General features: G+C 37.4%; 5 protein-coding genes and 1 long non-coding RNA gene across 19 annotated transcripts; 3 read left to right on the top strand and 3 right to left on the bottom strand.

Annotated features, from left to right (window-relative positions):
• Positions 1 to 3,694: 3,694 nt before the first annotated feature.
• LOC105499917 (C-type lectin domain family 12 member A) lies at positions 3,695 to 32,515 on the top strand. 5 transcript variants are annotated; one of them, XM_024787115.2, is made up of 7 exons: positions 3,695 to 3,736; positions 5,487 to 5,597; positions 13,184 to 13,282; positions 13,544 to 13,732; positions 14,788 to 14,939; positions 16,229 to 16,338; positions 18,861 to 19,587. In XM_024787115.2, exons 2-7 carry the CDS (start codon positions 5,507 to 5,509, stop codon positions 19,015 to 19,017), a joined length of 798 nt encoding a protein of 265 aa, XP_024642883.1. In that variant the 5' UTR covers positions 3,695 to 3,736; positions 5,487 to 5,506; the 3' UTR covers positions 19,018 to 19,587. The 5 variants fall into 5 exon arrangements, with proteins under 5 accessions (XP_024642883.1, XP_011771094.1, XP_011771095.1 ...); XM_011772792.3 differs by lacking the exons at positions 3,695 to 3,736; positions 18,861 to 19,587 and adding exons at positions 5,289 to 5,379; positions 32,387 to 32,515; XM_011772793.3 differs by lacking the exons at positions 3,695 to 3,736; positions 18,861 to 19,587 and adding exons at positions 5,289 to 5,379; positions 32,390 to 32,515.
• Positions 29,638 to 41,766, bottom strand: LOC105499916 (C-type lectin domain family 1 member B). Of its 2 annotated transcripts, XM_011772788.2 has the most exons (9): positions 41,685 to 41,766; positions 40,072 to 40,319; positions 39,828 to 39,968; positions 36,391 to 36,653; positions 35,646 to 35,744; positions 34,526 to 34,645; positions 34,211 to 34,365; positions 32,509 to 32,615; positions 29,640 to 30,643 (listed from the first exon to the last, which is right to left on the bottom strand). In XM_011772788.2, exons 4-9 carry the CDS (start codon positions 36,452 to 36,454, stop codon positions 30,499 to 30,501), a joined length of 690 nt encoding a protein of 229 aa, XP_011771090.1. In that variant the 5' UTR covers positions 36,455 to 36,653; positions 39,828 to 39,968; positions 40,072 to 40,319; positions 41,685 to 41,766; the 3' UTR covers positions 29,640 to 30,498. The 2 variants fall into 2 exon arrangements, with proteins under 2 accessions (XP_011771091.1, XP_011771090.1); XM_011772789.3 differs by lacking the exon at positions 35,646 to 35,744 and having other exon boundaries at positions 29,638 to 30,643.
• A 6,449-nt stretch (positions 41,767 to 48,215) lies between these two features.
• On the bottom strand, positions 48,216 to 73,704 carry LOC105499914 (uncharacterized). 2 transcript variants are annotated; one of them, XR_003013808.2, is made up of 8 exons: positions 72,106 to 73,704; positions 69,621 to 69,709; positions 68,744 to 68,859; positions 64,740 to 64,915; positions 62,545 to 62,659; positions 56,538 to 56,634; positions 56,051 to 56,238; positions 48,216 to 48,269 (listed from the first exon to the last, which is right to left on the bottom strand). It is a non-coding gene; the product is annotated as an uncharacterized lncRNA (long non-coding RNA). The 2 variants fall into 2 exon arrangements; XR_003013806.2 differs by having other exon boundaries at positions 56,538 to 56,631; positions 72,106 to 73,702.
• LOC105499915 (C-type lectin domain family 12 member B) lies at positions 50,786 to 59,233 on the top strand. Of its 5 annotated transcripts, none has more exons than XR_011609399.1 (6): positions 50,786 to 51,013; positions 53,254 to 53,352; positions 54,991 to 55,209; positions 55,721 to 55,875; positions 56,077 to 56,339; positions 58,784 to 59,233. XR_011609399.1 is itself a non-coding variant. In XM_011772785.2 (6 exons), the coding sequence occupies exons 1-6, from the start codon at positions 50,923 to 50,925 to the stop codon at positions 58,932 to 58,934; spliced, it is 744 nt and encodes a 247-aa protein (XP_011771087.1). In that variant the 5' UTR covers positions 50,786 to 50,922; the 3' UTR covers positions 58,935 to 59,233. The 5 variants fall into 5 exon arrangements, 4 of the variants coding, with proteins under 4 accessions (XP_011771087.1, XP_011771089.1, XP_011771086.1 ...); XM_011772785.2 differs by having other exon boundaries at positions 56,077 to 56,192; positions 58,871 to 59,233; XM_011772787.2 differs by having other exon boundaries at positions 50,788 to 51,013; positions 56,077 to 56,213; positions 58,784 to 58,922.
• A 15,760-nt stretch (positions 73,705 to 89,464) lies between the features above and the next one.
• LOC105499920 (C-type lectin domain containing 9A) lies at positions 89,465 to 104,170 on the top strand. Its single transcript, XM_011772796.3, has 6 exons — positions 89,465 to 89,662; positions 91,164 to 91,244; positions 98,117 to 98,263; positions 100,058 to 100,209; positions 101,732 to 101,853; positions 102,811 to 104,170. The coding sequence occupies exons 1-6, from the start codon at positions 89,572 to 89,574 to the stop codon at positions 102,941 to 102,943; spliced, it is 726 nt and encodes a 241-aa protein (XP_011771098.2). The 5' UTR covers positions 89,465 to 89,571; the 3' UTR covers positions 102,944 to 104,170.
• Positions 104,171 to 108,163: 3,993 nt separating this feature from the next.
• On the bottom strand, positions 108,164 to 137,467 carry LOC105499921 (C-type lectin domain family 1 member A). 4 transcript variants are annotated; one of them, XM_011772797.2, is made up of 6 exons: positions 137,231 to 137,467; positions 127,826 to 127,924; positions 119,461 to 119,637; positions 113,731 to 113,882; positions 111,534 to 111,652; positions 108,164 to 109,188 (listed from the first exon to the last, which is right to left on the bottom strand). In XM_011772797.2, the coding sequence occupies exons 1-6, from the start codon at positions 137,343 to 137,345 to the stop codon at positions 109,008 to 109,010; spliced, it is 843 nt and encodes a 280-aa protein (XP_011771099.1). In that variant the 5' UTR covers positions 137,346 to 137,467; the 3' UTR covers positions 108,164 to 109,007. The 4 variants fall into 4 exon arrangements, with proteins under 4 accessions (XP_011771099.1, XP_011771100.1, XP_011771103.1 ...); XM_011772798.2 differs by lacking the exon at positions 127,826 to 127,924; XM_011772801.2 differs by lacking the exons at positions 127,826 to 127,924; positions 137,231 to 137,467 and adding an exon at positions 127,784 to 127,800.
• Between the last annotated feature and the right edge of the window lie 6,712 nt (positions 137,468 to 144,179).

The raw sequence follows: 144,179 nt of genomic DNA on the forward strand, positions 1-144,179 counted from the left end.
CCTAGCACAGGTCACCCTTCAAAACCGCAGAGCCTTAGACTTACTCACGGCTGAGAAAGGAGGTACCTGTATGTTACTCAAAGAAGAATGCTGTTTCTATATAAATGAGTCAGGGTTAGTTGAGGAAAGAGTCCAACGCCTACACGAACTAAGCTTAGAAATGAAAAAGCAACAATTCACTACAGCTGCTAACAATTGGTGGAGCTCTTCAATGTTTTCCCTTCTGGCACCCCTTTTAGGCCCCCTAATGTCTTTACTACTTCTATTCACTATAGGCCCCTGTGTGGTAAATAAAATTTTGCAATTTGTCAGAGAAAGGTTTGATACCATCCAACTAATGGTCCTCCGTAGCCATCACCAGCCTCTCCTGCACCCAGAAAGTGAGGCTATATTATAAGACTCTGGAAATCCAAGATTGGACATCCAGTTACTTATGAGAAGGGGGAAATGAAAGGACACAAAGATAGATGTGTACCCACCCCCCACCCGCTACACCCTTGTTCTGCTCTCTAATCTTTGCACATACCAGAGATTTCGTAAGTTCTGTGAGTACCTGGTTTTCTGCACGTACCAGAGATTTTGTTTTGCACATACCAGAGATTTTGTAAGTTCTGAGGCAAGGTCACAAGACGTGTTTAAGTAAGATAAACTCTTGCTGCCATAAACCTGCTCTCCCGCCTCAAAGTTTGAACCAAAATATCAGAAATGGCAGGAACCAATCATAGTTAGCCAAATCGCCTTGTTCAAACACTAGCCAATCATATATCTGATTTGTATAATAACTCTATGCCCACTTTTCTTAGACTATATAACATTGTTCGGAGCTGAGTGGGGGAGCTCTCCTGCCCGTCTCGTTTCATGAGCGAGAGAGAGTTCCAGGTTCGAACCTGTAATAAAGATCCTTGCTGCTTAGCTTTGACTCTGGACTCTGGTGGTCTTCTTCGGGGAATAAATGGTCTGGGCATAACAAGTCAAGGAACTGAAACTCATCAGAGCACCATACCCAGAAAATGAGACTATAGATCCTTCAGTCAGTATGATTTTTTCCTTACCTCTGCCTAATTTCGATTTTCCCCGTCCACGTAGTGTCAAACTTTGTAAAATATTTGAAGAGATTTATTCTGAGCCAAATATGAGAGACTATGCCTGTGACACAGCCCTCAGGAGGCCCTGCGAACATGCGCCCAAGGTGGTTCAGTTACACACTGGTTTCAAACATTTGAGGGAGACATGAGACTTCAATCAACTATAAACATTTACTGATTGGCAATTGGTTGAGTTTATCTAAAGACCTGGAATCAATAGAAAGGAAATGTCTGGGTTGTGATAAGAGCTTGTAGAAGTCAAGGTTTTATCATGCAAACGAAGTCTCCAGATAGCAGACTTGAGAGAGAATAGACTGTAAGTATTGATACCTGAGCGCTATAATGAAGCATGTTCGACACCCACTTCCTGTCATGGCCTGAACCCGCCTCTCAGGTTAAATTTTCAAAGAGCCCTAGTTGAAAAGGAAGTCCATTCAGATGGCTGGGAGGCCTTAGAATTTCATTTTTGGTTTACCTCCCCAACACAGCTACATTTCTGCCTGCACGTAGCTACATTCCTTCTTCACTGAATAACCTCCCAATTTTAGTTTGTTGGAGAACAAACCCAGAATAAAGCCAATTCTAGTCATAGCACTGCAGCTTGTATCAGATGAAAGAAACCTACAAAAAGATAATCATAAAATTTGGATAAAACATAAAACAACTGAGAAGGCAAAATTTGAGGGGCTCCAATTAATCAAGGTTTACTGTTTATATTCTATGTGACTGCCAGAAAAAAAGAAACAAAACTTTTTGGTAGGAAGATCATTTAAAATCTCTGTTTTTAGTACATAAAGCCTATCATTTAATTAAAAATTATGGGACAACCTAAAAAGAAAAAGAACTAAATATCAAAACACTAATTGACAAGTCAAATGATAAAAACTGACCTATATATGGTTCAGATAATGATATCAGTAGATCTACTATTCACCATTCTAATCCCTTTGTAGTGCCCTAGAATGCTGACTCTTATGTATAATATCCCTGGACACTATTGTCCTGAAGCTCTAGATATGTTTGTGCTAATAGGAAGAATAAGCAAAGATTTAAAGGTGGGAGAATCCTTCCCTACAGCACTAGGAAATGGATATGGAGCTGTTCTCACTGAGTGTACCTCTGGGGAGGCAGCCTTCATCAGCTGTACTTTCTGCTGCTTCAGTTAATTGCTACCAGCGTTGTTCTCTCAGGCCTAATGGTAGTAATGGCTTCTCGCAGTAGCTAGCCCTGGGGTATTTCACTATCCCTCACTGGTTTCCTTTGGTCTTATCTACATCTTGTAAGTTGTCTTGTTATTTTATTTTCTTAAATTTTCCTTTTAATGTATAACCTGTTTTTTGGTTTTTGGATCCCAAGTGTATGTTTCCTTTTTGTACCTGAGTATATCACTGTCACTGCGGTCTCTCACCTTTTAAATGATGTGACTCTGAAGGTGTGTGTCTCCAAACTTTTTATCCCTGTGCACTTTTCTTCACCTATCTTCATTTCTTTCTCTTTTTGCCATTATAACAACCCACAAAAAATATATAATTTAGGTAATGGATAATGTATCACTTATGTTTAATATTGGAAGACATTTGTAATTATATTTGCAGATTGTCTCTTAGTATTCAACTGGAATGAAAATTGATATAGGCTGATTTCGTATCTCGTCTATTGCAAATAATGCTGCAATAAACGTGGGAGTGCAGGTATCTGTAGTATATATGCACAATGGAATATTATTCGACCATAAAAAAGAAATAAATTCCTGTCATTTGCAGAAACAGGAGTGGAACTGAAGGTCGTTATGTTAACTGAAATAAGCCATGCACAGAAAGACAAATATCACATGTTCCCACTCATATGTGAGAGCTAAAAGAATGAATCTCATGGAGGCAGAGAGTAGAATTGTGGTTACCAGATGCTTGGAAAGGGGTGGTGGGGGATAAAGATAAGTTGGTTGGGTACAAAAATAAAATTAGACAGAAGGAACAAATTCTAGTATTTGATAGTACAGTGGGAAAACTATACTTAACAATAATTTATTGTATATTTCAAAATAGCTAAAAGAGAAGAATTGTAGTATTCCCAACAGAAGGAAAACGTAAGTGTTTGAGGGAATTAATATTTTTATTACCCTGATTTGGTCATCACACATTGTATACAGGTTTCAAAATATCACATGTACCTCTAAAATATGTACAACTATTGTATATCAATAACAGAATTTAAAAAAAACTGATATAGGCTGTGAAGGGCAAACCATTAAATCATCTCAGATCTCAGCTTATTCATGTGCATATGAAAGTTTTAGCTGGCTCTAAACCAAGGATTTTGTATGAAGTAATAGTTATTCAAATATTTTCAACAAAATAGAGTACCTTGCAAACAGGACTTTGAGATTTTTCATTTGTTTCCTCTTACAATTCATCATATACTCTTCATCTTCTAGTGTTGATTGATGAAACCATCTTCCATATGAAACAACACAGCAATATAACACAGAACAAGACTCTGCCTGTGTGGTGGCCGGTTTCCATCCTTTCACAAACAAAGAGATATTTATAAACAAATATTTATATACAAATATTTGATCCACCTAGGAAAAGCAGAGGGCTAGTCTTTCCCACCAGGGGAGGCATTAGAGCCTGTGCACGTATTTGAACAAGGTAACCGGAGACTTTGGTCCAGTCTCAACTCTACCACTCACCAATTATGTGATGTTGGATACAAACTTAACCACTTCGCAACTCACTTCCCCCTCTGTAAAATAAGGGTGATAATAATACCTGGTTTAGAGAGTTGTAAAGATAAAATCAACATTAATAAAGTACTTAAGATGAAGTAATCATGTTTTGAATATATTTTCCTTTAAATTTGGCTGCCAATATTTTCATGGTAATATTTTCAACTGTATTTCAATAGCTTTTTCTTTAAGCATCAGGAGAAAATCTACTATTGTTTTAATTAAATCGACATTGAATTTTTTGATACATTTAGGAGAATTTAGTTTCTTTTTATACAGTATTGATGCTTCTAATCCCACAGCATGTTTTTCTATTTTTTTTCTTTTCTTCAATAGTTTTAAAATTGTTTCGTTCATATTGGTTGTGCAAATATCTAGTTAATTTCTATCTGTAATATTGTCCTATTTATTTTTAGTAGCTCTTATAAAGGGAGCCTTTTATTTTTCCTGTCTATCCTGACATAATAAAGCAATTAGTTTTTAATTGATTTTTTAAAATCTTTGTGCATTCTCTTTTATATGTATGATAATCAGGCCTAACCATTTTATGGTTTATATGTGGCAATGTCAAGAAGAATTTTACAGTAAGATTTACTAATGAATATTAGAAAACATACTCAAAAACAGTCCTCTCCACCCCTCACTTCCGCTTGCATATTTGATCAAGACATGAGATCAAAAATACTAAGACTATTGAGTCTAACTAATAAGACACAAATGTGGACTTTGGAGACTCATTTCCTTCCCACTTTTGGTAGCTTAGCTGAGGAGGCGATCAAATGGATTGAGTCAGTCTGTAGAGAGAGAGCAAGGCTGATTATAGTTTTCCTGGCCTGCAAAGCTGTTCCCAGAGCCCTAAGTATACAGACCTTGGTCATCAGTATACATACTCCCTGGTGTGGTTTCTGGGCCTCAGATCCCTTAATATGTAGGTTGGCGCTAAAGTAATTTTGTAAACCTTTAAAGGCAAAAACCACAATTACTTTTGCTTTTAATGGCAAAAACCACAATTACTTTTGCACCAACCTGTATCTTGTTATTTAGAGAAACTAGGCATTCCCTACCTCTCTTGGGCAAACCTATAGCTATGTAACATGGCAATGGAATGACACTAACTGCCTCATTCTCCCTGGGAGTGCTCTCTGCATGTTCAGTCTCCCAGTGAAGAGAACCCTTCTATCAGGACCTTCATCATGATACAAAAGGAATATCTATGCCAGGCCACAGCTGCAGATCAGTGAGTGTCTGAGAACTGTATCTTTTCTGTTATTTTTCTGCTTGAAAGTTTTTCACCAATAAATCCTGCACTATGTCTGCAACATATGGTGCTAGTTATTTGTGTTCTCTTGCATGACACTAGTAATATTATCCAAACACAATTTCAAAAACTACTTTCTGCAGTTGGTAAATATACAGAAATTGAGAAAAAGGAAGAAATATGAGGAAGAAAGATATTGCCTGTTGCAACAGTTCAGTGTTCTTAACTGAAGCCACAGATGAGACATCGCTCATTTGCAGACATATGGGTGATTGGTACAGTCAGTTTAAGAACAGAAGTTTAAACTTGTAAGCTTAAGCTTCCGTTTATAAACAGAAGTTTAAAATTATAGGTCCTGTTTAATATTCAGTTCTGTTAACTCATTCTCACCTTTTTGTGTTTTTACTTTGTCAAGATTTCTTTACATATTCATCAATGTCTGAAGAAGTTACTTATGCAGATCTTAAATTCCAGAACTCCAGTGAGACAGAAAAAATCCAAGAAATTGCCAAATTTGGGGGAAAAGGTAAGATTTTGAGTTATGGATGTGTCGTAAGTTTGTGTAATAGAAGTGGTTACAGCCTTGCATCTTCAGTATTAGTAATATAGTTATTATTCAACTTAAATTTTCAATTAAGCCTCTTATGTTTAAGCAAAGGAACCAAAAGTATATAAACAAAATGATTAGGAAAAAAGGGTTCTGTAAAAACACTTATCTGTGCATTGAAGACTCAATCTTTTACATTTTTGAAATTTTTTATTATCACACTCAATATAATTGGGACAGAATTTTTCAAATGATTGGGTTGTGTGAAGATTTTATTTCTTTATGAGATGAAGCCATGGAAAAAGGAACATGTTCAGGAAAGTCATGATTTCACATCTGTGTGTGTGTGTGTTTTTAATAAGAAAATACTTTGGGTATGCATGCAGAAAAGAAGGAGAGACAGAGAAAGAGTCGGAGAGATCTTTAAAGGATTTCATTTGACTATCTGCCAAACCAGGCATATATCACCCTAAAATTTCTCCTACTTCTTTTGGAGATTTTTTAATAACTTACTAAAAAATAAAATATGTTAAGTTAAATGAAATGAATAATTAAGGAATAAAGGAAGTAAAGAAATATCAGAAGATATAACATATTCATAATATTCAAAACCACATAATATCAGGAAGCTTTGTATTTTTCAATTCAAATTAAAATCATGAAATAAGTGGACCATCTGTGTTGACTTTCACTTAAACAAAACTACTCTTCATCTTACTCAGAATCCTATAGTTTTCCTATTATGTATGGTTCTTACCTTCTGGCTCCCAGCCTTTTGGAGTGAAATCTGCCCTAGTGAATCCATAGTTTAAACCAGTGTATTTGAGTTAAAAATAACTTAAACAGTGATAATGGAGAACACAAAGAAGGGTGATAGAAACAGAGAAATAAGGAGAGAAGAGTGCCAAAATTCTCATATATTATTTAACTTTTTGTCCCCTCCCCTATCCCCACACAGAATATAACATCTTTAATATTCTAGCATTGCTATAAACAGAAATTTCACTGTTATATCTTGAATCTATTTATCATGAGCATTGTAAATCTTGAGAAAGGACAGCAGATTAATTCTGTGGGCTTCTTTTTTAATACTGAAATTTTCTTAGAAAGAAGAAGGGTCTACGAATTTTACAACGTTTTCTGTCTTTATTTCCCTGTTTGTATTTCTTCTTTTATATGCCGAAAGAGAATGGGCATATCATAAGCTTAATATTACCAACAATTGCCCTTTACTTGTCCCCTCATGCCCTTTCCCACCTCTTTTCCTGCCAATCCACCTTAAGTTCCCACCACAAGAATTCTTTGAATTCATGCAAATATTGAATCCATGTCTTCTTCATGTTCTTAATCTCATCTAATTTTCTCATTATCCAGCTTAGAATCCACATTATGTAATACAACATTGTATTATGTAATGTCTACTCTTAGTCTCTTACATTTCTCCTTTTCAATGTATGTAAATTTTTCCTTAAAAACTTCAATTCTGGTTAGGGGCAGTGACTTATACCCATAGTCCTAGCACTGTGAGAGGCCAAGATGGGAGGATTATTTGAGGCCAGGAGTTTGAGACCAGCCTGGGGAAAGGAGAGAGATGCCATGTCTATAAAAAAATTTTTTTTTTTAATTAACTGGGCACCCATTGTCTCAGCTGCTTGGAAGGCTGAGGAAAGAGGATTACTCGAGCTCAGAAACTGGAGGCTGTGCAGAGTAAGCTATGATCAGGTGACTGTACTTCAGTCTAGGTGACACAGCAAGATCCTGCCTCAGACAAATCAAAACAAAACAAAACGAAAAACCCAAAAACCAACAAATAAAAACAACTCCAGTTCTGGTTAAACCCAAATATCTACCCAGTCTGCCCCAGAGTTGAATATTGCTGGTGAAAAATGCACAAATTTTCAACTCCAGTTACTCTTACCTTTCCTCTGGTGAGAAAAAAGCATCAACCTACACTTTTTATTTTTGTTATTTAAATTTCTTTTTTTTTTTTTTTTTTTTTTTTTTTTTTTTTTTGAGACGGAGTCTCGCTCTGTCGCCCAGGCTGAAGTGCAGTGGCGCGATCTCGGCTCACTGCAAGCTCCGCCTCCCGGGTTCCCGCCATTCTCCTGCCTCAGCCTCCTGAGTAGCTGGGACTACAGGCGCCCGCCACCGCGCCCGGCTAATTTTTTGTATTTTTAGTAGAGACGGGGTTTCACTGTGGTCTCGATCTCCTGACCTTGTGATCCGCCCGCCTCGGCCTCCCAAAGTGCTGGGATTACAGGCTTGAGCCACCGCGCCCGGCCTGTTATTTAAATTTCTATCCTACAATGCCTTTACTGATACTCTGCCTTCCTTCCAGACAGTATTTACGATAGGTATGCACTTATGAAAGGACAGCTCCCCATTTTGCTCTGAATTTCAGTCCATATGTCCTTTTCAAAGACAGACTTCTGTAATTTTTTTCCTTTCTCTCCTGTGTCATTATTCTCTCTTCCTTCTCTGCTTTTCCTTTTTAGTGCACTAACATACTCTACTACTCACCAACATATTCATATCATAACAAAACACAATCCTTGCTTGACCACTTAAGCCTTTCCATTATTATGTAACTTATTTGTTTCCTTTCACAGCTCAACTTTTGAAAGCATTTTCTTTGGCCACTGACTCTCAGTTCTTCACTTCTCATTCTGTTCTCAACCAACTCTATTAGGCTTCTGCCCCCTTGGTGTCCTGGAGACTGAGCTTTAGGTCACTGATGTCCTGCCTGTTTCATCCCAGTAATCACATGTCTCTTCCATTACTTCACTTCCCTGCAGCATTCAAAAAGTTGAACAGTCCTCTAAAGGCTTTCTTTGCACATCCTTCCTGACACATCCTTATGGCTTCTCCTGTCACCATGCCTGCCTCTCCTCAGTCTTTGTTGACTCTTTCTTCTAGATGAAACTCTACAAGATGGAATACTCTGGAGCCGTGTCCTGTGTCCCCTTTTATTGCATCACTCAATACACTCATCTAATCTACCTTGTTCAGTTGTTTGACTTTAAATAGAGGGACTCCCAGATATCTCTGTATGACCTTTCCCTGGATCTCAAGACTAGAAAATACAAGTGCCTCTTTCACATTTCCATAAGGAGTTCTAATCTCATTTTAAACTTAAAATGTCAAAAATAGTAATACTTATTTTTCTTCTAAAATGGTCTCTCTCTCCAGACAGCCTCACCTCTGTGCCAGTTCTGTTCTAATTGCATTACAAATATTAAACCATTTAGTGTCTGATATTTTGCAGTCTTTCTCTCTCCCTTTCTTTAACAATGCTGAAGCTTAGACACATAGATGTTAAAAGATGTTAAATAACTTTCTCATGGTTTCACAAGCAATAAGCAGCAGAACCAGAATTCAAACCAAAACATGCTGATATGGTTTGACTGTGTCCCCACCAAAATCTCATCTTGAATTGCAGCTCCCATAAGTCCCACATGTTGTAGGAGGGACATGGTGGGAGGTAATTGAATCATGGGGGAGGGTCTTTCCCATGAGGTTCTTGTGATAGTGAATAAGTCTCATGAGATCTGATGGTTTTATAAAGAGGAGTTTCCCTGCACAAGTTCTCTCTTCTCTTGTCTGCTGCCATCTGAGATGTGCTTTTCACCTTCCACCATGAGTTTGAGGCCTCTCCAGCCACATGGAACCATGAGTCCATTAAACCTCTTTTTACTTATAAATTACCCAGTTGTGGGTATGTCTTTATCAGCAGTGTGAAAATGAACAAATGCAGTAAATTGTTACCAGTAGAGTAGGGCACTGCTGTAAAGATACCCAAACATATGAAAGAGACTTTGGGACTGGGTAACTAGCAGAGGTTGGAATACTTTGGAGGGTTCAGAAGAAGACAGAAAAATGTGGGACAGTTTGGCACTTCCTAGAGACTTCTTGAATGGCTTTGACAAAAATGGCGATAAGGCTGAGGTGGTCTCAGATGGAGATGAGGAATTTGTTGGGAACTGGAGCAAAGGTGACTCTTGTTATGTTTTAGCAAGGTGACTGGTAGCAGTTTGCTCCTGCCCTAGAAATTTGTGGAACTTTGAACTTGAGAGAGATGATTTAGCATATCTGGCAGAAGAAATTTCTAAGCAGTGAAGCATTAAAGATTTGATTTGGGTGCTGTTAAAAGCATTCACTTTTATAAGGGAAGCAGAGCATAAAAGTTCAGAAAATTTGTGGCTTGACAATGATAAAGAAAAGAAAATCCCATTTTTTTGAGGAGAAATTCAAACCAGCTGAAGAAATTTCTAAAGTAATGAGGAGCCAAATGATAATCGCCAAGGCAATGGGGAAAATGACTCCAGGGCATATCAGAGGTCTTCACAGCAGCCCCTCCCATCACATGCCCAGAGGCCTAGGAGGAATAAATGGTTTTATGGACTGAGCCCAGGGTCCCTATGCTGTGTGCAGTCTAGGACCTTGGTGCCCTGCATCCCAGCTGCTCCAGCCATGACTAAAAGAGGCTAAGGTACAGCTCAGGCCATGGCTTCAGAGGTTGCAAGCCCCAAACCTTGGTAGCTTCCATGTGGTATTGAACCTTTGAGGTGCACAGAAGTCAAGAATTGGGTTTTGGCAACCTCCGTCTAGATTTCAGAGGATGTATGGAAACACTTGGATGTCCAGGCAGAAGTTTGCAACAGGCATGGGGTGCTCATGGATAACCTCTGCTAGGACAGTGCAGAAGGGAAATGTGAGGTCAGAAGCCCCACACAGAGTCCCCAGTGGGGTACTGTCCAGTGGAGCAGTGAGAAGTCAAACACCATCCTTCAGCCCTCAGAATGGTAGATCCACTGACAGCATGCACTGTCCACCTGGAAAAGCTGCAGACACTCAATATCAGCCCATGAAAGCAGCCAGGGGGGAGACTGTAAAGCCATAGGAGCAGAGCTGCCCAAAGACATGGAAGCCTATCTCTTGCATCAGCATGAGCTGGATGTGAGACATGGATCCAAAGGAGATGATTTTGGAGCTTCAAGATTTGATGCTCCTGCTGGATTTTGGACTTGCATGGGGCCTATAGCCCCTTTGTTTCAGCTAATTTCTCCCATTTGGAATGACTGTATTTATCCAATGCCTGTACCCTCATTGTATACAGGAAGTAACTAACTTGCTTTTGAATTTACTGGCTCATAGGTGGAAGGGACTTGCCTTTTTTAAGATAGACTGTGGACTTTTGAGTTAATGCTGAAATGAGTTAAGACTTTTGGGGACTGTTGGGAAGGCATGACTGGTTTCAAAATGTGAGGACATGAGATTTGGGAGAGGTCAGGGGTGCAATGATGTGGTTTGGCTGTGTCTCCACCCAAATCTCATCTTGAATTATAGCTCCCACAATTTCCACGTGTTGTTAGAGGGACCTGGTGGGAGGTAATTGAATCATGTGGTGGGGGTCTTTCCCATGCTGTTCTTGTAATCGTGAATAAGTGTCATGAGATCTGATGGTTTTATAAAGTGGTGTTTCCCTGCACAAGTTCTCTCTTCTCTTGTCGGCCACCATGTGAGACGTGCCTTTCACTTTCCACCATGATTGTAAGCCCCCACCAGCCATGTGCAACTGTGAGTTCATTAAACCTCTTTTTCCTTATAAATTGCCCAGTCTTGGGTATGTCTTATTAGCAATGTGAAAATGGACTAATACACATGCTAACCCTAAAGATGGCATTTTGCTTTTTATCACTATGAGATACTGCCTACAAATGTGCATATCTACCAACTTTCTCTAAAGAAAAATTTCATAAATTTGTGCCATAGATTTTAGCTTAAAAATGTATACTTAATTTATCCATGGGTCATCAAATTCCCTAGTGCTAGCTAATCAAACTACTGTTCTCTTTCCATGTCATATTGTAACAGATTTCTTACTGATAAAACAACTCCTTTATTTTGCCATCCTAGATTAAATTCTCCCAGTGCTTTCCCCAAAAATCTAACTTACTCTGGCTAGAAAAGGCTGTAAATAATGTTTCCTCCTTGTTATTTTAAAAACAAAACAAAAGAAAACAAATAAAACCTTCTTTAATGTAATTTTTCACATTGGCCACCCTTCTTCTGCCCCTCTGAATATATTCTGTTTTTCAAATAGAAATCTTTTCCTTAAATTGTTGTCTTTGAACTTCATGTAATTGCTACCTGTAATATTCTTCCTACTGATTTTGCATGCTGGTTCCTCATGTTCATAAGATTTGAACTGCCTGCTCTTTATAACAGCTTAATTTCAAATCTCTGCACAACATAGCCAAATTTGAGATCTTTTCTCCCTTTCTTTCCCTTTCTTCCTGTCTCACTTATATATCTATTTATCTATTTCCTCCTACAATTAAAATTTATTTCTATGAAAACAGCAACGTGTACATCTTGCTCACTTCGATATTGTTAGCACCCAGGATAATGCCTAATAAATGCAAGGCACTCAAAAGATAACTTTGAATAATTAAACTTTTTAATAATTGAATAAGTTCATTGAATAAATAAACTTTTGAATAATTGAATACATATATAAATAAGAAAATAATTTTAAGAAAGAGTGCTTGAATTTATAATTCTAATCTTAGATAAAAATCTTGAACATGTAGTCCTTTCAGTAGTAACTATTTTCTAAAGTCTATGGAAGTTAAGTTTTACTTTTTATTAGTGATTATCTCTGAATTTCACAATATTATTGCACCATCAACTGTGAGATGTAAGACATAGCTCAGTAGTATAGTAAGATTATTATAGTATCCCAGCATTGTATTTTCTTGAAATACCTGGCTAGTCTTTACCTAATGTGTAATACCTTTATACATAATGATTATTTAAATAACATAGTCACAATAATAATTCACTCATATTATAAAGTTTATAATTTCTGTTTTTTTAAATAGAGAAATGATCTAGTCTAAGATTCACTATTCCCTAAAAAGGAAGTATTCAATAAAAATTTCTTGCAAAAAAGTATGAAAAAATTTTTGAAAAATTACAATAAAAATGGTGTAGATCTGGACTGACTAAGATCAAAAGTTAATGGGAGGATTAACAAAGACATTACAAAGAGACAGCCTATTTTGTTTGTTCTGAAGCTAAATTCTCATAATTACCTGGCGGGGGGGATACATAAACAACTGAAAGTGTTTTTCTTGACATGCCACAATTGTCTACTCAAGCAAAGACTACTCCTGTTGGCTTCTCTGTTAATTTCCAGCTACTGACTTTTCCCAAATTTGTATAAACAAAATACACCATATCTAGGTTGACTGGTTTTCTCCATTCTCTATCATAAATTCTGTTTTTGCTTATCTGATTTTTTAAAATCAGTCTACCAGTTAACAGCTTCTCCTGCTAGAATCAATTTACATACAAAACAATGAAGTGATTTTGATTTATTCTTGACATATTCTTCAAAAATATTTTTTGAATATTCTTGAATGGCTAGTAAATCCACTTCTTTCCAATAGGCATATTAGGAAATAAAGATAAAATGAATGAATGAATGAATGAATGAGCAAATAATTCAAATGAAAGTGTATACCATTTTTAGGCCTCTCTGTTAATTTTGCTTTCCACAGCACCTCCAGCTCCCTCTCGTGTATGGCGTCCAGCAGCGTTGTTTCTGACTGTTCTGTGCCTTCTGATGCTCATTGGATTGGGAGTCTTGGGAAGCATGTGTATGTACTGCCCCTGTTTTGGTCAAAAGAGAAAGTATCTAGAATTTCAAATATTTAACAACTAAAGTTTATTCCTTAAGTGGAAGATTTATAATAATGATAGGTGATAGGCCCACAAGGGGGACTTACAATGTGGAACTCAGTCTCTTTCCCTCACTCCTGTAGAGTAATTGCTTTCCCTACCCCTTTGATCTTTATACTACTTCTGCAAATGATAAAGGATGATGGTTCTATTGAGAATTCATTTTTTTTAATGTGGAGTTCACATTACTTTGAAGACAGCAATGAAAAAAATGAACAAACTACAAAATATCAATGAAGAGCTTCAAAGAAATGTGTCTCTACAACTGATGAGTAACATGAACAGCTCCAACAAGATCAGGAACCTCTCCACCACACTGCAAACAATAGCCACCAGATTATGTCGTGAGCTATACAGCAAAGAACAAGGTAATCTTGGAGTTATTTATTGGACAATAAACTAAACCACTGAGTCTCTTAAGAATCATTTTATAATTAGCTAGCAGCCTTTCCCTAGGGAGTCATAATTTGGGGGAAAGAATTACGTGTGGTTGATGGAGAATTCATTGATATTTCCACACAGTTAGAAGAAAAACAGAAAAAGTCATAATAGCAATAGGCCCCCAAATTATCAGGAGATAATGGTTACATAATAAAATGTTAGACAGGACAGTTTCTCTAATCTGTCAGTTACTATAATTATTCTGGGCACTGAGGTTAATAGAAGATAGGGAGGAAGTGACAGCTCTTTACAGGTGACTTCATTCTTAAATTTCAGTCAGTGATTGATAACAAATTCCATAGGAAAAAATAAATAGAGACTTCACCTTTGGGATCAGGGGGAGTTGGTCTTCTAGTGTCTCCGTAAGTTTCTATAGTCATGATTGCTAAAACATATTCCTTTTGCTCCCAAGAAACCTCAAAATTTCAACAGTTCAGAGAACAAAAATTAAAGAAGGTAAGATTTGTATAGATAGGTGGGGTTAATTCTTACTATGCAGAATGTTTCCTGTAACTAGTTTTTATTGTCATTAAAGAATATAAAAAATAGCAAAGAGGAATTGTTACAGGAAGATACACTTGAATCCAAGTGCTTAATTTGAAATTTTTTTGTTCAAGTTATGGGTCTGACACATTATGGTAGTATATAAGGAACTAGAATACAGGATTCACTTACTTCCCTTTTGGTGTAAAAAGAAGACACAGCATGTAATCCCAGCTACTTGGGTGGCTGAGGCAGGAGAGTTGCTTGAATCCAGGAGGTGGAGGCTGCTGTGAGCTGAGATCGCGCCACTACACTCCATCTTGGGCAACAGAGCAAGACTCTGTCAAAAAAATAAATAAATAAATAAAAAGAAAGAGAGAAAGAAAAAGAAAGAAGAATAAACAGCAAATGTGGTCAATGTCACACAGAGAAGAAAGGAAATAATAAGAATTATTATGACTATCAACAAAACCTAAATAAAACTATGTTCTTCTTCCAGAGCACAAATGTAAGCCTTGTCCAAGGAGATGGATTTGGCATAAGGACAGCTGTTATTTCCTAAGTGATGATGTCCGAACATGGCAGGAGAGTAGAATGGCCTGTGCTGCTCAGAATGCCAGCCTGTTGAAGATAAACAATAAAAATGCATTGGTAAAGCCCAGGTGTTTCTGCCATCATGGGATAGAAAGGGATGTGGCATGTTGGAGAAGACCTCAATCAACCCACTCATGATTCTGGTTTATTTTAGTTGGGGTATGAAGTGACTGAAACTTTGTACACTTATCTCAAGATTATCATAGGCAAGGTAAAACATATACAAGGTTAGGACCTTAGCATAAGAGGATTACTAGACGACAGGTAGATGAGTATTACAGGGCACCCAGAATCTAAAAGTCTGTAAGCATTTCCAAATTAGAATCTAAAATCAAATCTCAGAACATAATTTATAAACATTTATCTAAAAACAGAGGATATGGAGATTATTCCTCAGGGTTAGTAATTCCGTAAGAACTACATAGGAGCATATGTTTTGTTTCTACCATTTTGTAATTTTTAATTCACTAAGAGAAATAGGCAAGTTATAGTAGGTTAGCATAAAATATGTACAAACAGGAAGAACTGAAGTAAGATGGCACAGGCAAGTGTCAAACAGATATATTGCACTGAGTCCTTGAATCCCAGGAAAAATGTATTTTCTAGCAGCTTTATTGATTTTTTCATTTTCTTAGTTTTCCATGTCTAAATAATGTTTCCATGTTATACTTACTACATAGCATTTTTGGTCTCTCAAATAGTAATCATATATTTTTAAGCAAAATTACATTTTCTAAAAGTCTCTGCTTCCCCACAATAAGAAACTGTCATCATCCTTTCTAGAAGAGAGAGAAATCAACCCATAATCTCTTCCTCATCAGATCATTCTCAAGGACCCATTCACAGTTACTTACTCTAGACAAATTTTCTAAAGGCTGGAATAAGAAAAAAACCTGTTATTTGGCTACAAAATTTTGGACTGGTTCTGAATTCTGTTCTGTAACCACTCACATTTGAGTCTGTGGCATTTTCTTCCTACTCCTTCTGTTTCTGTTAACTCTTGTTTATAGTCATTGCCCACTTCCTTTGGCCCTGGACACAATATTTACTGCTCAAAATTTTGAACTCTGAACTTGTCATTGTGGACTTTTCATTGACTGTAAATTAAGGTTATACATGGATTAGTAGGGCCTCTCTTCTTGTGAGACCAGCTGTGATATTGTTAAAAATGTTGAAATTTTGTAATAAGGAGTACTTTCTTTCAATTTCTTATAATGACATTTAATAGTAGTAGTGCAATGTCAAGTATGTTACCTTAAAGCAGCAATTTGTAAGAAATTACATTCTAATGTAAAATACAAAAGTAGGAGACTGTTTCTTAAACAGACCATCTGTATTTCCTGTAGGAATTTATAAAATCCCAGAGTACGTCATATCCCTATTGGCTGGGATTATCTCCTGAAAAAGATTACAGTTACGGTACGAGCGTGGACGATATAATCAACTCCTCTGCCTGGTAAGTGTCTATTCTTGTTAAAATTTTATAGTTGGGTTTGAGTAGAGGTATTTTCCTTAGGAGAACTGTAGATTCAAATTAAAACCAGCTTCAATTGAAATGAAATTGCATCCTAAAAGCACCCTTTTCTATCATGCTTCTTTGATGTATTTTCTAATACAGAAAGTTACCATAAATGTCTTCTATAATTTTGACAGGTAACTAACAAAATTACAGCAGCCAAATTATGGAGACCTCTGTAAATAATTTTATCTAAGAAAAATTATGGAAGCCCAGAAAAGTCACTGGACTAACAAATACTTAATATTGTGCTAAGTTTTAGGGTTCAAAGATGAATGAAATATTGATTCATCACTAAAGTTACTTAACCATCAATTATATGTGCAGACTGATTGAATGATGCTAGAGATAAAGAGAATATAGTGTGATAAATGCTTCAGTAAGAATACACAGACTAACAAAATATAAATTTTAGCAATGATACTTTTGTTATAAATGACACTTGAAATGGGCATTTAAAAAAGTTTATGGATTTGGGGGTACAGTTGCAGTTTTGTTATATAAATATATTGTGTAATGATGAAGTCGTGTTTTCAGTGTAACCATTACCTGGATAGTGTACACTGTACCCAATAGATAATTTCTCATTCTTTATTTTTGTGACACAATCCTACTTTTTGGAGTCTCCAATGTCTATTATTCCACTTTTTATGTGTATGTGTACATATTATTTAGCTCCCACTTAAGTAAGAACATGCAATATTTAAGTTTATGTTCCTGAGTTATTTCACTTAAGAGAATGATCTCCAGCTCTATCCATTTTGCTGCAAAGTCATGATTTCCTTCTTTTTTATACTTAAGTAGTATTTCATGGTGTATATACTCTAAAAGAAAACACGGTTTCACGTTTTCTTATCCAATAATCCGTTGATGGACACTTAGGTCAATTCCATGGCTTTGCTATTGTAAATAGTTCTACAACAAACATTTGAGTGTAGGTGTCTTTTTTAAATACAATAATTCCTTTTCCTTTGGTTAGATACCCAATAGTGGAATTGCTGGATCAAATGGTAATTCCGTTTTTAGCTCTTTGAAAAATTGCCATAGAGTTTACACTAATTTCCATTCTGATGGTTGGCCCTACCTCTGGTGGTTGACAATGATAGGATACAATGGGAGATAAGCTATCTACAAATGAAGTGGAGAAGGATATATATTTTAAAGGCCTAATTTGTAGTGAAGGACTAGAGACAAAGGTAATGTTGTGTCAGGAGAGAGTACAGATGGAATCTTGTTTTGAAAATGTAGAATATGTATGTGTTTGTAATTATTGCAAATGGAATGGTAATCTATAATGGAATGGAAAACATTGTAGATATTTTCAATTATCAGAAAGAAAACTGAAAAAAGTACATAATAATTGTATGTGTGATATATATGTGTGTGTGTATATATATATGTATACATACCTTATTTTCATTTTTTAACTCTGTGTTGTTTTGGGGTTTGTTTCTGAGAGGGGGCCATAATAAATGACATCTGTACTATGTCACCACAAATAAATCTCATTCTTAAAAATTTAATTGATGAACTTATTTACTGGTTGATGTCATTTTTTTTACCCAAATATTGATGCTAAATTATTCTAAAAGATTTTTTTTTTAAATTTATAAATTTGTTTTTAATGCATAGTCCCTGATCACTAATCTAGTATTTATGGGCTGGTCATTAGAACTTCAGAGTAAAGGCCAGGCGCGGTGTCTCACGCCTGTAATCCCAGCACTTTGGGAGGCCGAGGCAGGCGGATCAGGAGGTCAGGAGATCGAGAACATCCTGGCTAACGTGGTGAAACCCCATCTCCACTAAAAATACAAAAAATTAGCCGGGCATGGTGGCAGGCGCCTGTAGTCCCAGCTACTCAGGAGGCTGAGGCAGGAGAATGGCATGAACTCAGGAGGCGGAGCTTGCAGTGAGCCAAGATCTCGCCACTGCACTCCAGCCTAGGCAACACAGCAAGACTCTTGTCTCAAAAAAAAGAAAAAAAAAAAGAACTTGAGAGTAAAATCTTTTGAAAATATCACTTAGAGATGATGTTGAACTTAAGGTGTCATACCTCAGGTGAATTCCTGACTTTGATGATTATAAAAAGCACTTGAGGGAGACAGGGTCCAAGACTTACTACTGGGCCAGCTAGACTAGAGAATCTTACAGAATGGTATTATTCCAAATTATATTATACATGAAGGGGCTGGGGTGCTAAGTCTGTAAGCAAAGGACAGCAAATATCAGATGTTAGAAAGTGGAAAAAACAGGGAGAAATGAAGCAGTATTTGACATTGCATATGTGTCAACATAAACAATTAACTTGGACATTCTTGATACTCTGAACATTAATTAGATTTAGTTTAAACAATGCAGAGTCTAGGGCAATAATATCATGTTGGAAGTGTAATTTTTTTTTTTCTGTGAATGTGTTTCAAATATCTGACTTGCCAAGTGTAATTCTTTACTTTCTTTTTCAGGGTTATAAGAAACGCATCTGACTTAAATAACATGTTTTGTGGATATATAAATAGAATATATGTTCATTATGATTACTGCATTTATAGAAAAAAAATGATATGTGAGAAGATGGCCAGTCCAGTGCAGCTTGGTTTTATACATTTTAGGGACGCATGAGTCATCAATCAAATACGTTTAAGGAGAGTGGGGGGTTGGGGTTCCAGGCTATAGGTAAATTTAAATATTTTCTGGTTGACCACAATTGGTTGAGTTTGTCTAAGGACCTGGGATTTTATCACGCAGATGAAACATCCAGGTAGCAAGCTTCAGAGAGAACAGATTGTGAATGTTAATGCTGGAGAGGTAGAATGAAGCATGTCCCTCCTCCCACTTCCCATCATCGCCTGAACCCTGGAGAAGAGGAAGTCCATTCAGATGGTTGTGGGGGGCCTTCGAATTTTATTTTTCATTTACATTCTTCCCCTTCTGGCCAAGATTTGCCAGAGGCAACATCCAAGACCAGCAGATTTTAATTTTGTCCCATAGCATTGCCAGGGTGGCATGGCTCGCCATCTCCGGTCCATCCTATACTCCGTGGGACTCCCTATAGCTGAAGGCCTTATGAGTCAAAGGACTTTTAGCCAATTGATTGTTCTAGGCCAGATAAGAATGGATGTGGACATGCATTTATTACCTCTTAAAATTATTATTTTAAGTAAAAGCCAATAAACAAAAATGAAAAGGCAAGTTATGAGACTGACTTATTTTTAACTTCTGTGTGTTGAGCTACTGTAAGCTTGGCTTTTGTTAAAGACATACAGCAATCAGCTATGCAAGCATAAGCATTGCTCTGAAAAAATATATATAGAGACATGTTTATCTTCATAACTCTTAACTGGGAGTATTACACCCAAGAGGCTTTGTTACAAGGTATTTTTTATCCTGTTAGTAAATATATTCCTGTAATTCTATAATAAGCAAAAAAAATTTCATGGTTGGGGTAGATGCAAAAGTGACACATACTCATTTAGAAAGCAACTCAACTTGTTTTATCAGCTGTTTAGGCATTTTTGTACCCCTCCTTGATTTGGAGGGTTTGAGCTTGACCTAATTTTGTTCTTTAAAACCAGCCTTTACAATATTATGCCCCCTCCTCTTCTGTGACAGTAACTGGGCCTAGAGGGAAGCGTGCTTGTAGAGTTTTTGCAGCAGAGCATTTGCAGTGAAATACAGATCCTGGCTCAATGGGATGCCAAAATGAGGGAGAGCCACGTAAAAATACGGGATTTGTATTTTTAATCCCATTTCTATTAAAAATACAAAAATTTGCCAGGCATGGTGGCACACTCCTACAGTCCCGGCTACTCGGCAGGCTGAGGCAGGAGAATCGCTTGAACCCAAGAGGCAAAGGTGCCAGTGAAGTGAGATCGCACCACTGCACTCCAGCCTGGGTGACAGAGCAAGACTCCATCTCCAAAAGAGAATTAATTAATTAATTAAAAATGCAGCAAGAATGGATTGGTCATATAGGCTTCTTTAAGTTGACCTTGACTAAACTTTACCTAAAAATATGCTATTTTAGTTAAAGTCTTAGTAAAATAACCAGTGTCTCAAATTCTTTTGTTTTAAAAGATGCTTTTTGAATTTATGAAAATAACCATACTGTCATAAAATCACAATCCAAATTTTAGAACTCAAAGAGAAATATAAATTTGCTTACAAAAACATACTTCACTCAAATAATTCAAAAGAAAAAGATTTTATTGACCTTGCTTTAACCAGAGCAGGAGCTTTCAAACAATGTTTGTATATTAGGGAAATGCTATTTACAAGCCAACAGCTCATGAAAGCTGTCTATCAGGCATGGTAGAATCTAGGAAAGAGGCTCCCTACTTATAAGTACTTTCTCCTAATATCCCCAGGTAGCAAGATTCTATGTAAATCATTTTTATTTTTTTATGGAACTCTTTTGAGCACCATCATTTTTATTAGCATAGGGATAGCTTCAGTTAAAATTCCATAGCAAGGCAGTAAATGCCTCTCAGGTGGAAATTCTCAGTTCAGTATTGTCATTGGGAAGTATTTACAGTTTTTTGCCATCAGCCCCAATAAATGTGCCACAAATGGCTATGAAGAGGAGGATTTGTGCCGACTAGCACTCTAGCTTCTACCCAATACTTTGTGGGCTCAGGCAATTTTACTAGTTCCCATTCAGCGTGTTCAATTAAAATTTACTCAAAGAGCAGATTTCCATGCCTTCAGCTTTGTAGTACTAGAAAGGGGAAACATCTCCCAGTCAGATGTAGTACCCATTTTCACAAGACATTTAGGTAAAGGGCTTACAACTACATTCTACAAAGTTTGTTTAAACGTCTTAAATTTTATAATTCTATTAACCTGTATGTTTTCGTTTGTTTTTTTTGTTTTGTTTTGTTTTGTTCTTGGCCCCAGATCATTTTACCTTTTCTTTCTTTTTTTTTTTTTTTTCTTTTTTGAGACAGAGTCCCATTCTTGTCACCCAGGCTGGAGTGCAGTGGCATGATCTCAGCTCACTGCAACCTCCACCTCCCTGGTTCAAGCGATTCTCCTGCCCCAGCCTTCCAAGTAGCTGGGATTACAGGTGCCCACCATCACACTTGGCTAATTTTTGTATTTTTAGTAGGGATGGGGTTTCACCTTGTTGCCCAGGCTGGTCTGGAACTCCTGACCTGAGGTGATCCACCCGGGTGTGTTGGCCTCCCAAAGTGCTGGGATTACAGGCGTGAGCCACCGCGCCAGGCCTATTTTATCTTTTCTGGTGAAAAAGGGTTTGGGTTCCCAGCAGGGAGCTGCATCTGTGAGACCTATAAGGAACAACAAATTTGATAAGGCTTCTTACACAGTCCTGTGATTCTGTGGGAGGGGCACCAATGCAAAAGGGGCTCCCTGAACTCCAAAATTTACCTTGACCTGGGTAATAGGCATATTTGCCGAGAGGATAACCCAGTTATCATAAAACCAGCCCAACATGGTTTTTGTGTGAAGCATATTAACTGCTTCACCTGGGGTGATTAACTTGGTATTTTATAGGGAGAGTTGGGCAGTTTCCTGCTGATACGTTTGGCTGTGTGCCCCGCCAAATCTCATTTTGGATTGTAGCTCCCATAATTTCCACGTGTTGTGGGAGGGACCTGGTGGGAGAGAATTGAATCAGGAGAGCGGTTTTCCCCATCCTGTTCTCATGCTAGTGAATAAGTCTCATGAAATCCGATGGTTTTATAAGGGGGAACCACTTTCACTTGGTTCTTATTCTCTCTCTTTCCTGCTGCAATGTAAAACATGCCTTTCGCCTTCCCCCACGATTGTGAGACCTCCCCAGCCACATGGAACTATGAGTCCATTAAACCTCTTTTTCTTTATAAATTACCCAGTCTTGGGTATGTCTTTATTAGTAGCATGAAAATGAACTAATACAGTAAATTGGTACCAGTAGAGTGGGGCAGTGCTTGTAAAGATACCCAAAAATGTGGAACCAACTTTGGAACTGGGTAGTGGGCAGAGGTTGGAGCAGTTTGGAGGGCCCTGAAGAAGACAGGAAAATGTGGGACAGTTTGGAACTTCACAGAGATTTGTTGAATGGCTTTAACCAAAATGCTGATAATCATATGGACAGTGAAATCCAAGCTGAGGTGGTCTCAGATGAAGATGAGGAAATTGTTGGGAACTGCAGTAACGGTGACTCTCGCTATGTTTTAGCAAAGAGACTAGCAACACATGTTGCCTGGCATTCCCATCCCCAGCAAAGTCTCACCGTAGCCTCAGCCACTGAGGAAATCAGACACCAATGATGCTAATTACAGCTGAAGAAATCATATGGAGACTACACTATTGAGCTCACCTAGAATCAAAGCCAAAGCACCCTACTCAACCAATACTACACATACATCTATAGAAAAAAGTGTTTCCCTATGAAAGCCAATGCATAAAATTAAAGGAAACAACCATTACATCAGATGTGCAGATACCAACATAAGCACACAAGAAACATAAAAAAAGTGTGGAAACACGACACCTCCAAAAAAACCAGTAATTTTCTAGAAAAAAAATTTCAGAAAAAGGAAATTGATGAAATAATTAAAAATTATGATATTAAAGAAACTCAGTGAGATATAGAAGATGATAAAAATTAGGGAAACAATTCATGATCTGAGTAATAACTTCAACAAAGCAATAAATGTCATAAAAGGTCAAATAAAAATCCTAGATTGGAAGAATTTAATAAATGAAATAATATAATTGACAGCTTCAACAATAGACAAGATAAAGTAGAATAAAGAATTTCTAACCTTGAAGATATGACTTTTGAAATAACCCAAACAAAACAAAAAGAAGAAAAAAGGATGAAGAATTCTACATGACATAGGGGATACCATAAAGGAAGCAAATATTCAAAATGTAGAAATTCCAGAAAAAGAAAAGAAGTGCAAAGACATAAAAACCTTTAACAGGCTGGGCATGGTGGCTCATGCCTGTAATTCCAACACTTTGTGAGGCTAAGGTGGGAGGAGTGCTTAAGCCTAGGAGTTCGAGGCTGAAGTGAGCCATGATCACATCACTGCACTCCAGCCTGAGGAGTTCAAGGCTGCAGTGAGTCATGTTCACGCTACTGTACTCTAACCCAAGAGACAGAGTGAGACCTTATCTCTAAAAAACAAAAACAAACAAACAAAAAGCCAATTAAACAAAATAATAGCTGAAAACTTCTCAAGTCTTGCAATAGATATAGACCTTCAGATAAGGAAGTTCAGAGATCTCCAAAAAAATTCAACCTTAAAAGATCTTACACAAAGCACATTATAGTCAAACGGTCAAAAGTAGAAGACAAAGAGAAAATTCTAAAACCCTCAAGAGCAAAGTATCAAGTCATATAGAGGGGAATTCCCATTAGACTAAGTGAATTGCTTTGCAAGAAACCTTATAGGCTGGAAGAAAATAGAATGCTTTATTCAAGCTGCTGAAAGAGAAAAAGTAACAGTCAAGAATACTACAATCAACAAAACTGTATTTCAAAATGAGAAATGAAATCTCCCAAACAAGCAAACACTGAGAGAATTAATTATCACTAGACCAGCCTTTTAAGAAATGCTTCAGGGAGTCCTACATCGGGAAATAAAAGGATGATATTTACCATAATGAAAAAATATCAAAGTATGAAACAGATTAGTATAGCAGACACACAAATGAGAAAGAAAAATGAGACAAATGTTACCACTACAGGAAACCACAAAATCATGATAATAAATAATAAGAGAGAAAGGAAAAGGCATATATAAAACAATCATAAAACAATTAGCAAAACGACAGAAATAATTTATTACCTATTAATAACCTTAAATGTAAACAGATTAAATTTCTCAAGTGAAAGACGTAGACTGCAAAATGGATTTTAAAAAATGATTCAACTATGTACTGCCTACAAGAAACTGACTTCAACTGTAAAGATACATATAGACTGAAAAGGGATGGAAAATAAGAATTCACATTGCATATCAAAAATGAGCAGGAGTAGCTATACTTATATCAGACAAAACATAATTTAAATCAAAAACCATAAAAAGAGACATAAAATAAGTACATAATGATGAAAGAACCATAACAATCTGAATATATATGCACCCAAAAACAGAGCACCTATTACTAGTATATTTAGCAATATTATTAATATTACTAAAGCAAATATTCCTTCCTTTCTTTCTTCCTCTCTCCCTCCCTCCCTTTCCTTTCTTCCCTTCCCCTCCCTTCCCTTTCCTTTCCCTTCCCTTCCCTTCCCTTCCCTTCCCTTCCCTTCCCTTCCCTTCCCTTCCCTTCCCTTCTCTTCCTTTCTTGCTTCCTTCCCTCTTTCCTTTCTTCTCTTTGACAGGATCTCATGCTGTTGCCCAGGCTAGAGAGCAATGGCATGATCATATCTCACTGCAGCCTTGACCTCTTGGGTTCAAGCAATCCTCCCACCTCAGCCTCCCAAGTAGCTGGGACTACCGGCATGTGTCACCACAGCCAGCTGACTTTTTTTTTTTTTTTTTTGTAGAGACAGTGTTTGCCATGTTGCCCAGGCTGGTCTCAAACTCCTGAACTGAAGTAATCCACCCACCTCAGCCTCCTAAAGTACTGGGATTACAGGTGTAAGCCATTGCACCTTGCCTGTTTTCTTATACATATAATGAGGAAGATGAGATTCTAAGATGATATGGTTTATGTGCTTTTTTATTTTGCAATTTTTGTTGTTGAAAATATTTATTTTTATAGTAAAATTAGCAAGTGGTATTAGAATGGGAAAAAATGCTACCTTGAATACAGAATAATTTCAAAGACAGCAAAATTATCTGTAAAATTTTCCCAATTAGACAGTAAGCATTTATCTGGGTTTTTTCTTTCTTAGATTAGCCTTTCATTTATAAATTTTATGTCTGACAATATTCCAATGTGTTATTTGTTCTTTGATCTTTATTAATTCCTTCGGACCCACCAGTCAAATGGCCTGGGAAAATAGGATAGCATTAGACATGATACTAGCAAAAGAAGGTGGAGTTTGTGTCACGATCAGGATTCAATGCTGTACTTATATCCCTAATAACACTGCTCCTGGCAGACCGTAACTAAAGCATTACAGGGTCTTACTGCCCTATCAAATGAGTTAGCCAAAAATTCTGAACTAAATGATCCCTTCACAAATTTAATAGGAAATTTGTTCGGTAGATGGAAGGGACTTATGTCCTCAATCCTCTCTCTGGCCATTGGAAAGGGGTTGCTTATTCTAGTAGGATGCTGCATCGTACCCTGTGCCTGAGGATTAATTCAAAGACTTATTGAAATAGCTCTCACTAAAACCTCTTAGGATCCTCCTCCCCCGATTCAAATAGGCTTTTCCTTCAAGAAGACCAAGTAGAACAATGGAGCCAAATTATGTTAGAAAGATTTGAAGAGAAAGAGTTATGACAAAAGGGAAAGGGGGAAGTTGCGGGATATGATGAAGTTGCTCTTCAAATAATCTGATCAATCTTTTATTCTTTAATTCATAGTACCCCTCCACCTTTTTTCACCTTTTTTTCTTTTTGCCTTGTTAGATGCCCAGGCATGCCACAGTACCAGGCATTATCAGTACCAGCTCACTTTCCTTTCCTTATTTGGAAAGAGGACTAACTTTCTAGCTCATTACAGACACCCCTTCCCCTTCCTCTCCAATTCTTTTACGTGCCCGCCCTAACTAAAAAAAAAAAATCAAATGTTTAGCCAACCAGGATGAGTTTAGAGTGTACGACCTGAGCCCAGCCAATGGGGAAAAGGTACACGGGCAGGACTTGCATCAGGAATAAAGGCTCTCGTGCCCCTCTGTTCAGGTGTGCTCTCATGGTAACTGGCCAAGGAGGCACCCCTCTGTGCAGAAGTAAAATTGCTTTGCTAAGAATCCTTTGTTTGAGTGTTTAATTTCCTTAGGATTTTGAGCGTTATTCCTAACAACACCATGAACTGTACCCATATAAGACAGTTAACTTTATTGATAAATACCAATAAATGCTGTGTATGTTCTGACGGTTCCACTGAACAATTGTTCCCTCATCTCTCTACTTTTCCTTGGGCCTCCTTATATTTACTAAGCCCTAACAATATTAAAAATAGGCCAATAATGGCCCTACAAAGACCTGTAAGTGTTCAAGTAAAGGAAGAGTCGCATGTCTCTTACTTTAAATCAAAAGCTAAAAAGGATTAAACTTAGTGAGGAAGGCATGTCGAAAGCCCAGATAGGCCAAAAGCTAGGCTTATTATATAAAACAGCTAACCAAGATGTGAATGTAAAGAAAAAATTCTTGAAAGAAATCACAAGTGCTGCTCCAGAGAACACACAAATAATAAGAAAACAAGATAGGCTTATCACTGATATGGAGAAAGTTTAGTAGTCTAGATAGAAGATGAAATCAATCACAACATTCTCTTAAGTCAAAGCCTAATCCAGAGCAACATCCTAACTCTTGTCAATTCTATGATGGATGAGAGAGGTGAAGAAGCTGCAGAAGAAAAGTTAGAAGCTAGCAGAGGTTGGGTCATGAGGTTTAAGGAAAGAAGCCATCTCCTTAACATAAAAACGAAAGATGAAGCAGCAAGTGCTGATGTAGAAACTGCAGCAAGTTACCCAGAAGATATAGCTAAGATAACTGAAGGTGTCTACACTGAACAATAGATTTTTAGCATAGATGAAACAGCTTTGTATTGGAAAGACATGTCATCTAGGATTTTTATACCTAGAGAGGAAAAGTCAACATCTGGCTTGAAATCTTCAAAGGACAAGCTGACTCTCTTGTTAGGGCCTAATGCAGCTGGTGACTTTAAGTTAAAGCCAGTAGTCTTTTACCATTTCAAAAGTCCTAGGGATCTTAAGAATTATGCTAAATGTAACCTTCCAATGCTCTACAAATGAAACAACAATGTCTGGATGACAGCACATTTGTTTATAGCATTGTTTACTGAGTATTTTAAGCCCATTGTTGAGAAACGCTGCTCAGAAGCAAAAAAGAGGTCTTTTTTTTTCTTTTCAAAATATTACAGCTCATTGACAATGCACCTAGTCACTCAAGAGCTCTTATAGACATGGACCAGGAGGTTAATGTTTTCATTCCTGCTAACACAGCATCCGTTTCTGCAACCAATGAATCAAGGAGTAATTTTGACTTTCAAGTTTTATTCTTTAAGGAATACACATCAGAAGGCTATAACTGCCACAGATAGTGATTCTTCTTACATATCAGAGCAAAGTTAATTGAAAACCGCCTGCAAACGATTTACCATTCTAGATGCCATTAAAAAGATTTGTGATTCATGGAAGGAGGACAAAGTATCAACATTAACAGACACTTGGAAGAAGTTGAATCCAACCCTCATGGATGACTTTGAGGGGTTCAGGACTTCAGTGGTGGGAGTAACTGCAGGTATGGTGGAAATAGCAAGAGAACTAGAACTGGAAGTGGAACCTGGAGATGTGGCTTAATTGATGCAATTTTATCAGGAAACTTTAATAAATGAGGAGCTGCTTTTTATGGATGAGCAAAGAAAATGGTTCTTGAGACAAATATTACTCCCGGTGAACACGCTGTGAACATTGTTGAAGTGATAATAAAGTATTCAGAATACTGCATAAACTTAGTTGATAAAGCAGTAGCAGGATTTGAGAGGACTGACTTCAATTTTGAAAAAAGTTTACTATGAGTAAAATGCTATTTAACAGCATCTCATGCTACAGATAAAAATTTCATAAAAGGAAGACTAAATTGACACCACAAAGTTCACTGTTGTCTTATTTTAAAAATAGCCACATCTACCCCATCCTTCAGCAACCACTGCTCTGATCCATCAGCAGCCATCAACATCAAGGCTCCACCAGCAAAAAAAGATTTTCACTCACTAAAGACTCAAATAATTGTTAGCATTTTTAGCAATAAAGTATTTTTAACAAAACTGTGTACATTTTTTAGACATAATGCTATTACATAATTAATAGAAGACAGTGTAATGCAAACGTAACTTTTATATGAATTGGGAAAACAAATAATTAGTGTGACTCACTTTATTGCAGTAATTGCTTTATTGTGGTGGTCTGGAACTGAACCCACAATATTTCTAAGGCATGCCTGTAGGTTAGTTTCAAATTGAACAAGGCAGAAGTCAAATGTTGCTGAAGTTCACTTAGATAACATGTAAAAGATTTAGTATTTGAAATGAGGTGGTCTGACCTGTGCTACTAACATTTGTGCTGTTTTGATTTTATGTATAAGATGCTTTAGATAGGAATACCAGAAAAAAAATGACAGTGATTGGCTTACAGTTTTAATTGTATTGTTGCCATGCACTAAGATATTATTCTTCTAAGTTTATGTGTGCTATAGTGATGTATACACATATATTTTTCCATTTTGGGGGGATGAAACAAAGTCCAGAGATACTAATTTTGGACAGTTTTCTGAATTATTAGTTTCTATTTAGTTTCTCTAAATAGACAATTCAAAATAAAAAACATACTGATACCATTACCCAAATCCAAGATCTCCAGACATTTGAAGTAACAAGTAAAATTTGAGGTATTTCTGTTATTGTTCCTAAGCCCTCCAAATCAGCTTATTTATTGTCTAGAAAAAAGATAAAGATTCAAGTGTCTTTGAGTGTTAGTGCACAGAGCTTTAAGAGTAACACACATTTATTAAGGATGTGTTACATGCTTGGAATTCTGATCAATACTTTACATAATCACATTAAATGATCTTCACAATTAACTTATGAGCAAGGTAATAATATCAAACCCATTTCAAGATGAGAAAATACAGTTTTAAAGACACTAAATTACTTATCCAAAGCCACATAGAGAGTAAGTTCTAAAGTAGTGATATTTCTCTAACTGTATTAAAGACTACTTGTATAAGAATTGTGTCATGGTGCTGGTAAAAACCCAGGTCTCTGTGTGTCCTCAGTCTTCCCACTGAGTAACATCAGCATTTGTGTTTCCTATTTGGTTTCTCTATGTTTTGACCAACACCTCCGTTGAGATGTTTGAGAATCATGTTCATAAATTGTATCCACTAGTTAAAAAAGGGAAGCTGTGGGAAAGAAATGCAACTTTTGCCTATATCCTGTGAAAGGGTGCCTTTCTACATATTCTGTAAATGCTTCCTCAGTTACTCAGCAAAAATAAAGCACAGAACTGTTAGGAAAACGCTAGATAAAGCATTCTTACTTGTCCTTCTGTCTAGTAGCCTCTGGTTAAGCAGCATTTATTCATTTTACAAACCCCATGAGTTTTCTTGCAAACTTTCTTTTCCTTCTCTAGCACAGAAAATTACTACTGTTGAATCTAACCAGAGGTAGACTTGGAATAGTAATTGTATTTGTGTAATGTTTTAATGATTGAGGTATTTTTCTCATGAATTATCTTATACAATGAGAAACTAATATCTCTCTGTTTTGTGAGCCAGGGTCTGGGGTTGGTGCTGGTAACAGAATAGTGAATGGGGAAGTCATACTCTTCGCTTTCATGGAGTTTCTAGTACAGTTAACACTCTAAAGTTTTATTTTAGATTGTAGAACTGTGAGGTATAAAAGATGGGTGTTATTATTTCTATTTTAAATATGAGAAAAAGGGAGTTAAAAAGGCTATGAAACTGGTTCATGATTGTCATTTACATAATTGACACCTAAATTATTTTGCTGATTCTAAGTTTAATATTCCTTTTACTATCTTACACTGCCTTTCAAACCTAGATAGTTTGGACAGATTTCAACAACTTTTTGCACAACTTATATTAATTAAGCCCTAACCTATATTGGCCTGATTTTGATTTTATGTGTATATATCTGAAGATGCAGTAAATCATACTATGTTCAGGTAATTAGAAATGGAGGACAAGAAGAATGAAAATTAAAGGAAAATAGAATAATTGGGAAGTAAATGATAAACTCATGTTATTGTTTCTGTATATTCAAAGAAGAGACTAGGGAATTCTGATAGGAAAGATAATATTAAAAATAACTCCAAAGAGAAGAAAGGGAGAAATACGCAATTTTCAGCTACTGATTCATTCATACATATCTTTTATTGTACAATAAAGCCCTTATCTGTGTTATCCTATCCATCTCTTTGCATTAAGGTAGTTGGTCAACCTTGGTCATGCCAGCCTTCCTCTCACACATTAAATAATGTTTGTTTTCACAGAAGGTAGGGTGCATTTTCCCATTATGAAAATAAGCACAGTTCATATTTCCTTTTCCGTCTTCCAAAAGCTCAAACCTGTGAATGGGAAAGTTAGAATAAATTCCTTTGAAAACTAAGCAAACAATCAGTAATCATACTCTGTGTATAGTAGTTTGATGCACCAAATAGAGTCTCTGAGGAAAATAGGAAAAAAAGAAAAAGCAATTCTCATTGTTGAGAAACTTCCACGCTGCTTGGCAGTACAAGGTACGTATATTTGAAAAGCCCAATATCAATTTCATGTAGCATCAGATTGGGAGCAAGGGAACTCTAGGTACAATAGGAGCCCTGAAGAAGTGATGGAGATGGCTCCAGAATAATGGGAAAATGCGTTATCTACAAGATCAGACTTTAGTTCAGTATTGATGGAAGGTCAGGGCTTAGATGAACTGACAGGAGATGGAAGAGCCCTACAGGACAAGTAGCTGCAATGGATGGGAATACACTCGTGGAAAAGTGAGTTGATTCAGTAGTTTTGAAATCAGGCTTTCTGTTACAAGATAAATCATCTAAGACAGCATGCTGTATTTTAATTGTCTGTTAAGTTATATTTCTTTCTTTCTAAACTGCTTATAATGAGAGGACAAGGAACATATACTTATTAGTTTATTTAGAAAATATCTGCAGAACCATGTGGCAAAGATTTTCTACGTGCTGAGGACACACTGATAAAGAAAGACAAGGAAGATAATGTCTTTCTTGTTGGGGAACTTTCATTTCAATGGGGCGATACCAGCAGGAAGCCCACAAAAAATAGACAAGAAAAATTCAGACAATGGTAAGAGTTACAAAGAAACAAAACAGTGGTAGACTGTATGGATGTGGGTTTAAGGGAGGCTAATTTAGTTTGGGTAGAGTTAGCCTCATTGAAGAAGTGATGTTTAAAGAGAGACTTGAGTCACAGGAGATAGATGGTCATGGAGTTGTGAAGGCAGAGCATTCTAGCAGAAGAAAATAGCAAGACAAAAGTCTTAAGGCAACAAAACAAGTTTGATTTGTTGGAAGAATGGAAAGAACACTAATTTGCCTGCAATACTGTGAATGAGGCAGCAAGCAATGGGAGATAGGAGATAAAGCCCAAGGTCTGTGAAGAGGCTTGCTTGTAGTTGTAGTATCCTAAGATTCTACCTATAGCAAATACTTAATAAATATTTGTTTAAAAATTTAATAATTTGAGTAATTATCAGATTATATAAGTTTTGGTTATCAGTTTAAATTTTAATTGAAGAGAGACTGCAGGATGTACAGGATGAACAAAAGATGTCGAGACTAGAGATTAGAAAGCCATATAGGAAGCAACTCAACTCTTAATGCAATTAGTCCCTTTGCCTGGATTGTTTGTAGAAGGATGAAGCTTCATTAATGGACATTGGAATTATCTTGTGAACTACAAAGTATCGAATTCTTGGAGACTCCTAGAATAGAAGAGTAGGCAAAATAACACTGAAAATTCAAAAGGACTCTCAAGGTAACAACTGTCAACTGTAAAATAATGATAATGAAATTTTGTTTCAAAAATATATGAAGATAATCAGAGCAAGCAAAACACGAACACACACACATGCACGCATGCGTGCCCGTGCGCGCGTGCGCACACACACACACACACACACACACACACATACATGCACACAGTGTTCCATGGTAAAGTTGAATGTAAAAATGAATGGGAATAATATCAGAGATAAAGGTGGATTGTGGCTTAGATAAAGAGCAAAAGAATGGGAGAGAGGGGAAAGAAGAATTGTCTTATGACCAGTACTCTCTTGTTTGAATTAGCAGGTAAATGAACCAGCTGCTGCTTATACAATCCATAGTAGTGACTTGGACTGAAAGAAAAGGAAATCTCAAGAATAAGAGTTTCTAGTACTGCCTCCTATTCTAAGTGTCCAGTGACTTACATATTTTCTGAGAGAACCGAGCCATCCTCCCACTTCCAGACCTCATTGGACTTCTGGCGAGATAATCCGACCCAACGAATTAAACCAGTCCTGGCTTTGATGTATTCCTATAGTAAACATAAATAAACACAATAATCAGAATCCCTCCACAGCTCTTGGTAATGACAGACAAGCTTCGTGATAAGACGTTGGACAAAAAATGTTGGATTACATGTCTATATTAATATTAATGAATTACATTTGATGTTTGAAATTGTCCCAATTTGACTTGTCTGAGAACTTAAAAAAAAAGTAGGACACAGGTAAAATTGTACACAAAATAGCTGATATTCTAATCTTGCTTTGTTTTATGACATATATTTAGATCTTCAGTCAGTTGAGGATTATACTCCCAAATAGAATACCAAATATGATTCAAAGGAATACATGTAAACAGAGAAAGGAAACACAAAGAAATATATTGTTGATGAGCTGTATATTCCTTAGAGTTAAAGTCCTACCTGCTTTGGTTTTATTGCTCGTCTTGCCTATAAAATCTTATATATAGAAGTATTAACTTGTTTTAGTTAATTGTATAAAGGCATTTATGATGTCTTTCTCAAAACGATTTATAAATAACGTACATCTACCTTTCCCTATTTACTTTCTTCTAATTAGCAATTATCACTATCTAGTAAACTATATACTATATCATTTGTTTTGTGTCTTGGCTGTTGCTTTAACTAGAATATACTCTCTTTGAGGTTAAGGATTTTTCTTTCTGTCTTATTAACTGCATAGGTCCAAATTCTGGAATAGTTTCAGCACATAGTTGTTGAATTAATGAAGGAATAAGTGAATCAATCAACCTATGGGTAACAAAATTATGTGAAGGCCAAATGCTTATACATTCTCAGACCTCCCAGAATAACAAGTGATGATGCATTCTTGGTAAATAAAAAATGACTTGAGCTTCTTGGCAGATATGTGAGACTCAAAATGGCATTCCACAGGAGATATTGTGTGAAAGTCATGTGTGACTGTTTATTTCTTAAAGCTTGAGCCACCAGGAACCTTTCTGTTATTTCCTAATATTTTCTTTAAAATATATCAATATTCTATACTTCCCAATAGGAACTGACAGATAAATTCTACCTGAAATCCAACTATACAATTTCTTATTCTCGAAAAGTTGCATGACTACTTTTAGTTATAAATCTTCAACCTGGCATCTGCCTAGACTAATACAAATTCAGGATATGCATATATGTCTCGAATTAATCTCTATATAATAGAGCTGAGATTTTTAGAAAACTATCTTATTTTGCTGGAGTGGAAAGAAAAGCTAATTTGTTTAACTGGATATCTCCCGCATGAGTCTGAGTCCACAGAAACAGTAAGCGGACAGCACAGCAAGTTAGAACAACAGAGGATACAAATAAATATGAACATTGCTGGGCTGACTCTTTACGTGTGACCCACTATGTCCTGAGCTGTCAGGAAGGGACAAGTCAATTTGACTGATCAACTCTAGCAACGTTGTAGAATATTATGATTGGATTGAATATTTGGGTTCTGTAGTTCTTACTAGGTTTCATAAGGTTCTTAGATCAGTACAAACGGAAAGATGTTAAGAAAAATGTAAAAAACAAAAAAGGTCAAGTGTTACATTTGAGGTTTCTCTCCCTTGCCTCCAAAATATTTGACATAAGAATCTTCTTACCAGAATGTTATGGTTGTCAATCTTCAGTAGAGTAGCATTCAAGTCAGTGCAGTACTGCTTACTCTCTTTCCATGTTAAGTTGTGCTTGAAGAACCCATAGCAGTTATCTCCATAGTATCTCCAGTTTGTGTCACAGGGGCTGCATTTATGACCTTCTGGAGAAACCAAGCACAGGAATGGTGTATTTTTTCTAAATTGGGCTTACATGTTCTCCACATTCAATATTTTCTGCATATCTCAAGACTCTCTTCAGTTGCCATAAGAGAAATGCTCCAGGGGTTGGAGAGATGAAGAGGTTAAAAAAACAGTACTTACTGAAAGTGCCCTTTAGTTCTGATTGTTTTATTACATACTGGCAGAAACGCTTTGCTAATTGTTGCAGAGTTCCTGTGCGATTTTCATTCTCATCTTGTAGGTAATTATGCTGCATGACAGCTAGATTCAAAAAGTAAATAATAATAATTTGTAATTAGAACCATAGAAATGATGCAAAGATCTGTCATTGAATTTTCATTTCATTAACATTGCCAATATGTGAGGAGTTAACTAGATACACATGATTAAATGAATATTGAAAAGTGTGAAGGGGCTATAAAGAACAAATCAAGAAATAGAACTGACACCTGAGGGTTAATGAGTGAACTGTTTGAAGGAGACAATGACAAATAAAAAAATCCCAACATCAGTAATATCCCCAGAGCTTGTATTCACTTGCTTCAATACAAGCTTCTCAACTGAGTTGTAGAGGTGAATGACCTTTTATTTTCTGTACTTTCTGTGATGCCAAACTATTCATTCATTTAAAAGTGCATACTGATTTCTTGTTATGCTTAAAGTACTTGTGATATTTAGGTAAATAATAAAGAAATACAGTATGATAAGTGTTAGATTCTAACATCTTTTAAAAAATCAACAAATGCACAAACAAGCAACAACTCCACAGACTACAGTGTGCCATTGGAGGGCTGTGAGAATTACAGAAAGAAGAAATGCAGAATAATTTAGTAAGCAAAATGAGAAGCAGAAAATGTTAGACAGAGAGAATTGAATGAGAAAAATTTCAGACAAGGGAACATGGAATTTATATATGAAATTGAAAAACTCTAGTTTGGTTGGTTCTTAGGATATGCAAGATAGAAAAAGGGACAAGGAAGTTTTTAAAAATAGTTTTGATCCACACTGAGGAGGGTCTTAAAGGCTGGTAGTACATTCTTAAAAATAACTTTTAATTAATTAAAATCTTAAAACCTTATCTTAAACTCAAGGAAATGGTCAGCATTCTCCTTTATTGAGATTCTCTTGGTAACTATCTGTAGGACAATTGGAGTAGTGATAAATACACAAATAGTGACCATTGAGAAGCTTAATGGGATATGCCATGACCCTTTCAGTATTACCTTCCTCCAATCAAATTTCTGGCAGAGTCAATACTTACACCAAATCCCCAGAGCTACCAGCCCGACAACCATCCCCACGCACAGAATCAGCAGAATCAAAGCCATCACACGCCACCAGGAGGAAGAAGCAGGATCAACTGTAGGCATATAATAAAGATATCAAGGAGCAGGCAGTACGGGTTAGCTATGGGGAAGGCTCACCCCTGCCCCTGCCCCTGCCTTCTCAGGGTCCTCCAAGTAACAGAAAGAGCTTTGCTGGCAGATCTCACCTGTGTTCTCTTGATGATCATCAACAATAGGCATGGCCCACTCCCATACCACACACCCATCCTCATCCCCAATGGACTTTACCTCTCCAAGCCAAAATATTACTTGCTGTTAAGGCCTGATGCGTTTGTATTTTTTGTTTTGTTTTGTCTTATGCCCACCCATTCCATGAATAATTGTTTTAATAAACAGCAAATGAAGAATCACACTCATTTGCTCACATTCAGAAAACGAAACTTCCAAACATTCTCTTCCCTTATCCCCTTGACTTCTATGCCCTCCAGCATTAAACGTTCAGAACCTTAATGCAGTTTTCCCTGCATGTATATTGGATGCTTGTAATCTAAATAGGTCTGTATGAGCTTATGAAAACACTACTCAAATGCTTTAGAGCATTAACATCATTCAAGAAAAAGAAATTAAACTATATACACTATCCATAGTAGAAAAAGAAAAAAACAGAATCAACTCATTTTTTAAATTAATTTCCAAATTATTGGCTCTGAGCATTCTTACCGGAGATGAGAGCTGGTTTTCGAGTTTTAATATTTAAGGTGACGTATCCATCTTCATCCTGCATGGCTTCCCGAGTACTGCAACTGAGCTCGGAGTTCAATGACTTTGCAAAATGTAGTTTCCAAGTCTTACAATCTCAATATCTGTCAGTATATGATCTTCCTGTCTCTAGTAGGGTAGAACCATGTGAGATGGGACACATTTTTTTCTTTGCTTATTGTTTTCCAGGAAGCCTTTTCATAGCTGCTCAGAGATACATGGATCTTGAACACAAACACACAAAAATAATAACTTGTGGTAAAGGAGTAGATAGGGTATTTTCTTCCTGTTTTTTTTTTTTTTTTTTTTATCTTCAACACTAAATAAAGGGGCATTCCATCATATGTATCCTTTCCAAGAACAAAGGTTCCTGCTTTATCTTAGCTCTAGCTTAGTCTAAATTATATTGCTGAAATGAGAGATTTCTGATGAAAATTCATGGATAGCTCATCAGCAGATACATAGTTTATCCCGTTGTGAGAAGCAAGTCTAATATAATTGGATCTGACAGGGGCTAAATTAGCTGTTTCATAGTCTTGTGTTGGAGGAGATCATTCCTGATTATAACCTAGAATTTATACAACTTCTTGCATATTTTACACATTTTATTTTTTATTTGAAGGATCCACATGAGGCAGGCCTGATATTGCTTAGATTTAGGTATTGAAGGAAAACTATCAAATAAAGTAAAATAATACAGAGTGAGTGACTTGCTGCATTGTTCTTTACTAGTGTTTGTGCTTTAAAGTGAGTTTCCTGGAATGGAAGAATTTTGATTTGGTGAAATCACTTCATTTCAAGTACAGTGGTGCTTAGATGAATATTTAAGACTGAATGAGTCCTAGCACCCTTCCATCACAATGTAATATGATTGCACATATTTAACTTTATGAAATGTGCTTTTAAATTATCTTAGCTTGCATTGAAAGTAGTTATAAGCACAGCCATACAAAGCTAGCTGATGCGTTTATTATAGGAATATTGGGAAGGATGTTATCTATTTTGCCAGAGAGTAGCTCTTACTTAGTTTTATGGCTGATTTTTACTTTTGTTAAATCGCCATGACTAGCAAAACTTTTAGTAGGCATTTACCTTATAAATAATCTAAATTCTATTTTTCTTTAATTAGCAGAGTATTCAACTTTTCAATATAGTTGTTATGTGGGCTGTAGTAGGCGATATTTTGTTTATTAACTTGCCCTTTGGCATAGCTTGTAGATTTTTTTTCTTCCCTGCTATATGCTTCACTCTGAATTCCTTGTCAATTCACTTAAAATTATCTTTCATTCTAAATTTCTGTCTCTATACTCTTCAAATTACTTTGAGAATGAGGTGAAGAATAAATGTAACACACATAAAAGACATTCCCTAATTTTGGAAAGCCAAACTTATTATGATTCAAATATTTTTACCAAAACTAATTCTTAATTAAAAAAATCACACTTGAAATAAATGCCAAATTTTAAGAAAGGACTAAAAATTTAAAAAAAACATTAGATCCCAACACCATTTTTGTTGCTGAGTTTCTTATCTCAGTTAAAATATTCAGGGATTCCCAATCATAAGCTGGGTAAATTCAGTCACTTCCCATTCATCTACCACTGCTTCTGTTCTCATAACTTCTCTTTCAGCCAAAAGGGACTCTTCGCTCTCCCATCACTAATCCTCAGGCTTTTCTGGAAGATTTGGGTTGGAATGGGGTTTGATCCTCTCTTCCTTCCTTTCTGCACCTACTCATCAGCAAGTCCTGAGGCTATTCTGTCACAGTAACCCCCCTCTTTCAGGTTCTGTCACTGCCTTACTTCAGTGTTTTGTTACCTAAAATATACAGAAACACTAAAAAATAATTGAAAAAATAACTGTGACAAAGTAACAGAGAGAAAAAAAAATGTGCAGAGGTTATAGTTCAAATGACACTTTTCTAATAAAGCTTTATTCTGTTCTCTAAGGTACCAAACAGGCACATATGAAAACTTAATTCGTTACATTAAATCAGATATGTAAAGGTAAGATCCAAGGACATTGAGAAGATTTTGTAATTATTGTCAAGAGTTTTTGTTTATTAACAAAAACTTTATGATGGTATTAAAAATAACCATTAGATTGCTTTGTTGAGGTATCCACATTCTCTACGTCTTGAGCAGCTGATTTCATTATAAAACATATCCCATTTATTTTTGAAAACCACCAGGAATGTGCCAGGATTAGTTCTTGATCCTTTAATGCTTGGAACGGTATATTTAATGCCTGAAGTATTTAACACGCTGCCTTTGGAGACACTCCTTTCCTATATCTCAGACTCTGGACTTTCCATTGCTTCATTCCTCTTTCTTCTTGTAATTTAATCTTTCTTTTTGGATCTTTGATCATTCCAGCCACAGTCTGAGAGTCTTATATCTTATCTGTGTTCCACAAAATACATGTTTGCTTTTCTGTCTATCCCCCTAACGTGACTTTGTGGTGTTAGAAGCAAGCTGAGTGAAGACGGAGGCTCTCAGGGCCAAAGGAACTAGCCCTTGATAACACTGAGTTCTAATTTTGCTCTCTCCCCACATTCTATAAATGTAAGTTGAGTTACTCAGCAAAAATTAAGCAGAGAACTACAGGAAAGAGAGACAGATATCACAAATGCTTCTTTTCCTTTTCCCTAATCCAGAGTCTTTGCTAGTTACCTTTTAATCATCCTCTAAAGCCCATTATTAGCTTATTTTATTTCTGCGTCAATATTTTAACCTTGCTTGAATATCTTATTCCCTTCTCCTTTTCTTCACTAAGGAAACTATATACAGCTAAATTTTTTTTTTTTTTTTGAGACAGAATCTTGCTCTGTTGCCCAGGCTGGAGTGCAGTGGTGCAATTTTGGCTCACTTCAAGCTCCACCTCCCAAGTTCACACCATTCTCCTGCCTCAGCCTCCCAAGTAGCTGGGACTACAGGCAACTGCCACCACGTCCAGCTAATTTTTTTTTTTTTTTTTTGTATTTTTAGTAGAGACAGGGTTTATCATGTTAGCCAGGATGGTCTCAATCTCCTGACCTCATGATCCGCCTGCCTCGGCCTCCCAAAGTGCTGGGATTACAGGTGTGAACCACCACACCCGGCCTAAAAAAATTCTTTATTCCAAATTTCCTGATGAAAATGAATTTGAAATAAAACCTTTTATTCATTTAATATTTTATAGATTAAGAACACTCTAAATTGTCTGTTTTAAAGCAAATATTTAACGAATGTTAATTACGTTCCAGACACTGAAATTGGTGCTGAGTATTCACGGAGAAAAATCATGAGGCTAGTCTTTATGAAGCACAGAGTGTTAGATTTTAGCTATGTGAACTTCTCTTTTTTTATTTAAAAAAAAAACCGAAAAACACACACACACATTTAGAACATCTTACCCACCTGACTACACACCAGCCCACCTTCTTGTCCCTCTTCCTTGCTTCACTCTTTTCTATAACGCTGATCACTATCCGACACACATAGTTATCTTCGGTAATAAAATTTTCATCCATTATCCCCAGAAGAAAATGTTTCTTGGCTCTAAAATAGTGATGGACATTCACTTAAAGCAGGTTCTCGAGTAACATCCTTTTGTATAAGATTGTTTTGTTATAATGTTTTGAGGAAAAAAATTGCTTCCTACCTGGGGCCACTGTGTAGAGTTTGCACGGTCTCCTCTGTCTGCGTGGGTTTTCCCCAGGTCCTCCAGTTTTCTCCCACATCCCAAAACTGTGCACATTAGGTGAATTGGTGTGTCTACATGCTCCCAGTGTGACTGAATGTTGGTGTGTGTGTGCGTGTGCCCTGTGGTGGGATGGTGGCCTGTCCAGAGTCAGTGCCCACCTTGTCCCTGAATTGCCGGGATGTGCTCTGGCCACCTAAACCATACAGCTGGAATAAGCAGATCGGAAAATGAATGAATGAATGAATACAAATTATTATAAAATAAGAATTTGTAGAATAGTCAATAACTATACAAATGCAGTATAAACTAGACAATAAGCAATGCAGTCTGAAAGCACTCAGGGAGCCCACTCTACCGATAATAGTCTTGTTGACCTACATCATTTAGAAGGTGCTTCTGACAATTTTTGCTTTGCAAATATCCATTCCTTGATTTAACCTACTGCTATGACCACCAACACCCACTGTTTAACCAAAAGTTGAGTAAATAATTACCTTACTTGTTTTTATTCCTCTTTCCTGAATGTATGTATTATGTATAATTCACAATTGTTTTAATAGTTACTTTTAGAAGTGTTTTGAGTCTTTATTTACCACTTGGGTAATGTTTTTGTGACCAGAAATATGCTGTAAGTGCTTAGCTCTTGTTTATATCCATTAGCCTATGATCAGATTGGCTTTGTTCTACCTTGCTTCACCTAAGTCACAGTTTCTAAGAATCTATTAATTAATGATGTTAAGTGATGACTTTCTGTGTTACTCAATACATATTTGTCGAATAAGTGAAGCATATATGTATCACAGGCATTATAATCCTGATTTTGCACACGGGAAGAGAAGTTTAAATAATTTGAGGAACTTGTTAATCATCACACTTCTTGTAAAAAGTATACCATTTACCCGGTTTCTAAATTCTTTCCACTACATTATGATGTCTTTCATAGACTCCATTATCTATGTTTTTGGCTGAACAATGAGTTAAAGACACTAAGATAACAATGACAAGGCATACATGCAGTAAGAATGAAAATTAGTGGAATACATAACGTTACGGCTAAGACCGATCAATATACAGGGATGGCCGGTGGATTTGTAAAAGAGAAAGACAACAAGATGTTGACCACTGTGGGCGTTATAATAATGATTCCAGACAGAAACAAAAGGAAGTGAGTGTTTCACAACTGATGCTAGCTATTCACAGACTTTTGAATGTATACCACTTTTTTTTTTTTTTTTTTTTTTTTTTGAGACGGAGTCTTGCTCTGTCACCCAGGCTGGAGTGCAGTGGCCGGATCTCAGCTCACTCCAAGCTCCGCCTCCCGGGTTTACGCCGTTCTCCTGCCTCAGCCTCCCAAGTAGCTGGGACTACAGGCGCCCGCCACCTCGCCCGGCTAGTTTTTTTGTATTTTTTAGTAGAGACGGGGTTTCACCGTGTTAGCCGGGATCGTCTCTCGATCTCCTGGCCTCGTGATCCGCCCGTCTCGGCCTCCCAAAGTGCTGGGATTACAGGCTTGAGCCACCGCGCCCGGCCTGTATACCACTTTTACACCAAAGCTGTCGCCTTTGACTTACCAGGCTTTCCCCAAATACCAAATACTGTTTAATCTGGAAATCGTAGGATTTCCTGTCATAGAAAAGTATAATTAATATTTTCTCCTTCATTTACAGAAAGCTTAAACATGTGGATTTCAAAATGAAATAAGTTTTTTTTTAAAGTTAATAAACTAACCAATTAATAAATATCAGACCAAAATGACAGCAGAACATTTATTACAAACAGTAGGGAAACTGAAGGAAAAAAATGTGTCAGTCTGCATCATACCACAGAGTTGATCAGGCATATGTACACAAAACATATGTAAGTAAAAAGTTAAATAATAAATAACAATCAATTAAATTAAGATTTACATTAATATTTGAAGAAAAGGTAAATATTGACTAAGAGGAGAAAGGAGAAAGCAATGTTTTTCAGGCAGGGCAAACATCTGAATAAAGGTCAGGAAGTTTGAATACATGTACTTCTTGTAAAAAGCAATACCAGGCGTCAGGCATGATAGCTCACTCCTATAATCCCAACACACTGGGAGGCCGAGGTAGGAAGATTTCTTGAGCTCAGGAGTTTGAGACCAGCCTGAGCAACATGCTGAAACCCTTCTTCTACCAAAAACAAACAAACAAAAAAAATTATTTGTGTGTGGTGGTGTGTGGCACAAGTCCCAGCTACTTGGGAGTCTGAGGTGGAAGGTTCACTCAAGCTCAGGAGGCAGAGGTTGCAATGAGCCAAAATTGTGCCATTGCAGTTCAGCCTGGGTGACAGAGCCAGACCAACTCAAAAAGAAATAAAAAATAAGCAGTACCATCTAATTTCATCTAATCCACCCAGTGTGATTGAGGGAAATCATGTGATTAAGGTGAAATGGGAGAGTTCTGGCCCCCCTTGCAGGGTGTGTGACAGGGGTGTGTCTATCTGTTTGACTGTCATGAGCTCAAATCCCTTGTGGGAGGGACAGCATGCGGACAGGCAGGTGGAGGGGCTGGGGTGAGCCCTTTGGGCTTGGGCCCCACTGTAGTGTCTAGGGGTGGGTGCCTGGAATGCCAGTGTTACAATGCTCTTTTAGCTCTGCCATCTGCAGACAGCTTAAGTGTTAACCAGCTCAGTGACTCCTCGGCCTTTCTGCAAGGGCAGAGGGCCAGTGTGACAGCTTTCTGTATTCCAAGCTCTTGTCCAGCATCCCAGAAGAAACAGGTCACACATGAACTCAAAGGATGAATGTGGGGGTTTTACTGAGTTGTGGAGGTGGCTCCTAGTGGGATGAATGGGGAGCTGGAAGGTGGATAAAGTGGGAAGTGATCTTCCTCTGGGTTTGGCCATCCAACAACCAAACTACTCTCTGACCACTCCCAGCTGAACTCCTCTTGGTGTTCAGAAGTTCCTCCTGTTCTCTCTTTCTCTGCCATGTCATTCCACCTTTCATCTGCTTGTCTTCTCATCTCCTCGTCTGCTCATCTGATCTGGAGCCTGGAGTTCAGAGTTTATACGGGTACAGAATAGGGGGCATGGCAGGCCAAAAGGCAAATTTTGGGGGCGTGAAAACAGGAATGTCTATACACATTTTAGGCTGCCAGTCTCCTGGCTTGAGGGTGAGGCACATGCCAGGGAACCACCCTCTTCTATATATATATATGCACACACACATATATATATACACACTTTAAGTATACATATATATAAAATATATATATACACTTTATACTTTAAGTTCTAGGGTACATGTGCACAAAGTGCAGGTTTATTACATATGTATAAATGTGCCATGTTGGTGTGCTGCACCCATTAACTTGTCATTTACATTAGGTATATCTCCTAACGCTATCCCTCCCCGCTCCCCCCACCCCACGACAGGCCCCGTGGGTGGTAGGAACCACTCTCTTCTACCCAGTATTTCCCTGTCTCTTGTCTGTATCAAAGGGAAAGTGAAATCATCTAGTATATTTGAATTAAGGATTCGCAGAATATTAAGTATAGCTACTATTGTACTTTCCAATTAAATTACTATAAAACTTCATGGCAGGGACTATTAATTAATCATTTATTTGAACATATGTTTGTTGATCACTACAGATGTCCCAGGCACAATTCTATTTTCTGGGGACCAATGTTTAATGAATCATACAAGCATTTTTTATAGTAGAGGGTGGTCAGCACAGATAGTAAAGAAACATAGAAAGCAAAGATCAAGATAATTGTATATCATGGAAAGAGTTATGAATGAAGAAAAGTGATATAATCGAGTTCTTCTGGACAGGCTTGAGGCAGATCCTGGTTGTGTTCATGAGGATTGGATTGGTTTGTTTAAGCTTCACTGTCAGTGCTTGGACAATTGCCCAGGTTTCTTCCATTTTTAAGATAATCCAGAATAATCCAAACTTACTTCTACGATGACAGCTGCCATTTATTGCTCTTTCTATATGCTTTTATCAGTTATATTTGTGGCAGGAATTAAACTTATGACAGATTTACTATTAAGAAAAACAAAGCACAGAAGTTCAGTAACTTGCCGAAAGCCACAGGGCAAGTAAGTGTTGCTCCGGGATTTGAATCAATTCGTCTGTTTTCATAGTGCTTCATTTTAATTGGGATATTTTATTATGCTGGTCAGGTATATTCACCTGATTGGGTAAATACAAGGGTTAATAAGTTTCAAAATAAATTCCATCCTATATCCATCCTCTGTCTCCTCCTTGTGGCCATTTATTTTCCTTCTGCTTTTAGTTTATTTTTGTTTCCTTTAAGTCTCGGATACCTCTGGCTTTCATCTTCACTTTTCCCTATCTCTTTTTTGTAAATAATTCTGAATTAATTGTCATTCTTGCTATTCTCTAGGTACTTGCCCATTTAAACCCCACTTTAAAAGTGTCCTCTGAAATAAGCATGAAATGTGAGAACAGAAAGAACAGAGTGAGAACGAATCCTTCTGTCATGTTAACTCAGTATTTCTTTTAAGGTCTTTTAAATCAACAATACTTCCACATTTAATAACTGTGTTTCCCTATTTTCCAAGGTGAACAATATTTTCTGACAGATTTAATTCATGTGAGAGCAGCAAGAAATATCAAAGGTGATTCCAAGTTTTTAGCCGAGAAACTGTACACATGGAATGTACATTTATTAAGAAGAAGAAACACATTGGGAAAAAGTACCCATTTTTTGATGTGTTAAGTTAGAAAATCATATAATATGTTGAAGAGAATATGCCAAGAATCCAGTCAGATATGTGATCCTGTAGATCAAGCACTGGTATGGAAATAACAATTTTTGGACATTATCAATGTATGGCTGTTATCTCAAGTCATGAATCTGTAAGAAATTAATTCCTATTCTGCCTTTCTCTGGGTACTATTCAATTTAGTTCAATCCAGGATAAGTTTTTTTTTTTTTTTTTTTTTTTTTTTTAAATAAGACCAACATTTGAACTCTAGGGCACGAAAACATCTTAAGTTAATTTAAAGAGGAATCAGTTAATCTGAGGGAGGATTGGGTTGTGACTGAAGCAAAAGGAAAACCAAGAGAATGGTGTCCTAGGGAACAAAGTATTTTGGAGAAGCAAGTTTATTATAAAAAGTGAATAATCAGTTATTTAAAATTCTGTTTATACAATGTGTAAGATGAATCCTAAGAACCAGCCATTGAATGGGTTTATATTGAGGTAATGATGACTTTAGCAGGATTGTTTTTATAGAAATAGCGAAGGAAAACGCCTAATTAGAATAAGTTCGAGAAGACCACAGAGAAATTTTTGAAGCCATTTGTTGTTAAGAAAATTAGAGAAATGGGGTGATCATGTGTATGGTGGTACGATAAACAAAAGATGGCTTTTGCTTGTTTTTACATAGGAGATATTACATCATCTTGGGAAGTCAATGTAAGTGAACAAGTAGAGACGAAAAAAATGGAAAAATTGATAGTGCCAGAAAGAAAAAAAGAAGGAAAATTGCAAGCTTGAAATCTTTAAGGAGACAGGTGAATGGATTTTAATATACAGATAGAGATTAATCTTAGATGAGGTAGTACAATTTAACCACTGTTGAAAAGGATACTACCTTACATACTGATGTAGATGTTTTGGTATATTTGATTAGTGAAACAGAGAAAACGCCTTTCTGAATTTTTTTGCTTAAGATAATGTTAATGGAAAAGCCAGGTTAACCACTGAGTTTGTAGAAAGAGAAGACAGAAATTTGAGAGTTTGAGAAAGAAAAAGAGATGGGGAATAATCTTTTAGGAGATTTGCAGAACAGATTGATTAGTAAGAGTGCTGGGAAGTTACATTTCAAAAACGTAAGATAAAACCAGCTAATATGGTCACATTCAGCTATTTGAATGTATGCACAGAGCAGGTAGGGTTGGATTTAACCAAGCTGCATTTTCTAGATGCTTATGATGAATGAAGAGATAAGCAAGGAAGTTGGAGCTGTGTGTAATAAAATGAGTTTTATAATTGTTCCCAGTAAGTGGTGCATGCTAGGTATAATAGGCAGTGAGACATGAGGGACTGACAACAATGAAAAGGTGGCATGGTCAGTGAGGTTGCTATCTCAGTGGGCACTGAAATACTGTAGAGTGCAGAATCCCCAGAGAGAGTGGGCTGGAAAGATAGGAGGTGGAGGTCAGAGAGTGAAATATCTGAAACAGATAATGGAGGAGCTTCTCATACTGGAAATGAAATTGCCTGCACTCTACGACAGTGCTGTTCAAATAGCAATGTTGGGAATAATGGAAATATTATTTACCTGCACTGTCCAATTGCATAGTCAATGCCACCTGTGGCTGGTAAGTACCTGAAGTATGACTAGTGAGACCTAGGAAATACATTTTAAATTTTATTTAATTTTAATTAATTTAAATTTAAATAGGCCGGGCGCGGTGGCTCAAGCCTGTAATCCCAGCACTTTGGGAGGCCGAGACGGGCGGATCACAAGGTCAGGAGATCGAGACCATCCTGGCTAACATGGTGAAACCCCGTCTCTACTAAAAATACAAAAAACTAGCCGGGCGAGGTGGCGGGCGCCTGTAGTCCCAGCTACTCCGGAGGCTGAGGCAGGAGAATGGCGTGAACCCGGGAGGTGGAGCTTGCAGTGAGCTGAGACCCGGCCACTGCACTCCAGCCTGCGTGACAGAGCAAGACTCCGTCTCAAAAAAAAAAATAATAAAATAAATAAATAAATAAATAAATTTAAATAGCCATTATATGCCTAGTGATTACTATGGTGAATAGCATAGCTCTCAACTAGGATCATCTAGTGGGTGACTGATTTTTGTGTGCGAGCAACTGATTTCTGAGTGTGGGTAAGGTTATTGGAGGCAAATTCAAGAACTGAGAGCTCAGAGTATTGGAATTATCACCCACCCGAATGTCGAAATCACTGATGATAATCATGATAGGAGTTGAGGTCAATACGATTTAAGATAGTTGAAAAAATAATAAAGAAATGAGAAGAATTTGGTAAATGACTGTAACAAAGTGAGTTTTTTAATAGTGTAACCGATAAAATAAGCTACAGAGATGCTGTAAGTTTTTAAGGGAGAAAAGTACAGAAATGTCTAAATTAATATGATCATACACTAATAATGATAGATGATACAGCTTTTTGGATCATAATAATAGAAAGTATGTGAGAAGTGTTACCAATCTACTTTCTCTTAGAAATAATTAGGAACCAGGTGACATTCTTCATCGTTGTTCAAGCTAAGCATCATTTCATGGATAGTGAGAGGTTAATACTTTGTTGGGAAACTTTAAGGTATGTGAAATAATTAAGGAAATGAGGATACAAACCCAGTTTTTGCAAAATCTGGCGAAAGTTATGAGCGGTGAGGCCAGCTGGACTTCCTGGATAGAGTGGGGAGTTGGGGAACTTTCCTGTCTTACAAGAGGATTGTAAAATGTACCAATCAGCGCCATGTAAAATGCACCAATCAGCACACTGTAAAACACACCAATCAGCATTCTGTAAAATGCACCAATCAGCACACTGTAAAACACACCAATCAGTGCTCTGTAAAATGCACCAATCAGTGCTCTGTAAAATGCACCAATCAGCAGATTCTAAAAATAGCCAATTGTGGGGAGGATTGTAAAAAGGGCACTCTGATAGGACAGAAATGGAACATGGGCGGGGACAATAGGAAATAAAAGCTGGGCACCCCATCCAGCCACAGCAGCAATCTAGTCAGGTGCTGTGGGTGCTTTGGCTCTTCACGACAAACCTTGCTACCGCCCAGTCTTTGCGTCTGTGCCATCTTTAAGAGCTGTAACTGTAATCCCAGTACTTTGGGAGGCCGAGGCAGGTGGATCACGAGATCGAGACCATCCTGGCTAACACAGTGAAACCCCATCTCTACTAAAAATACAAAAAATTAGCTGGGGTAGTGGCGCGCACCTGTAGTCCCAGCAACTCGGGGGAATGAGGCAGGAGAATGGCATAAACCCAGTTGGCGGAGCTTGCAGTGAGCCGAGACTGCGCCAGATTGCGAGATTGCGAGTGTCTAGCCTGGGCGACAGAGCGACACTCGTCTAAAAAAAAAAAAAAGAGCTGTAACACTCACCGTGAAGGTCCATGACTATATTCTTGAGGTCAGCGAGACCACGAACCCACCTGCAGGAGCTGACACAGACCAGAACAGAGATAGAAAACCATTCTTAATTTCTTATTTTTGTAATCACCTATTTAAACTGGTCCTATTAATGTCAATGGTCTCTGCCTTAAATCACCTAGAATAGTAAAAAGTATAGATTTATTATTTGTTTCCATATTTTTGATAGTGAAGTTTTGTTGATGTATGACTTAGAGCCTCCAACATTTTTTTGAGTATTTCATCAAGTTGGAAAAAAACAATGAACAAGCAGCATATGTACATTTAGGTGTTTAGAGATCATGCACAATATTCCTAAAGAGAAAGTTTTCACATTGCCTTTCTGCACCTGCTTCACACCTGTGGAGTGAGTGCATCTCATGATGGACACCTTTGACTAAGAAAATCTCCACACAGACATGAACGTTGGAAGTTTTAGATCACTCCCCAGTCATCTGAAACCACAAAACTCATACCAAATCCTCCACCCAAGTACAGTTATGTAATCATCTGCCTCTCCCCAAAGGAAAGTTTTAGAAGAGATTCCTTAGTTTCATCACTCATGTATAGCGCCCCCCTGCCCCGCCCATATTTTCCTGGGTTCTGTATTGACTACATACTGCTGCTGTAACAAATTGCCACACATGTATTATCTTAAGGCTCTGCAGGTTAAAAGTGTGACATGAGTCTCACTGGGCTAACATCAGGGCTCTCGCTAGGGATATATTCCTTTCTAAAGGCTCGCTCTGTGGAAAACAGTTTCCTTATTACCTTCCCATTATCTAGCCCAAATTTATTGGCTCCTGGCTCCCTTCCTCCCTCTTCAGCTAGCAATATTGCATGTCCCTGAGCGTTCTTTTCTTTGTTTTGGTCACATCACCTTCTGGCCACATCTAAGAAATATCTTCCATTTTTAAGGACTCAAGTAATCAAATCGCATCTACCCAGATAATCCAGGATAATTTTCTCATCTCAAGGTCTGTAACCTTCAAAATTTACAGCATCTCTGTAGCTTATTTGATCAGTTACACTATTGAAAAACCGTAACAGTATCTGAAATGTCCCTTTTGCCAAGGTGAGCCGCCATATTCAGAGGTTCTGAGGATTAGAACGTGGGCATCCTTCAGGGCTATTATTCCACCTCCCGCAGATTCTTAACAACAATTTACTTTGTTATATAAATTAGTAAATTTAATGAAAAGTTATGGTAGGTTTAGAAGTAGGTTCAGTTTTTTAAGGTGTATGTAAATCCTATGGCTATAAATCCTATGACCAACTACATGTGCAACATGTTGTTCTTCCAGATAATAGAACACTGTTTATACAAACTGTCAACTCTTTATTGCTCATGTTGTGTTGTTCAAATTTATAATATCACAGTATAAGTAAACTCACTGCACAAAGCAGTGCAGTGAGTTTACTTCAATTGTACTGGATGCATCTTTTCAGAGTATTTTTAGACCTAAGCGAGATAAAATAGAAGTTGGTTATTTTATTAAGTTTAAAAAAAATAAAATCTAAATACATAGAAGTTTAAAGAGGCTTCAAGTCCTAAAGACACTCTAGAGATCCTCATTAACCAGTAGTTGTATGGATATTCAGTTACTTCAGCGCTCTTTGTAGCTGTGGTTGCCCAACACAGCATCATCTGATTTTGTAATCCGGATATACAGCATGCTTTCTATAAGAATTCTGCTACCCTGCAGGAATGACTGAAAGACAAACAAACGAACTAAAAGCAGTGAGCCGAGATCTCGCCACGGCACTCCAGCCTGGGCGACAGAGCGAGACTCCATCTAAAAAATAAAAAAATAAAAAAAATAAAAAATAAAACCAAAAACGCCTTACCATGTGCCAGTCTCATTCTCTCTAGAATCGACCTGCTTTTTTCACTTTCACTCTCATGAAACTTCAGGTTTTAAAAATCTTTTTAAAATTTTGTCCTGTGTATTCCTTGCTGTCTGCAGGATTATTCTAGGGTGGTTGTTCTGTTAGGAACTTTTCCAATCTTGCCAGAAGAGGGCACTCCCATTCATACTCACGTTAAGTAGCTAAGTAGCTATCAATTTCTTCTCCATGCCCCATTACCAACACCATCCCCCCCCCCCTCTCACACACACACACACACACACACACACACACACACACACACACGTGTTTGAATTTCCTATAATAGCAGCCAGGTCTGTGACACAGCTCTTCCTGTCTTAATGTGTGTTTCTGCTTAATATCTGATGTGGCTGAGAATAAACTAGAACCAGCATCTCCAGGCAGATTAGCTAGCCTTAGGTAGATGTAAAGAAGATAATCTGACTCTTTTCTGAAACATTCAGAGCAGCCTCTACCTCCAGGATCATGGAGGTTCTCCACATTCCTCCCGTTCTGCCTCCAAGCACCCCTTCTTAGCTGCACAGCAAGAAACAATGCTGACAGAGCAGACAGTTTGAGATCTGTAACATTCTAATGAGAATATTTCTAAGGAGAATATTTGACTTTTCTCACTTTCTCTGCAGAGAAACAAATTGTCATTCTCCTCTTACAGTAGGGCAGTGGAGTGTGTCTGGGTCAGCTGAGTGTCTATATCAAAGCTCCCAGCCTTGAAAAAGACACCCTGTTCCCAGGCCTCAAGATATTGAAACATTAATTAGATAATTTAAAGTAGGGTTTTCTTCTACAATGTCTGAAGAAGTGACCTACGCGACACTCACATTTCAGGATTATGCTGGAGCAAGGAATAACCGACATGGAAATAACCTAAGAAAAAAAGGTAGGAGTTCAGAGAACACCAGCTGTGTCATTGGGGGAGCAGACAGGTGTTAAATGATTTGAGGTGCCGGCTTTAATGCTGGCGTTAAAGACAGTGTGCTGTGAAATCTCCAAAATGGGAACAAATCTTGTGGAATGTAGTAGAAGAGTGAGTGTTCCCAAGGTTGAAGCGAAAATATGTGGCTTTCAGAACCTCTTTAAAATTGTGTGATATCACTATGTTTCAGGAAGCTCTGTGTTGTAGAGAAAAATTCTGACTGGACATGCCAGAAATTGAGCCTGGGGAATTAGAGATTTCTTTTTATGAATATAATCCTTGATATTTATACCTTGTTAGAGATGCCAGGAGGATATTCTTTCAGAAACCAGATTGGAGGCTTCTAAAATAGAGAAGATAGAGGACATTTTTCTTTTAGATGATGTAAGTTGCTTCAGAGAAAACTGGAAGATGAGTGAGTGGATTAGAAATGGATCAGAGCTAGTTTCTCTTTTGTCAGTAGTTTTTCAAATTTTAGGGTAGTTGAAATCCAAGTATAATTTGTAATGTTGAACCAGTAATAATAGTATCTGGGTAGTATTTTATGTACATTATATACAGATATAATTGTGATGACAATTCACGATAATATTCGAATATTAGTATTTTCTCCATTACATAGATGAAGAAATAATTTGTAATGTTGAACCAGTAATAATAGTATCTGGGTAGTATTTTATGTACATTATATACAGATATAATTGTGATGACAATTCACGATAATATTCGAATATTAGTATTTTCTCCATTACATAGATGAAGAAACTGAGGCTGAGAGAAATTAGATAATTTAACAAGCTCACACAACTGCTATGTGGGGAAGCCCAGACTCAGTGCTGGTCTTCAGCTCATTCTCTTATGCCTAATTGGAATAAATAGCAGTCTCCATGTTCAAGAATCAAACCAGATTCTGTGGACATAAGACCACATCTCTTATTTTCAGATATGTTAACTATCCAGGTTCTCCTGAATCATGTCAGTCATCTGAACTTCTTTCTCCTGCCCTCTAGATTTATCTTTACATTTTGTGTGGTACATGACATTTGAGGGAAGGATATCTACAAAAAGATGATGGGAATAGACTTTGCATGTGTCTAATAAAGGTGGTTCCACATTTTTGCCTTTTTTTTTTTTAACTTCTAATTCTAATCTGTGAGGAAAAAGGGAGGTGTGGATATGGTGCATATCAGTGCACCTGGAGACTGTAACGCTATATCTAAAATATTGGGCTAGATGTTATTTGGACCTAAATCAAGGAACACGAAGCTAAGGAAAATATGACAATCATTGATATTTTAGACAACAACTACTACAAGTAGGATGCTAATGGCTTTCTGGTCTATTCTGCTGTTTGTAAGTTAGACTGCACATTCTTTCTTTCATTCAGTATTCATTCATTAGTTATTAGGTTATAAATAGCATGAATAATAGATAAGTTATTGTTAACAGGTAAAAGATACTTTAAAAAGTAGAATCCACTTTTACAAGGCAGATAGAACATCTGCCTTATAGAGACTTTTGAGCTCAAAAGCTTGAGGTGTCTCCTACTGTCAGTATCATCCAGAAAAACACTTTATAGATCTCTCATTTATGAATTCAATAAACTTGAGGAAGAAAAGTGGGTAATGGTGTAAAGCAAAAACCTTGAAATTAGGAGAAGCTTCCTCTTAAAGGGAAGAAGAGTGGTGGAGAAATGGAGGGGAACCAATGACGGCACCCTCATTGCACTTCATATTAGGTAATTTCTTTTCCTTTTTTTTTTTTTTTTTTTTTGAGACGGAGTCTCGCTCTGTCGTCCAGGCTGGAGTGCAGTGGCCGGATCACAGCTCACTGCAAGCTCCACCTCCCGGGTTTACGCCATTCTCCTGCCTCAGCCTCCCAAGTAGCTGGGACTACAGGCGCCTGCCACCTCGCCCGGCTAATCTTTGTATTTTTAGTAGAGACGGGGTTTCACCGTGTTAGCCAGGATGGTCTCGATCTCCTGACCTCGTGATCCGCCCGCCTCGGCCTCCCAAAGTGCTGGGATTACAGGCTTGAGCCACCGCGCCCGGCCCCATATTAGGTATTTTCTAAATGAGGGCATTAAAGGAGCAAGAAAGAAATGTTAGTATCTGGAAGCTCCCTAAGTGTGAGAAATAAACAAACCAAAGCGAAACAAGCACAAAGCAGTTCTGTTTGCTAATTGCTTTGTGGGCTTTCTCCAGGGCATCCAGCTCCATCTCCCATTTGGCGTCATGCTGCCCTGGGTCTGCTAACTCTTTGCCTGATGTTGCTGATTGGGCTGGTGACGTTGGGGATGATGTGTAAGTAAATCCGCATCGAACCCAACAAAAGCAAGTAGAAAACATATTTGTAAACCATGTGTAATCAGCTTGGATTGCAGATGGGTCCTAGCATCCTGAATCCTCTGATACTTTTCTGCTGTCTCATATCTCTCCTATTCGTCATATCTTCCCAATAAACCGGCAAAAGACATTATCAGGATGTGGTTCTAAATTCATTGTTTTATCTTGATAAGCTAAACTGGACTTAAATGAAGACTCTTTGTTTCTACTTATTCATTAGAATAAAGAGCCTCTTTTCTGCCTAGACACACATTCACTTATCATTCCAAGGCTGAGAAATAAAGTCAAGAAATATGTACTGAAGGAAGTGCATGCTATGTTATTTACTGGGAAGACTTAGCACTAGACTAGGCTCAGTCTGCTTACATGAGACTTCTCCAGTGGAGAGAAATCTTCCAAGTAGCAGCAGCAGCCTGATTTCTATGAATGAGAAAGACATATAAACAAGGAGGAAGAATGGCCTGATACACTTTACCAACTAAGAGAGTTGAACCATCTCCACATGACAATGGAAGCTCCACTCTCAAGCACCACGGCCACAAAGTAACGGTCTATTGATTCTGACCCATCCTTGGGCAGTTGGGGATGAACATGGTAGGGAGTTCTTGAGTAATGAGGAAAACATCCTGAGAATACAAACTTTATAGAGTTGTTAAGTGTATGGTATACAGAGTAGTGAATTGGCATGGTATTCACTTACAGGGAACTCATAGTCAAGAAAGTTAATTTGCTGAATGATACTAACATCTCCTCTGCCACATTCATTTCTTTTTAATAATTTAATGGATAATTTTTAAAGATTTAATTGATAATGAGGATTTGGACATATCTTTGTCAACATAAAAAGAGGTTAATGATGTACCTTGCTCTTTTGAAAAGGAATATGATGTTCAAGCAGCAGTGACAGATATTCTGGAGCCAATCAGTATGAGATTAGCAGCTGATCTTCTACAATAATGTATATTTAAAAATTAAGTGAAAATGCAATAACATATGTCCATTGGTTTGATATAGAAGGGTGACATTTCTTTTCTAAAATTTAGTGCTTTTGGTGCAGTGGTTCTTAAATTTGTTGTGCTGATGAAGCACCTTAAATGCTTATGAAAAGGGCGTATTTCATGGACCCATGACCAGAAATGGTCTGATGTGCCATTAAGATCTGCTTTTTTTAACCTTTTGGTAAACAAGCATCTCAGGTCATCTGCAGAGTTTGCGATATCCATTGTCCCAAAGAATGCTGTTTTCATTAAAACAACAATTACATCATCTATCTCCAAATAAAATAAAACAAAAATAAAATAATTTCACGAAAATGAGTGGCAGAATGACTGGCCCTTCCTTAGATGTGATGTCAGAAATACATAATTATTAAATCATTATTTTAATATAGTGTAATAATAAAAATGTAAATAAAATTAAAAAGAACTATAAATAATTTGGAATAGAAAGGCATCTGGTTTGTTTCTTGCATGATACCTCAAATACTAAGAGCTACTAGTGAATCATGAACAATTAAGAAATGTTTCTGTCACAAGAATTGTCTACAGTTATGAGAATAGAAGAACATATGAACTTGTCTACTGTCATGTCTTGGAGTTTTGCAGATATCTAATGACATTAACTCAGATTCAGAGAAATTGAGTCAACTTCAGAAAACCATCCACCAGCGGCAGGATAACTTATCCCAGCAACTGGGCAACTCCAATAACTTGTCCATGGAGGAGGAATTTCTCAAGTCACAGATCTCCAGTCTACTGAAGAGGCAGGAACAAATGGCCGTCAAACTGTGTCAAGAGCTAATCATTCATACTTCAGGTAATCAGACTTAGACCTGCTGACCAGTCAGATGGCATATGTCGCCCTGGTCTAAGTTGATCACATGCACCACCTCAGAGTATTGAGAGAGAGATGTCATCCAATGAACCTCAATGATGTTGCACCAAATTTACAGACAGCAAGGAAATATACAAATTCATTTAATATTTTTGAAGCCACAGGCAAATTTGGGAAGTATCTTGGAATGATACCAATCCAGATACTTCAACCCCTCATTTCATTAACTATTTCTAGGTGATCCTGTTGTTATGAAAGCTTAAAAGCACAGCTGGTAATTCTGAAGCCAGAAGACTAAGCCCTGAAAAGAGAATCCCTATTGCCCCAACCCATAACCAGGGGTCACCTTATTTTCAGAGGCTTCTAAAGCAGTATGCTTTCAGGGTGCTGACTCTCAGACCCTATTGTTCAATTAAATGATTTTGTTTCAAAGCCTTCTCCAGTCACTCCAGGGTCATTCCATTTATATTATTGGGTGTAATTTCCTTTTCAGACCACAGATGTAATCCATGTCCTAAGATGTGGCAATGGTACCAAAATAGTTGCTATTATTTTACAACAAATGAAGAGAAAACCTGGACTAACAGTAGAAAGGACTGCATAGACAAGAACTCCACCCTAGTGAAGATAGACAGTTTGGAAGAAAAGGTAGGATTGAGTCTCTTTCTCTAGTTATAGACATTATCTATACAATGAGAGAGAAATAAATAAAATATCTGATTCACATGTTGGAAATTCAGTGCATCTTGAATTAGAATTAATACATGAATTTAATGAATGTTCTCATCTATCTTAACTCTGCAAACTGGAATGTGGCACTCACATAAAACTTTTTCTCTGTTTTCTCAGGATTTTCTTACGTCACAGCCATTACTGATGTTTTCATTCTTTTGGCTGGGATTATCATGGGACTCCTCTGGCAGAAGTTGGTTCTGGGAAGATGGCTCTGTTCCCTCTCCATCCTTGTACGTCTCTAACTATTGAGGGTAAACACAAGCTTTCCGTGGAATCCTGGGAAAATTAATAATGATTGTGAGAATTATAAACACAGACATAAAAAGAGGAGTACAACATACTGAGAAAAGAACTCCAGTAACAAATATTGAAAGGAGGTATAGTTCATTTCATCTCTGTGACAAATTTATGGCAAGGCACTGAACTTTATCTTTTGGTAGAAATGTGTTTATTTAACACACACACACCTAATACTACATTCAAAGTATTTTATAAATATTAACCTTTGAAGAAAGCACTGTTACATTCCCACTTTATAGGTAGAAATATTATCACAGAGAGATTAAGTAATTTGCCTGAGGTCACTCAGCTCATAAATTGCACTTTAGGGACTGTGCACTCAGTCACTCAGCTGTTGTGATTCTCCATCACCTCCAATCCAAAAGGGTACTGCTGGTCATAAGAACATACATCAACACATTTATTTATACCAAATAACTGTCAACTATTTTCTAACAAAAAGTAAGACTGAATTGACTGATTAGTTCAAGAATTAGTGTCATGTTGAGGACTTGCAAATTACAACATATGTATGGCAAGTGTCTTTTATGAATTAAAATGAACTAAACCTTCCACTTCAAGGTTTGGATGAGAATATTTAAAGGACAAATAGAATATATAACACTTGGAAACTTTCAATTTTTTTAACTATTTAAAGTTATGAAAAAATAGATGTCAACAAAAATGTGTAAGGGGATATTAGGTTTGCTAAATTATTTCACAGATGATAAAAAAAAATTTTGAGGAAGACCTCTCATCATAAGTACATTTAAATGAAACTGTATTAATATTTTAAATATAATAGTGTTTTTATATTAGATAAAATTTAAGATCATTGGCATCTTAATGGATTTTTAAATTTTTTATTGATACATAAGAGTGCATATGTTTTGGGGTACATGAGATAATTTGATACATTCAGATAGTGTGTAAAGATCAAATAAGTGGAATTGGGATATCTATCACTTTAAATATTTATCTTTTCTTTGTGCTAGGAGCATTTAAATTATTATTTTCTCATTATTGTGAAATGTACAGTAGATTATTGTTAATTGTATTCACCCTAATAATCTATCAAACACTAGGTCTTACTTCTTCTATCTAACAAGATATTTGTATCCATAATGGCTTTTTATCTACCTTCCTCCCCCAACAAATAATTATCCACCGCCCTCCCTCCTGTTTCACTCTTTAAAGCATGTTGTCAGTTTTCTTAAACTGAATAATAATCACTTATCTTCTGTCAAAGATGCCACGCTTCAGCTGTGACTCAGCAATTCCTTAAATCACAAACAATGCTAGGTCTGTTACTTTCTCCCTGGATACACTTTATCTTCATCCGTTTCCCAATGTTTCATTGTGGCTACTTCTACTCAAACACTAATCCCCCATTCTCTAATCACCATTATCAATCATATCAAGTCAACTAGTCTGGTTTCACACTAATAATAATGACAAAAAGCACATGCAGAGTAATACACAAACAAAAAAAGTGACAGTTACTCTTCGTGATGAGAGCAATACTCGGCATGAACTGATTAATATTAATCTGAGGTGTTGCTACTAGACTGAGGGTTTCCAGGAGTAGTACCATGACATCATGTAAACACATTCCGTGTTGGAATCTAAGATGTGTCCGTTCTCCCAAAGGGATTTTAATCATCCTTGGCCTCTCTACTCACTCTTAATCAAAGTGTGAGGGAGGTGGCCCCCACAGCAGGGTTCGGAACTTACAGACCCTGGCCCCTGAGACATGCAGCTGTCAGATAAGCCAGCATGTCAAACTCAGGTTAGAGAGACTGAGCTTCCAGATTGTAGAACCATTTCCTTGACTACTGAGTAAAAGCCCAGGCTAAGATTTAGAAAGCCTAGCCCTGAAGCAAGAAAAGAATATGGCAGTGTAATGCAGGTCATTTAGGAAAAAACAATGTTGGGCACACAGAAAATTTAGACCTGACAAGTATAATTTTCTAAAGAGATTATTTCAGGGTTAACATCACTTTCTTAGCAGAGGAAGTGAATACTATTGTCAGCACCATATCTATATAGTCATTCATTTCCTCTTTTAATGTCTGTCTGGTTCTCTTTTTACCCACCGCATATGTATAACTATGTGAAAAGTTATATTTGTGCATAGTAAAATGTGATAGCTTTTTATAACAGAACGTGATTTTATTTTTATGTTTTTCTTCATAAAGTCCCAGAGAACTTCAAGTACTTCTAATATAAGCTGAACTGAGTAGCTTTCATTAATGGAATTCCATATTTCTAAAGGACATACAAATTCTCAGCCCAGGATTTAAGTATTTTCTTAAAGAATTCTACCCGGGATCATGATTAACTTAAAATAAAGAACCCAGATGTGCCAGCTCTAGGCAGATTTTGTGCCAGTTTTAGGCAGCTTCAGAGTTTGAAGGTTTGTGGAGGCAGAAGTCTCTCAATATTCAGATACATGACATTGGCTGTAAGAGCAACTGAGAGCACTAAATAGTGATCATGTTTCAAATATAGAATTTATAATACATTTCAAATTAATTTTCAGATTTAGTACTAAAGAACTGGACCAGATCAATGGATCCAAAGGATGTGCTTATTTTCAAAAAGGAAATATTTATATTTCTCGCTGTAGCGCCGAAATTTTTTGGATTTGCGAGAAGACGGCCGCCCCAGTGAAGATCGAGGATTTGGATTAGTATGCTTCTTCCAAATTCTCCAAGAAGTAACAGACTTGGAGAGGAAAGAGGAAACTACGGTACCAGAGCCAAAACCAGCTTTTAAAATGACTGTGTATTTACATCATCAGACAAATGAACTTGTTTAACAAACATTCTCCAGTTCCTTGTCTGACATCTTCTGATTTGATGTTATTATTCAGTCTTACAATTATCCCTGGGGACCAAGGGGACTAGCCATACTATGGCTTTATGATTGTCTCAGAATCATTTCACTGAATTTCTTTGCTTTCTCAAATAAAGACTCCTTTCTTACATTATTATTATATTGTCACGTGTGCACTAGGGTGATATTTAAATATTTAAAAACTAGGGTGATAATTAAATATTTAAAAACACAGGCCACAGCACTAGAACAAGGTCCAAGAGACGCCTGTTGTGATAGTTGCTGGATCATGTGGAGGTCTGGGGGATCCCAGGCTAAGGATCCTGGTAGCTGGGGCTGCAGCACTGTATCAACTGATTTGGAAATATTTTATTTTAGCAAATGTTTGTACCACTGTGAACCAGCTAAGTGTCACCCTGCACTTGCAAAATAACTTTTCTTCTCCAACAACCCTATGAAAATAAGTATTTTTATTAATCTTTAAAATTTAGATAACTTGTAATCTAGGTGAAGAAGCATAAGCATTTAATATTTACTTTTTTTTTTTTTTTTTGAGACAGTGTCTCACTTTGTCAGCTAGGCTGGAGTATTGTGATGTGATTGGCTCACTGAAGCCTTGATCTCTTGGGCTCAATCAATTCTCCCACCTCAGCCTCCAGAATAACTGGGATTACAGGCATGCAACACCATGCTCAGCTAATTTTTGTATTTTTTTGTAGAGACGAGGTTTCACCATGTTGCCCAGGCTGGTCTCAAACACCTAAGCTCAAGCTATCTGCCAACCTCAGCCTCCCAAAATGCTGGGATTACAGGTGTGAGTCACTGCCCCTGGCCAATAGTTATATGTTTATCATTTATCTAAATTAGTAATATTGATGTTACTGATTTTGTAATCTGGGCGTTATTATAAAAATATATTCTCTTACAATTGATATTTTGTTTCCCTCAGAAAAGTCTTAATAAACTGTTTGAAGACATCAAAATATAAAAACCATTATCTTTAATTATTTAGGCCTTTCCTGAATCACAGTTTGTCAGTGTTCCTGCACACTAGATGCTAAATATTGTAAATCTAGGGTTTAAGATTTTTCCTGGAACAAAATTGCTGATTTCAGAATACTGGTAAAGGATATAGTTTTCCATTTATCTTCACATCATTCCATAGCTATATGTAGGCAGAAAATAATGGTGAAATTAGCCTTTGATACTGATTTTGCTAGGTCAGAAATCTAGAATTTACTGGAAAATTGATATAATCCAAGTTCAAAGTTAGATGCATTTCAGTACTTTGACAGTCCTTTGAAACTACAACTTCATACATACCATCTAGTAGCTTCTTATTCTCTAAATATTTAAAATTATGAACTAATCAGTGTTTTATATATGCACCAACAGAAACTATAGAATAAAGGAAAAATGTCAATGTGAAAATTTAGTAAGAATTACAAACAATATATTTAAGCACAACTTTTGAAATACAGACAATTATCATAGTTCAAGTAAATAGAGTCTCAGCTCTTATACAGGATTCAAACATAAGTTACATACACATGGATTAAAGAAGAAACTTGATTCTTTCATTTCTCTTTAGCAGTTTGCCCCTGGCATTCTCACAAAGATAAAATTATTTATTAAAGTTCAAAATCTCTGCCTCTGACTCCCACACATTTGGGTTTCATTTTATTCCCAGGAGAAAAATAACTTCTTTCATTCCTCTATTTCTAATAAGAAGATCTACTTTTAACAATTAGAATACCTTAATTGGTTATTTTGTTCCTATTAAGAAGTTATAGGTTTTTTTCTGGTATATTGTATGTTTTAATTCTTATTTCATGTAAACTCTTTTATACTCATTAAAAGTTCTGTTTGTGACCTCACAGTGCCCTGGATCTTGATCAGCTCTTATTACTAAAAGCCTCCTCCTTGCTGCCGTGCTATCATCATGTTATCCCTGATGGCCTCTACAGTAGATGCACAAATCCAGAGTTCTCAAGATACATTAGCCATTTGTGTCAGAATGCTTCATCTTTTGATTCTGGTAACTTAGCTTATGAGACAGGGCTTGTTTCCAGAAATTTTCATTTCTTTCTTTTTCTTCTCTCTTCCTTTCCTACTGCCCCCAACACCCTCTCCAGTCAAAATCCCTGAGATATTTTATTTATATATACAGGTATGTGCAAATGGTATATTTTTAGGGGAAAGACCATTGATATGGTTTGGATCTGTGTCCTTACCAAATCTCATGTCGAGATGTAATCCCCAATGTTGGTGGTGGTGCCTGGTGGGAGGTGACTGGGTCATGGGGGTAGATTTCTCATGAATGGCTTAGCACCATCTTCTTGGTGCTGTTCTCATGATAGTGAGTTCTCACAAGATCTGGTTGTTTAAAAGTGTGTAGCATCCCCCCAACCCCCACACCACACCATCTATCCTGCTACTGCTCCAGCCATGTGAAGTACCCACTCCTCCTTCATCTTCCATCATGACTGTAAGTTTCCTGAGGCCTCCCTAGAAGCCCAGCAGTTTCCAGCATCATGCTTCCTGTACCACCTGAAGAACTATGAGCCAATTAAACTTTTTTCTTTATAAATTACCCAGTCTTGAGTATTTCTTTATAGCAATGTGAGAATTTAATGTGGGTTCCAAACATGGCTTCACATCAAATTTACACAGATAGTACCTTAAAGGCACAGATATTTGTGTCACACATCAGATCTATAAAATCAGAATGGTTGGAAGACAGAAATGGAGAATCTGTAAGTTTCTCAAACTACACAGGTGATTTTTATTAACTCAGCCTGAGTGGCAATGTTTGGATAAATAACATCAATACTACCTCCCTGAGCAAACAGGCCCAGAGACAAAGGTGCTGGAACCATCTTCAAATTGGATGGCTCTTTCTGCAATGTTAGAAAAATTAGTTTGGTTTGTGCAGACCACATTAGCTCAGGACAGGTCAGAATTGGGACAGATGTAGTGACAATTCTCAGCTATTTCACTGTCATAATCTTAGCCAACAGCCCTTACTGAAGGTATTAATTGGCATGGTTAGGATGGACAAGTGATATGAAGTTTGATCTATCTAGTTCTTTGAAAATAGTTTTCAATTTTGCTGCACACTGAAATTATACTGGGGAGCTTTGAGGAAATACTGATGTCTAAGATTGTCCCACCTCTTAAGATGCTGATTTCATTGATGAGAAGTGTAGCTGGATTATTAAAAAAAATTAAAGTTTCCTATATGATTCCAATGTGAAGCTAAGGTTGAAAATCCTTGTACTGAGGTAGGCCCAATGGCCCTTATTCCAGCAAAATAGCCAACCCTCCATTATATATTAAGAAAACAAGTGAACTAGCTCCATTGGTGATGAATACACATGGTTGAGGCAGGGACAATAGTGTTGATGGCACATTCGAGGCTGCATACAAACATATATAATCATACTTGTATATATTTGTACTTACATGCAGAAGGATTTAGACACATTAGTTTTCCTCAGGGTAGGTATGATGGAGTCAAATTGGGCAAGAAGGGGAGATGATACACTTTTGGAATGAGAATCCACTGTGAAGCTGAGGACTGAAAACAAGAGGCAGATTATAAACAGGTGGCCAAAATTAACAATGTGGTCCTCAAGCAAATGTAATTTTTTATTCCACAGGTATATTAGTTTTACTGAACAAGTAACTACAAGTTGTACACCTGTCTGTCTGACTTCCTTTCCTTCCTTCCTTCCTTCCTTCCTTCCTTCCTTCCTTCCTTCCTTCCTTCCTTTTCTTTCCCTACCTCCCTCTCTCCCTCCCTTCCTCCTTTCTTCTTTCATTCTTTCCTTCCTCTCTCTCTCTTTCTCTCTCTCTTTTTCAGGGTATATAACAAAATAAATATAATAAAACACATCTCTATGCTATGGAATATTATTTAGCCTTTAAAAAGAAAGAAGCCCTGCCACTGCAGCAACATGAATAAATATGGAGGATGTTATGCTAAGTGAAACAAACCAGATACAGAAGGACAAATACTACATGATACCATTTGTATGAGGAAGTTCAAATAACCAAGCTCATAGAAGCAGATGGTAGAATGGTGGTTGCCAGGGATTAGAGGAGAGGGAAATGAGGAAGTATTAGCCAAAGGGTAGAAAGTTCAGTTACACAAGATGAATAAGTCCTAGAGATCTACTGTACAGCATAGTGCCTATGGACAACAATACTATATTATACGTTTAGAATTTTCTAAGAGGGTAAATCTTATGTTGTGTTTTTATCATACAAAAATAATAACAATAAATAAAGAGGGTGAGAGGACTTTTCAAGATAATGCCTATGTTTATGGTACACATTGTTGTGATGGTTTATTTACATGTGTATACTTATCTACAAACATTAAGTTGCATATATTACATATGTACAGCTTTTAAATATCCATTATATCCAATAAAGTGTTTTTTAAAGAAGACATACTTATGAATAAGGCAAGCAAGTAGGGATGGCATTCCTAGTGGCTTCAAATCAGCCAACATCAGACCAGCAACAGAGGCTATGAAGGGAAATAGCAATACATAAGGCAAGAAAAGTGCCTCATCTTGAATTATAGCTCCCGTAATCTTCACATGTCATGGGAGGGAACCAGTGAGAGGTAATAGAATCATGGGGGCGAGTTTTTTTCTGTGCTGTTCTCATGATAGTGAGTAAGTCTCATGAGATCTGAGGGTTTTATAAAGGGGAGTTTCCCTGCCACCATGCAAGACATGACTTTGCTTCTCCTTTGCCTTCCACCATGATTGTGAGGCCTCCCCAGCCATATGGAACTGTGAGTCAATTAAACCTCTTTTCTTTATAAATTACCCAGTCTTGGGTATGTCTTTATTAGCAGCATGAGGACAGACTAATACAGTAGACCAAAAAAACTACATTTTTAATCATAAAAGGAATGAAAATTACCAAACAATGTCTCCTAAGGGATGTAAGGGCATCCTGGTTATAAGAATTCTAACAGGAATTCCAACTCATTTTTTAAAATGAGTAATTTTTAATTTTCTAGTAATGCATATTTCAGTACACACATTTTCCCAGTATTTGAAATTGCATAGATCTCGCTTAATAATAGACCAGAACTTACAAATTTAGTCTTAGGTAGTTTGTAAGAGACGTAAACTAGTATCATACCAGGTATTATAATCCTGGCAAAAAATAAGCTTACCGTATTCCAATCACTTTCATTATAGATTATCTGTATGAGGTAACCTCTATGTAATCAGAGGGTTAAATAGGAAATTCATTTCATGGAGGTAAATCACTGTGGTTAAGGGCACAGACCACGCAGTAAAACTGCCTGCCTGCCTGCCTGCCTTCCTTCCTTCCTTCCTTCCTTCCTTCCTTCCTTCCTTCCTTCCTTCCTTCCTTCCTTCCTTCCTTCCTTCCTTCCTTTTCTTCCTTCCTTCCTTCCTTTTCTTCCTTCCTTCCCTCTTTCCGTTTCTTTCTGTCCCTCTCTCCCTCTCTCCTCTATCTCCCTTTCTCTTTTTCCCCATCTCGCTGTCTCTCTCTCTCTGTGTCTCTCTTTCTCTCTCCTGCGCTCTCTCCTCTCCCCCACACCTCTCTATCTCAGATCACTTGGTAAACACCAAGACAAAAACCTGCCAAAAGAAAAAGGAATAGCTCACCACATTTTTCTAAGAACTTGAAACACATCAGGGAAGCGCTTGTGCCATCTTATAAGAGTCACACTTTCCTAAGAATTTGACACAGTCAGAGGATTATGCTATCTTTCCACACTCATAGTTGGATGTGCCATGTGAAAAACCCAGCCAGGAAGGAGGTAACAGTGAGACACAAAGTTCTGTAGAAGACAAAAGCAGAACATAAGTCAAATCGTCCATGATGCTGCCTCCTGGAGCTGCCTTGACCATGATGAAATGTATCAGAAATTGACAACATTCCAAGACACCACCATGGTTTCTGTGCTGAGGATGGACATTGGAAAAAAACGCACAAGTTAGAAAGTTCATTTCTTATCCTGCCTTTTCCTCTGCCTCCAAACTCTATTAAATCCAATATAAATGAAAATCCCAACAAGTGTTTACTTTTTAAAACTTCTTCCCAGCATACTTTTCATTTACCTAGACTGAAAGTTTGATTCCCTCATGAAACGTGCTCTTCTAAAACTTTCCAAAGTATTGCATTTGATTGTCAGAATTGTCAGAAGGCAGGTGAGTTGTTGTGTAAACCTTAACTTTATACAATATCAATGTATCCACCTTAGAACAATTATAAATTCAAGATGCAATGTCTTTTTAAAATTATTCTTTTTTTGTTTTGTATTTTATTTTCTTCTTCTTGTATACTATCATTTCCCTAGAATCTCTTTTCCAAAATGATATGTTAGATTTGGAATTCAATGATGAAAGACAAAAATAAGTATTTAAATGAGGAAGTAAGTATTTCCTCTGTCTCTTTTTATTTGTTATCCTATTCAATATGCAAAACCAGGCTGTGTGGTCTAAATTAAGTTTTTTTATCCTCTAAAGCCTAGATTTCATATCTAAAAATTAAGAATGATATTACCAGACGTGTAGGGCTGTTGTTTGCACACAAAGGAAGAATTAAATGTGATAATTTATAGACTCGCCTGAGAGCATAGTATTTTATTATTAGGTACTCAATAATTGTTTTTAACTTATCCTCACCTCCTCACCTCACCTCTGTAAATTTTAACAAAAGACAGAGACCTGCATACTTACCAGTTCCTTATTCTGTATATTGAGTAGGGTAGAAATTTTAGAGACCCTCTAAAAATTTGTATCCTTGCTATCTTGCCATGTTATGGATTCCTGAATTATTTTATATTACTGGTCTTTTGCTCCATTACCACCTTTCAGGATAAGGCTTACATCCATTATCTGAAAAGTCAGAGGTATGTATTAATTTTCTTGATTTCTTTATATTAAATATGGACCATTTAATGCAATGTTTGAGTTAGTTTTGCAAATATCTCATTTCCTCCCATGTTCACAAAAGTCAAAATATGAAAATAACCTAAATGTTCATTTCATTGATGAACAAGTGGATAAAGAAAATATAGTGTGTGTGTGTGTATATATACATATATATATACATATATATACACACACACACATATATATATACACACACAAGAAAAAAGTTTCCACAAGAACCTCCATGTTCTCATTTAGAATTTAATTTTTTACCTCACACACCTCTTTTTTTTTCTACTTCCACTTGACACCTTTCTGGGGTACTAGGTAAGTTGTACCTGAATTCCACTTTCTCCCTCAAAATATCTGTCTCAAATTTGTATATACATTAGTAGGTATCAATGAGGAAGGTCTCCCCCAACCCATTCAATAGGCCCTGCCCCAAAATTTGAAAAGTTTAAGAAATTCAGAGCCCTGATTATGTACATGGGTGTACATTTTTGCAGACATTTTTGCAGACAAAAATCCCCTGTGCTCTACCTACTCATCAATCTTCTCCCTTCCTATCAGTCTTCCCCCTTCCTATCAATCTTCCCCCTTCCTATCAGTCTTCCTCTTCCCCTGAATCATTGATAACAACTGATCTCTTTGTTTTCTTTGTCTTGACTTTTCTGGAATGTCATATAGCTAGGATAATATGATAGATTTTCCTACTGGCTTCTTTCACTTAGTAATATGCATTGAAGATTCCTCCATGTTTTTCATAGCTTGACAACATGTCATTTTATCCTCGAACCATATTCCATTGTATGAATGTACTGCAGTTTGTTTATCCACTCATCTTTTGAAAGACATCATAATTGCTTCTAATGTTTGGCAATTATGAATAAAGAAAATGTGTGTGCCAGTTTTTGTGTGTATATGTTTTCCACTTTCTACGGTTCCTAGATTGTATGTTAATACTATACTTAGCTCTATAAGAAACTGTCAAGTTCCCCAGCCCAAAGGTGCAGGCTGCAGAGATGGAGTGGTCCAGTGCCCCGGAGGGCAGCAGCTCCCACCCCCGCAGTGTGGAAGGGGCGGGACTCCCGCTTGTCCCGATGCTGTGGCAATCTGTGGTGAAGTTGAAATGCTTTTCTGCTAGACTGGCAACATGTTTTGATTCTTCTCAAATAACCTGCAAGCTGCTGTGAAGCACATCAGCTTACCTTGCCTTGAAGGAAACACACTCAAGGGCCCACAAATGATTAAACCCAGCAATTTATGTGACAATAGCATTTTTATTTTTCTTATCAAAATCTGGTTATTTGATCCACATAATGGTAAAGATTCCCAAGTTAGCCACCATCTAAATGACTCAAACTGATGATACTCTCTGCAGAAGAGGTAAGAACCACTGGCAGTAGGGTGGAAGGCATGGCATTACAGATAATGCTGACAGAGAAGGTAATCTGAGCCTACTTTATAAGAAAGGCGTGATTAAAGGAGAAAGGGGAAAGGGCATTCCAGGTTAGGAAAGATTCTGAACAAACGTAAAATAATATGAAGGTGTGAGCTGATATATTTAGGAAATAATGAATGATATGTGGGGGTATGTATCATCTGCAGAGGTGGGTGAGGGAAGATTCAAGTGGAGATGAAGGCTGGAGCTGCTGGTGGAAAGGCATCAGTGTATTTCAAAGGCCTGATGCTGGAGGCGGTAGAGAGCCTCTGTAAATCAGGCAGCTTCCTTACTCTTGCTCCTACTGATCCCTCAGTTTAAAATGTCCTCTTCTCTTTCTCTTTAGAGATAGAGGGAAAGGGAGTCAGACAATAATCTTCAGGAGGCCCTCCCTGGTTATTTCTTACTCCTCTGTTGATTTCCTTTAATCTGTGAAGTGTCTTCTAACTCATGGCCTGAGGCTTTACTGACTCTGCTGACTCATTGTCTGGTGCTACTGATTGTCTTCTATCTTGTGTCAGTGCCCCCTCTCCCCATCCCCACTGTTTTGGGAAGGAATTGGCTTTAGTTTTTACTCAGACTGAAATTTTATTTAGAAAGGGGAGTAGCAAGGACAGGTGCAATTAGTTACACCTGTAATCCCAGCACTTTGGAAGGCCAAGGTGGGTGGATTGCTTGAAGCCAGGAGGTTGAGAAATGGGCATAGCAACCAATGTCAATAGAAGAAACAGCATATAACAGGATGTGATAAATCTCAAGAAAAGTTATGCACAAATTACTATGGGATCAGGAACGAGTGAGCTGCCCGATGCTGTCAGTGAAGGCTCTGAGGGCTGGGAAGGATTGGCAGGGTTACAGAAGACAAATAAATGCTACAAATAACGTTCAAAGTAGAAGGGGAAGTGTTCAGTGTTGCAGATGCTCGATGACATACCTTAGGAGGGAACTGCAAATTAAAACAACAAGGAGAAACCACTGCATACTATTTGAATGACTAAAATCCAAAATACTCACAACATCCAATGCTGGCAAGGATGTGGAGCAACAGGAGCATTCATTCACCGCTGGTGAGAGGTAAAAAGGCATAGCCACTTTGGAAGGCAGTGTGGCAGTTTCTTACAGAGCTAAGTATAATATTAACATACAATCTAGCAACCATAGACACAGGACAAGAACTTGGACAAAGACGCCGCAGCCACAAAGGTTTCCAACCAGAAAATCAACACCCCAAAGATGCCGTAACATTATCTATGATCAATCTCCATCTGTATATTGAAATCAATCCACCTACCTCCTTAGGGATTTCAAGCTTGTAATTTTCTTTCTTTTGTTCACTCTGGACACTATCAATTTCTTTTCATCTCCACTTGTTCACTCACCTTCACCTCCCAGTGTGGTGCAATATCTCTATGTTAAAAACAAGCAAAAGCCATCTTTTGTTTACCAAGGCCCCATACACATGATTCTAATTTTCTTATATTTCTTCTTAACATTTCTCTAATTTTCTTAACAGCAAAAAGGTTCAAAAATCTCTCTGTGCTTACTGTTTCATCCTACTTTTCTTTTATGCTAATTAGGCTTTTTCCTTCACTATTTCTATGAAAACACTCCGGTCAAAGTCACCATTAACCTCCATCTGAACACATCTAATGGCTGGTTCTCAGAATTCATCTTATTCACCAGATAAGCATTAAAAAAACAACAACAACTGATTATTTCCTTTTCATAACATATATTCTTCACTAAAATATGTTGTTCCTTAGGACACCGTTCTCTTCGTTTTCGTTTTGCTTCACTCACATCCCAATCCTCCCTCAGATTTGGATTCCTCTTTAAATTAATTTAAAATGTTGTTGTGTCCCAGAATTCAGTTCTTTGTCCTCTTTTTTTTTTTTTTAATTCATCCTGGGATGAACTAAATTGGATAGTACCCATTGAATGGCCATAATGGGAGTTAATTTCTTGTAACCTCATGACTTAACAGCCATACATTGATAATGCCCAAAATTATATTTCCATACCATTGCTTGATCTCCAGAACCACATATCTGACTGGATTCTTGGCATATTGACTTTGATCTACTATAGAATTTTTTAACTTAACACATCAAAAAATGGGCAACTCCTCCCAACAAGTTTCTCCATCTCGATAAATGAATATTCCATACCTACTGTTCTTCCGTCAAAAACTTGGAATCATCTTTGACTTTTCCTGCTGCTCTCACATGAATTAAACCTGTCAGAAAATATTGTTCACCTTGGAAAATATGGAAACACAGTTATTAATTATGGAAGTATTGTTGATTGAGATACCTTAAAAGAAATACTGAGTTAGCATGATAGGAGGATTCATTCTCTCTCTGTTCTTTAACAGTCTTTCCATTCTCACATCTCATGCCTATTTCAGAGGACACTTTTAAAGTGGGGCCTAATTGGATAGTACCCGAGAATGGCCAGAATGACAATGAGTTCAGAAGTATTTACAAAGATAGAAATAGGGAAAAATGAAGATGAAAGTCATAGTTATCAAAGACATAAGGGAAACAAAAATAAACTAAAAACAGAAGAAAAATAAATGGCCACAAGGAGGAGACAGAGGATGAATACAGGAGGGAATTTATTTTGAAATGTATTAATATAGTCACCCAATTAGGTGAGTATACCTGACCTGGATAATAAAATGTCTCAATTAAAATGAAGTACTATGAAGACAGGCTGATTCATTCAAATCCTGGATCAACATTTACTTGTCCTGTGGCCTTTGGCAAGTTACTGAACCTCTGTGCTTTATTTTTCTTAATAGTAAATTTGCCATAAGTTCAGTGCCTACCACAAATATAACTGATAAAAGCATATAGAAAGAGCAATAAATGGCAGCTGTCGTCGTAGAAGTAAGTTTGGATTATTCTGGATTATCTTAAAAATGGAAGAAACCTGGGAAATTGCCCAAGCACTGACAGTGAAGCTTAAACAAACCAATCCTCATGAACACAACCAGGATCTGCCTCGAGCCTGTCCAGAAGAACTCGATTATATCACTTTTCTTCATTTGTAGCACTTTTCATGATATAAAATTACCTTGATCTTTGCTTTCTAAGTTTCTTTACTATCTGTGCTCCCCACTCTTTACTATAAGCTCATTGCTGTATGATTCATTAATGATTAGTCCCCAGAAAATAGAAACATGCCTGAGACTTCAATAGTGATCAATAAACATATGAAATGGGAAAAGTTCCCTTATCCCCTTTGCAGAGCGTGCAATGGAGGTATGGCTCGCTTCTTCAGTGCACCGCTACTCAAACCTCTAGGGGAAGGGCAGGCTGTGGGGCTCTGGCCCCACAGCAGTGTCTAGGAGTGAATGTTTGCATCTGAAGCCCCAGTGGGCATGTGTTACAGGGTGCTCTTTTAGTTTACCCATCCATAGGTGGCTTGTGTTAGTCAGCTCAATTAGACCCCTACCTTATAGCAAGGACAGAGGCTTTCTGTATCCAAGGGTTCTTGCCTTGGTGTACCAGAAGAATCAGATCACACGTGGGCTTGGAGAATGAATGCAAGGTTTTATTGAGAGGAAGTCGCTCTCAGCAGATGGTGGAGCCAAAAGGGAGATGGTTTTCCCCTGGAGTCTGGCCACTCAGTGGCACGGGCTCTCCTCAGATTGTCCTGGCCGAATTCTGCCTTGTTTCACCAGTTGGTGGCCTGCCCATGTGCTCTTGACGTCCAGCCACTTGTGTCTTGTTCCACTGATGACTACTCTCAATGTCTAACCACTTGTGTGTCTGCCTGCTAGGATCTTGGGATTTTTATAGGCACAGGATGGGGACATGTGGGCCAGGGTGGTCTTGGGAAATGCAACCTTTGGGCATGAAGGCAGGAGTGCCTGTCCTCACCTAGGACTATGGGCAAAGGCCCGGGGGTGGAGCCCTCGCCAAGGACCCACCTTTCTCTACCCAGCACTTCTCTGCCCCCCTTCTGTATCACATACGTTCAGATAAATGATTAATTGCCCCTGTCATGAAATTTTATAGTAATTTTAAAGGAAAGTGCAATGGCAGATATACTTAACATACTATGAATCCTCAATTCAAATATACTTGATCAGTTCACTTTCTTTCAATCAGTCACACTATTTCCCATAATCACACTGGGTAGATTAGATGATAGTACATTTTTCTTATTGTTAGTGTTTTGTTTTTGAGACAGGGTCTGGCTCTGTCACCCAGACTGGACTGCAGTGGCAAGATTCATGATCTCAGCTCATTGTAATCTCCGCCTCTTGGGCTCAGGTGATCCTCCCACCTCAGCCTCCTACGCAGTGGAGCTACAGGCATGCGCCACCACACCCAGCTAATTTTATAAACCACGGGTTTCACCATGTTGCACAAGCTGACCTCAAACTCCCAGGCTCAAGCAGTCCTCCCACCATGGCCTCCAGAAATACTTGGGATTACAGGAGTGAGCCACCATGCCCAGTGCCTGGTACTGCTTTTTACAAGAAGTATACTTTCAAACTTCCAGACTTTTATTCAGATGTTTGCCCTGACTGATAAACATTGCCTTCTTCTTTCTCTTCTTAGGCAATATTTACCTTTCCTTCAAATATCAATGCAAATCTTAATTAATCCAATTGATTATCATTCTTATTTTTTCACTTACATATGTTTTGTATGCAAATGCTTGATAAACTTTGTGATATGACTGCAGTCTGACACATTTTTCCCTTCATTTTCACTACTGTTTGTCACAAATGATCTGCCATAATTTTGGTCTGAGAGTTATTAGTTGTTTGGTTTATTAACTTTTAATAAAGCTCATTCCACTTTGAAATCCACATGTTTAAGCTTCCTGTAAATGAAGGAGAAAATATTAATTATACTTTTCTATGACAGGAAATCTTACAGAATTTAGTATTTGTGTGAAAGCCTGGTAAGTCAAAGGCGAACCAACAATTGTAATGAAGAGAGAGGACCAAATATCACTGATAGAAGCACTTAAGGCTTTAGCTTAAAGGTGGTAAGAAGTCTGTGAAAAGCTATCACCAATTGCGAAATACTTCCTTTTTTTCCTGTCTGCAGTCATAACACCCACAGTAGTCAACATCTTATGGTCCTTCTCTTTTACACATCCACAGACCATCCCTGTATGTTAATCAGTCTTATCTACAATGTTACACATTCCACTAATTTCAATTCTTACTGCATGTACTCCTTGTCATTGCTATCTTAGTGTCTTTTACTCATTCTTCAGCTATAAACATAGATGATGAAGTATATGAAAGACATCAAAATGTAGTAGAAAGAATTTACACACTGGGTAGATGCTACTAGGTGCTACTTTTTACAAGAAATACCATGATTTAAAAAGTCCCCCAAATTTCTTAAACTTCTCTTCCCATGTTCAAAATCAGGATGATAATGCCCATCATACATACATGCATTCATTCATTCATTCAACAAATATATATTGGGTAACACAGGAAATCCTCACTTAACATCATCAATAGATTCTTGGAAGCTGCGTAGAAACAAGGTAGAACCAAACCAACCAGCATATTTCTGGTCACAAAAACATCACCTACCTTGTAAATAAAGACTCAAAACACTTCTAAGAGTAAACATTAAAACAAATGTGAACTATATATAATACGTACATTTAGAAAAGATGAATGAAAACAAGATAATTATATACCCAATTTTTAGTAAATCAGTGGGTGTTGGTCACAGTAGTAGGTAAAATCAAGGAATAGGTGTTTGCAAAATAAAAATTGACACAAGCACCTCCTAAAACATGCAGTTCAACAATACACAATCAGGAATAGGGCGAACTCACTGAGCCCTTTCCAACTGCATTGCTTATTTACCTGCATTTGTATATTGACTATTTTACAGATTCTTATTTTACAATCATTTGTATTCATTCATTCATTCATTCATTCTCCCACATACTTATTTCAGCTCCATGTCTCAGGTGGCCAGAGACCATCCCGGCAGCTCAGGACCAAGGTGGGCACTGACTGTGAAGGGGCCACCATCCCATCGCAGGGCATACTCACACACACGCACCCTCACTCATACTGGGACCGTGCAGACACGCCCACTCACCTAATGTGCACATTTTGGGACATGGGAGGAAACAGGAGGGCCCAGGAAAAACCCATGCAGACGTGGGGAGACCATGCAAGCTCCACACAGTGGCCCCAGCTGGGAAGGAATTTTTTTTTTTTCTCAACATCGTTATAACAAAACAACCTTACACAGAAGGATGTTACTCAAGAACCTGCTTTAACTGCATGTCAGTCACTATTTTAGAGCCATGGGACACTTTCTTCTGGGAATAAAGGACAAAACATTTATGACCAAAGATATCTCTACGTGTGTTGGGTAGTGATCAGCGTCATGGAAAAGAGTGAAGCAGGGAAGAGGGACAAGAACGTGGGCTGGTGTGTAGTTGAGTAGGAAAGATGTTCTAAATGTTCAAAAAGAAAGTTCACATAGCCTGAGAATGAGTGAAGGAAGAATTTTAAGAGTCCCTTTTGGCTAAAACAGAAGTTACAAGGACACACGCTGTGGTAGGTGAATGGTAAGTGACTGAATTTACCCAGCTTACAACTGAGAACTACTGAATATTTTAACTGAGATTTTAAAAAACTCAGTGACAAAAATGGGTTTGGGATTTTAACTTTTTAAATTTTTAGTACTTTTAAGAAATTCAGCATTGATTTGAAGTGAGCTTTTTTATTATTAAGAATTGGTGTTTTTGGTAAAAATATTTGAATCATACTAAGTTTCTGTTTCCAAAATCAGGTACTGTCTTACTTTTTTGGTTGTTTATTCTTCACTTCATTCTCAAAATAATTTGAAGAGTGTAGAGAAAGAAATTTTAGAATGCAGGATCATTTTAAGTGAATTGACAAAGAATTCACAGAGAAGGAGATAGCAGGGAGAAAAAAAATATGTACAAGCTATGTCAAAGGGCATGTTAGTAAACAAAATATCTGCCACTACAACTCACATAGTTACTATATTGAGAAGTCTAACATTCTGCTAATTAGAAGAAAAAAAAGAAATCGGATCACTTATAAAGTAAAAGAGTACCACTTATTTGGAAAAATGGAAGCTTTTTTGATCATGGGGGTTTAACAACAGCAACAAAATCTTCCATAAAAGTATGTAAGAGCTACTCTAATGGCAAAATAGACAACATCCTCCCCAGTATTCGTATGATAAACGCATCAGCTAGCTTTGTATGGCTGTTCTTATAACTATTTTCAATGCAAGCTAAAATAACTTAAAAGCTCATTTCATAAAGTTAAATGTATGCAATACAATACATATTACATTGTGATGAAAGGATACTAGGAAACCATTCAGCCTTAAATATTAATCTAATCACCACTATACCTGAAATTAGGTGATTTCATCACATCAAAATTCTCCATTTCCAAGAAATTCACTGTAAAGTGCAAACATTACTGAAGAATAATGCAGCAAGTCACTAACTGTATTATTTTACTTTATTTGATAGTTTTCCTTCAATATCTAAATCTAAGCAATATCAGGCCTGCCCCACATGGAGTCTTCAAATAAAAAAAATTGATGTATAAAATATGCAAGAAGTTGGGTAAATTCTAGGTCATAATCAGGAATGATTTCTTCCAACACAAGGCCATGAAATTTAGCCTCTATAAGATCCAATTATATTAGACTTGCTTCTCACAATGGGATAAACTGTATATCTGCTGGTGTGCTATCCATAGGAAATCACTTCATTTGAACAATGTGATTTAGACTATGCTAGGGCTAAGATGAATCATGAACTTTTGTTCTTCAGAAGGATACACATGGTGGAGTATCTATTTACTTAATGTTGAAGATAAGGAGACAGGAAACAAATGCTCTATCTACTTCTTTACCACAAGTTATTTATTATTTTTGTGTTTTTGTGTTCACGGTCCACGTATCTCTGAGCACCTATTAAAGGGCTTCCTGGAAAACAAAAAGCAAACAAACAAAAAAAAATGTGTCCCATCTCACATGGTTCTACCCTACCAGAGAGGAAGATCATATACTGACAGATACTGAAATTGTAAGAGTTGGACACTACATTTTGCAAAGTCATTGAACCCTGTGCTCACTTGCAGTCTTCAGGTAGCCATGAAGGTTGAAGATGGATACATCACCTTAAATATTGAAATTTGAAAACCAGCTCTCACTTCAGATAAGAATGCCCAGAGCCAATAATTTGGAAATGAATTAGAAAAATGAATACAACCTTTTTTTTCTTTTTCTACTATTGATAGTATATATAGTTCAATTTCTTTTTCCTGAATAACGTGAGTGCTCTATAGCATTTGAGCTGTACCTTCATAGGCTCATACAGACCTATTTAGAATACAAATATCAAATATAAGGGCAGGGAACTTTGCATTAAGCCTCTGAGAGTTTAATGTTTGAAGGCATAGAGGTTTAGGGGACAAGGGAAGATAATGTTTGGAAACTTCATTTTCTAAATGTGAGCAACAACAACAAAATAATTTTCCATAAAGCTATGTAAGAGCTACTCTAATGGCAAAATAGACAAAATCCTCCCCAATATTCCTACAATAAACACATCATCTAGCTTTGTATGGCTGTTCTTATAACTACTTTCAATGCAAGCTAAAATAAAAGCTCATTTCATAAAGTTAAATGTGTGTGTGATTCTCCAGTTGCTGTTTATTAAAGCAGTTATTCATGGGATGGGTGGCCATAAAACAAAACAAAACAAAAAATACAAACACATCAGGCCTTAACAGAGAGTAATGTTTTGGCTTGGAGAGGTAAAGTCCATTGGGGATGAGGATGGGTGTGTGGTGTGGGAGTGGGCCATGCCTATTGTTGATGATCATCAAGAGAACACAGGTGAGATCTGCCAGCAAAGCTCTTTCCATTACTTGGAGAATCTTGAGATGGCAGGGACAGGGGCAGGGGTGAGCCTTCCCCATAGCTAACCCACACTGCCTGCTCCTTGATATCTTTATTTTATGCCTACAGTGGCATATTCCTGGTGGCGTGTGATGGCCGATTCTGTTGATTCTGTGCGTGGGAATGGTTGTTGGGCTGGTGGCCCTGGGGATTTGGTGTAAGTGCTGACTCTTTGCCAAAGATTCGACTGGAGGAAGGTAATACTGAAGGGTCATGGCATATCCCACTAAGCTTCTCAATTGTCACTATTTGTCTGTTTGTCACTACTTCAATTGTCCTATACATAGCTGCCAAGATATTCTCAATGAAGGAGAACACCGACCTTTTCCTTGTGATCAAAATAACTTTCTAGGTTTTTATTACTTAAAAGTATTTTTAAGAATTTACTACTGGCTTTTAAGAACTCCTAAATATGGATCCAAACTATTTTAAAAAACTATTTTGTCCCTCTTCCTATCTTGCATATCCTAAGAACCATGGAGTTTTTCAATTTCATATGTAAATCCTATGTTCCCCTGTCTGAAATTTTTCTCATTCTATTCTCTCTACCTCAAATTTCCTTCATCCCACTTTGTTTACTAAAATATTGTGCTGCTTCCCTCCAGTAAATCTCACAGTCCTCCAGTGGCACACTGTAGTCTGCATAGCTGTTGCTTGTTTACATATTTGTTGATTTTTCATAAGATATTTTAGAATCTTTCATTTATCATCTTTTATGTCTTTGTTATTTACCTAATTATCACAAGTACTTTATTTATTTATTTATTTATTTATTTGAAACAAAGTTCTGCTCTTTCACCCAGGTTGGAGTGCAGAGGAGCTATTTTGGCTCACTGCAACGTTTACCTCTCAGGTCTGAGAGATTCTCATGCCTTGGCCTCCCGAGTAGCTGGCAGTAAGGTGTGCACCACCACGCCTGGTTAAGTTTTGTATTTTTAGTAGAGACAAAGTTTTGCCATGTTGGTCAGTCTGATCTCGAACTCCTGGCCTCAAGTGATCTGCCAGCCTTGGCCTCTCAAAATTCTGGGATTATAGGCATGAGCCACCGTGCCCAATCTTATCACAAGTACTTTAACCATAACAAGAAATCAGTATGCATTTTAAAATAAATGAATAGTCTGGCATCACGCAAGGAACAGAAAATGAGTTCATTCACCTCTCTGAACTCAGCTGAGAATCCTGTATTCAAGAAAATGTCAAAACAACTGCTTTGGGCACGTTATTGATCTAGGAATCTTTTTTATTTGTGATTGTCTCCTTCAAACAGTTCAATTATTAACCCTCAGGTGTCAGTTTTGTGTATTTCTTAATCTGTTCTTTATAGCCCCTTCACTCTTTTCAACATTCATTTAATCACCTGTATCTAGTAAACTCTTCAGATATTGGCAATTTTAATGAAATGAAAATTCAATAAAAAATCTTTGCATCATTTTTATAATTCTGATTACAAAATGTTATTATTTATTTTTTATATCTAGCTGTCATGCAGCAAAATTACCTACAAGTTGAGAATGAAAATCTCTCAGGAACTCTGCAACAATTAGCAAAGCTCTTCTGCCAATATGTAACAAAACAATCAGAACAAAAGGGCGGCTGGATGTGGTGGCTCACGCCTGTAATCCCAGCATTTTTGGATGCCAGGATGGGCAGATCCCCTGAGGTCAGGAGTTCGAGACCAGCCAGGACAACATGGTGAAACCCTGTCTCTACTAAAAATACAAAAAAAACTTAGCTGGGCATGGTGGTGGGTGCCTGTAGTTCCAGCTACTCGGGAGGCTGAGGCAGAAGAATTACTTAAACCTGGGAGGTGGAGGTTGCAGTGAGCCAAGATCGTGCCACTGCACTCCAGCCAGGGTGACAGAGTGAGACTCAGTCAAAAACAACAACAACAACAAAAACAGAAGGGTACTTTTAGTAAGTATTGTTTTTTTAACCTCTTCATTTCTCTAATCCCTGGAGCATTTCTCTGACAGTAACTGAAGGGAGTCTTGAGATCTGCAGAAAACATTGAATGTAGGGAAAATGTAATTCCAATTTAAAAACAGCAACAACATTCTCGTGCTTGGTTTCTCCAGACGACCATAAACACAGCCCCTGTGACACAAACTGGAGATATTATGGAGATAGCCGCTACGGGTTCTTCAAATACAACTTGACATGGAAAGAGAGTAAGCAGTACTGCACTGACATGAATGCTACTCTACTGAAGATTGACAACCAGAACATTCTGGTAAGAAGATTCTTATGTCAAATATTTTGGAGGCAAGGGAGAAAACTCTCAAATGTAACACCTGACCTTTTTTGTTTTTTACATTTTTCTTAACATCTTTCAGTTTGTACTAATCTAAGAACCTTATGGAAACCTAGTAAGGATTACAGAACCCAAATATTCAATCCAATCATAATATTCTACAACATTGCTAGAGTTGATCAGTCAAATTGACTTGTCCCTTCCTGACAGCTCAGGTACATAGTCGGTCACACAAAAAGAGTCAGCCCAGTGATGTTCTCAATCATTTGTGTCCTGTGTTGTTCTAACTTGCTGCACTGCCCACTTACTGTTTTTGTGGGCTCAAACTCATACAAAGGATATCCAGTAAAATTAATTAGCTTTTGTTTCCGCTCCAGCAAAATAAGAGAATTTCCTAAAATCTCAGCTCTGTTACAAAACGATTAATTGAAAACATATATGTATATCCTGAATTTGTATTAGTCTAGGCTGGTTCTAGTTTAAAGATTTATAACTAAAAGTAGTCATGCAATTTTTTTTAAGGAAAAAAAAGGTATAGGTGAATTTCAAGTAGAATTATCTGTTAGGTTCTGTAGGGAAGTATGTAATGTTGATATATTCCAAAGAAAAGATTAGGAAATTAGAGAAAGGTTACTAGTGGCTTAAGCTTTTAGAAATCAGCAATCAAATGCGACTGTCACACAATATCTCCTGTGGAATGCCATTCTGAGTCTTACATATTGGTCAAGAACCTCAAGTCACTTCCTATTTGCCAAAAATGCATTCTCACTTGTTATTCCGGGAGGTGTGAAAGAATGTAGACGTTTGTCCTCCATTTAGTTTTCTTACTCATATACTGATTGATTTACCTATTCCTTCATTAATTCAACAAATATGTGCTAAAACTATCCAGGACTTGGACCTATGCAGTTAATAAAACACAAAAAATAATCCTTAAGCTCAAGGAGTGTATATTTTAGGTGAAGCAACAGCCAAGAAACAAAACAAACGACATAGTATACAGTATAGTAGGTAGTGATTATTGCTAACTAGAGATAAGTAAACCAGAAAAGGTAGATAATAAATCCCTTTGAGAAAGACATTATATACTCCTTGACTCAACTAACTAAATTAATGCTTCTGTAGGTAAGATTTTATAGGCAAGCTAAGCAATAAAACCAAGCCATATAGAGTTTTAAATCTAAGGAATATAAAGCTCACCAATAAGGTATTTCTTTGTGTTTTCTTTCTCTAACTGTTTACATTTATTCCTTTGAATCATGTTTGGTAGTCTATTTGGGAGTATAATCTTCAATTGATTGCAGATATAAATATATGCTATAAACACATAGGAAGATTAGAATATCAGCTATTTTGTGTACAATTTTACTTGTGTCCTACAAGCTTTTTTAAGTTCTAAGACAAGTGAAATTGGTACAGATTCAAATATCAAATGAAATACATTAATATTAATATAGACATGTAATCCAACTTTTTTTTTGTCCGAAGTCTTATCATAAAGCTTTGTCTTTATGTCATTACCAACAGCTATGGAGGGATCTGACCATTGTGTTTATTTATGTTTACAATAGGAATACATCAAAGCCAGGACTGGTTTAATTCATTGGGTCGGATTATCCCACCATAACACTAATGAGGTCTGGAAGTGGGAGATGGCTCAGTTCTCTAAAAATATATGTAAGTCCCCAACACTCAGAATAGAAAGTAATACTAGAAACTCTTATTCTTGAGATCCCCTTTCCTCTCAGTCCAAGTCACTTAATAGTTGAGATGTGTCTCTACACCCTACTATGGGTTATATAAGCAGCAGCTGAGTCACTTACCCCCTACTTCAAACAAGAGAGCACTGGTCATAAGACAATTCTACTTTCCTCTCTCCCCTTCTTAAACTCTTTTATCTAAGCCACAACCGATCTTTATACCTGATATTATTCCCCTTCATTTCTACATTCATCTTTATCACGGAACAGAGTGTGTGTGCGTGCGTGCATGTGTGTGTGTGTTTAGATTGCTCTGATTCTCTCCATATATATATATGGAGAGAGAGAGATGGAGTCTCGCTCTGTCACCGGGCTGGAGTGCAGTGGTGCGATCTTGGCTCACTGCAGCCTCCACCTCCTGGGTTCAAGTGATTCTCGTGCCTCAGTCTCCTGAGCAGTTGGGATTACAGGCACGCACCACCACACCCAGCTAATTTTTGTATTTTTAGTAGAGACGGGATTTCAGCATGTTGGCCAGAATGGTCTCCATCTCCTGGCCTCATGATCCGCCTGCCTCAGCCTCCCAAAGTGCTGGGATTACAGGTGTGAGCCCACGGGGCGCCTGGCCCTCTCCACATATTTTTAAATCAAAATTTCATCCTTATTATTTTACAGTTGAAAGTTGTAAACTTGAGAGTCTTTAGACTTTTCAGTGGCATTTTGCCTACTCTTCTATCCTCCAAGTCTCCAAGAATTCAATACATTGTGGTTCACAGGATAATTCCAATGTCTATTAATGAAGCTCTATCCTCCTACACATGATGCAGGCAAATGGGCTGTTAACACTGGGTTGTGAACCTCAGCCGCTTCCTATATGGTTTTCCAAAGTCCAGTCTCAACATCTTTCGTCCATCCTACATATCAAAACTACAGTCTCTCTCCAAGTAAAATTTAAACTGAAAACCAAATCTTGCACAATCTGATCATGACTTATACTGTTAATTAACTTATTTAATAAATATTTAGTAAGTATTTACTACAGGTGGGATCTCAGGATACTACAGCTACAACTCTTCACAGACCATGGGCTTTATCTCCTATTACTTGCTGCCTCATTCACAATATTGCAGACAAATTAGTGGGTTTTTAAAAAAAATTCTTCCAACAAATCAAACTCGTTTTCTTGTCTCAAGGCTTTTGCATTTGCTATTTTTTTTTCCTAGAATGCTCTGCCTCCACAACCCCATGACTGTTTCCTTCTTGTGAATCCAGTCTCTATTTAAACATCACTTCTTCAATGAAGCTAAGTCTAATTACCCAAACTAAATTAGCTTCCCTTCAGCCCACATCCACACAGTCTACCACTGTTTTGTTTCTTTGTAACTTTACCACTGTCAGAAATTTTCATGTCTATTTGTGGGCTTCTTACTGGCATCACCTGACTGAAATGGAAGTTCCCCCGCAGGAAAGCCCTTGGCTTTCTTGCCTTTCCTTATCAGTCTATCCTCAGCCCATAGAACAATGTTGTCACATAGTTATGCAGATATATGCCCCATAAACTAATATATATTCTTTGTCCTCTCGTGATAAACAATCTAGAAGAGAATAAAAGATAACAGCCATTACAATACAGCATGCTGTCTTAGATCATCTATCCTGTAACATAAATCCTCAGTTCAAAAATATTGAATCAATTCACTTTTCCATGAACCTATTGCCATCCATGGCAGCTATTTGTCCTGTCCATCTCCTGTCTGTTCATCTAAATCCTGCCCTTCCATCAATACCGAACTAAAGTCTGAACTTGTAAATAAAACCTTTTCCCATCATTTCAGAGCTATCTCAATCTCTTCTTTGGGGTTCCTGTTGTACTAGTGTTCCCGTGCTCCTTAATCTTACGCCACACGAAATTGCTATTGAGCTTTTCAGATACGCATACCTTCTACTACCAAGCAGGTTGGGAGTTACTCAATAATGAGAAACTTCTTTTCTCTGTTTTCCCCAGAGTCTCCATTTTGTGCATCAAAATACTATACACAGAGTTTGACTGTTGATTACTTCCTTAGTCTCTGAAGGAATTTATTCTACCTTTCCCATTCACAGGTTTGAGCTTTCTGAAGATGGAAAAGGAAATGTGAATTGTGCTTATTTTCATAATCAGAAAAGGCACCCTACCTTCTGTGAGAACACACATTATTGAATGTGTGAGAGGAAGGCTGGCATGGCCAAGGTGGACCGGCTACCTTAATGCAAAGAAAGGGGCCGGATATCACAGTTAAGGGCTTTATTGCACAATGAAAGTTCTGAATGAAAAAATCAATAGCCAAAAATTGCTTATTTCTTCCTTTCTTCTCCTTGATGTCATTTTTAATATTATCTTTACTACCAAAATCACTTGCCCACTCCCTTCTTTGAATATCCAGAAGCCAACATATAAATTGATCACTTGTTTCCCAATTATTCTACTTTCCCTTAATTTTCTTTCTTCTTGTCTAATTTCTAATTACCTGAATACAATATGATTTACTGCATCTTCATATATACACACATAAAATTAAAATCAGGACAATATAGGCTAGTGCTTAATTAAGTTGGGCAAAATATCGAAGCTTAAAATGTATGCAGAATATCTAAGTTTGAAAGATAGCGTGATGTAACAAAACGAATACTAAACTTGGAATCGGTAGAACAATTTAGATAATGTCACTTAAAGTACAAAAATGAACAAGTCACATAGATTTTTTACCTTCTATTTTCTAATACTTAACATAGGAATAATACATTCTCCATTTATACCTCACTTCTACAACTTAAAATAAAACTTTGTAGTGTTAACTATACCAGAAACTTTACAAAAGCAGGCACTGTGACTTCTCCACTTACTATTGTATTACCAGCACCAACCCCAGATCCTGGCTTACAGGAAACAGAAAGACATTACAGAAATACAATTACTATTCCAAGTTCATTTCTGGTTAGACTCAACAAACAGCAGTAATTTTGTGCAAAAGAAGGAAAAGAAAGTTTGTAAGAAAGCTCGTGGGGTTTGTAAAATGAATAAATGCTTCTCAAGAAGGCCCAGAGGCTACTGCACAGAAGGACAAGTTAAAATGCTTTAGTTAGGTCTTTTCCTAACAACTCTATGCTTGCTTCTTGCTGAGTAACTCAGCAAGTATTTATAGAATACATGGAAAGGCACCCTTTCACAGGATAATAAGCAAAAACTGCATTTCTTTCCCACAGCTTCCCTTCTTTAGTGAATACAATTTATAAACATGATTCTCAAACATCTCAGCTGAGGTGTTGGTTAAAACATTGAGACATTCAAACACAAATGCTGATGTTACTCAGAGGGAAGCCTGAGGACACACAGAGATGTGGGTTTTTACAAGCACCATGACATAATTCTTGTACAAGTAGTCTTTAATACAGTTAGAGAAATATCACTACTTTAGAACTTACTCTCTCTATAAGTAATTTAGTGTCTTTAAAACTCTATTTCCTCATCTACGAAATGGGTTTAATATTATGACCTTGCTCATAAGGTAATTGTGAAGCTCATTTGATATGATTATATAAAGTATTGATCAGAATACTAAGCACATAATACATCCTCAATAAATGTGTGTTACTCTTAAAGCTTTGTGCACTAACACTCAAAGACACTTGAATCTTTATCTTTTTTCTAGACTATCAATAAACAAGCAGATTTGGAGGGCTTAGGAAAAATAACAGAAATACCTCAAATTCTACTTGCTATTTCAAATGTCTAGAGATCTTGGATTTGGAGTGAATGTATTATTATTTTCTTATTTTTAATTGTTTATTTAGAGAAACCAAATAGGAACTAATAATTCAGAACATTATCCAAAAATTAACCATATCTTTGGCTTTCATTTCATCTCCCCAAAATGGGAAAGCATATGTTCATACATCACTATGGCACACATAAATTTAGAAGAATAGTATCTTAGTGCATGGCAACAATACAACTTAAAAATGTAAGCCAATCAAACTGTGCCTACAAAGATACTTTTTTCCTAGTATTCGTATCTAAAGCATCTTACACATGAAATCAAAATAACAGAAACGTTAGTAACACAAATCAGAACACTTCATTCCAAATACTGAATCTTCTACCTATTATCTAAGTGAACTTAGCAAAATTCGACTCCTCTGTGCTTCAAATTACAACTAAGTTACAAGCATACCTCAGAAGTATTGTGGACGCAGTTCCAGATCACCACAATAAAGAAATCATTGCAATAAGGTGAGTCACACTAATGACTTGGTTTCCTAATGCATATACAAGTTATATTTGCCCTAAACTGTTGCCTATTGAGTATGCAATAGCACTATGTATACAAATGTACATACTTTAATTTAAAAATACAATACTTTATTGCTAAAAATGCTAACGATTACCTGAGTCTTTAGTGAGTGGAAACCTTTTAACTGGTAGAGGGTTGTGCCTCGATGTTGATGGATGCTGACTGATCAGAGTGGTGGTTGCTGAAGGATAGGGTAGATGCAGATGCAGCTATTTTTAAAATAAGACAACTGTGGGCCAGGCACGGTGGCTCATGCCCTGTAATCCCAGCACTTTGGGAGGCTGAGGTGGGCGGATCACAAGGTCAGGAGTTGGAGACCATCCTGGCCAACATGGTGAAATCCTGTCTCTACTAAAAATACAAAAATTAGCTGGGCGTGGTGGTGCACACATGTAGTCCCAGCTACTTGGAAGGCGGAGGATGCAGTGAGCCAAGATTGTGCCACTGCACTCCAGCCTGGTGACAGAGTGAGATTCCATTAAAAAAAAAAAAAAAAAAAAAAAAGACAACAGTGAAGTTTGTGGCATCAATTCATTCTCCCTTTTATGAAATTTTTATCTGTAGCATGAAATCATGTTAAATAGCCTTTTACCCATAGTAAACTTCTTTCAAAATTGGAGTCAATCCTCTCAAATCCTGCTACTGCTGTAAAAACTAAGCTTATGCAGTGTTTGAAATCCTTTGTTATTATTTAAACAATGTTCACAGCATGTTCACCAGGAATAATATTTGTCTCAAGACACCATTTTATTTGCTCATTCATAAGAAGCAGCTCCTCATCTGTTCAAGTTTCCTCGTGAGATTGCATCAATTCAGCCACATCTTCAGGCTTCACTTCCAGTTCTAATTCTCTTGCTATTTCCAGCACATCTGCCGTTACTTCTGCCATTGAAGTCTTGAACCCCTGAAAGTTATCCATGAGGGTTTGAGTCAACTTCTTCCAAGCACCTGTTAATGTTGATACTTTGACTCCTTCCATGAATCACAAATCTTCTCAATGACATCTAGAATAGTAAATCTTTTCCAGGTGATTTTCAATTTACTTTGCTCTGATATATCAGAAGAATCACTATCCGTGGCAGTGATAGCCTTATTAAATTTATTTCTTCAAGAATAAGACTTGAAAGTCAAAATTACTCCTTGATCCATTGGTTGCAGAAATGGAGGCTGTGTTAGCAGGAATGAAAACACTAATATCCTGGTACATCTTCATCGGAGCTCTAGGGTGAATAGAGGCATTGTCAATGAGCAGCAATATTTTGAGGAAAAAAAAACAAACTTTTTTTTCTGAGCTGTAGTTCTCAACAGTGAGCTTAAAATACTCAGTAAACAATGCTATAAACAAATGTGCTATCATCCAGACTTTGTTGCTTTATTTATAGAGAATAGGCAGGGTATATTTAGGACAATTCTTAAGGTCTCTAGAGCTTTTGAAATGATGAATGACTATTGGCTTTAACTTAAAGTCACCAGTTGCATTAGCTCCTAACAATAGAGTCAGTTTGTCCTTTGAAGCTTTCAAGGCAGCCACTGACTTTTCCTCTCTAGCTATAAAAGTCCTATATGTCATCTTTCCAATACAAAGCTGTTTCACCTATACTAAAAATCTGTTGTTTAATGTAGCAACCTTCACTTATCTCAGCTTTATCTTCTGGATAACATTTTCCAGTTTCTAAATCAATATTTGCTGCTTCATCTTTCGTTTTTTTGTTAGAGAGATGGGTTCTTTCCTTAAACCTCTGGACCAACCTCTGCTGGCTTCCAATTTTTCTTCTACAACTTCCTCACCTCTCTCACTCATCGTAGAATTGAAAAGAGTTAGGGCTTTGCTCTGAATTAGGCTTTGGCTTAAGAGAATGTTGTAATTGGCTTGATCTTCTATCTAGACCTCTCAACTTTCTCCATATTAGTAATAAGGCTATCTTGCTTTCTTATTATTTGTGTGTTCACTGGAGCAGCACTTTTAATTTCCTTCTAGAATTTTTCCTTTACATTCACAACTTGGCTAGCTGTTTTATGTAATAAGTCTAGGCTTTGGCTTATCTTGGCTGTTGACATGTCTTCCTCACTAAACTTAATCATTTTTAACTTTTGATTTAAAGTGAGAGACATGCAACTCTTCCCCTCAACACTTACAGGCCTTTGGAGCATTATTACTTGACCTGTTTTTAATATTGTTAGTTCTCAGGGAATATAAGGAAGCTCAAGGAAAAGGTACCGAGATGACGGAACAGTCAGTGGGTGGAACAGTTAGAACAACACAGTATTTACTGATATTTATCAACAAAGTTAACCAGCTTATATGGGTATAGTTCACGGTGGGTCCCCAAAACAATTATAACAGTAACATCAAAGATCACCATAACAAGTAACAATAATGAAAAGTTTTGAAATAGTATGAGAATTACCAATATGTGACACAGAGGCATAAAGTAACCATAGGTTGTTGGAAAAAATGGCACTGATAGACTTGCTTGAAAGAGGGTTGCCACAAATCTTCACTTTTAAAAAATGCAGTATCTGCAAAGTACAATAATACAAAGCTCAATAAAACAAGATCTGCCTGTACTCGATGCTAATGATAGCGCCTATTTCATTGATCCGTTGGTAATAATCAAAATAATTTATGTATAAGTTCTTGAAAATAGCACTTGGAATATAATTAACAATAAATAAAGGTATGATTAAAAACATCAAAAGTAATAAAGGGAACATATTAATCCTGCACTAGGAGAAGCCAATGGCTCCATACAATGAAATTTATCAGGGAATGTTCTATATTTGGGGAAAAGGAGTCTTTCTGAGCCTGATATTTAGTGCTGATAAAAGTTGAGAACAATTGGAAATTAATGACAACTTATGCTTCTGTTACCGTGTTCCTAACATTAGTCTCAATGTACATTTGGTATGCTTATGATTTCTTCCTCTGTTTCTCCTCAAGATAGAAGTGACCCTACTTCAAGGCTATGTGGGATTAAGTTATGTTAATTTTCAGATGTGAATCTCAGGTCATGTGAGCATCACATAAAATATTGAAGAATGGGGCCAGGCACAGTGGCTCATGCCTATAATCCCAGCACTTTGGGAGGCTGAGGCAGGTGGATCATCTGAGGTCAGGAGTTTGAGACCAGCCTGGCCAGCACAGCAAAACCCCATCTCTACTAAAAATACAAAAATTAGCTGGGTGTGGTGGCAGGTGCCTGTAATCCTAACTACTTGGGAAGCTGAGGCAGGAGAATTGCTTGAATCCAGGAGGCAGAGGTTGCAGTGAGCCAAGATAGGGCCACAGCACTCCCGCCTGGGTGACAAGAGTGAAACTCCATCTAAAAATATATATATGTGAATGGGCTGGATATTCTCTTCAATTGCCCCTGGGGATTATCTCACTTCCAACCTGTGTTTTGAGAGGCTGAGCTCAAATGTACACATTATCAGAGCACATAAACTTGGCCCCTGAATTGTAAATTCAGCCAATGGAAGGCACTGATGATCAGAGGTAGGGTATTAATTTGACGGGCTCTCTCCCTGCCATGTGTTGGTTTGGCAAAGGTACACGTTCTCTATATTAGTCCAGGGCCTTTGTCAGGCAGGTCATGCAGTTCCAATAAACATTTTCAGCTTAATTATTCAGGTGACCTGACAGCTTCCCAGTGCATATGTCACACCCCTTTTTGGTTCCCTTAACACTTCCCGAAACTTTATATACAGTCCTTTAATTAAATGCCCTTAGATTACCCCTGGAGTATGCCCTTTGTTTCTTTCTGGGGGCCTGATTGCTAGGGAAAAGACTGATGAATCCAGTGAGATACTGAAACGAAAGCAAACAGTGTAATTTTGCATAATGTTGGGACTCGTAGACTATGTTACTTAGACATAACCTTTGGCCATAAAGACAAGTGGTCAAACGATGAATGATGATTAAAAGTCTCAAATTTCTGATGCTATAGTCACAAGATGTGGCAGAAATGGCCATTTGTCAGCTAAATAGTTCATGCTTTCCTTCTAGAGTGAAGTGGTCATCAAGAGTTGGCTGTCCAGGCAAAAAATACATTTTGCAAGCTCAAACCTTGTGTCCAAAAGTGGGCATGCCTTTGGTGGATGTGAATGTGAGACATGCTATTCTAGGTTATGGCTTTCAAGAGCAGGTGTGGATTCATCACCTTCTCTTTTCTTTCCCAGTGGATGGAAGTCAAGGACTCCAATGTCTCACAAGATGAAAGAATCCCAAGTCTCATTTGGAGGAATGCTATCACTAACTAGGATTCCTGGAGCTAAAACATTATGTAAGATATAAACTTTTATTGTGTTAAGTTGCTGATATTTTGAGGTTTATTTATCACAGTAACTAGCATTACACCAACAAATATACAGTATGTAAATTTAGCTTAAGGTTGAAATCCCTTCCTAGCTTTGTTGTTTGAGGCTACCCAGTTATCTCCCACTCTTTACACCCTGGTTTGCCCAATGTGAGTTATCTTTATATCTTTACTATCTAGGTCACCCCTATGCTTCATCTCCTATACCAAATGCAAGTGCGTTCTTTGCACTTACATCTTTTTCTTCTGAACTCACTGCTATCACCTTCAACATCTGCTACATTTTGGAAACCATATAAAAAATGTTCTATCATTGGCCATTCTGAATTCAGTTCTCTCTCATTTCCTTTTTCACCAAGTTGTGTTTTGGCTTAGACTTGATAAACTTCCACTTTCTGAATGAAGGTGCATCTATTCTACTCCTTAAACACAAATATAGTTTCCCACTACTGTGAAAATGTAACCAATTTCAGTTCTTTCACCAACCTGCTCCAAACCACAAGAGGAGTTATTTGTTCCAGCCTCCTGTGTGGACTGCTTTCCTATCAAAGCACCTCAGACATGCATGAGGAAGAAATATACACCTCTCTTCAGTGGGATAGTCCAGCACCAAACACTTACCAGAAATGTCTGTCTTCCAACAAATGTTCAGGTAACCAGTTCTAGCTATTTTGTGCGAGACTTTAGGGTTCATGTTTTTTGTTCTTTGTGTTTTGTTTTGTTTTTTTCTGCTCTATCATGAGGCCAAGATGCTTATTCTAATCTGAGATAGTCTAGTTAAGGGTAATGTAATGTCCGTGAAATGCTAATGAAGTGGAGAAGGAGTAATTAAAGGTGAAAAACAAAAAGAGCAATTAACTTGATAAATACGTGGAACTGTTTTTTCCTCTGCCTCTCTGGAAAAGAAAAAGAATACCTTGATTTGGGAAATTTGTGAAAAAATACAACTCTAATTAACTGAAGTCCTATTAAAACATTCTGCAAATTATCTGATAAATACTAATAAATAAAAAGAGAAAACATAGGTTGAAAAACTGGCAGGATCTCATTGGCCTAGAGTTGTTGGCTACAGTGATTAGTTCTGTCTGCATCATTTAATATCTATATTAGTTCCTGTCTGCTGGTGTAACCAATCACACAGACTTAGGGGATTAATAGAACGTAAATTTATTATCTTAGGGCTCTAGATGTCACAAGTTGAAATGGATTTCAACGGGCTGAAACCAAGGTGTTGACAGGAATCTAGTGGAAGAATCTATACCTTGTCTTTTCTGGTTTCTAGAGCTGCATTTATTGCTTTACTTGGCTCATGGACCCTTTTTCTGTCTTGAAAACCAACAACATAATGTCTTTAAATGTTTCTCAGCCTCCATTATCACGCCATGCTGTCCCTCCAATATCCTACCTCTCGCTTAAAGAGGACCCAGATAATTCAGGTTAATCTTCCCATCCCAAATCCTTAACTTAATGACATCTTCAAAGTCCCTTTTCCACATAAGGTAACTTACAAGTTCCAGTAATTATGACACTGGCATGTGAGGCAGGGGCGTTTCTCTGCCTATCACAATATCCAAAGATAAATTTTAACTATTTTTCTCTGATTAGTGTTTGAATACAAAAAAATCACATATTCCTTTTTTTCCTCTCTGCAGGTTTGTAAAATTACCTTGGAAAACTTGTTCGTCTTCCAAAAATGTATATTTAAAAGTATATATTTAAAATGTGTATCTTTCTTTTATTTAACCATGTTCAAGTAACACTGAAGAGATGGGGAGATGTGAGACAGCATTTTTGATCTCAAAAGATAAAGCTAGCATTTGGCTTGGGGGAATCTCTAAAATATGGTTGGAAAAGAATACATATAATTCGTTGATAAGGTGTGACATCAAAGATAAGGATAACAGAAGTATACTATTAAATCTATTTAATTTGGCAATTTCCATATCACATGTATTCCAAGTTATGAGTTGTATTTCAATGCATTTGAGCAAAGGTTCTCTTTTTCCTTTTCTTTTACACATTCCAGGCCCCAACAACTCTCAGTAGAAATGCCAATGTTAATTCCTTTTTTTACTCAATCTCAATCCATCCTTGCCCCATCTTTTTTATCTACTTTCTCTAACTTGGTTTCATTTTTCCTATTCCATGGTTAGGAGCATGGTGTCTTGTGACGGTGATTTCCTGTATTTTCTGCATGGGGTTATTAACAGCATCCGTTTTCTTGGGCGTCAAGTGTAAGTACAAAAATATATTTTCAAAATAACCTATATTGATATATGTATTATACACTACAAATAGCTTATATATAATGATATATGTAGGTAATTATGTATAGAACTTCATAATTTATAAATGGATGGAAAATCAATCAAGTAATATGTGAATGCACATAAATGATGTAAAATAATGGCCTCAAATTTCAAGCATTTGATAGAACTCTCTGAGCACTTGGATGCCACTGATAACTTTCAGTGATCTATTGCATGTTTTTTAACTCAAATTATATGCTGTAGGTCTCTGGGAGAAACAATGAAAATAATAACGTATTCTAATTCAATTTGTGAGTCATGCTAACGTGCTAAAGCATTCAATTTGAAAGATTTCACATTCTGCTTTTCTGTTTCTAATACATATTTAATTTAAATTTGACTTTTAAAGATTATTTATATTAGGCAAGTTTCAATTTAAAATGTTTAATGCAAACCCGAGAGCTTTGTCGGCCACATTTAACCACATTGCTTTTTAGTCCAAATAGAAGAAATGTTTTCATGTTTGACAAGTGCAATTTTTATAAAATTTAATAATTACAGAGCTTCAGTTTCCAGAAAAAGAACTATGAACCTCTAACATCACTCATGCTAGTACTAAGAAAAATGTACATTAAAAGACAGAGGTGAAGGGTATTGTTTGGATAGATGTTTCTTTCTTATATGCCTTGGCAAATCATATCTCTATCTAAAAGACATCAGCCGGAGAGGAAGAATTATGAACTCTGAGAATAAGGAAGGGAAAGGTTCAGATTCGCATTCACAAAATATGGGAAGTTTGATCTTGCTCAGGTAATGTCATGAGCTTCATTTTCTGCTGGTTTTTACAGGAAGGTTTTAAGAATTGCTAAGAGCTTAATCAGTAATTGTTACTTTGTCTATCTCCTCAAATAAAGTTTCACAGCTTAACAAAAATGTTAGAACTTCAAGACAGCTTTCTTTTTCTCTATCTACTCTCTTTGTGTCTTATTAAAAAATACATATTTTAGGCAAATGTGAGTTCATTTTTTAAGAAGCATACATATTAAATACCTGTTTATCAAACACAATAGAAACAATTTATATCTAAAAGACCAGTTAAGTCAATTAACATCTAATAATCCACTTCTGCAAAAATTGAGGACTTTTAATGACACATTGCCAAGCTTCATTGTACCTCTACAATATAAAAATTCATATTTAAATTGCATTGCAAATATTTTAAAGTGCTGTTTAAATGTTAATTCTATATAATGAATTTCAATGTTATTTTACAAATAATTATTTGGGGTAAGAAGATTTTGAAACCTAAAGTATAAAATCATTTCCAATTAAAAACAAAAATTAATTGAAGATGCAACATCTTGAAGCAATGTTGTCAAGTGAATGGGATATATAATTTGGTTTTTATATAAACATAAATCTATAGTCTCCAATTGCCAAATATTTTTTCTACTATATAGACAAAAATCATATATTACATAATAAGGATGATTATAAGAGTACACTTTAGGCCAGGCGTGGTGGCTCACGCCTGTAATCCCAGCACTTTGGGAGGCTGACGCGGGTGGATTGCCTGAGGTCAGGAGTTCGAGACCAGTCTGGCCAACATGGTGAAATCCCATCTCTACTAAAAATACAAAAAAATTAGCCAGGAGTGGTGGCATGCGCCTGTCATCCCAGCTACTCCGGAGGCTGAGGCAGGGGAATTGCTTAAACCAGGGAGGTGGAGGCTGCCGTGAGCCAATATCGCAGCACTGCACTCCAGCCTGGGCAACAGAGAGAGATTCTGTCTCAAAAAAAAAAAAAAAAAATACACTCTACATTTTCCATGTTGTCAAAAGATTTGCTGTTCAGTGTATACGTAAGTGTCTTCTCGGTCTAGTAAAGGAAATCTCTTTATATAAAACCTATAAATCATGTTCTTAAGATGGTGAGTTATTTTAAACTGTCTTAATTGTGACCCAGCAGTACCAGTTTTGGAAATTGTTCCTATGGATAAACCTGCAATCTAACAATAGGGGAAAAGCCTCAAATACCCACCACATTGATAAGAGACCATGTTAATAAATAAGGGTACATCATCTACACAACAGAATACCTGGAAGCAAGAACAACAAAAGAAAGAAGAAACACTTCTGTATGTAAAGCGCAAAAAAACAGCATTTAAAACTTGGCTGATGAGATCAGTTGTAGCCCAAACATCAGCATCATGCAATATACCTGAGTAACAAACCTGCACATGTACCCCCTGAATCTAAATAAAAGCTGAAATTATTTTTTAAATGTATATGCTATGTTACAATTTGACTAAAAATGAACATTTTCTTGAATTTAAACCAACAACGGAAGGTTATATAAGAAATACTAAAAGTGAGGGCAAGAGGAGTGAGATAAATCGTGACGATGCAGAGAAAAAGATATTTCAATGTTTACTCTTTGGATTTTTTAAAATGTTTTAATCCTATGAAAGAAGTGTATCTTTAAAAAAAGTTAACTCCCCAAACACAAATTGTATGAAGAAAATGTTACTTTGATGAGGATAAAAGAAACATAGCTAGAAAACCATGTGCTTAAGACTTCCAGTAATTTCTAGAAAATTCTTACAAATAAAAGTTTTTGCTTTTTAAATTTTGTCTTAATAGCTAAAAATGTATACTTACAAAACTTAAATATCACTATACAGATGTAAAGTATATTTTCCTTTAGCTTTTGTTCAAGTGCAGTGACTATGAATTTTTATTGTTGTTTTTAAATTTATAATTTGCCTAGGTCTTCTTATACATTTTGAACACTCAGGGCTTTAAAAAAATACAACCAGTTACCATATTGAAACTGTTGTGTTAAGCAATAAGCAGCTTCTTCATGTGAAACATTCTGTTCAATAACTAATTACTTGTCCCAGCTGGTTATAGATTATGTTATAGCCAGTAGGCTTTGAGTTACAAAAGTCATGTTTATTTTTTAATAAATATTCCATTTTGATTATGTTCCATTTTAAATTAAAATGTTACATCCAATTCTCTTTATGAAAACTTGCATTGTAAGACAAATGTCAAAACATATTTAACTTATATACATATATATATTTTAAATAGGACCATGTTTCTGACAAAAAGTAGTAAATGAAAATTATAACCTTTTGTTTAAAAGCATCATAACATGAATATAATGAAAGTGCTAATTACAAATTGCTCATATATATTACTAAAGGACAGTTCATTCCTACCTGACAATAGAAGGACTGGCAAAATTAATTAAGTCATATTTATATAAAAGAATACAATGCCATTATTTAAAGAAATCTTCTAGAACCATTGATATTGTTTTGGAAATATGGTTATGCAATATTTTCTCATGAAAGAAGCAGATTTCTAAAAAGACATTTATATAAACATATGGTTTTCTAAAGGTTGTATATAAAATACTTTTCTATATACGTACATAGGAAAGAGTTTCAATAGATATAAACTAAATACTAACGGCCATATTTGAGTGGTAGGTTTCAAAGTAAGTAGACTTAATTTTTCGTTTTCTTCCTACTATTTCACATTTTCTAATTTTTCTACATTATTTATGCCATTAATTTTTTATTAAAAAAACTATAGTTCAAAACATTTTCTAAGAAATCAGCTTTTTTATTTGTTTTTACTGTTCATTTTCTTAATTCATCAATTAGGTATAATGTATAATATCATATGACAAATAATTTTATTTGGGGGATGTTAAAAGTATTTTGTTATTTTTCCCTAGGTAATTATATTGTTTTGTCTTTAGTCCTCATTGCAAATTTATTACAACTTCAACCCCAATAAAGGTGCTATATTTTGCTTCCCATTTAGGGTGAAACTCTAAGAGAAGTCTCATTTCTCTTTCTCCAGTTTTATTACAGTTTCATATAGTATAAGCTGTTCAGATAGTAATAAACAAACAACAGCAGCTTCTATAATATGGCTAATCTAAAAAAGCATCTAAATATAAAATTTTAGATTTATATATTGAATCTAAGAGGAAAATTATTATTTTTCAATGTCTAAACATGCCAGATCATTAATAGGATAAAATTAGCGCATCACTGTCCTACACTCGACTCTGGTTAGATCCATCATTTTGCTAAAAAGAGGGAAAAAACTCCAAGCAGCTGACAGCGTGAGTTTTTTTACCTATCCACAGACGGACAGGGCATAAACATCTGCTTTGTCTAGTCCATGGCTTTTGATGTCTGGTATTTTCTTCTCAGCAGCAATGTTGATAAGTAAAACAGATCAGAATATGTAGATATGTAATTAAATGGTTTTTTTTTTTCTTTTCTTTTCTTACTCTTTTGCCTAGGCCAGAGTGCAGAGTGCAGGGGTATGATCTCACCTCACTGCAACCTCTGCCTTCTGGGTTCAAGTACCTCTCCTGCCTCAGCTTCCTGAGTAGCTGGGATTACACGTGCACGTCACGACGCCCAGCTAATTTTTGTATTCTTAGTACATGGCTTTGCCATGTTGGCCATGGTGGTCTCGAACTCCTGACCTCAAGTGATCCACCGCCCTCAGCCTCCCAAAATGCTGGGATTACAGGCAAGAGCCACCACGACCAGCCTGTCTTGGTCAGAAGATTTTTGTGTGTGATCTTGGTTACCTCCGTTTTGTGGTTAAAAATATGAACATAATTTTAGAGATTTGCCCATTTGTTCTCCTCTTTTGTTCTGTTTCTCTCTAAAAGAGGATTTTTAATCCTAAAGGTCTGGCTGACATGCATAGGTATTTTGATTTGTTTCTTAATTCACTAATTAATTTTTCTTGATGCCATTCTCTCTATACAATATGTCTATTCAATAGCCACAATCTGATAATGATTAACATATCATAAACTTATTTTAAACCAATTATATAACTGAGTAGAATCAATTTACCTGATTCCAAAACCTGTATTAATTAAAGCTAGGTGTATTAGTGGACAAAAAGACAGCTATAAAATACAATAAAGAATCCAGAAATAGACTCATACAAATATGCCCAAATGATTTTTTCAGCAGTGCAAGTCAATTGAAAGAAGAAGGATAGGCTTTTCAACAAATGGTGCTGGAGAAATTAGACATCCATAGGAAAGAAAAAATAAAGGAAAAAGAAAATAAGCCTCAGTCTTATACCTTACACAAAAATTAAAAGTTAACTCAAAATAGATCACAGTCTTAAATGTAGAGCATAAAACTATAAATGTTTCTGAAAATATAAGACAAAATCTTCAGAATCTAAAGGTGGGCAAATAATTCTTAGACTTACATCAAAAAATGATTAATGAGAGGAAAAATTGGTAAGCTGGATGGACCTCATCAAAATGAAACGTACATACTCTGCAAAAAACACTAGGAAGAGGATAAAAAGACATGTTACAGGCCAGGTGTGGTGGCTTATGCCTGTAATCCCAGCACTTTGGGATTCCTTGAGTCCAGGAGTTCAAGACCATCCTGGGCAAGAAGGTACGACCCCATCTCTACAAAAATAAACAAGTAAATAAATAAAAGACAAGTTACAGACTGGGAATAAATACTTGTAAATCAATATCTGACAAAGGACTGAAACCTAGAATGTACAAAGAACTCTCAAAACTCAACAGTAAAAAACTAGAACATCCAATGAGAAAATGGCAAAAAGACATGAAAAGACATTTCACCAGAGAGAATATACAAATGTCAAATAAGCACAAGAAAAGATGTTCAATGTCATTAGCCATTAAGGAAATGCAAATTAAAACTACAGTGAGATATTACTACATACATAATCAGAATGGCTAAAATAACAGTAAGTGACAACATCAAATGCATGTCAAGCTACAGAGAAAGCAGATCACTCACTCGTTCCTGGTGGAAATGTAATATGCTATAGCCACTGTGGAAAATAGTGTAGCAGTTTCTTAAAAATCTAAACTTCACACTTCATTAAAACACAGCAATTGCACTCTTGAGCGTATACCTCATAGAAATGAAAATTTATGTTCACACAAAAACCTGTACATGACTGCCTATAGTAGCTCTATTTGTAATGACTAAAACCTGAAAACTACCCGGATGTCCTTCAGTGGGCGAACAGTTAAACTAGTAGTGATAGTCCATATCATGGAATTCTACTCAACAATACGAAATAGGTGAGCTATTTATTTAAACAACAGTCTGCATGAGTCTCCAGAGGATTATTCTGAGTGAATGAAGCGAAGAGCAAAAGGTTATGTACTGTAAGATACCATTTATATTTCATTCATGTGATAGAAAAGGAACACAAATTAGTGACTGCCAGGAGTAAACAAGGGTGAAGGCAAGAGGGAAGTGGGTGTACTTATAAAAGGGCAAGGACAGATCCTGATGGTAATGGAGGAGCCGAGTTTCTTGATTGTATCAATGTCAATATCCTGGTTGTGCCATTGTACTATAATTCTACATGTCTATGTACTGATATGGAACTATGTTCAAATATGTATGTTAATGATAAAAGGTGCAAAACCATGTAAACATATTGTTACCATTTGTGTTAAGGGGAGAGAGCGAGTTTTATATTCATTTGCTTTCATTTGTAAAGTTTCATTTTGTTTTATGTGTAACATTCAAAAGCTCCCAAATAATAAAAATTAAATTGGTAAATCTGGTTGGGGGGAGTAAAATCGAGTGAATTAAAAAGGGGTGCAAGAGAAATTTTGTTCCATGTCCTTTGTAGTGTTTGATTCTTGTACAATGTAAATTTTAAGCAAAAACTAAAATAATACAAATTCAAGTCTCAAAAATAATAGTAATTTGTAGTTATCTTTAGTCTGTGTTGAAGGATTCTTTTGCTATAAAATGTCAGTATTTTATTAGGAATCATTGGTGTCATTTGAAGTGTTGCAGGTGTCCACCATTGCGATGCAGCAGCAAGAAAAACTCATCCAACAAGAGAGGGCACTGCTAAACTTTACAGAATGGAAGAGAAGCCATGTCCTTCAGATGAAATTTTGTCAAACCTTCATGCAAAGCTCTTTCAGTTCAGGTAATGGATAAAAATCAGTTTCCACTGTATACATCTAAATATATACACCAATACCTGAAAAGTAACAGTGACACACATTTTGTTCTCTGCAAAACTGTTAGGATTTCATAATAAGAGTAACATAATTTTGATCACTCTTTAGTTCAATCTTATTATAACATCCAATACTATGTGGAAACACCAGGGATCCAAAAGAACACAACTAAAGGAAATGTACTGTCAAATGCCAAAGAGGTGTGTGTGCAATTAGTAGGTCGGATTAAAAAAATACATGCACACACACAAAAAGACATTGTTTTATCTAGCCATTCAAATTTGTAAGGGTATTTTAATTCTAGCTCCAAATTTCCCAATATATTTAGATACTGTTTTAGTTTCAAGTTTAGATAGCTTTGAGCAGAAAAATTCATTTTGAAAATGAGTATTTACCACAAAATTCTTTTACGATGCAGGACCTAGCTCTTTTTTAAAATTCTATGAATTTACTCCAGTTTAATCTTTTATATGCTTTACAAGCATTTTAAACCTAATGCAGTCTATTTCTACCTGTCATATAGTTTGTCAAGTATTCTATGGTTACTTAATTGGCATTTCATAATGCTTGTACATATAGTTTAGAGAATTAACTTTCCTAGACTGGATACCATTTACATAATTGCCAATGAGAGATGTCAAAAATCAACCATAGTTCTTTCTGATTAAAATTTAATCAAGTATTTGAAGGATCACTGTGTGCCCAACAATGTCTCTATATGCAGCAGACCACTGCAAACTCGAGTGAGACCCACCTCTGAGCCATCAACCTTCAATAGAACAACAACATCCATTTTGGAGACCTACAAATCCAACACGTTCTTCAACGTCACAAATACCATTGTCTACATTATTTATACTATAACTCTAACAATGTTCAGGATATTGGTTAGCAGGGATTCCAAACAAAAGGTATTGAAGAGCTTTAAACAACTCAACATCTGGCCCATGGAAGCTACTGATGAGTTATTTCTTAGCCTAAATACAGGGACTGTCTAGAAACCAGAGTTGTGGAAGTTTCAGTGTCTTTCGTTCTATAAACCTGTGCCAGAAACACTTGGTCAAATTCTCGGTCTTTGGTCCCCCTTTTACATATTTGACCATTCTTCTTTTGTGACTATATTCCATCTTAAAACAGGTTCCATAAAACTGATTAAACATTAAGGCTTACTTCTTAGTTGTATCAGAGTCCTAAACTAAGCATATTGTTCACTTATGTTCTTCTCCAATTTTCCTCACCTGCATGTTTTCAAATCACTTCTTAAGGTGGATTACTTGTTCTCTCCATTATCTATAAAATATTTCCTTGTTTAGCTCTCAGAATTTAAACATAAATTCAAGGCTTATGATTCAATCCATGCAATGGTCCAGTACATTTCCGGCTAAATTGGGGCAGTAAGATTAACCGACATGAAACAATAAGCAAATAAGTGAAGACAATAAATGATGTGAACTCAAAGAAAGGAAAGACCGATAAAACGGGAATAATCAGATTAACTATTATAGAAGATAAAAAAATTAGTTAAATATATCCCACAATTAATTTCATATTTAAGTTAAAGGCCCATTGCATGTAGAACGTATTACATGAATCTTACTCTATTGAGCCTCAGAGAAGCTGAAATTGGTAAGTGCTACATCATGTGAACCATTATGTTATGGGATTCAGCCTCACTGAGGGTGAGGCAAGGGGCTTTTTGGGGGATATATGTTGTTAATATTTTACAATAAGATACTAAAGTAAAATGTTTATATTCAAAGCCCATAACTGCAGTCCTTGTCCAAACAATTGGATTCAGAACAGAGAAAGCTGTTACTACGTCTCTGAACATTGGAAAATTTGGCACACCAGTCAAGAGAATTGTTTAAAGGAAGGTTCCACGCTGCTACAAATAGAGAGCGAAGAAGAAATGGTAAACACTGTTTTGTGGTCTCATGTTTTCTGAAAATACCATTTTACTTATTAAAAGAAATCCCTCATTCTCATAAGATAAAGTTCCTTAATATTGTATAACAGCAGTATAATTGTAAAAATAAAGGTTTAAAAGAGACAAAGTTAGAATCCGTATGTTTTATTTTCTTTTTAATAGGAAAACATAAAAACAGGATGGTTATCTGAAATTGAGAAGAATATGTTTGTTCTATGTCCTTGGTTAATTAAAAAAAGGAGGGAATAAGGAGAATACTATTTCATAGCATGATAATCCACTTCAAGATGTACGTACATTATAGTTGCAGATATGTTTTAAATGTATTATTTTCAATGCTGTAGGCAAATATAACAACCTATAATAATCTTGTAATTATCAAGAAAAAACAAGTATAAAAACTGAAGTGATGCCATGAAATAAATAGGTCTTGAAAAATAAGTATCTGCTAAATGAAATGTTTAATTGGCATTAAATCTAGTTTACCAACATCTTAAGAAGTGAATCGGCTGGATGGGATGATTCACACCTGTAATCCCAGCATTTTGGAAGGCCAAGGTGGGTGGATCACCTGAGCTCAGGAGTTCAAGGCCAGCCTGGCCAACATGGTGAAACCCTGTCTCTACTAAAAATACAAAAATTAGGCGGGCATGGTGGTGGGAGCCTGTAATCCCAGCTACGTGGGAGGCTGAGGCAGGAGAATTGCTTGAACCCAGGAGGCAGAGGTTTGCAATGAGCCGAGATAGTGCCATTGCACTGCAGCTTTTGCAACAAGAGCAAAACTCCATCTCAAAAATAATAATAATAATAAAATAAAACAAGTGAACAATAAGATGTTTCCTTGAACTCATTCTACCCATAAATATATGTGAAATAGAATGCAAAATTGCACACTTAGGTGCTATAAAAAATGTATACCTGCTATATTCAGTAATTACATGAAGTTCATTTCAACAAAAATCATGAGAAAATAATTTAAGGATATGCAACAAATCAAGAACACTTGAAGTAAATTATTACAATTATATGCTCAAAAAGTTATTTTACGTGTAAATTTGATGACACAAATTAGAATGCTTCTTCTAACCGAATGTGCTCATACTAAAGTTACCCCTGGAATCTCATGAACTATTTTTCCACATCGAAGTATTCTGAGAAAGACTATTCTATGTGGTCTATGATGTCAAGAATATTTTTACTTTTGATATTGAAGGTTCAGTATAACACTTTCTTTTTTTTTGACGTATACTACCTGCCGGGCTCTGAATATGTTGAAACTTCCCAGTTGTTTATTTTTTTCATAGTCTTTAACACCACAAGGATCACACAGCAATAGAAAATAGTCTAAAAAAATGTATCTGCACTTTTTTATAATACTCCCTTCTCTCTTTTTCCAGATTTCAAGTTCCCATTAATTTCTAGCTAGGCACAATGTCACACTTTATATTTCACTAGAGTTTTGTTTGTTTGTTTTCTCATTTCACAGTTCAGGTCTTATCTCTTATAGGATTTTATCACTGGCAGCTTGAGGAAGATTAGAGGAAGCTACGATTACTGGGTGGGGTTGTCTCAGGATGGACACAGCGGACGCTGGCTTTGGCAAGATGGCTCCTCTCCTTCTCCTGGCCTGTAAGTCTCTGAGTAAAATGCTACAAGAAAAGTTAGAAACATGAGGGAATTCAAAAGTTTATTTTACCTTGTATCATGAATTTTCTCCAAGGGACAAGCAGCATGATAATGTTACAGGCGGCTAATTGGGATTTTTTTTTTTTTTTTTTTTTGAGGCAGAGTCTCGCTCTGTCCCCCAGGCTGGAGTGCAGCGGCGTGATCTCGGCTCACTGCAAGCTCCGCCTCCCGGGTTCCCGCCATTCTCCTGCCTCAGCCTCCTGAGTAGCTGGGGCTACAGGCGCCCGCCACCTCGCCCGGCTAATTTTTTGTATTTTTCGTAGAGACGGGGTTTCACCGTGTTAGCCAGGATGGTCTGGATCTCCTGACTTCGTGATCCGCCTGCCTCGGCCTCCCAAAGTGCTGGGATTGCAAGCGTGAGCCACCGCGCCCGGCCTAATTGGGATTAAAGCTAACAAAATTAAGAATAGCTTCATGCCTTCTAAGTCTTTCTCCTTCCCAGCCCTGCTACTATAATCTTATAGAAAATTCACCTCACAATTTGAGTGTCTGATGAATAATATAATTATCAAGTGTGTTTCTTTTGTATTGCTTAGTATGTAGAGAGTAACTATTCATTTCCACATTAAGCTTTTCAGATGGCAGTGGGGAGATGGAGAAGCAGAATCAGGTGCCTTAGTATTTTGAAAATTAAGAGTCAGCAAAGACATTCTAATTTAGGGACTGTCTTTGGGTATCTATGTTTTCGTTTTCTTTACATGCTGTTTTTGTTCAAATTATATTAACATTCCTTATTGAGAGAAATAAGCAGTTACTGAAGAAGGAGGACGAAACCACCACAGGAAAGTGCTATGTTAATACAAAACAAAACAAGTAGCTACACACATCTCATTAGTTACCCTCAGGAACATCTCTGAAACCCCCAAATCTAACCTCAGAAATGCTGACTTGCCTTTCCAGGTTGCCAGTAGAGATATCCCAGTCAACCAACCAAGTCTGTGGATACATCAAAAACAGTTCCCTTCTTTCGTCTAACTGCAGCACTTGGAAGTATTTTATCTGCGAGAAGTATGCGTTAAGATCCTCTGTCTGAAAGAAATTGTGTTCAAAGTGTTCTATTACACTATTATTTGGAACAGGCCATTGGAAAACCCACCCTCCAACACCCACACAAAAAAAACAAAAACAAAAACAAAAACAGAACAGTAAACCAAAATGTGGGTAATGAAATTCGCAACCTGGGACTCAATAATACACTTGGAATATTCTTGCACACCGTCCAGATTTCATTCGATATTGTTCATATTGCAAGAATAAAACTTTAGAGCTACAGAGGACAAAACCCCGAAGAATTAAGAACAAACGCACAGAGATCATTTTTATCGTTTAGAGCCCAGAATGACTGTAAATTTCACACAAGGTACAGATCTATGTTGTTGGGGGAGGTGAAGCAGTTACAGCTGACTAGTATTTTTAAAATAAATAAATAAATTTGGCCTTTTAAACTCACTGTCTGTGAGATCTTTCCATGCATTTTCTAGCCTTTCAGGCATTATGTTATCAGACTGATAGGATAGAAGAACAGAGATATGAATTTCCAAATTGAAAGAAAGGCAGATTTCTATCTGCAGCCTGTAAGACAATGTACTTTTTAAGATTCGATTTCTACTAGGAAGATGAACTACTAGAATTGGACATAAGCAGAAGGAATAGTCGGGATGCCAGGATCAGAATGTTCTCCAGAGAATTCTGTGAATTCTCTCTTTCCTCTCAATGACCATCCCTACCATTCACAAATCAAAGGGCTCATGGTCTGGTCCCTCAGGGTTAACACGCCAGCACTTTCGATTACATCTTTCAGTGCCTCAATTGCCTTGTTGTAAAATAACAACAGAACTTACTTCAAAATATTGTATGAGGATTAGACTGTAAATATATGTCAGTGCCAAGAATAGTCTTGAACAGAGTTGAACACTCTATCAGTGCTTGGTTTTGTTCTCTGGACTATATCACCAGTCATCTCCACACATCAACCTTTATTTGTGCATCCCAGACAAAAATGATCCCTTTTTTTGTTCCTGTTGCAGGGATATTGAGAAGTTAAAGTTTATGGGTAAAATGTCAGCAACTCTTTGGAGAGAATATCTGCTTTAAAGTTAATGGATTCTCCTCAAATAAATCCATAGACATTCTCTGTCCTAAGTCTGTAGGCTCCCTGAAGCATGGACTATCTTATCCCCAAGAGACGATTAATAGCAAAGTACCTTGTGATCTACAGAAAGAACAGATTCCTTAATTATTATTATATTACTTGTTACCACTTACCGTCCCTACAGGAATGCCTTACCACTTAGTAGGTTCTCAGTAAATATTTGCTTAATTCAATATAAGTTTATTTAATTCTTCATTTCTCACAAGGAGGAGCTGAGATTCATTAGATTATCATCTTTTCTTCCTAAGCGTAAAGACATCACTTAAATATATAAAGTAAAAATAAAACCTAATTCTCTGAGTCACTGGAAATCATTTAAATGAAACTAAATATCCTCTTACCTAAATGTCCTTTTACAATGGGTAAGGTTGTGTAAGGATGAGAAGAGCATGTTTTTGCTTATTTACCTTGACCTAGAGTTTAAATGTGGGAGTTTAAGTAAAAGAGATTTTTCTCTAATTTTCTGCCGAACCTGAAAAAGGAGAATAGCAGAGAAAACACAGCGTATATTGTCTCCTGTGTTCGATTTTTACAGCCGACAGCTGGCAGCTGAATGTAATAACCTGGAATAAAGGAGAAACAATCGCAGAATTTACTAGCAAAGATTGTTTTCCTTAAAGATTCTTCAAAGCATTGTCATGGAACTACGTTTAGAGAAAGGATATGAAGCATTTATGATCATTCTTTAAAAAGTACAATAAAGCAAAAGGCAAACATTCTTCAACTGATGTCATCCCGTTGTATGATGCAGTATTTTCAAATTACAGTTTATCTATAGCACAGCTGACTTCAGCTCCTACAGATCTCCTCAGCAACAATGCTGCTTTCCACACAGATGCTGTAGTGGGGAGATTCTTCTCTGCAGGTTGTTGTTGGTCCAGGATACCAAGGCTTTTCAAATACAACACTGAGTATGCCAGTCTTAGATCCTAGTCCCACCAACAATGAATTGGGCATCTTAGATCTCTTTCATTGAGTTCTAAGTTAGCCTTAAACAAATGAAAAGAAAACTAAAAATAAAACTGTCTTGCAAATGTAAAAAAGCTTTTGTTACATGTTTGGTTAAAGTACATTAAATGTATAATATATATATACATATATATATTATAATATTGGTAGAATAATAGATATTATTCGAGCCTAAATATCTATTCATATAATGAAGTGTGTACAAAAGTCATGCAGACTTTAAATCAGAGGATCCTGCTGTTTGTAATCTTCAAATACTGTAAGAATCTCCCTACAGAGGAGTCGACGCCCACATATTAAAGCTGGCCCTGAGATAACCTACCAGACTTTCTACCTTGTTCATAATGTGTTTGCATCCTTAAAATAAAAGCTCCCATTACCCTTCTCACACTTCCTGCTGTTACAGGGCTCATGGCCTGTTTCCTGTTGATAAATCCTGAGAGCAGGTTCAATATCCTCAGGAAAAGAAAGAGCTTATTGTGTACCCGGGGATCTCAGCTCTACCAGGAAAGGCTGGGCTCCTCGTTTGACTGCTCCTGCAATTTCTTCAGAATTACATAAACAAGAACCTAGAGAGAAAAAAGTCTCCTCATCCAGAAAAACCAATTCATACAGTGCCCCTCTCTGATTCTCAACTGGATATTATTCTTAGCAAATCAGATTTTAAAATTCACTTTATCATTATTTCCTATTTGTAATATTGATTTTTCAAAAGTGTGTAGTGAGAATGTTATGCAATACACTTTTTCTGTTGTTTTGAAATGTTTGTTCACACTGTGATCAATATTGTGAGTTTTGCTATAAAGACAAAGGGATTAAGGGGAAAGACGAAGAAGAATAAGAAGAATAATCCCTATAAAGACAAAGGGATTAAGGGGAAAGACGAAGGGAAGGAGCTGAAGTATGTCAAATGTATGTTATTTTTTCCTCCTCACAATGTAAAGTGACACTATCCCTTAGTCCCAGACTTGGAATGACATACCATTCACCACTCACTCTGCAGGCAGCTAGACTCTTCACATCAATGGCACTTAAAGAGATGCTTGGCATCCATCCCTGAGCTAGACTGCAGCTATCTAGGATGCTAGGAGTCAAAACTTCAATGAGTGCATGTCTCTGTTTTACAGCTTAGTCCACAAAATCATTTGACTTCCTCCTATCAGTCATATTTTCCTTCTGTAGCAATAAGGCTTACATAACAATTGCTTAACTGCAGACTTACTTCTCATTTCTTGTTATGTACTTATTAATTTGAACTACTTCCATTGAAAATCTGCACTCATCATCAAAAATATTTGGTAATAAAATCCTTAGCTCCCCAAAGTAGGTGCCCTTCTACAATTTGTTCATAAATACAAATTTCCAAAGAAGTTGGTTGTTATTAATAAATCAAGTTTAGCCTAACACCGCCTTCTCACATATTTTAAGTTTAGCCTAAAGGATTCTCTGTACATAATGTCAACTATAACAAGTTGAGGTGTAAACAGACCCTAGCCTACACTTGTGCCAATCACTGTGTTTTGGGCAATCAAAGGTAGCCAACTGTTTGAACTGTGTTCAAATAAGGCAAACTCAGAGCTGTAACCAATCCAGCTTTTTCTGTACGTCACTTCCGTTTTCTTTACTATGTTTTCCTTTCTCTGTCCATAAGTCTTCTTCCACCACATGGCTGCTCTGGAGCCTCTGAGTCTACTCTGGCTCTGGAGGCTACCCGATATGTGAATGCTTCATTGCTCAATTAAACTCTTTTAAATTTAATTCAGCTGAAGTTTTTTTTCTTTTTAACATTGCTTATGCATGTGTGTGTGCCCCCCTATATTTAAAAATAAATCGCTAGATCCTTTTAAAAATATTTTCTTGACTTCCCTTACATTTTATATTGAAGTTCACACTATGAAACTGATTTCACATTTACTTCATTTCAGCTAATAGTAATATTATGAGGAAATTATAACTATTTCTACTTCATATGCAGTGAAATAGGCTTCATGAAGTAAAGTGACTTGCCTAATAAATAAATCAGAATAAGAGATCTAAAATCTTCATTTTCCAACCACAAACACAGTTTTCTTTGCATGACACAATATATCAACAGAACTTCCTCAACCCTGAAGAAAATTTTAAGGAAATCAACAGAAAATTGAAAGGAAAGTTCTGAGGGAGGAATCTGCAATCGTCTTTGCTAAGTGACAATCTAACAAAATGAAATTTATGAAAGTGAGCACCAATGTGTTCTATCACATTATTGCTACTCTATGTCATTTTTTTTTTTTTTTTTTTTTTTTTTTTTGAGACGGAGTCTCACGCTGTTGCCCAGGCTGGAGTGCAGTGGCGCGATCTCGGCTCACTGCAAGCTCCGCCTCCCGGGTTCCCGCCATTCTCCTGCCTCAGCCTCCTGAGTAGCTGGGACTACAGGCGCCCGCCACCGCGCCCGGCTAATTTTTTGTATTTTTAGTAGAGACGGGGTTTCACTGTGGTCTCGATCTCCTGACCTTGTGATCCGCCCGCCTCGGCCTCCCAAAGTGCTGGGATTACAGGCTTGAGCCACCACGCCCGGCCTAGTCTATGTCATTTTACCATGAGATAGATGTTTATGAAAAACAAAACTGAAGCACCTCAGTTGCCACTGTTGAAAAACAAAGATTTATAATGTTATCCTTTCTAGCATTAAACCCTCAGAATTGACTATCAATAAACCAATAAACTTGGTGGCTGTGATGGTGTCACTCCCAACGATCCCTGTTATATTTGTGCATGGAGTCATCTCAAGAAAGAAGTGCCTCACAAAGGGGCAGCTACAAAGATGTCACTGTCTCTGTTCATTTCCCACTGCCTGACTGGAAATTGTGTGCACTAATGCAACTCAGCTACCTCATCAACCATGTGTTGATGCCATAAGCTTGCCTCAAAATATTTCATTTTAGGAAAATGTTAAAACTGTTCTCTTGAAGACAACATGTATTTCAAAGACATCTTATTTTCTCCGAATAATTGTGTAATCCGTACTCTTGTAAATTCCCCAAAAACTCTCAGCAAGGCACGATGAAAATAATGATTGCCATCATATTCTGAAAAGCATTTCCATGCTGAATTTTCCCACAAATCACAAGTCCATTGTAAAATCACACACACTTCACAGTATTTACATTTATTATTATTAAATCTTCAGTACCTGAAAGGTATAAATATGGGTCAATGGAAGAAAATAGGAACTGATACTGTTACAGGTGCAGATGAAGAGGCTGACTTTTTTCTAGTCTTTAATCTCTCTAAAGGGAATATCGGGGACGGTAGTTCTGATATGAAACTGAGATGGGGATATATTTCTTTCCTGGGAGAAATTCCTATGGAAGGGAGACAATGATCAGAGTCTTAATGGACACAGGAAGGAATGTTTATAAGGCATTGAGATTCTCATATCAAGAGACATCCCTGTTGGGAAACAGGGCATAGACAAGGCAGATGGGGTCTTCACTGATAGATTGGGAAGGGACTAGTATGAACTGAAACAAACAAAAAGAATGCCTTGTGTATTTGGTGGTATAATCTGGGGAGTAACTGCTAATTTCTGATGGACTGCTTGACTGTCAGGGAAAAGGATGTTACTTCGATGTATTTCCTCTACAAAAAGTTTCTCATTCCACCAAGTGTAAGGAAGACATGGAAACAGGGAGGTGATATTAGACATTGAGAAGAAAGAAAGCTAAAAGTTATCTCTAAGCCAAGAAGGTAGATGACATTATGGGTTTCTGAGGTTGGTTGGTGGCATGTAAATAAGACTTCTTGTGACTTTTAAATATGTGCATAAACTCAAGCTCACAAATGCTGCTGATCCTGAACAGGAAACACGAGAACCCATTTTGTACTAGTCAGAGAGATAGTGTTTCCTGATTATGTTCCATTTCCTGATGTCTCAAGTAGCCCTTGCATTGGCATTGCCTGGCTCACTCTGCTATTTGTAGTTGCAGAGGGAGAATCAGTCACCTTCGCCTAATGTTTCAGGGGGGAAATGGAGGCTCTCTGTCTTCACCATTCCCGCTCTCCTCTCACAGATACACCGCTTCAATTCTTGGCAGTCCTTTGAGAAGATCATCCCATTAAGGATGGCCACACAGTCTCTGCTTCTTGGGCTGGTGACATCTATTATAATCTCGAACCTGAAAAAATGAAGAAAAAGTAAATTTAATCACAGTTTATTTCTAAAATAAAATATTAAATACCCATTCTTCCTAGGGTGATAAAATTATAGTCTAGATACCAGAATCAGTTTACTGGGAAAATGGGGTCATATGCCTCTTTCTCTTCAGCCCCTAAGTTTCCACACTCATTCTTAGACACAGCAGGTCACCAGCCATCCCATTATATACCCAAAGGATTATAAATCATGCTGCTATAAAGACACATGCACACGTATGTTTATTGCGGCACTATTCACAATAGTAAAGACTTGGAACCAACCCAAGTGTCCATCAGTGACAGACTGGATTAAGAAAATGTGGCACATATACACCATGGAATATTATACAGCCATATAAAAGGATGAGTTCGTGCCCTTTGTAGGCACATGGATGCAGCTGGAAACCACCATTCTCAGCAAACTATCACAAGAACAGAAAACCAAACACCGCATGTTCTCACTCATAGGTGGGAATTGAACAATGAGATCACTTGGACACAGGAAGGGGAACATCACACACTGGGGCCTGTTGTGGGGTGGGGGGAGAGGGGAGGGATAACATTAGGAGATATACCTAATGTAAATGACAAGTCAATGGGTGCAGCACACCAACATGGCACATGTATATGTATGTAACAAACCTGCATGTTGTGCATATGTACCCTAGAACATAAAGTATAATAAAAATAAATAAATACATAAATAAATAAATTATTAAAGGGGGAAAAAAAAGAAACAGCAGGTCACCCAAAACAGCAAAAATCATTTCTAACTAAAGTGAAGCTACGTGTTCTCCTCCAAATTTATATAGTTTCTCTGCCACTTAAAAAGTTATCTACCTTCTCTGTAACTCAGTTTACTTAACTATAAAATACAAATGATTACATCAAATATATCCTGTCTCCTGGGAGAATAAATGATATATTGTATATAGGGAAGAAGGATGTCTGTTCAAATACGGCTTTAAATGTGATATATTTTGATAGACAAATTACAATTTCCTGTTTCAAAGGATACTGATATGGTTTGGATGTTTGTTCTTTCCAAATCTTAGTTGAAATGTCATTCCCAGTGTTGGAGGTGGGGCCTGGCAGGAGGTATTTGGGTCATCGGGGTGGATCCCTCATGAATGGCTTGGTGCCCTCTTCTTGGTGATGAGTGAGTTCTCACTCAGTTAGTTCATGCAAGATCTGGTGGTTTAAAAGGGCCTGGAACCTCCTCCCACTCCCCTCTCTTTTGTGTTCTCTCTAGCCATTGGACATGCCAGCTCTTGCTTTGCCTTCTGCCATGAGTAATGCTCCCTGAAGCCTCCTCAGAAGCCAAGCAGATGCTTGTACAGCCTGCAGAATTGTGAACCAATTAAACCTCCTTTCTTTATAAACTATCCAGCCTCAGGCATTCATTTATGCTGATGCAAAAATAGACTAACACAGATACCATGTGTACTCCTATCTAAATGCTCACGGCATATATGAGACTAGTGTTTTATATTACACCTTACATTTTCAGCAAATCTTTTTTCAGATACTGCATTTTTTAAAGATGTGTTCCCTATTTTACTAATGCACAGAAAGCCAAGAAATCTTATCCTATCTCTGGGTACTGACCAGTTGTGTGATTTTAGGCAACCGCCATTACAGCCTGGACTCCTGGGCTTCAGTTTATTCGCCCATAAAGATCTCTCTCTCTGTCTCTCCCTTCTCTCATCCACAGTATGTCCCAGACACAAACTTCTGCCAGCAGCAAGAGAACTACCCTGATATTTCACTAATGCTGTGTATCTGTCTCCCTCACTGGCTTATAAGCAGTTCAAAAGCAAGCACTGGCCGGGTGCGGTGGCTCATGCTTGTAATCCCAGCACTCTGGGAGGCCAAGAAGGGCAAATCGCTTGCGTCCAGGAGTTCTAAACAAGACTGGGCAACACAGCATAAACCCAACTTTCCAAAAAATACAAAAAATTAGCTGGATGTAGTGGTGCACACCCATAGTCTGAGCTACCCAGGAGGCTGAGATGAGAGGAGAGCTTCAGCCTGGGAGGCAGAGATTTCAGTGAGCAGAGATTGCACCACTGCACTCCAGCCCATGCAGCAGAGCAAGACCCTATCTTAAAAAACAAACAAACAAACACACACACACACACACACACACACAACAAAATGAGGACGCACTATGGTTCAAATATCTTCAGTCATCCTCCTGCAAACACAGTATCCAGTACAAAGCAGAAGTTTGAGTAATACTTGATGGACCAAATTCTTGAACTCTGTCACTCAAGCAAAATATCTTTGTTAAATGCCTTTCCCATAAAATATCCTGAAGGCTTACAGTTCAGAAGCGAAAGGGGTTCCATCCATCCACATCCAGGCCTTGCCACTGTCAGGGCGCAAAAGCCCTGTCCAATAAGAGTAGAAAAACGGAGAGCGGCTCTGGAACATGGCAAAGTCCTGCAGAAAGCACACAAGAAAAGCTTTAGCTTTGGAGGCATGATCACACACATGCACAGACATGCATGGGCCAGCCAACGCTCTTCTCAAAGCACACACCAGTCCTGCTTCACACAGATGCTCACATGCTTAAGAGAAAAAGCATCGACACTGAGGCCTGTCCGAAATTTGTCCGGGTTTAATAACTCGTTTTGTCTTAGTAAATGTGGAACACATATCGATATTCTGAAAGCAGAAATCACATCAACCCAGATTTATTCCTGACCCATGGCTTTTAAGGCACAGAATTAAACATGAATGTTGATATAAAAATATGAGGGAAAGACTAATAAAGAGATGTGGAATGATTCTGGGACAGGGAAGAATATGGAGGGAAAAGTGCAGGAATGAGGTAGCAACCTTTATAAATGCCTGGGAAAGGAAGAAAAAAACTAAAAGAAAAATTTGCAAGGATGATTTACGTCTTCGACTAGGAAGGGGAGAAAGAAATTTTTAAATTTCTATTTATAAATATTTATGTGCATACATGTGTATAGTCCTATACATGGTAATTCTTTTCCCAATATCCATATTTAACATATGTTTACATTTAAAAAGTGATTTGCTTCCTTCTCTCTAGTCTCACTCTGCACTCCTAATACATATTTTTGGAGAATTGGTGGGGACAGAGTCTCACTCTGTCGCCCAGGCTGGAGTGCACTGGCACGATCATGGCTCACTGCAGCCTCAACCTCCCAGGCTCAGTGTACTCCTAATATTTTAACATAGACATTATCTAAATATTTATTATAATTATCCATTTATACAATGAGTTTCTCAAGGCCATACACTTTGTTTCATTGTTACATCCATAACCCCTCAGATAATTAATAAAATATACCGATTTAATGAGAGATTATTGCAAATGTAAATGAAGCTATTAGCAAGCAATAGTCATAGAGTAACATGTGAAAATAACTGTAGTTGAAAATCTTTATTCTAATTAAATAGGGGGGTCCCTTCAAATTAAAAGTTTTGAAAGCAAATCATATGAAAAGGATTTAAATATATACAAATATATGAAGTTCATATAAAAAATAACTACATAGATTTAACAAGAAAATGTCCTACCACCTGATATAGTATAGTTCAATTTTATACCTGAGTTTGCAGTGTATGCTGGAGGCAGAGGAATCAAAGAGAATAAGAAAAATTAGGAGGGTTTATGCTAGGGCACACTGTCTTAGTCAAAGAAATTGCCTCGCTTGATGCCTAAATTAAGCCATTGAGAAAGGGTTATAAAATGTCTTAGTAGCTGAGATAAATTACAGAGGTTCTTTCATCACAGATTTCAGGAAGTAGGTAGAAATTAAGAAGTAACTAGAATGATGTTAAGAATTTGTATAGTGAGCTGAGAATTTAATTCAATTAAACAACCCTTTGTTGATAGCCTACTCTTTATCAAGAAAAATCTCTGCCAAATTCTAGAGAAACAATGATAAATAAGCAACGGCCATACTATTTAAGAACTTCAATTCAAAGGCAATAATAAATATGAGAGAAAGTGGAATAATCATATTTTAATTGTGTACTTTAATTGCATGTACTAACTCAATATATGTCAATTTGTAGTTTTATTGTCACATTTGCCTTGACCAATCTATCCTAGACTGTAAACTTCTGGAAAGCAAGATATATATCTGCAGGTTATGGTAATAATTTAGTTAAATATTTTCCACTTAAAAGCTTTGCCACTTTTAAAATGGAAGAGCAGGCAGTACTATCTTCATGTTTCTGACATTGCATCAATATTCTTCCTTTTCTACCCAAACCAAAACAGGAAAGAAGTTAGGACATTCTACCTTTGCTCCCTGAGAGGGGAGTTTAAAGTGATATTGCTTATCTTTCTAAGGGGTGTGTATTTCTGGAGAACACAACTCCTTCTAGCTACTTCAGGGGACCATTCAAAGCAATAGGAATAAGACTCAGGCCCTGATTGAAACGAGTGTGAAAAACCGTGGACCGATATTCTTGATCCTTAGAATCTTCTGGCTTAACTCTTTTAAGGCGTCTTTTTGAGAAAAGCCTCAGAATCTTACCAGATCTTCTTGTTTGTTTATCTTCAGCATGGTACAGTTCTCACTGAGGCAGAAATATTTACAGTCCTCCCAACTTTTGCCGTCTTTATAGAACTGGTAGCATTTGTCTCCATGCCACTTCCATTGGTCAGTACAAGGGCTGCACCTGTGCACTTGGAAAAAAGCCAAATTTATTGTTATTTTCTGTATGAGTCTGTCTTGCTCCTCTCTTGAAATTACATAATATTTGATGTCCTAAGAAAGAATTAACTTCTCTTCAATATTTAATTAATTGCCCAGGCAATGATAACTACAATGTTTACTGGATACCTACTAAATGCCAGGAATTGTAACTAGTCCTAAGTATGTTGTAGAAATTAAAACAGACACTAATTGCTTATGTGGAATCTAGTAATAAATCATTGGAACTTTCTTGCCACTTGCCTGTGAAATTCAGCACGTGAAGAGAATATTCAATTTCACAAAGCAGTTGAAATGTACAGAAACTCCAACCGCATTGTGTTTAGGAAATAAAGTTTCTATAATGTTCTCAAAATTATCTTACATAACAGTAAAATCAGTTTTTAAAAAGACAGTATATACCGATATGATGTGGAGTCTTTTTAAGGAAAAAAACACTGAGGCAAGCATGAAGTTAGAATGCTGAATCTCCATGTGTCGCAAATTAAATTGGGCATCCAGGCCAGAGAAGTATGGGTAGGGATCGCAAACATAGGATCCAAGCCCTGAGCACTATAGTTTTAACCCTATGTGGATACATGACCTTGGGTCATTTAGTTAGGAACCTAATCCAGTCTCTTGAGGGTTTGTAGTGGGATGAGAACTCAAGTCATAGCCATAACAATTTCTTTATTTTAAAAGCGACCTAGTTAACATGTTAAAATCTCAGTAGCTAATACACAGGTAGGTATTATATTATCATTTAATCTTCTTGTAAATTTGAAATATTTCATGAAGTAAAACAAAATTTAAATAAATAAATAACTTAGAAGGATATCTTTGTCATGTTATGAAAAACTTGCTGTGGAAGTCAATAGTTTTTGCACTCTCTCGGACAGGTCTGCTTGCTTCGGAATTCTACCAGGAGAAATGTAACAACCTGGAGAGACTCAAGCAAAAATGCAGGGAGCCTCAGACTTCCTAAAACACAGAACAAGAATGGGAATGACACTTACCTAAAAGGATTATTGTAAAGATTAAATACGTAAAAACCAGAGTCCAGTTTGTGCAGAGACTTACGCATAAGAAGCATTTAATAAAGGTCAGTTTCAACTGTGGTCCCTGGTGTTATGAGAACTTAGATGGGTAATACGTGCTTGGAGTGCTGTGCTGAAAAAGATTATGAAGCAGCAACTGGACTCAGCAAGGAGAATCCTGGTTCATTCTGCTCTGGATTCAGTAAATAAAAACTATGTAACTGCAATTTTAGTACAGTGCATTAATACCTTATTCCCATCTCACGTACAATGTTTTCTTAAATACCTTTGATCTTCAGATACAAGTGACCCTCTATGTGCTCTATGTAAAAATAAGTCCCATACTTGCATGGGAATTAATAGAGAAATTTTCAATGAATGTTTAAGAGGAAGCAAGGGACAATTAGATCAAAAGGTGAGAGACTAAAGGACTGAGAGCCTTATGTGAAATAGGTAGTGATACGATGTAACTAAAGAGACAGAAATAGAGAAACTGCTTTACCTCCTTAACTTCAACTAACTAAATATTTAATATACTATTACTTAAACCATTGGAGGAGGAAAATGGAATACAGGTCAGAAGAAATTCATTTCTCTATGTATACATATAGATATAGGTATAGACCTAGATATAAATAGATATACATATACATACACCCTCCACTCCAGCCTGGACAACAGCGTGAGACCTTGTTTCCCCACCTCTCTGCTCCCCCTCAAAAATATATATTTTTAAAGAAGAAAATGCATATTTTTGGCCAGAAAAATGGGTGGACTGAAAATGACCTGTTCTCAAATGTTTTGTCCATGGCACATACACCTAAGAAAAATAAAATACCAACTAATTTCTAAACGGAACATGTACACTTTCTATGAACTCTCTTTACCTATAAATTACTATTTTTGTATATGATATAGTGCAACAAATGTTTACGGATATTTCGGATCAATAAACAACAATGGTCATATTAGCAAGGCCAAAAACCCCAGGAAGGGCATTCCATTTCATAAATACATGAAAATATGTCATCCTAAAAAAAAAGGCTAATCGTCTTTTTTTTCTTACAGTCCTTTCTCTCTCCATTTCCCCTTCATTTTTGCTGTGTTTTGGACAAAAGGAATGTAAGTCTGTTTACATGTCTGGCCCAGAATTTTTTCCTCATATATGTAGCTCCCCAAACAGCATTCCTGGTTTCCAATTTTCCCCTTGTAGCCAGAGAATTCTTCCTCCTTTCACTCGATCACATCTCTATGCTTCTAGCTGTTTTGCCCCCAAATTCTGGAGCTGTTTTTGAATCTTTCATTTCTCACACATCCATTTGTGTCCCATCATGCAAAATCATTTCCACAAACAATATCCTAGTTAGAAGAACCATCATATTTCTCCTGGATTTTAGTAATAGCCATCTCTTATCTGATTTCTCTGTTGCTATTCTTTCCTCTTCTAGTCTAATTTTAACATAATTGTAGATTAAGCCTTTAAAAACTTATGCCAGATCATGTATTTCCTCTGCTCAAGACCCCATAATTAATCCTCATCTGCTCAAAATAGCAGCCAAATCTCTCGCAAAGGCACCTAATGCTATCTATGATCTCTACCTAGCCTCCTGTTAGTCTCCCACTCCAACCACGTGGGCTCCTTATTATTCCTTGAATATGCAGATACATTCATGTTTTAAGGCTCTTGTGTTTCCTGTTTTACCTATAAAGCTTGTTATTTATCTGTATTACACGGCTAACTCCCTCAACTTTTCAAGTCTTTGCTACCATATAATCATCTTAATTAAGGATTTATGACTGTTCTATTTAAAGTAGCAACAGACTACCCTTGAATTCCTTATCCCTCTTGCCTTGTTTGCCTTCATTTCTCATAGGATTGATTAATCTCTCATACATTATATTTAGGCTGGCTAATCATTATTGTATACCTGGGACCTAGAGTTCCCCAGAATCTGGGACTTTTAGTACTAAAATAGGGAACATTGGGGGAAAACTTGGAAATGCTGGTTGATACAGTTTGAACATCTGTCTCCTCCAAATCTCATATTGGAATTTGATCCCCAGTGTTGGAGGTGGGTCCTAATGGGAGGTGTCTCGGACAAGGGAGCAGATCCCTTATGAACAGCTTGGTGAGTTCTCGCTCTATTAGTCTCAGGAGAACTGATTGTTAAAAAGAGCCTGGCACATCCCTCCCCAATCTCTTGCCTCCTGGACTCTTGTCCTGTTACCTGCTGCACTTTCCCCCATGTGTGAAAGCTGCCTGAGGCTCTCAGAAGAAGCAGATGCTGGCACCACGCTTCTTGTACAGCCTGCAGAATCATTAACCAAATAAAACTCTTTTCTGTATAAATTACCCAGGCTCGGGTACTCCTTTATAGCAACACAAACAGATAAAGACATGAGTCATCTTATTTTATGTTTTTCAATATACTTACTTCTACCACCCCACTAGAGTAAGTGGTCCATGACAGTAGACATCCTGTGTGTTTTGTCAGATATGCATCAGTAGGCATTCAGTAAATACTCCAACCATACTGGTAGTAGTGCTAACTAAATGGATAAATATCACTTCAGTGGGTGGATGGATGGATGGATAATGGGTAAGATGAGGGTAAGAAATAAAAAGTAGCAGATTAAAACTGAGAACTGACATCTAACCAAAAGTATATAAGAATTTTATATGAGAAGAAACTTTAATATATTTGCATTTAGAGTTTATATTTAAATTAAATGACTTATTTGCATAGTTTCTCTTTTTATTTGTTTTTATATACCTAAATAAAAATTTGAAAGACCATTTGTGTTAGGAAAATCTCGGTTACCTTAAAAAAAATATATTTTTGGCCAGGTGCAGTGGCTCATGCCTGTAATCCCAGCACTTTGGGAGGCTGAGGGGGGCAGATCACTTGAGGCCAGAGTTCAAGACCAGCCTGGGCAACATGGAGAAACCCCATCTCTACTAAAAAAGGACAAAAATTAGCCAGATGTGGTGGTGCACGCCTGTAATCCCAGCTGCCCAGGAGGAGATATGAAAATCGCTTGAACCCAGGAGATGGAGGCTGCAGTGAGCCGAGATCACACCACTGCACTCCAGCCTAGGTGACAGAGTGAGACTCTGACTTTAAAAATAAATAATAAATAAGTAAATAAAAATAAAAATAATTTCTGAGATAGTGTCTTACTATGTTGCCTGGGCTGGTCTTGATCTCCTCAGCTCAATCTTCCAGCCTCAGCCTGTCAAGTAGTGGATTATCTTTTTGAAGATATGGCAAATAACAAAGGAAAGTATGCACACTGGGCTTTGTTGGAAAATTCGTAAATAAGCGCCAGGTGGGGTGTTCACGCTTATAATCCCAGCACTTTGGGAGGCCGGGGCAGGGGGAACACCTGAGGTTGGGAGTTCAAGACCAGCCTGCCCAACACAGTGAAAACCTATCTCTACTAAAAATACAAAAAAAAAAAAAATTAGCTGGGTGTGGTGGTGCACACCTGTAGTCCCAGCTACTTAGGAGGCTGAGGCAGGAGAATTGCTTAAACCTGGGAGGAGGAAGTTGCAGCAAGCTGAGATCATGTCACTGCCTTCCAGCCTAGGCAACAGAATGAGACTCCATCTCCCCCCACCCAAAAAAAACAGAAAAAGAAAAATTAGTAAATAAGGACATTATGACCATTGAGGTCATTAGTCATGTAGGAAAGAATCACTTAGAGAAGTAAAACTGTGCCTATTAATATTTTTTCCTAGGTAGCCACGCAATCAGGATGTCTGTTTCAGGTGGGAAGTGGTGTGTGTATAGTAGATGAGGAGACTTTGCCCTCCTTCAGAGTTCCTAAAAAAGAAATAAAAAGTGGAAACCTGAACATGTATGCCATTTCCTAAGTAAGCATGATAAAGAGAGCAGAAGGGAGAGCTGACTTGAATAAAGTGGATTATCACAAAACTTGAAAAGAATAGAATAGGAATACACACACGCTCACACTGAAACGATGCTCCTAGCCTTCTCCAGCAGTAAATTTATCAATGGTGGTTCACCTACCACTGGCACTGTCATTATCTGTGGTCCTTAATAAGCTACATATTTCTGATACCCAGCCAAGTTATCCTGAATTAAAATAACTTGAGTTTGATTCAGGTTATCTGCATTTTTGGACTAGTCCCTGTATGATTTTTAAGATTTGAGAACTACAGTTATGAGTTTACTTACTTCTTACTAGGAAAGAATTTGTAAGAACATCTGCTGAGGTAAACTGAGACATAACCAGTATTTTCTTTACTTGTTGTCTTATTTTGGTTATTCATAGTTAATTGTTTGTATTGTTTTAAAATGTCTGCATTTGAAGAGTCCCTTGATGTATGGTATCACAGACACATGTGAATCACGGGATCCCAACAACTGATCATGATCTGGAAGCCCAAACCCTTTTTCAGTTTGCCAGACCTCTATTTAAATAATACTTGACTCTCACTTTCACCGGTGGGAAATCTATCTCTCCGTTGCCAGATAACATGGGGACAGAGTGACCAGGACACACTTACCTCCAGTTTTGTTATAGAGCTCACGACAGAGTTTTTCAGCCACATGCTGCAGACTTCCTGAAAGCTTTCTGTTCTGGACTTGAAGAGATTGCAACTCTCGGGATGTATTTCCTAATCTTTCTGCCATTTGAGAAATGGTGCCTTGACCAGTATTGGAGAGCTGGTAGTACTGAAAAACTAACCCAAATGACCAAGTCAGACTGGACAGCTTATTTCTATGTTTTATTTCCATTTTCTGCCTATGGGGAAAACAAACAGTATATTTTTTAGTATCTCAGGCTCTGAGATCTCATATTGCCTATATTCAAGTTTGGACTCTAGTACATATATGAAAAGTTGTATCACTTTGGGCAAATTAATTTCTTTAAGTCTGTCTAAAAATGTGAAGTCGTGGGGAGAAAATGGCAGCTAAGAGGGCTAAGGTGGAGCTCCCACTTGGACAACAGAACTGTGTGAGGAGACTCACACTGTGAACTTTTCCTCCAGGAACCACCTTAGGAACATACCAGGAAAACTGAAAGAATTCACAGATCCTTTGAAGGAAGCAACTCAATACTGAAAATTCTGTAAGACAGCCACAAATGTGTGAAGGGGGAAAAACCTACCTCTGAACGCACATCCCTACTGGGGAACCTGAAAATCTGGGTTACATGAGAAGGATTTAACCTTACCTGGAACAGAAATGGATATAGGGAGCCAAATATAAAATATATGCAAAACATAAAAGTAGAAGAGGCAGAAGGAAGAGTCCTGTAGGCACTCCCATTCTCCAGCTCAAGCCCAGGGAAGCCATCCCTGACTTTGTCTCACAGGGGTCCTTGGACAAGGCAGCCAGTGGAATTTAAAGAAGAGTCACAGGATGAAAGAAGCTTCCAAATGAATTTTGTAATAATTTCAACTGGATACGAATTTTCTTAAGCAGGATCCAGGGGGCAAAGAGGAACTGCTACAGATATCAGCACAGGAACTGTAACAGATGGTGTGAGAAGGTGGGGAGGGGCGTGGTCTGAAAGCCTGCTTGCTTTCTCAGTGGGAAGGGTTGTAGCCTAGGGCAAGATCACAGCCCCAGGCATGAGCTGCCAGGATATAAACTCCATGTTATTGGTGGGGCATGGGAGGAACAAGACTTGCCTCACCAGCTATGTGGGAGCTGGGTAAGGCCTATCACTGCCAGCTTTCTCCCACTTCCCTGGCGACCTGTATGACACAGCAGAGGCAGCCATAATACCCTGAGAAGCAACCCTCATGATCCACAGCATTCATGGTAAGCCCTGCCCAAAGAGAGTGTGAGCTCAGACCTGCCTAACCCTGACCCCATGTGATGTTTTTTCTCTACCCACCCTGGTACCCAAACACAAAAGACATAAACTCTTGGGAGTGTATGGCCCCGCCCATCACCTGAGAAACCTGAATACTTATCCTGGCAAACTTAGAACAAGCTGTGAATCACAGGATCCCAACAACTGATCATGATCTGGAAGCCCAAACCCTTTTTCAGTTTGCCAGACCTCTAGTTAAATAATACTTGACTCTCACTTTCACTGGCGGGAAATCCATCTCTCTGTTGCCAGATAACATGGGGACAGAGTGACCAGGACAGGATGTAAATTCCCTGTCTACTACTGCAGTTGGTGCTCTCTTTAAAGCACCACCTCCTGGCTGGAGGCCAACCAACTCAAACCATTAGAGTAACTCAGGACAGAATAACCCTGCTCCAAGGAGGGAGAAGACAACAGCTAATTCCACTGCCTGCAACATCCTGGCTAACCAGAGGTCCTGAGTGTGTCCATCTGACAACTTCACTGCTAGCATAACCAGCATTCAAGACAACCAGCACACTAAACATATCTACAACCAAGGACTCTCACAGAGTCTACTTCACTTCCTTGCCAACTTCATCATAGCAGGTGCCCCACAGATGGGAGACCTGAAGATGGATCATATCACAGGACTCTGCAGACATTCCCCAGCACCAGCCTGGAGCCTGGTAGCACCCACAGTGGCTAGACCCAGAAGAGAATAACAATAACTGCAGTCTGGCTCTAGGGAAGTCCTGTTCCTAGGGGAAGGGGGAGAGCACAACATCAAGGGATCACCCCATGGGATGAAAGAATCTGAACAGCAGCCTGTGTGTTCCAGATCTTTTCACTGAAATACCCAATATACCCAAATGAGAAGGAAACAGAAAAGTAAGTCTGGTAATATGACAAAACAGGACTCTATAACACCACCAAAAGATAACACTAGCTCCCCAGCAATGGATCCAAACCAAGAAGAAATCTTCAAATTGCCAGATAAAGAATTCAGAAGGCTGATTATTAAGTTACTCAAGGAGATACCACAGAAAAATGAAAAACAACTTAAAGAAACTTATTTATGGTTTTCTTTCTTTCTTTTTGAGACAGAATCTCACTCTGCTGCCCAGGCTGGAATGCAGTAGTGTGATCTTGGCTCACTGCAACCTCCACCTCCCAGGTTCACTTGATTCTCCTGCCTCAGCCTCTCAAGTGGCTGGGATTAAAGGTGCCCACCACCATGCCTCTCTAATTTTTATAGTTTTGTAGAAATGAGGTTTCACCATGTTGGCCAAGCTGGTCTTGAACTCCTGACCTCAGGTGATCTGCCCTCCTCAGCCTCCCAAAGTGCTGGGGTTACAGGCATGAGCCACCACATTTGGCCTAAACAAATTTTCAAAAACAATATAGGATGTGGATTTTAAAAATTATCCAGAGAAATAAATATCATAAAGAAAAGACTATCACAACTTCTGGAAATGAAAGACACACTTAGAGAAACACAAAATGCACTAGAAAGTTTCAACAATAGACTAGAACAAGAAGAGAGAACTTCAGAGCTTGAAGACAAGGCTTTTGAATTACCCCAATCTGACAAAGACAAAGATAATAGAAAAAAAAAAAATGAACAAAGTCTCCAAGTAAGTTGGAGCCATAGTAAATGGCCAAACCTAAGAATAATTGTTTCTGAGGAAGAAGAGAAATCTAGAAGTTCGGAAAACTTATTTGAGGGGATAAACCAGGAAAAAACCCTTGGTCTTCCGAGGGATCTAGACATTCAAACACTAGAAGCTCAGGATGTAAGGGTTCTCTGGCTGCGATATCTGTCACCCCATTGATTGCCAGTGTTCATTTGGCTGATCTGGCTGGCTAGGCATGTGTCCCCTTCCTCCCTCACTGCTCCAGGTGCATCCCTCCTGAATGCACATGGTCGAAGAGGATGACTATACCCGACAGAGGAGGACCAGTCTGGTCAAGGGTATACAAGTAGCTGCACTCTCCTGTTAGAACCTCCAAACAATCTCTCAAATACTAGAAGCTAAAAAAACACCTGGGAAATTCATTGCAAAAAGATTATCACCTAGGTAAATATTCATTATGTTATCTAAAGTCAAGATGAGGCCGGGCGTGGTGGCTCACGCCTGTAATCCCAGCACTTTGGGAGGCCGAGGTGGGCGGATCACAAGGTCAGGAGATCGAGACCATGGTGAAACCCCGTCTCTACTAAAAATAGAAAAAATTAGCCGGGCGCAGGGGCGGGCGCCTGTAGTCCCAGCTACTCGGGAGGCTGAGGCAGGAGAATGGCATGAACCCGGGAGGCGGAGCTTGCAGTGAGCCAAGATTGCGCCACTGCACTCCAGCCTGGGCGACAGAGCGAGACTCCGTCTCAAAAAAAATAAAAATAAAAAAAAAATAAAGTCAAGATGAAGGAAAGAATCTTAAAAGTTGTAAGACAAAAACATCAGGTAATCTATAATGAAAACTTATCAGATTAATAGCTTACATCATCAGAACCCCAGAAAGGATTGGGGTCCTATTTTGACCCTTCTCAAACAAAATATCGTCAGCCAAGAATTTTGTATCCAGTGAAACTAAGATTCATAAATGAAAGAGAGATAATGTTTTTTTCAGAGAAACAAATGCTGTGAGAATTTGTAACTACCAAGACAGCACTACAAGAAATGCTAAAAGGAGTGCTAAGTCTTGAAAGAGAATCTCAGAACCTCAAAATACACCAAAATAGAATCTCCTGAAAACATAAATCTCACAGGACCTATAAGACAATAACACACACACACACACACACACACACACACACACACACACACACACACACAAAATAAAACAAGATATTCAGGCAAGAACTAGCATAATGAATAGAACAGTACTGCACATCTCAGTACTAACACCGAATGTAAATGACCTAAATGCTCCACTTAAAAGATAAAGAATGACAGAATGGATAAGATTTCACCAATCAAGTATCCGCTGTCTTCAAAAGACTCACCTAACACATAAGGACTCACATAAACTTAAGGTAAAGAAGTGGAAAAAGATATTCCATGCAAATGGAAAACAAAAATGAGCCAGAGTAACTATTCTTTTATCAGACAAAACAGACATTAAAGCAACAACAGGAAAAAACAAAATAAAATAAAATAAAACAAAGAGAGACATTATATAGTGATAAAAGGAATAATTCAACAGGAAAGTATCACAACCCTAAATATATATGCACCTAACATTGGAGCTCCCAAATTTATAAAACAATTACTACTAGACCTAAAAAATGAGATAGACAGCAACACAATAATAAGTGGGGGACTCCAATACTCCACTGACAGCACTAGACAGGTCTTGAAGACACAAAGTCAACAATGAAGAACAAAGAAAGAAACAATGGACTTAAACTATATCCTAAGACAAATTGACTTAACAGATATTTACAAAACATTCCATCCAACAACTGCAGAGTATGCATTCTTTTCATCAGCACATGCAACATTCTCCAACAAAGGCCATATGATAGGCCACAAAACAAGTCTCCATAAATTTAAGAAAACTGAAATTATATCAAGTATTCTCTCAAAGCATAGTGAAATAAAATTGAAAATTAACAATACAAGGCACCCTGAAAACTACACACATACATGGAAATAAAATAATCTGATCTTGAATGATCTTTGGGTAAACAACAAAATCAAGATAGAAATTAAAAAATACTTTGAACAGAACGATAATATTGGTGACACAACTTATGAAAACCTCTAGCATACAGCAAAAGCGGTGCTAAGAGGAAAGTTCATAGCATTAAATGACTACATCAAAATGTCTGAAAAACCCCAAATAGACCATCTAAGGTCACACCTCAAGAAATCAGAGAAACACGAACAAACCAAACCCAAATCCAGTAGAAGAAAAGAAGTATCAAGGATCAGAGCAGAACTAAATGATATTGAAATGAAAAAAAAAAAAAAAACAAACATACAAAAGATAAATGAAACAAAAAACTGGTTCTTTGAAAAGATAAATAAAATCCATAGAGCAGGCCGGGCGCGGTGGCTCAAGCCTGTAATCCCAGCACTTTGGGAGGCCGAGACGGGCGGATCACGAGGTCAGGAGATCGAGACCATCCTGGCTAACACAGTGAAACCTCGTATCTACTAAAAAATAGAAAAAACTAGTCGGGTGAGGTGGCGGGCGCCTGTAGTCCCAGCTACTCGGGAGGCTGAGGCAGGAGAATGGCGTAAACCCGGGAGGCGGAGCTTGCAGTGAGCCGAGATCGCCCACTGCACTCCAGCACTCCAGCCTGGGCGACAGAGCGAGACTCCGTCTCAAAAAAAAAAAACAAAAAAAAAATCCATAGAGCATTAGCAAGGTTAATCAAGAAAAGGAGAGAAGATCCAAATAACCTCAATTACAAATGAAATGAGAGATATTCCAACTGATGCCACACAAATACAAAAGATCACTCAAAGCTACTATAAACAAAGTCCAGAGGGGATAGACAAATTCCTGGAAATATACAACCCTCCTAGATTAAACCAGGAATAAATAGAAACTATGAACAGAACAGTAAGAAGTAGTGAAAATGAAACAGTAAGAAAAACACTGCCAACAAATAAAAGTCTATACACAAATGGATTCACAGCTGAATTCCATCAGACATTCAAAGAAGAATTGGTACAAATATTACTGAAACTATTCCCAAAAATAGAAAAAGAGAATCTTCCCTAAATCATTCTATGAAGCCAGTATCACAGTAATACCAAAATCAGGAAAGCACAGAACAAAAAAGAAACTAGAGACCAATATCCCTGATGAACACTGATGCAAAAATCGTCAACAAAAGACTAGCTAATTGAGGGCCTGGTACGGTGGCTCATGCCTGTAATCCCAGGACTTTGGGAGACTGAGGCAGGTCGATCACCTGAGGTCGGGAGTTCGAGACCAGCCTAACCAACATGGAGAAACCCTGTCTCTACTAAAAGCACAAAATTAGCCAGGCGTGGTGGTGGGTGCCTGTAATCCCAGCTACTCGGGAGGCTGAGGCAGGAAAATCACTTGAACCCAGGAGGCGAAGGTTGCACTGAGCTGAGATTGTGCCACTGCACTCCAGCCTGGGCAACAGTGTTAAGACTCCATCTCAAAAAAAAAAAAAAAAAAGACTAGCTAACTGAATCCGACAGCACATCAAAAAGATAATACCCCATGATAAAGTGGGTTTTATCCCAGGGATGCAGGGATGGTTTAACATACACAAGTCAATAAATATGACACATTACATAAACAGAATTAAAAACAAAAATCATATGATCATCTCAATAGATGCAGAAAAAGCATTTGAAAAAATCCAGCATTCCTTTATGATTAAAACATTCAGCAAAATTGGCATATAAAGGACATACCTCAATGTTATATATATATACACACACATATATAACATTTTAATATATGTATTATATATATTTATATATAAAATATATATATTTTTTGGATGGAGTCTATATATATATATATTATATCTATATATATATAGATAGATATTTTTAGATGGAGTCTCACTCTGTCACCCAGGCTGGAGTGCAGTGCAGTGGTGTGATCTTGGCTCACTGCAATCTCCGCCTCCTGGGTTCAAGTGATTCTCGTGCCTTGACCTCCTGAGTAGTTGGGATTATAGGTGCCCACCACCACGCTAAATTTTATATTTTCAGTAGAGACGAGGTTTCACCATGTTGGCCAGGCTGGTCTCCAACTCTGACCTCAAGCGATTCGCCTGCCTTAGCCTCCCAAAGTGCTGGAATTACAGGTATGAGCCACCATTCCTGGCCTAAAAAAATGTATAATTTAAATAATTTATCTATATCTATTTATAAATACATAAATAGAAATGTGGAGTTATAATATTAGTTCCCAACTTCAAGAATAAATTCTCAACCTATATTTATTGCTTGATAAATCTTTTTATGTATACTCTCAAATGTTACTCAACATAAAACCACCGATCTGTTTATATGTTGGTTATTATATTGAGTATTGACAATATACCATATATTGTTACTTATTCAGTTATTGAAATAGTGTTATTATTTTTTCCATGATTTTATAGTTTGCAATTAGGATCATTGAGAACAAGTAAATTCCTAATGTCATTTTACTAGAAATTTTCAACATTCAGATTTGAAATTCAGCTCTCTACATCTAAGTATAGAAATCTCTCATGAATCATGAGAGTTCCTCTGTATTTCCAAGAATAATGGTGGTTGCAAAATAATAGTTATATCACAATGAAATAAAACTTTGGGGATCAAAGGGGGCAATAAGAAATTATTTGTAATTTTGAAATATAAGATACAAACAAAAGTCTTAAAATTCCTGTAAAATCCAGTTTTTGACATTAAAATCTGCTCTTCTATATAACATTTTTCTTTGAATAACCTTCTTCAGCTGTTTAGGAAACATTGCTGTGGGGACTTCACCTACTGAGGCAAATTCATCCACTTTCTTTTTTAAGGTTTTTAACTTGTTTTTACTAGTTTGAAATTTAAATATTTTTAGATATGCATTTTTCCGATTTGATTTTCACAAGTTTTTATAAAATGACTGTATAACTTCCTGGCCTTTAAAATATACGATGATGAAGGAGTTTACCTACTCTCCTTGTATTGACGGTATGCGCGGCCCTGTGGGTAGTATATTCTGCACTAGCCCACCGAACCCTGTATTCTCAGAGTCAAAACCTCTGATACCCTAGTCTTTTGTGGAATGGGAGAGGGCTGAAGCATGCATTTATTTAAAATAAATGATATTTTTAGACAGTGACATATAAACAACCAGACAAAACCCTTCTTATCTCAAACAGAATGTTTAATTCTAGTTGGCAACTGATTGTCATATTTTAATTCTTCTTCCATTATTCACCATTTAAATAGCTACATTTAAGAAAAGATACACTGAGTTTTCCAAAGGCTAAAGAATTAAAGCTTAAAAAACAAATCCATGACAAGTGTTTCTCATCCTAGACAAACCTTGGAACCAGGATCCTCCCCCAGGTCAGAGCGCAGACTTACACAAAAGCCCCAGGACTGCCAGCCCTATCAGCAGCACCAAGCACAAAGTCAGCAGGGTCAGGGCCACTGGTCGCCACGTTGAAGAGGGAGCCCTGTGCTCTGCAGGGAACAGAAGAGAAAGCAGGGTTTGGCTTTTTCTTCCTCTTGAATCTAAGTCAATAACAGGTAAAGGAGAGGAGTTGATTCTGCACGGGAACAAATTATGCTGGACAACAGTAACGGGGGCTGGATAACTTGATTTCTGTCCTCAGAAACATCATCATAAGGCTCAGTGCAAGCCTCACTTATCACAGCTAGATTTTCTCACAAACCCCACCCATTTGTATCCACCTCTCAAGTCTTACTTTGCACTGAAGCACACTATGCATTATCTTTATGTGGTTGGTTGTACAACCTTCTGCTTGTCAAAATTCTAATTATGAAAGACTGTCATGAAAATGTCTGAGAATCTCTGAACCTTACCAAGGGACAACTTTTTACATAATCAGGGGAAGATGGAATCAATTTGCTGTTACTTTTGAAAAACATCCCCCTCCCCCCAAGTTCCGTATATGCTTTTTCTAAAGGGCAAATTGCATGTTAGTAATGGGAAGTAATAATTTTACTGTTTTTCTGTGGAATTGATTCATTGAAAGTCCCTCTTTTGTAAGGATATTGTTTGTTCATTCATTTGATTTATATTTTTTCAAAAATAGATTATAAAGAAATAGGATCATCAATTTCTGAAAGATGAATCTAAACTATTTTTGCAACAGTTAAATAATTTTTAAAACTGTGGCAAACAGGCTTTCCTTGCCCTCCATTCTCGTAAGTTTGACTAGTAATTGCAGAGATTTTACTGTAAGTCATGGGTAGACCCTTCACCTAGTGAGATCACCTAGCTGAGTCTGAATGACCTAATGTATCTGACAGGGAAGATTTTTCAGGTGCAGCTAGCATCTAGCATTGTGATAAAAATGAACAAAGAGAGAGTGAAATCCTCAAAGAAACTCTCATCTCTTTGTAGCCCGTTAGTTCTACTTCACTGAGAATTCAAGTCACGTTCTGAAACAGAAAGATTAAAGAGTTCAGAGGGGCTTTTTGAAAGAAAATTCTTTTCCTTCTAGCAAGGTCCTATACATAAAACATTCCAGGTACAGAGATTTTCCAGGCTGGAGTGCAGTGGCGTGATCTCGGCTCACTGCAACCTCCACCTCCCAGGCTCAAGCAATCCTCCCACCTCAGCTCCTGAGTAGCTGGAACTACAGGCACGTGCCACCACGCCTGGCTAATTTTTTTTTTTCTATATTTTTGTTGGAGATGAGGTTTCACCATGTTGCCAAGGCTGCAGGCTGTTCTCTAACTCCTGAGCTCAAGTGATCCTCTTACGACACCTCCCAAAATGCTGGGATTACAGGCATGAGCTACCACGTACAGAGATTTATATGAAACATTATTTCCAAATGGGGAATGATAACTAGTGAAGAATATAGAAATAGACAATATGATTACTATCCTCTGGAACTTACAATCTAGTAGGGAAAATAAGTTAAAGTCTCAGAGTAGACATACTGATGTATTTTTAAATGTGAATCTTATTTCTTAGCAATCATCTCCTTTATAAATAGCTCTCATTACATTTAGAATAAAATCCGAATCACTTTTCACAGATTGTTCCTTTTAAAAAAAAAAGAAAATGGCAATTTTATTATGCTACTTCCCTACTTAAAAACTTCAAAAGCTTTATTGCACTTAAAATCAAATCCTACATTAGTCTTATTGAGACCTTCCTTAGCTCTTTCATCCCTTTCTGAACTATTTTCCTCTCATTCACATGTACTACTCACAATGGCCTTCCGTTTAATCCTTGATCTGATCAAGCTCGACCCTAAGTACCTTGTATCAGCCCCACTTCTGCCTCTGCATTAATTTCAGTTTCAATGGTACATCCTTGGAGGAGGTCCATGAGTCCATCTCTAGCATATCACTCACCCTGTACTAGGTAATATTTTCATGACTTTTGTTTCTTTTTGCCTGTCTCCTTTCTCTCCATTTAACATTCCATTAAAACAATGATCTTGTCTATCTTGTCCACCAGTGTATTTCCACTACTGAAAGTAGTGCCTGGGACATAAGGGCTGAGTAAATCTTTGACAGTTTAAATAATTGAAAAATGAAATTATAAAAAATTAATATGACTTAAACTAAGTTTTAAAGAGATAAGTGGGTTCTCCAAAGTTAAGCTTACAGGGTTTTCGTTTGTTTGTTTGTTTGTTTGTTTGTTTGTTTGTTTTTCTGTAGTCCATTGACTTCTCAGCAACATCTATGTCAGCAGAAAACAGGCTCAGCTAAATATATCTCCCAGCCATGGTGGTTTCTATACACTGACTTTTGTGAGATTATATCATGAACAAATCTAAGGGAGATTTGCCTCCTCCTGTTTCCTTCAGTTAACTGAGCTATGTGATTTAGTCTTGGTTTTTCTGCAAAAGGATGGTTTTCTCATGGTATCGACTATAAAAGTATTTCAGATCAGCAGAACATAAAAAAAAAAAAAAAAGATTAGAGGCAGAATATAGTTTGGGTGAATCATCCTCTCCAAAACCCTGTATTTGTAAACTTCCATACAGTCCAAGAAAGTTAATCATATGGATATTTCTAGATTCCACAGTTAAAAGTGCTTATGTGAGCCCATCACTATGGTGATTTTATTTTTCCACATACCTCTTATTACCATTAAATACATTGTATATCTTTGTTATTTCATTTAGCTTATATCTGTCTTACTCCAGGAAAAATTAAGCTCTTTCTTGGAAAATATCTATTTAGCCATTATTGTAACCCAGTTCCTAGTGCAGTAGTTGAAATAAGCTCAATTAAATTTAAATAAATGAATGAATAGGTCCTTTATATACAAATATCTGTGTTATATGCCTACCTATCCCTAATCAAACATAGTTACATTAATACACATCTCAAAGTCATAATAATTTTTAAAATCCTGTTACTTCTTATAATTAATATTTGGCTGAAATTAAAAATAAGAGGTAAAGGAGAAGAAGAACTATGACAGTCAACTAACTTATTTATCTCTTTATAAATCTGTTTTCCGCCAGGCATGGTGGCTTAGGCCTGTAATCTCATCACTTCGGAATCCTCCCAACTAAAGCAGGAGGATTGCTTTGGGCCAGGAGTTCGAGACCAGCCTGAGCAACATAGTGAGATCCCATCTCTACAAAAGATAGCAACATAGTGAGACCCCACCCCATCTCTAGAAAAGTTTTTAAAATTCATCAGCCATGTTGGCACACACCTGTAGTCACAGCTACTCAGAAGGCTGAGGTGGGAGGATTGCTTGAGCCAGGGAGGTCAAGGCTGCAGTGAGTCGTGATCGTGCCACTCTACTCCAGCCTGGGTGACAGAGCAAGATCTTCTCTCAAAAGTAGTGATGAAATGAAATGAAATGAAACGAAATGAAATGAAATGAAATAAATCTGCTTTCCCTTGCATAATATCGAGGACATGGGAAGTGTTGTTTTTCTGCCCAAAGGACCAAAAAGAGTGAACTTAAATTCCTTCTGTGAAGTGATGGCCTGGACTTTAGAAATTAGAACATCTTTCAATGATAACTATATTCATGAAAAGAAAAAAAATACAGGATCCTTCCTAAGATTGCCTCTAGGTCGGAAAAAATAAAAGAAATATAATAGGCTTTAAAAGGTTTTTAAAAATCTCTTCTAAGAAATCCTCTTTCTCTGATCAAATTTTCCCATTTTGAAATTTTTCTTCTCTCTTCCCATCTCCCTCTTGCTCTCTCACTTCCTCTCTCTCTTTTTCAATATTCTCCATCCAATCATTCTATGTAAAGACATGGAGAAACACAATCCTGGGTAGTTCATCTTCCAGGAAACCAAGCTCCCATGACGGAAAGTCCATGAAGTTGAAAGTTTCACTTTTTCTTTTTCTTTGATGCTATTTTTCCTTCTAGATGTTTTTCTTCTAACTATGAGTCTAATGTTTCTCAGTTTTATTCCAAGTGCTCCTAATCATACTGAAGTCTCTCTCCAGGGATCACCCTCACCCTAACCCGAGAAAGATTTTCACAAAAATAAGATGCCTGGGAGGTCGCTTGAGTTTGGCCTGGCTTTATTGTGGTTTTATTTTTTGGAAGAGAACCCCTTTGCTCTCTCCTGAGGCATACTTAGAAAGGGGTGTGGATAGGCCAAGGAATGATATAAACATCCCTAAGAATAATAAGATATATATAGAAAAAAAAAACCTTTCCTGTATCCTCTTAGTATAACCATAGTATAAAAGGCCTTTGTGCTAGGGTCAAATTTTGGATACCAATTACTGTGTAATTATATGAAACTTTGTGGGTGGAGAGTTGTCAAACTGAACCAGTTACCCTTCATCAGGCATCAGAGAGAGAAAATTTTGTTTTCCACCCAAGAAACTAAGCTGACATTACCATATACAGTCTATTAGTATACCTATGAATGCAAAAGGTCTTAAAAGCTGGAGGAGACACCGAGAGTTTAAATAATGTGCACATTACAAACTAGTTGCAGAGCTAGGATTAAATCATTATGCTTAACGCTATACTTTGCACACTTTTCTGTGAGCCAGTCAGGAGTCACGGAGACATGGGGGCAAAACTGGTGGCAATGTACACAATATTTCAGGAAGCACTTTTTGATCCCTTTGTATTTTGAAATGTAAATGTCTCTGTTTCCTTAATCCTCACATGTAGTGCATGGGAAACCTCATAGGAGTCTGAGTTCGTGGGTTGAGTCTGCTTTTCTGTGTTCATGTAAATGCAGGTTTCTTTTCTCATATGAATCTATTTCAAATATTGCTATTTTCATACTCTCTAAATGAAAATGTGTGTTATCCTTCCTATTATTTGAAAAAAGTATATATCTAAGAACATACGAGCTATTTCTAGAATATCATTGAGGTTCCAATTCACAGTATTTAGAAACTTAATTATATTTCTCCTCTTCAGTAAAATTTAGGTGATGCAATTTTATATCTCCATCAACAGATACTATTTACTGAAATATAATTCAAAAACAATATTACCATTCATGATAATTTCTCAAATTTCTTGAGTTACTGAGAAAAATGTCTTATATGAATGTTCTCATCTAGCCTCACAAACAACCCCTATAAGGTAGATATTATTATCTCATTTTACAGGTAGGGAACTGAGGCCTAGCGGGTTTAGACAGCTTATTCAGGAACACACAGCTACTATTAGTAATAGTTACTAATGAACTATTAGTAACTCCCCAGGATTGTGTTTCTTCATGTCTTTATATAGAATGATTGAATGGAGAATATTGAAAAACAGAGAGAAAGAAATAGTTACTAATAGTAACTATAAGTGTGTTCTAGATACACTTTATTTCATTGGAAGCAACCTTTGCAAAAATTCAATTACCAAGGAGTCACTGAAGTTGCCTAAGTTTGCACAACTGGTAAGTAACAGAGCTACCCAAGCAGACGGATTCCAGAGCTGGACATTTTCAGTCATCTTCCTATCCTCCCAACACATCTCAGAACAATATTTGTACATGGTAGTGCATCTGGAATCATAGAACGACAGCAGCTTGCAACTTTTCACTTCTACATTACGAAATATCCACTCTACCAGCAAGATGAATTTTGAAAGCAAAATTTAATCACACTTCCTCTCTTCCATAGGAAGAAATATTTCCCAAAGCTCATTCTGTCCTAGTCAGTTTCTTAGTGTGCTGTATCAGGCTCCTCCTAATAGGATCCCATTATACTCGTTAGCCTCATGGGTCCAGATCATGTCACTTCCTCCGGGAACTTGTAAAACTAAACTCAATCAGTAACTCACTCATTCCTATATTGCTTCTGTGGCCTCCAACACTGATTTAACAGCACTAAATGACATTTACTACAACTATTGATTTAGAGCATCCCTTCCACTTCTCTAAGCACCTGAAAAACAGGTTCCTCTAGTACATGCCATAATGTCTTGTCATGAGTAGGTTTGATTTAAAAAGTTCTTGAATCAGTTAACAGTGATTTATGTCATGACTGTGATGAGAGATTTATGCTGTAATTGAGGAAATAAAACTAAGACACTGGGAAATGCAATAGTACTGTAATTAATGCGAACAAGGGTAAAGAGGAACTTGAATTTATTATTAAATTTTTTAAAATTATTTAACCAAAGTAATTGTTCATTTTATTATGTAACCATCAGTTCCTTTTTAAACTACTGCTATCAAAACTAAATATTTTCTTCCTTTTTGATAAACTGTTAAATACTCATTTTTAGTCTTCCTTTTACTTAAACTCTCTGCAGTATTTGTTATTTGTTGTTTTTAACACTCACAGTCATCATCACTGACTTTTCCAATACTCTCGAATTTATTGTCTCTTCCATTATTCTGATTTTCCATTACTCTTGACTTTATTGTCTCTTGATGCCCTTGAGGTCTCTCTCCCAGATTCCTGCTTCTACCACTCTCTGCTGTTCATCCCTAGTAGCTCCTTTTGGAATCTTTCATTCTTCTTGCTCCTCAGGTCCTGATATTCCCTCAGATTTTCTCCTTGACACTCTATTCTTCTGTTCATTCATCTTTTCATTTTACATTCCCTCCCTCAGTGATCTCACACACTCCCATACATTTTAGTTACTATCCATTTATTTTACTTAATGACTTAGGTACCTCATCTACTTTATTTATTTATTTAATTACTATGCCAGTAATTCCCACAAATATGTGTAGCCTAACCCACATCCTGCATATACAGGTGTCTTTGGACAGCTCCAAATGCAAGTCCCTCCTTCTACAGACCCCTTAAACTCAAACTCAATTCATCACCTTTCCTGTCCCTTCTATAGTTTCTGTCTCAGTTAAACAGCAGTACCATCCACATTACGTCAGACAGAACCTAGTCAACCTACCACCGAGGTCCCTTTCCTTGTCTCCTCACATGTAACCAATCACTGATTATCTAAACTCCATCGCCTCGACATATTTCATATCTGATTCTTTTTCCTCGTTTTTACTATACTGCCTCAGTTCAGGTTCTTTTACTCTTGTACCCGACTAGTGAAAAAATTTGGTATCGGCACATCCAGTTTCATATACTTTCAACCTATCCTTTCCATTGCAGCCTGGAAGGTCTTCCCCAAATGCAAAATTCTGTTTCTCCCTATCTAAATCCTGCATTGACCTCATTTTAAATATTGAATAGAATTAAAATAGAGCAGCATGCCCGAAAATCCCTCCTTAACTTGCCAGACTTACCCCCTTGCCAAGTTTCCCTCCTCCAACTCTACACCTATGCCATACATATTGCTTATAGTTCTCTAAAAATACAAAGCTACTGAAAACCTTCATGACTTTCCCTTCATATGTTTCTCTGTCTGTAGTGTTCCCCAGCCTCTCAAACATCCTCACTCCTGATTCCACATTATGTGGAAGATCTTAAAATTAACTCCATTCCACAGTCGCTCCTCCTGTTAAGCCTTTCCTAAGCTCCTCTACTTAATTAGGTAGACATAACCAAGCTCTCGGCTGTACTGTACATGCTTCTGCCATAACACCTTATTATACTTATTCCTCAGTTGAGAATTGTATTAGACTTTCAATTTCCTTATGAACAGGGACCATATCACATTGGACATTATATCCTCAGTACTAGGATAACATGACCCCAAACATAAGTTTGTGAAAAATATATGAGCTTGTTGTCTTTCATTTTCACTATCTTAATTGTCTGGCATTTTTACTATCTTGTTTGTCATTTGTAAACACAAACATAGTTGTTATGTCAATTGTTATTGACAAAAGTCTAGAAATTAAATGAATGTGATTTGTATTAATTCTAAAAAATAAAAGTTGCCAGCTCTTAATGGTGTCACATCAGTATGTTGAATCTGAATCCTCCACACTGCCAAAAATTTCTGAGTGATTTCTGCTGTTATTTTTATCAGCGAAGGTATATCAGATATGTTTATCTAAGAAATAATTATACTTCTATGATGGCATTCCCCTGAATGTTTGTATTACCATAAAAAGATGAAAACGAGATCTCATATATGTTGCGTAAGATAACTATTTCCAGATGATTTCCTCCAACACAATTCTTTGTAATCTCTACTCCCACTGTTTCAATTTTCATTTCTTACAAAGAAGCTCCCAGATGTTGCAGCTAGTGTTTTATCTTGCTCCACGTCCCTCTCCACCCTTCAACCTCAGCAGAACTTATTTGTACATGCTGTTCCTGATTATGCTGATCACTAATCTTTGAGAGACTTCTGGCTCCCGTCAAAGGTGGAAAATGAAGTTATGTACAAGCTACTCAAAACCACAGCCCTACAAATGGACTCTTCCTAAGATTTTTGGAGGAAAACACTTCGTATCCTATTACACATATCCTGTGGCTACAGAAGCTGACATCCCTACTTTGTCACTTAGCTTCATTTCAAAGAGGTTGGAAATCCCCAGTGTCCCTTAACAGCTTACTGGGTAGTTTAGTTTAAAAACAACAACAACAACAAAAAAAGAGCCATATTAGTAGGTCTCAGGTGGAGAGTCATTTAATAAATAGAAAGTGAATGGAGGGTTTAGTAGGAGAAAGGAAGGAAAACTAAAAGTTATTCGATAAAGAAATAAGGAACAGGATCTTTTTTTAAAATATTTTAAATGTATATCCAAATTTACAAAGGCGAAGAAAACGATGATATAATCAGAGGGAAAGGACATATTAAAATACAGGCACTGAATGAAAGCTAAAATGTGGGATTCCTTTCAACATTTCATTTCTTGAGAATTCCTCAAGTGTTCCTTTCAGCAATTTTGTGTCAGTCTACATCAGTTCAGACAGACACTCAAATATTTTACATAATTTATCATTCTCGGTACTCACAACCACCTTGTAAAGGAAGTTTTATTACTTCTATTTAATATTAATTCAAATTAACATGAATTAATATACTTAAAGCATTTAAAACACTGCCAGCACATAATGAGCCCTTTATACATGTTTGTGGCCATTAATATTTTATAAATAAAGAGTGTGATGCTACCAGGATACTTAAATAACTCATCCAAGGTTACACAGAAGGAAAGTGGCGTACCTGGGTTAGGACCTAGAACCTAGTCCTGTGTATATTACCATGTGAGTCCTTTTCACTAGAACTGAAGTCATATTTTAGCTTTAGATTGGCTGAGTGGCCCAGGAAATAAAATCCTTCTCTAACTGTGTGAATTATGGAACTGAATAGAACTGGAAAAAAAACATCACTACTATGTCACAGGAATTGGAAATAAAGTTATAAGATAGAAGTTAAATGTACAAATTTCTAGGAGGGATAGCTCATCTCACACATTTCACAAGGGCTCTGGTCTATCTGGACTCCAGGAGACAGGGTACCTGTGCGCCGGGGCTCTGGACGCCGAGCTGTGGCAGAGGCTTGAGAATGCAGGCTCATGGTGGTGTCTCCATCATCATCCAGCACGTCCCTCGTGCTGCTGTACTTGGGCTGCATCTGGATTCCTACAGCGGTGAGAGTGAAATATGGTGGGATTGCCCTGGGCCGCCTGGCTACTGTGAGCTCGTTCAGGAAGCAAGGCACTGAAAGGCATTCCTAATGTTCTTTCCCAGCAAGTAGCAGGGGAAGTCTCTGGCTGCAGTTCCTGACTGGACAGGCCCAGCCCCTCTGCTGTGAGCTTGTACTCTGAATGCCAAATCAATCAGGCTGAGGGGAAACAGCATGTGTTTTCGGTTTAGGCAGTCTCTGTCTCAACAGTTATCAAAAAGTTGGCCTTTCTCAGGTCTTTTTCGTTTACCTGTTTGCATTTCTCATGTAACTTCAGTGTAAAGAAGGCAAGAACTTACAATAGCATGGTGTAGCCCTGTGGTTCCTTCAGAGCATGCGGAATAATAATAACTTGGAAGGACACGCATCCTCATTTCTTACCCATCCTTTAGGGAGTCACTTAGTTTAACCTCTCTGTGCCTTTGTGAAAAGAGAAGAGATTATAGGATCTAGCCCCTTCCTTTCTCCAAGAACAGAGTAGTGATCATTCTTATAGTATCTGAACTTGATGTAACATTTTATAGCACATTTGGTACATTATGATCATGAGGAATTATACATTTTACTGGAAGTAAAAACTTTTAAAACTATTACTAACCACCATGTGGTTTGCAGAAGCCAGTTAGTTTGTGCCTAAATCTCCTAAACTGAGAGGAAAATATTTTAGGTAATGTGAAAAAAATTCTTCCTGAATCAGTACATTAGAATTAGTCTGTTTGTGCTGACCTGCAACAGGATACCTGAGACCAGATAAATTACAAGCAATAGAAATGTATTTCTCAGCATTCCAGAAGCTGGGAAATCTAAGATCAAGGCACTGGCAGGTTTGGATGTCAGGAGAGAGCTGCACTCTCTGTAGTGGAGGAAGGCTATTCTCACGTGGCAGAAAGCAGAAGGACAAGCCAGCCAAATGCTACATGTAGCCTCTTTTATAAAGGTTTTAATACCATCCTCAAGAGAGAAGCCTTCAAGGCCAAACCATCTCTTAAAGGCCCCACCTCTCTCAATACTACCACACTGGCAAGGCCTGAATCGTGCAAGAAACACATTCAAACCATAGTAAGATAGTTATCAGTAACAACCTTGTGGCTTTGGGAGGACAATTAACAATTTGCGTCTGCATTTCCTAAACTGAAAGACAAGAAGATTGTTTTAGATAATGTCTAAAAGTTCTTCCTGAATCTGTACAATAGGCTTATATTACTCTACCAAAACTTTTCCAGATGTTAAGTGATAGATGGGCAAAATCAAACATGCTAAATATAAAGGAGTGTCAGAATGCTCCAGGTGGGGTAGCCAGACCATCTAAAAGATCTATGAGGAAGTGCATATTGTGGATTCACATGTGTTTTAAGCTGTGTGTTATTCATCAAATTATTCTAAATTTTTTAAAAACAGGATTTTTTTTTTTTAGATGACAGATTGGAGGCAGTGTTAGCATGACTCTACCACTTGGAAGTTTTTTACTCACTTAAAATGGTGAGTAAAAAACTCTCACTGTGGGCCAGGCATGGTGGCTCACACCTTTAACCCCAGCACTTCGGGAGGCCGAGGTGGGTGGATCACCTGAGGTCAGGAGATGGAGACCAGCCTGACCAACATGGCAAAACCTCGTCTCTACTAAAAATATGAAAATTAGCCAAGTGTGGTGGCGGGTGCCTATAATCCCAGCTACTGGGGAGGCAAGAGGTAGGAGAATCACTTGAACCCAGGAGGCAGAGGTTGCACTGAGCCAAGATCGTGCCACTGCACTCCAGGCTGGGCGACAGAGCGAGACTCCATCTAAAAAATAAAAATAAAAATTCTCACTGTGTACATTTTTCCAAGAAGCAATGCAGGAACTGAACAGGAAAACTGAAAGAATCCATAGACTCTTTGAAAAAAGCAGCAGGTTACATCCCACGCCGTCAGTTAGGTGAAAAACTGTAAGCCCCCAGGGTGTGAGAGGTGAAGAGACTGGCTCCAGGATACAAACCCCCACTGGGGAACCTGAAAGTCCATGCCATGGGGGAAGGCCTTAACCCTTCCCAGCACTGGAACCAATTAAAAGAGCAGTGAGGAACATAAAAGTAACAGCAGCAGCAGGAAGAGGCCTGTGTGTATTCCCAGTCTCCAGCATGAACCAAGGGAAGCTATTCCTTATTACACCTCACAGACAACCTCGTGGAACTCAGCCAACTAGCTCAGCCAGGGGATGCACATTGTAAAAACTCCCAACTGAAATTCACAATATAACCTCAAGAGAAGATGAACTCCCTTGGCCAGAACCAGAAAGATGAGTGGGAAATGTGTTGCAGCCACGAGTGCAGGATCTGGGTGCCAGCTGTGTGGGTGAACAGAGTATGGCATGGCCCGAAAGCCAGCAGTTGCTATCACCATGGCAATTTGGTGTGAGCTCTGAGTGCACACTGCCTGGAACTTAGCTCACTGCTGCTAGCAGAGTACTGCAGGAGCCAGATCTGCCTTGTCAACTGTGTGAAATCTGGGTTAGGCTTACTGCTGCCTGCTACTCCCCACTCCCTGTGCAAACACATCTCCAACAGGGACCGCTGCTTGCCATGCACATGGTGACTCAGAGTGCAGACCCACCTAACACAGCCCTCGTCTGGCTTTGCCCCTCCACCCACCGTGGTAGCTTAATACAAAGGACAGAAACCCTGGGGAGGTTTATAGCCCCATCCATCACCTGAGAAGCCAGACTACCTACCCTGGGCAACATAAGGCAAGCACAAATCCCACTGCTACTACCACACCTGGTACTCTCTTGCAAATGCCACCCAGTAGCTGGAAGGCTACCAACACAGTCCATTACAGCATCTGTAGGTGGAATAACACTGCACTCAGGAAGGACAAAACTACTGTATGACCTCAGCTATTACCACTTCCTGCACCACCCTATCTAACCAGGAGGTCCTGAGTCTATCCACATGACCAGTTTATTCCTACTTGAACCAGCATTCAAGAAAGACAACGCACTAAAGTTATCTATAATCAAGGAATCTCACAGAGTCTATGTCACGCCTCTGGCACCCCCATCAGACCTGGTGCTGATACCTGCTGTTGAAAAACTGGAGGACAGGTCATGTCACTGGATCCTTAGCAGACATCTCCCAGCACTAATCTGGAGCCACTGAGTGGCTAGACCCAGAGGAGAAGCAGCACTCATAGTAGTCTGTCTGTCAGGAACTTCTACTCCTACGGAAAGGGAGAGTGCGCCACATCAAGGGAACACCCGGTGTGACCAAAGAATCCAGATGGCAGGTCTTGAGGATTAGATTGTTCCACTGGTGGGAAGTTTCTTTCAATAGAGGCAGAATTGAAGTGCTGGGTTCAGCAGGGAATGTCTACAGCTGTCCCAACAGTCAGACAGCCCTGATGCTTATCAAGGATCTTGGAGAAAGGGACTTCTTACCAACCTCGTCCACCACTGCAGACACAGCTGGGTCTTCTCCCACAAGAGCTCAGCATGGGTGCACCCATAGACAGACTTTCTCGAACACTTCAGGGTGACCGCATCCCCACAGGAGAAGCACCCTCCAGTTTCAGGCTTACATAAGAGGCAGAGTCACAATTGTCTACTTGGAACATTAACATTCCAACAGATGAAAAGAGAGGCCTGTCTGATCTGAATAGCCAGAATGTTGGGACAGGTGTGTGTCTGGGAGATGGATAGCTTCCCTGCTGACCTGACAGGGGAGCCAAGGTGGCTACCACCCTTCCCCTGATAAGACTTCAGTGTGTCTCACTGACAACTCCCCCAGCCCCCTTTGTCAAGGTTGAGACCTCTGCCCACCATTGGGTATTGCATTTACCCACCTTCTTTAGCCACAACTGGTTCCTACCTGGGAACACCTCCACTACTGGCCTGAAGCCTGAACCATCAACCCAGTGAATGAAATACTGGGGAAAAGTTAAAAAGTTTAAAAGTGCATACCACATTGGAATGAGATAAGCTTCCAGAGACAGTAAGTTTGCTCACACACTGAGTACATTACTGCTATGTCTAGCATCTGAGAAAGCCATCATACAAAGTTTCTCTATAACCAAGGAAATCATACAGACTTTTCAACCCTAAAAGCACCAAGAACCAAATTAGGCTATAACAAACAATAAACATTAAAGTCAAACCCTTAAGAAGGAAAATAAGAAATAAAATCACACAGTCAAATCAAAAATAAATTTAAGAATAATTAGAAGAAACAGTCTACCCAAATGAGGAAAACTAATTCTGTTAATATGATAAAATAGAGTTCTATAACACCTCCCAAAAGATCACATTAGCGCTCAAGAAATGAAGCCAAACTAAGACAAAATTTTAGAAATAGCAAATGAAGACTTTAGAATGTTGTATAAGAGCTACTCAAGGAGATACCAGAGAAAGGTGAAAACCAACATAAAGAAATTTAAAAGAAAAAAATTCAGATTACAAAAGAAAAATTTTCTAGAGAGCTAAATATCATAAAAAAGGAACTTCTGGAAATGAAAGATACATTTAGGGAATTACAAAATGCAGTGGAAAGTATTAACAAAAGACTAGAATAAGTAGAAGAAAGAATTTCAGAATTCAAAGATGAGGCTTTCAAATTAAGCCAATCAGACAAAAATGAAGAAAAAATAATCAAATGAACAAAGTCTCCAAGAAATACGGTAGTATGTAAAACAGCCAAATCTAAGAATAATTGGTGTTCCTGAGGGAAGAAGAGAAAAAAAAAGTTTGGAAAACTTATTTGAAGGAATAATTGAGGAAAACTTCCCTGGCCCTGCTGGAGATTTAGATATCCAAATCCAAGAAGCTCAAAGAACTCCTGAGAAACTCATTGCAAAAAGATCACCACCAAGGCATAGTCATTAGGCCATAAAAGTCAACATGTAGAAAAGAAATCTAAGAGCAGTGAGACAAAAGGCATCAGGTCACATATAAAGGAAAACCTATCAGACTAACAGCAGACTTCTCAACAGAAACCTTATAAGCCCAAAGGAATTGGGACCCTGTCTTTAGCTGCCTTAAACAGAACAACTGTCAGCCAACAATGTTGTATCCAGCAAAACTAAATGAAAGAGTGATATAATGAAATGAAAGAAAGATAAACTCATTTTCAGACAAACAAATGCTGAGAGAATTTGTAGTGTTACCAAACCAGCACTACAAGAAATGTGAAAAGGGCCGGGTGTTTTGGCTGATGTCTGTAATCCCAGCACTTTTGGAGTCCGAGGCAGGAGGATCACAAGGTCAGGAGACCAGCCTGGCCAATATGGTGAAACCTCATCTCTACTAAAAACACAAAAATTAGGCCAGGCCTGATGCCTCATACCTGTAATCCCAGCACTTGGGAGGCCGGGGCAGGTGGATCACCTGAGGTCAAGAGTTTGAGACAAGCCTGATCAACATGGCGAAACCCCATCTCTACTAAAAATACAAAAATTAGCTGGGCGTGGTGGCGGGTGCCTGTAATCCCAGCTAGCTGGGAGTCTGAGTCAGAAGGATCACTTGAACCCAGGAGGTGGAGGGTGTGGTAAGCAAAGACCAGGCCATTGCACTCTAGCCTGGGCAACAAGAGGGAAAACTCCATCTCAAAAAAAAAAAAGAAAAAAGAAAATACAAAAATTAGCCAGACCTGGTGGTGGGTGCATATACTCCCAGCTACTCAGGAGGCTGAGACAGGAGAACGCTTGAACCTGGGAGGTAGAGGTTGCAGTGAGTCAAGATCGCACCACTGCACTCCAGCCTCAGTGACAAAGTGAGACTATGTCTCAAAAAAAAAAAAAAAAAAAAAGATAAGAAAAGAAAAGAAATGTGAAAAGGAGTGCTAAATCTTGAAACAGAAGCTCAATATGCACCAAAATAGAACCTTTTGAAAGCATAAAACTCACAAGGCCTATCAAACAACAACACAATGAAAAACACAAAGTATGTAGGTAACAATTAATATGATGAGTAGAACAGTATCTCACATCTCAATATTAACATTGAACATAAATGGCCTAAATGCTCCACTTAAAAGAAACTGATTGGCAGAATCAATTTTAAAAATTACAAACCAAATATCTGCTATCTTCAAGAGATTCAACCAACATGTAAGGACTCATATAAATTCAAGGTAAAGGTGTAGAAAATGATATTTCATGCAAATGAAAATGAAAAGTGAGCAGGAGTAGCTAGTCTTATACCAGACATAACAGACTTTAAAGCAACAATAGTTTAAAAAAAAGAAGTCAAAGAAGGTCATTATATAATGATAAAAGGATCAATCCAAACAGAAGATATTACAGTCATAAATTTATATTTACCTAACCCTGGAGCTCCCACGTTCATAAAACAATTACTACCAGAGCTAAGAAAGAGATAGACAGCAAAACAATAACAGTGGAGGACTTCAATATTCCACCTGTAGCAGTGGTTCATTGAGACAGAAAGTCAACAAACCAATAATGGACTTAAACTAAATTTTAGAACAAATGGGCTTTACAGAACATTCTTTGCAAGAACCAAAGCACATACATTCTTCTCATCAGACATGAAACCTTCTCCAAGATAAACCATGTGATGGGATACAAAACAAATCTCAATAAGTTAACAAGTATCTTCTCAGGCCACAGTGGAATAAAACTAGAAATCAATACCAAAAGAAACCCTCAAAACTAAACAAATACATGGAAATTAAATAATCTGCTCATTATTTTCATTTGGGTTGACAATGAAATCAAGATGAAAATTTAAAAATTAATTGAAATGAATGATAGTAGTAACACTAGTTATCAAAACCTATGAGATATAGCAAAAAA

This window comes from Macaca nemestrina, chromosome 10, assembly GCF_043159975.1.
Source record: "Macaca nemestrina isolate mMacNem1 chromosome 10, mMacNem.hap1, whole genome shotgun sequence".
NCBI classification, from domain to species: Eukaryota; Metazoa; Chordata; class Mammalia; order Primates; family Cercopithecidae; genus Macaca; species Macaca nemestrina.

Coding starts and splice junctions, on each gene's coding strand:
- LOC105499920 (XM_011772796.3), top strand. CDS start 89,572: ATGCATGAGGAAGAAATATACACCTCTCTTCAGTGGGATAGTCCAGCA. Junction 89,663..91,163: donor GTCTTCCAACAAATGTTCAG/GTAACCAGTTCT, acceptor TTCCATGGTTAG/GAGCATGGTGTCTTGTGACG. Junction 100,210..101,731: donor TAGAGAGCGAAGAAGAAATG/GTAAACACTGTT, acceptor TATCTCTTATAG/GATTTTATCACTGGCAGCTT.
- LOC105499917 (XM_024787115.2), top strand. CDS start 5,507: ATGTCTGAAGAAGTTACTTATGCAGATCTTAAATTCCAGAACTCCAGT. Junction 13,283..13,543: donor GGGAGTCTTGGGAAGCATGT/GTATGTACTGCC, acceptor TTTAATGTGGAG/TTCACATTACTTTGAAGACA. Junction 16,339..18,860: donor ATAATCAACTCCTCTGCCTG/GTAAGTGTCTAT, acceptor TTTCTTTTTCAG/GGTTATAAGAAACGCATCTG.
- LOC105499916 (XM_011772788.2), bottom strand. CDS start 36,454: ATGCAGGATGAAGATGGATACGTCACCTTAAATATTAAAACTCGAAAA. Junction 35,745..36,390: donor AAAACCAGCTCTCATCTCCG/GTAAGAATGCTC, acceptor ATATGCCTACAG/TTGATCCTGCTTCTTCCTCC. Junction 32,616..34,210: donor TTGACAACCATAACATTCTG/GTAAGAAGATTC, acceptor TGTTTACTATAG/GAATACATCAAAGCCAGGAC.
- LOC105499921 (XM_011772797.2), bottom strand. CDS start 137,345: ATGCAGCCCAAGTACAGCAGCACGAGGGACGTGCTGGATGATGATGGA. Junction 127,925..137,230: donor TCCAGAGCCCCGGCGCACAG/GTACCCTGTCTC, acceptor TGTTCCCTGCAG/AGCACAGGGCTCCCTCTTCA. Junction 113,883..119,460: donor GCTCTATAACAAAACTGGAG/GTAAGTGTGTCC, acceptor CTTTTTTCCAAG/TGCACAGGTGCAGCCCTTGT.
- LOC105499915 (XM_011772784.3), top strand. CDS start 50,923: ATGTCTGAAGAAGTGACCTACGCGACACTCACATTTCAGGATTATGCT. Junction 51,014..53,253: donor AAATAACCTAAGAAAAAAAG/GTAGGAGTTCAG, acceptor GGCTTTCTCCAG/GGCATCCAGCTCCATCTCCC. Junction 56,193..58,783: donor TCTGTTCCCTCTCCATCCTT/GTACGTCTCTAA, acceptor ATTAATTTTCAG/ATTTAGTACTAAAGAACTGG.